The sequence below is a fragment of the Dermacentor silvarum genome, chromosome 7, assembly GCF_013339745.2.
Source record: "Dermacentor silvarum isolate Dsil-2018 chromosome 7, BIME_Dsil_1.4, whole genome shotgun sequence".
In the NCBI taxonomy this organism is placed as follows: domain Eukaryota; kingdom Metazoa; phylum Arthropoda; class Arachnida; order Ixodida; family Ixodidae; genus Dermacentor; species Dermacentor silvarum.
This window is the reverse complement of record NC_051160.1, coordinates 130555062-130669095: the sequence shown is the minus strand read 5'-3', so window position 1 is coordinate 130669095 and position 114034 is coordinate 130555062. Positions and strand designations below refer to the sequence as shown.

General features: G+C 47.5%; 4 protein-coding genes across 4 annotated transcripts; 1 reads left to right on the top strand and 3 right to left on the bottom strand.

Annotated features, from left to right (window-relative positions):
- Positions 1-7626: 7626 nt before the first annotated feature.
- On the bottom strand, positions 7627-10935 carry LOC125946567 (uncharacterized). Its single transcript, XM_049670061.1, has 2 exons — positions 10696-10935; positions 7627-8073 (listed from the first exon to the last, which is right to left on the bottom strand). The coding sequence occupies exons 1-2, from the start codon at positions 10833-10835 to the stop codon at positions 7650-7652; spliced, it is 564 nt and encodes a 187-aa protein (XP_049526018.1). The 5' UTR covers positions 10836-10935; the 3' UTR covers positions 7627-7649.
- A 12567-nt stretch (positions 10936-23502) lies between these two features.
- LOC119459178 (phospholipid-transporting ATPase ABCA3-like) lies at positions 23503-55524 on the bottom strand. The gene is made up of 9 exons (XM_037721004.2): positions 55337-55524; positions 44961-45142; positions 42969-43112; positions 39171-39288; positions 38118-38272; positions 33881-34036; positions 29897-30107; positions 26657-26909; positions 23503-23764 (listed from the first exon to the last, which is right to left on the bottom strand). The coding sequence occupies exons 1-9, from the start codon at positions 55428-55430 to the stop codon at positions 23503-23505; spliced, it is 1575 nt and encodes a 524-aa protein (XP_037576932.2). The 5' UTR covers positions 55431-55524.
- An 11889-nt stretch (positions 55525-67413) lies between these two features.
- Positions 67414-75448, bottom strand: LOC119459736 (uncharacterized). The gene is made up of 4 exons (XM_037721365.2): positions 75127-75448; positions 73929-74144; positions 69067-69320; positions 67414-67752 (listed from the first exon to the last, which is right to left on the bottom strand). The coding sequence occupies exons 1-4, from the start codon at positions 75416-75418 to the stop codon at positions 67414-67416; spliced, it is 1101 nt and encodes a 366-aa protein (XP_037577293.2). The 5' UTR covers positions 75419-75448.
- An 8790-nt stretch (positions 75449-84238) lies between these two features.
- Positions 84239-93779, top strand: LOC119459177 (uncharacterized). The gene is made up of 4 exons (XM_037721003.2): positions 84239-84341; positions 90250-90657; positions 91749-91964; positions 93481-93779. The coding sequence occupies exons 2-4, from the start codon at positions 90366-90368 to the stop codon at positions 93777-93779; spliced, it is 807 nt and encodes a 268-aa protein (XP_037576931.1). The 5' UTR covers positions 84239-84341; positions 90250-90365.
- Positions 93780-114034: the final 20255 nt, after the last annotated feature.

The following is a 114034-nucleotide window of genomic DNA, read 5'->3' as shown; positions in this document are numbered from 1 at the left end:
AAGTTTTCACTCAAGAACATGTATTGATCGTTTGAACTATTTACAATAGCCCGACTACTTCTTTCTGGGGTTTTACGTGCCAAACCCAGTTCTGATTATGAGGCATGCCGTAGTGGAGGGCTCCGGATTAATTGTGACCACCTGGGGTTCTTTAACGTGCACTACAACGCAAGCTCACGGGCGTTTTTAAATTTCGCCTCGATCGAAATGCTGCCGCCGCAGCCGGGATTCGATCCCGCGATCTTGTGCTCAGCAGCGCAACGCCTTAGCTGACTGAGCTACCGCGGCGGGTCATTTGCCCGACTACGTGGCTATGACAGTTTATAATGAACTCAAAGTGAAAGAAAACTAGCATGTTTAGCAGGTCCTTTTTTCCCAATACAACCCGTGACTGGAATCGGTTACCAAGTGACATTGTTCAAACCTCAAATGACATGTTTGTACAGTCGCTTCATGATGTAATAGTATAGTAATGATCATGTTGTGGTGTTTTATCCTATGTTGCCTTTATTATGTTTTTCTTTCTGTTATGTAATCCCCCGCACTATAACGCCTATTGACGGCGCTGTAGGTACTCTGTTAAATAATAAATAAATAAATAAATATATAAATAAATAAATAAATAAATTGTGGTTAATCTACACCGCGATGCTCGCGTCTGGGTGTTCCATATGGAGCTTGATGCTTCCTTAAAAATAAGAAATTGCGTATAGGTTCATGATTCCCCACAATCAACGTCTAAAGTGATCATCGCTATCAAGTCATAGAATCGTCCTTTCACTTTGTCAGCCAAAATCTCGTGCACTTCCTCTCGGCGCCCTTCGCTCGCTAGTCATTCAACCTTAAACGACCAGCAAAAACAGACGCCAGCAAACACGTTCAAGTTCCTTAAAATGTGCCAATATGTGTGATGTACTGCTGCATAATATTCAGCCCTTCAAATACTGTTTGTGTGTTACAGTAAAAAATAATTGTACATGAGCCACATCATATCAGATACAAGCATTTGCGTTTAACTGCCAAAAACTTCTGTCTGTATCCGAGGTGTCATGCACTGCACAAACCGAACAGGAATTGAGCAGCATCTCTCCCTGCCTATGAAGGCCGCATGAGCGTTTTCACCCATGTACGTGTGTTCATCCATTTTGGACTGTATTTCCCACCAAATTTAAGTGCTCAAAACTGCGTGAGCTTTCAGAACTTGTTTTATCAAAGTATATCTGGTTGCTGAATTTTTTTTCCAATTACATTGAATTTCAGTGACCGTTAGCGAGTAAACAAAGTTATCAATAAATTAGAAGATTACCAAGAAGGTAATTACTCTGAACTGTAATTCGTCTATTGGAACAACAGGCTAAACAAATAAGTGATGTTGCCTCGAATAATTCTCGAATCCACGTGTCACTATGTGTGACGTCAAATCACTGCCATGTACGTAAGCGCACTTGCACGATATATGTCGACTCTCCGGCTGGTAGCGCCTTGCCCTCGAGGAAAAGGGCAAACGGTGTTGGGTTCGAAGTTTAAGCTCTTTACGCGGCGCGTATGGACGTAATGCTTAGCAGACACGATCGTTAGCGCGCATGGTGTATGCACTGCGCTTGTCAGCTCGAAATGGCCAGACCTGGTGAGGGGCCCTTTGGGTGCGGCTCTTCAATGAACCTCATTCGCCCCAACTTCGATCACTGGGTATGCGAAACAAGGTGTGCCTCACTTCAATTAGCCTCCTTGATGCCAATTTGGACCACTGAGTATGTGGCGCTGTTCAATGAGCCTCTTCAACACCAACGTGGGTGTATGCCGCTCATAAATAAACCAGTTTCACATGAATCTGGCTGATTTGGGTGACTGGGTAAGTGCCTCTCTTCAATAAACGTCTTGCGCCCAGTTGGCTCACTAGGTATGGCAAACTGCATATGTACCACTGTTCAATGATCCTCTGTGACGCCCACTTGCGTAGCTTGGCACGTGCCACTCGGTTTTTGTCGCTCTTTTGTGACAAAAAAAATTCAATTTATTCGTAGGTGTCGAACAGCCGTCATAAATATCGAGACAATCTTCAGTGAATACACATTTAAAACCGCGCCACACGGGTAGTTCGCCGTGGCAGCGCTAAATGGCGCAGACTGTTCAGAGGAAAGCCCGCCTGCATAATACACGCTTCATGCATGACGCATTTCGGCAGTTTAAATAGGTTGTGCGGATGCACTGCTTCTATGCCTATCGCATTAAGGTCAACATCTATCGAATAATGGGTATTGCCGGATTTTGTTAAGGAAGCTGCCGAAACTTTCTACATTGCCTATGACATCAAACAGAATACAACGTGTGCGTAAGCAGTCCCCTGACGCCATTAAGGACTAACAGGTGAACGTGCCTATGACATTGCCACACCTCCCAGGATTTAACTTCTTTGCTGCTTTACTGAGTCTGCACGTGGTCTAAAAGCGATATTTTTCTGGTCCCAGGAGTTTGACTAAGGGAACTAATAACAGTGGGAGGGACAGAAGGAAGTCCATGATGTGGGCCCAAGTGTAACGAACTTTTGTCTGCCATGCAGCAATGTTAAGACTAGTGTTAGGCTTAACGGTTGTCGGGCCGACGTGGCTCGTATTGCCACCTGTACCGCCTGTTCTTTGAAAGAGATTATAACAGCCACGCGGAGAAACGCTTCCAAGGACAGCAGCATTAAATTTGTTGCTGACACTAGGCAGTGAAAACAGTCAACGCATTAAGGAAGCCAGGCAAGAAGAAGGCAAACACGCAAACGCCGCTTATTGTCGAAAAGGCCTTTGTTATCGCCAATTTAGCGATACGGAACGACAAGAATCTGTAGTGATTTAGAAACCCCGATGGTAATGTGCTTCTGTCCTCTACGTGCCACCATCCGAGAACAGAAGGTCGGAGGTCTGCTCGTCACCCGGAATTCAACGCTGCTCGCCCCCGTCAGGGAGCGAACTCTGGGTCACCATCTTCTTGTGCGAGGCTGCGAACGAAGGGTGTTCCTGGCTTCTCTGTAACGCTCACAAAGAAGCCAGGCGGTGGTTTGGATTCCTCACGGTATGCGAGGTTACGCGCCTACCCCCAATGTATGAAATACGGTCGCCATCTCGTGTCGCGACGAAGCGACAGAATGTTCCCGGCCTCGTTGAGCGTGCGTATGGTGTAAGTGCGCGCCTGCTCAATTGGAGAGAGTGTCAGAAAACAAATGGGGGCAACACTAGCTATCGGGACTAGGCCTCGAAACTAAGGAGCAGTGGCATTGCTTAAGACGAATTCACTATTCCTTTAGAGAGGGTACTCACTGCCATTGAGAACAGACCAGTGAGATCGAGTGACCATGAGATTTATTGAGGTGAGCACAATTTAAAAGATGTAGTAAATTTAGGTTTTTATCCGCGGCTGCAGTGCTTATCGTCCAGCTACCGGAATGTTCAATGTGCCATGCGAAGAAGTAAGCATAAATGTTTAACTACTATTATCAGCTTTCATTTATCCGCCTCCGAAATATCCAATCATTGTAATGAAGAGAAGGATGCACCTACGCTCGCGCGCTCGGACTTCGGGCGTGGACAGAGAGAAGATGAGGACGAAGTAAAACAGGCATTCTGGCGGATGGCTGGCTGTCTGTCTGCTTCTCTCATTACAATGGCGCAGGCCATAAAAGCCCACTCTAAAGACGTTTCCGCCTTAAGCACCGTACTGCGGAGGCCTTGTGTCCTCCTGCATCTCGCCGCCTTGGGTCCTTCAGACGAGGGAACGCCTTCAAAGCTTTCGTTGTCACGGATGCTGCACCTGGAAAATTATCTCCAAGCCGCCAAGCCATGCCGTCCACGCTGCCTTGGACATGGATCTTCGCCGTACTGGGCGCCTCCTGCGGCCAGGGAACGCCGTCCACGCTTCCGATGCCCTGGATCACTGCTCCATGACATCATCGACACCTCAGCTATCACGGTACGCCGTTCACGCTCCCCTGGCCATGCTTCCGGCTACAGTGAGTACCGCGACCACCACCTGCCCTGGGCTGAACGGATGCCGTTCACGCTTCCTTGGCCACTGGTCCGCCTGACCCGAGTACTGCAGTTGGTGCCGCCGCCTCAGGGTGCGCGGATTCCGCCTTGGCTCAGCGGGCGGCTCAGCCAGAAGCTTGACGGACGTAATGCGAGCCATCTCGTTGCTGTCGTTGCAGCTAAACTACATAGTTTCGGCCACCTCCGGTTTCCCGTTGGCAGCCTTACCATCACCGGTTGCCTCAGAACTACCGGAGTTCCACGGATTTCCGAATGACTCCATTCTGTGGGTACAAGCAGCCAACGCGCTCGGGGCACGCCATGCCTGGCCAGAGAGCTGGACATAGCTAGTTGCAGCGGGGCGACTTCGAGGTGGCGCCAAGGCATGGGACAACTTTGAAGGCTACAAGTACCGGTCCTGTGCAGTATGGAGCGCTGCTTTGATGGCTGTTTTTTGCCCTCTCGTGTGGGCCGGCGACGAGCCCGACCAGCACTGCGCAGCGACCGCAGCTTGTGACGTACACCGCTTTAACGCACCAGTCGTGCCCAGTAATGCCTTGACAGCGAGGCCCGCAGGCTGCCCCGACGCAGAAGCCGGCTCACCGGGCGTCTTCATCGGCTCCACCAGAGACGATGGAAAGCTCATGGCGACCACCGCTCCATCGTCGACCCATCATTGGGGGGCGCATCACAAACCTACACCACTGGCTTCACCACAAGCTCTGAACAAGCAGCAAGTCACCGCTGCTACTTTCACGTGGCAGTCTACGCCAGCTGAGCTGCTGCAACGAAAACCCTGCGGAGCTAGGAATCCGCAGCATCTCGCCGCTGTAGCTGCACCCGGGAAGGTTTTGGCAGGTCGCCTCGCCACCTGCCCCCCTGTAGACCCAGAATGCGAGCCATTTTTACCACCATGGGTCACGCACTCTACGTTGACTTCCGACACCGTACCATCACTTCCATAGACCGAGTCGCTGCCACTCCAGGCGCCTGACCTGTCCATGGATCATAGCAGGGACATGCTTCCTGACTCGTAGGAGCCACAGAGTTGCGTGTCACCGCAGTCATTGGCCGAATTCGTTGCTGTTCACTGCGCACTGAGGGAGGCCTGGCTGAAGGTCATCATCATCAAAGACCAGCCCGCACGCGAAAGCCGGGCAAGACACGCAAGAGACGCGCGAAAGGCCAGTCGCGCAATTCTCGTGGTTTTTCGTCAAGCGCGGCTGATTAGGGCGCAACGACGAGCCTCGATTATTTTGCAGCAACGGCGCGAGAAACATGCGATGGCTGAGCAGAGTGGCTGCTCATTGCGATTGCGAAGGGATAGTCGTCGACGGGACATGCGACCCGATGGCAACACTCAGTGCCGACCCCCAGAGATGCTGGTTCCGCACATGACGGCATTCCCTGGTTTTCCATCATCAGCGTGCCCTCAGAACCACTCGAGCTATATCCGGCAGCGTGGGCGAGTGTAATGAAGAGAACGATGCACCTATGCTCGCGCGCTCGAACTGCGCGTGCGGACAGAGAAAAGGAGGCAGAAGTAAAACAGGCATTCTGGCGCACGGCTGGCTGTCTGTCTGCTTCTCTCATTACATAATATACGTTAGTATTCTTGCTATCACGATTCGGAGTATTTCACTCATGCACCATTGTGTTACGTAGCACATTTCATCATCAGCCTAAATTCATGTTCACTGCAGGACGAAGGCCTCTCCCTGCGATCTCCAATTACCCCTGTCTAGCGCTAGCTGATTCCAACTTGCGCCTACAAATTTTCTAACTTCGTCAACCCACCTAGTTTTCTGCAGTCCTCGAACGCGCTTCCCTTCTCTTGGTATCCATTATGTAACTAGTGATCCACCGTTTATCCATCCTACGCATTACATGGCCTGCACAGCTCCATTTTTTCTCTTAATGTCCATTAGAATATCGGCTATCCCAGTTTGTTCTCTGATACACACCGCTCTCTTCCTGTCTCCTAACCTGAATTCGTGTGCCCTTGCCAAGCTATTGAACATTATGTGTGTCTTCTGCATATTCATCTTCAACCACAGCAGTAGCGCACCCAGGATCTCTGCCAGGGGGGGGGGGGGGGGGGGTTGACAGTTTGCCAATACCATCTAAACAGCGCTAATTTCACTTTCTTCGGGGGAAATTGTCAAAAAATGCGCTTTTTGCGAGTGTGCAGACGATTGCGCGTCTTACATCTTAGTTGCAGTACTGAAATGCGTAAGGAAAGAAAAGGGGTTAAACAAAAGAGCGGGTTAAGTCGGCCTCAGGGGGGGGGGGGGGGTTACAACCCCCGAATCACCCCCCGTCGGTGCGCCACTGAACCACAGTCTTACAGTTCCTCGGTTCAGGTCCTCAATATTTTAACCATACTATTTAACACATTTACCGATACTATTTAACCAACGAGTTTGCTAAACTGAGGGTTCCTACTGATCTGGCATGACATTACTGCTGAATTTCAATTTTGCAATTACAACACTGTATTAAAGTGGGGACTAGAAAGTTACTAGTAAGCATTTTTATTGGCTACCTGCACATATTCAACGTAGAAGTAATATCTGCACCTTAGGTAATTCATCTCGACAATTCCAACGTGCCAAATAACACTATGTACGTCTTGTGATTTAAAAACAACGTTTTTTTTCGTGCCAAGAAATAATTAACACATGATATACTGGCTTTTATTCACTGCTTGTTTCTAGCAGCTGCTGTCAATGGCGCTTATGTTCCCCTATATTCCTTACAGAGCGTTATCGTCAAAAGAGGCGGAATGCTTTGATGTTCATTGCGCTGACTTGAATATTCATGAACATATAGGGTGTTCTTTTTTCACCAAAACATTAAAAACTGCCTGTGGCAGATAGCACAATTTTAACCTTAGATATTTATTACTCGATCAGGCGGCCATTGCTTCTACGAGAAAACGCTGTTTGATGAATTGAAGCAAAAATAACTGGAACACCAGTGCCCATTTCGTCAGGCAGTTTGAAAACTAATATCTCACAAATGGTGCATTTCTCAGAATTCGTTCCAAGTGGGAACGCCTTGCCAACTCCCTACCTACATTTCGCATATTAAAATATGTGCCATAAGATAACTAATTCAGAAGAGCATTGAAGTAATTACGGTAATTCATCAATTAAGCATTTTGATTTTTCGTAAAATAATGGCTGCTTCATCTAGTCATTTATATTCTGATGAGCCGCCTATCCTGCAGAGGAAGAAGTTGCATAGCAGTCGAGAAAGAGGACGAGCTGTGCCCTGGCGCACCATCTTTGTTGTTATGGTGTCACTCGCTGTCACTGTGTAAATATTGTATATAACCCCTTTTTGACATATCCCCGTAACAATACCAACGGTATTAATTGTGCTGTCAGGCGCAGGCCATTCCTAAATGTATTCTGCAGTGTCTCTTTCCAGTCCCATACTGGGCAACCATTTTTGCTTTTCCTATGGCTGTTCGCTGATATATCGCACTTCATTTATTGCCACTATCAATTTGCTTGTACACATGATTTATGAGTTCCGAGAGCAATGTTTCCTCCCTGCGCCCTCGTTTTCTGAAACGTTTTGATCGTACTATCTGACTAACGTCACTGAAACGAGGAAATGGTATAATCACAGTTACTGACGCATCATCTCGATGAAGAAACCGCCGAAGAAGAGGAACATAGTAGAGCAGAAGGTGAGGCTGGACAATGCGTAGACGAAGTAGTCGAAGATAAAGTTGGCCAGCCAGTAGACGCGGATGGAGACGCCCGTGAGCAGCTGCAGCTGGCGGCTGCCACTCCTGCGGTCTACGACGGGGAAGAGGCCGCACGCAGCGGTCATCATGGCCAGGGACATGGCTCCGAACGCGAAACGCTCCAACTGCCGCTGGATGACCTCGGGCGAGTCCTTGTCGTACTCGACCGACTCCTCCAGGTTCTTCTGGGGCCGCACCCGGAGTTTGATGGTCGCCGTGTCGTCGCCCACAGTCCAGCGCAGCAGCGACGTGTGAACCAAGTTCAAGGCGATGACGGCGCTGTGGTACACCTCGCCACTGTACCTGCGATTACGTCACCAGTGCTTTTGAGAAACAATTCTGTAAATAGCCTCTTGCAAAGCATTTACGTTATGCTATTAGCTTATGCTTCATTTGAGCCTGCAAGTAACCGCTGAACCGCCAACTTCTACTAAATCTATTTTCCTCCGCCGACTATGTCGCATGGGTTGTTTGTATTGTGGTTAGGCGTGTCCCATTGTTCTCGCAGTTTTACTTGATGACGCTCATAAAATTATTTACGTAATAAATATATTGCACGAAATAGTTAAAAGGCTAATTGAACGCTTTCCTAATTCTGTTCAAACATAAAGTTTCTTTTCAAAGAAACAAAATTGATGCATGGAAATTTGGTTCAAACAGAAAGCTTCTTTTAGAAGAAACAATGTCTCACGGGCCCATCTACACCATAAAAATATCAACGGAATAAAAGCGCTACTGAAATGAGTGTCATCCAAGGCAGCCGCTGTGGTTCGGGCTACGGTACAACGCTTAAATAAGCGCTAACAGGCAACAGGTACAGAAATGTTAACTGAAGTGTAAAGCACCAACTTTATGCAAAAAACGAGAGCACATAAGCGGTGTTCGTGAACATTGCTGCACGAAACAGAGCTATAGCTGGTGCGGCGCCTGCGCTGCCGTATATGTAAAGTTTTGATGAACAGCAAGATCTTGGGTGCATCTGTCATGACAAGAGGAAGAGGGTGCTTTGGCGAGTCACGTTTTTAAGCCCGACAAGTAGCAGATTTAGGCGGGCCAACAATTATTCGTGGCGTAAATGACAGTGCTTTAGGCTCCGGTGATATTAGTGTTTTCGCCTGTCCGTCAAAGTATTGCAGAGAGAGGAGTGCCAGGTCACCGGAGACCTTTGCCTCAGTGGCCACAATGGTGGCGCCACCTTAACCGGAGAAGGCCCAGCACTTGCTGCTGCGACCAGTGATACAATACTTATCTGTCGGTTTTAAGTTCTGATTCCTGCTGCTTCCACTAGAATAACCGGTCCCTGTCAGTGGTGTCAAGATATGGCCCGCTATATTCACAACAATCGTATGCGAATTCAAGTCACACGAGAAAACAGTACGGTATCGTAGTACGGTGTAGTAATGGTACCTGCTACCATTATTTGTTTCAAGAAATGCCCTGTATTAGGAATAATGGGAAGCAACCGTTCTCTTTGTAATGTTGAAGGTTTTCTTGAAGGTTTCAGTACAAAATTCTGATGAATTTTGTTCAGTACAATGCCTAGTGTTTGCCCCCCTGTTCTGATATTAATCTTTTTATCTTGTAACCCCCCTTATACAATTCCCTTTGGCCCTGTAAGATTCAATAAATAAATAAATAAATAAATAAATAAATAAATAAATAAATAAATAAATAAATAATAAATAAATAAATAAATAAATAAATAAATAAAGAGCCATGTGGAAGGCTTTCACATTCGAATTATACCACTGCTTACTAAAGAAGACTATGCGTGTTCTCGTTCAAGTAATATTTGTGCAATGAAAATCATGTTACAAAACTCAAAATGTCCCGGCGACATCTCACTAATGCAAGAAATAAATGTGAGCTGAAAGTACACACTATAGGATGTGCTTTCTTCCCGTTTCGTGTAAGTTTAAAATGGCCAAGGTTGCATTGCAGTTCGTGCCCCATGAGTGTTCGTGTCAATGTTCTCAGGTGAAGCTTGAACAGCTTCGGAAATTTTATAGGATATTTACATATATATGATCTGTCCAAAATATTCTAGTCAGAAGAAGCTTTTACTTAGTATTTACTAGTATTTTTTTACGCACAGGGTAACAACACATGACCTCAAAGTGGTCTCCAATTGCTGCAGATTTGCTTCAGAGGTACCGTAAAAGCAAGCGCAGAGCACTGCTGGTAAGTAACTGAGGGGACTGCCGCAGCAGAAGTTCTTACTGTTGAGAATTTGTTCCACCCAGGCATATTACAGCAGATAGGTTCCTCAAGTTGGGTTCGAAGTTAGGTGGCCGGAGATAGGTGATGGCTTCGCATACGCCGTGTTCGCGCGCTTAGTTCGCATTCAAGCTAGAGGCAGCCCAAAGGGCAATTCACTCGCTGCTGCTGCTGCTCTTCATCAGGCCAGCGTTATGCCAGCGAGTGTTCGTGTTCACCAAGCGAGTAGCGGTCGTGTTTGCCTGCGAGTGCGTTTCACAACGTGCTTAGTAACTTATTTAGGGAGAAAATTTTTACAGCAGTTTATGCAGGTGATAAAGCTTTAACTTTGCTTAGTAGAGTGGTCCAGTAATTTGTTATCGCAATCAATGCTTCGCCTTTCGAGCAAAACTGCGACTTTTTTTCACTGTTCTTACATTTCCCCCTGTGTTCCTTGATTTGGAAATATAAAACATTCCCCATGAAGGGGTGAATGGGAAATATGGTATTTCTTTCGCGAATTGGCGCTTGGCCGCCAGATTCGCTACACAGAACGATGCACAGCCACCAAGTTTCTCAACCCATTACAATACGTCATGTTTGTCTTGTGTCGCACCATCGTGTGTCGCACTGTCCATATGTTTCCTGAGTAGCTTTCAGGCAAATATGGCATCACTTCAGGGCCTGCAGTAGCATACCTCGAACGGAATGAATGTCGCCACAACGTACCAGGCGATCGCCAGCCTGCCTTTGTAACTCTTGGAGACACCCAGCTGGACGACAGCCTCGCTTGGGTCTTGGCGCGTGGCAGATTTTTTGCCAATGAGGAAGAAACTTGCGCCGGCCACGTAATTCAAGTACTCCTCCATGTTGCGAACACCAACTTCCAGGAGGTAGTCCGTGATGTCTCGAACCCGTGTGGCCTGAAAGGTTGCAATGCAACCAGCAGGGGCGAATTTGTTAAAGTGTGCAAAAACCTACATCTATTTTGACATGCACTTTCGGACAACTATTTCCGACTACTAAACAATGAACGTCTATGGCCAAGTCTTGGAGGAGCGCGCATCAGATGTAGCATGACGAGGAGATCGAGGGCACAAATCGTCATGACATTGGAAAAGTTCCATTTCGAAAGTCTATCTCTGAGCTCCGCGATCTCATGCTCGCGAAACATGCATGGCTGACCTTCAGAGGAAGCTTAAGCTCAGGAGCTCCTATCTAAATGCGTGGTAAATGAGAAATCTTTTTTTCTCGGCAATCTGTGTACCAAATTCGATCAAATTTATTACGTCTGAAAGAAAAAGTTAGGATCTGGTGACTGTTGCAAGTGTATTTCTCATTTATGTTGTCGATTATTTAATAAAAATTGTTGAATATTGGTAAACTAGTAAAAAGAGATGAACGAAGCTTACAAATCAATAACTCTGTACGAGGAACAGATATCCCAGTTCTGTAAACTTTGTTCTAACACGCAAAGCGCTCAAATGTTACGTTTTTTATCTTACGTGAATTTCTTATAATGCTGACAAGGGGTTTGTTGAAGTTCTACTCACATATTAGTGGTGTACTTAAAAGCCATGTACAATACATCAATTTAGACCCAAATTAGATATATTGCCGCGTCGGTATTCGTGCACAAGTGCGCCCTGGCGCCGACAAAGACGACCGGGCTGCTCTAGATTCCGACGAGGACGTCTGCATACCGCCACTTCCTTGCAGCCTTGTTTCCGTCAGTTGTGGCACACAGCTCACCGAAGAAGCGGTCGCAGAACAAGCAACCATCTTCCGCCATGGAGTTGCCATCGCCCGTGGCATCGTCTCCTTAGTCGACGGGCGTACAGAGCTTCTATTGACAAATTTCACAAATGCACGTCGGTATATCAGTAAAGGCACCGCTGTCGCTTATCTCGATGAAATCGATCACACTGAAGACTGTTTTGCTATGCAAGGTGAAGCCAAGGCTCCTACAACGCCATGTACACCCGCCGTCGACATTGGACCGAGTTTAACACCTCCAGATCGACACAGGCTTATGGAACTGCTTGAACAGTTTAAGGACTGCTTCTCGTCTATGTCGCGAGTTGGTCAAACGCCGCTGATAAAGCATCACATCATCACGGAGGAGACAGCAAGACATCCGTCAGAACCCGTATCGTGTAGCTCAGAAAGAACGCGAGGCAATACAGCAGCAGGTTGAAAAGATGCTACAGGATCATGTCATCCAGCCGTCAAACAGCCCATGAGCATCACCTGTGGTGCTTGTCAAAAACAAAGATGGTAGCTTGCGGCACTGCATTGATTATCGCAAGCTGAATCATGTTACAAAGAAAGAGGTGTATCCGCTGCCGCGGATTGAAGACTCTTTAGACAGGCTACGGCATGCACGCTACTTCTCCTCTATGGACCTTAAGAGTGAATACTGGCAAATAGAGCTAGATGAGCGTGATCGATAGAAGACTGGATTCGTGAGGCCTGATGGGCTTTATGAATTCAAGGTTCTGACTTTCAGCTTATGCTCGGCCCCAGCCACGTTTCAAAGGCTCATGGATATTGTGTTATTCAGTCTGAAGTGGAAGACATGCCTGATTTACCTCGAAGATGTGATTGTTTTTTCCGCCATTTTCTAAGAACATCTAAAGCGGCTGCTGTCAGTTCTACGGTCCGCGCCACTCACACTGAAACCTGAAAAATGTCACTTCGGGTTTGAAGAGCTTCAGTTTCTAGGTCATGTAGTTAGTCAAGAAGGAGTTAAGCCTGACCCCGATAAAACTGCAGCAGTCGCAAAGTTCCCTCGGCCTACGGATAAGAAGGCGGTCAGACGCTTCATGGGTCTCTGCGCTTATTACCTACGATTTATTGCCAATTTTGCGCATCTCGCCTCTCCACTCACCCGCCTCAGAAGAGACGACGTTGGGTTTGTATGGGGAGAAGAGCAAGAAGCGTCGTTCAACGAGTTACGGCAGCGTCTACAAACTCCGCCAGTACTCGCTCAGTTTGACGAGGATGCGTCAACAGCGATCCACACCGATGCTAGCAACGTGAGCCTTGGAGCTGTCCTCGTTCAGTGGCAGGACGGTGCCGAGAGAGTAGTTGCTTATGCAAGTCGAACATTGTCACGTACCGAGTCCAACTACTCAACCACGGTGAAGGAATGCCTGGCCGTCGTATGGGCAGTCGCGAAGTTTCGCCCGTATTTATACGGTCGCGCCTTTCAAGTAGTAAGCGACCATCATTCGCTTTGCTGGCTGACCAATATGAAAGACCCGTATGGACGTTTGGCACGCTGGAGCTTACGGCTTCAAGAGTACGATATGACAGTGGTGTACAAATCTGAAAGACAGCACCTCGATCCTGACTGCCTCTCCAGGTCACCTATTGAATCACCGAGCGCAGATGCGGATGAATGCGCAGGCTTTTTAGGGATTGTTGATGCGGCCGCCATCTCTCGGGAACAGCAAGCCGACCGAGAGCTCAACCCCTTGATCGAGTTCTTGGAAGGGCGAGCTACGAAGGTGTCAAGATTATTTTCACGGAGTCTACCTTCATTCTGTTTGCGCGATGGCGTTCTCTATAAGAAGAACTTCTCTCCAACAGGGAAGAGCCATCTGCTAGTAGTTCCCGAAGTTCTCCGTCGCGAAATCTCGCAAGCCTGCCGCGACGAAGCCACCTCAGGCCACCTTGGTTACACGCGAACACTAGGACGAATCAAACAAAGCTACCACTGGCCTAGGCTCGCAGAAGAGGTGAAGCACTACGTGAGGACATGCCTTGAGTGTCAGCGACGCAAAGCACCACCGACTAAACCCGCTGGGCTATTGCACCCCCTTCGGGTACCGGCAACGCCGTTTGCTCAAATTGGCATAGACCTCGTGGGCCCCTTTCCACTATCTGACAGCGGCAACAGATGGGTCATAGTCGCGACGGACTATCTAACCCGATATGCAGAAACCAAGGGAATTCCAAGCGGCACTGCAGCTGAAGCAGCGTGATTCTTTATCGAGAACATCGTCCTCAGACACGGTGCTCCAGCGATCATCATAACCGACAAAGGAGCCGCATTCACAGCTGAGCTTCTGCGCATTGTGCTCATGCTGAGTGGCACAACACATAGGAAGACGACGGCCTATCATCCACCAACAAATGGGCTTACCGAGCTCCTGAACAAGACTATCGCAGACATGCTTTGCATGTATGTCGATGTGGAGCACAAGAACTGAGACACAATCTTACCATACGTCACATTCGCATACAATACGGCACGCCAAGAAACACCGAAAATGACGCCGTTCGCTCTGGTCCATGGTCGAGAAGTCACTACAATGCTTGACGCTATGCTGCCTCATGACTGCAATGGTTCAGATGCAGATGCCGAAGATTTCACTGAATGCGCCGAGGAAGCACAACAGCTTGCCCGCGTCAGGATAACTAGTCAGCAAGAACGCGACGCACGACGCTACAATCTCCGCCACCAATTTGCCCCTTATACGCCTAGGGAAAGAGTCTGGATTTGGTCTCCCGTCCGACGCCGAGGGCTCTCGGTACGCCGGTACTTCGGACCATACAAGGTTCTACGCCGTATTAGCTACGTGACCTACGAGGTTGTTGGTGACGGTTCATGCTGCTCGAAACGCCGTCAACAGGTGCCTGAGGTAGTGCACGTAGTGCGCATGAAGCCATATCATTCCGAGTGAAGTGGACACCGCCAAGCTATCTACTACGAGTCTATCCGCCACGATTTGATCAGCATCGGGGCGATGCTCGCTCTGGAGGGAGGGTAATTCCGCGTCGGTATTCGGGCACAAGTGCGCCCTGGCGCCGACAAAGACGACGACCGGGCTGCTCGAGATTCCGGAAGGCATCAAGAGAAGAAGACATTCTTGTTGTTGGTGCCTCTCTGGTATCTTCTCCCGAATACGGCGCGGTGCTTCTATAATAAAGCCCCTGAGCTTTGTGTATCACGACAATATTATTAAATGCAAATTACAGAACTGCCATCATGTGTCATTGCTGAATTGCAGGCGTGTTACTGAATATTTTTGTTTTCAGAAAATTTGCAATTTAGAGGAATTTCTTATAAAAACATCCGACAGCCTGAAGTAAAAAAATCCGCTGCCTACAGTCACTACACTTCAATTTTTTTTTTCAATCTACCAGACCACATCGAATCAGGTGCAGTGGCTGCCGAGGAAAACGATCTCTACTTACGTAGGAAACCCTGAGCTAAAGCTTCTTGTTAACAAAGTGGCAAGAAAGCTCCGCTTCTTTCTGCGGCATCTCCTAAGCTGGCACGTGCGCGAGTGCTCACTGAAATCCCATGGTGCATGTCACCCTGTCAACCTTTGATTCGTCAGGGTACAAAAGGGTGAACAAACAGTCATAGGCGTTGCTTATTGACGGTGAGTTCGCGGCCCAAACTAATGCATTTACTCCACGAGGAGGTCCTGCAAGCTCTTATCCTAATAAAACTGCTATGTCGTGTCTCTTCCTAACCAACTTATTTACCTGTTCGTTTCTTGTGGTTATTCCCATTGATGTTTCCAGCCCTTGTTTCGATGGAGTTCCATGGAATTGTTCCATTCATTTACATTTCTGTCATTGCAAAGTTCTTCCCGGTACGGATGAATTTCAACGCTACTCCTTCAGCGTATAAGCCGAAAGTATTCTTGGACAGCCGCCCTGACTTCAACATCCAGGTGCAGATTTTTGGGCGACCTAAACAACCCCAGCGCTCTTGGCTGAGAAGTATCGATGAAAAATGTTAGGATTGTGAAATCTCACTTGCTGGAACAGCCTTTAAATTGGTGCAAGTGAGTACACTAACAGGAAACAATAACAAAAAAAAATCAGCGCTACTGACTTTTGGACAGACGCATTATTACTGGATATCGGAACAATTTATACAGTCTGCGGCTCCACACTGGCATTTTCCTGAAACATTACCGTTAAAACAAGCTAAACTGCTATTAAAAGTCTCCGCGCCACGTTTTGAGCAAAGTCACACCTACGGTGAACCAATAAAAAGAATTGCGTCCCCGCAGTAATAAAAATTTTGAGGAAAGCCGGCAATTCAATTATGTAGCTTCCTTAAGTTTAAATGGGAAAAATTTGAAATCGTGTCATTCATTTAATGGTGAAGGACGCGAATTCAATTTTTTACCGTTTACATTACAAAATGATTTTCTTTGCAACAATTCACGCTGTCTGAAGCGCAATTCCTGTTCTAATTCAACGGGCTACCAGATTTGTCATATTAACTGTTCTCTTTATTGTCAAAGAGTGGTAGAAAAAAATAAAACCTATCGCGTGCTACCGAGTAAACTTCGGCTAATGGTGGAGTTCGGGATGTGCCAATGATGGTTAATTTCAGGTTCAAGCTTTATTTGGACATAATCTCCAGAAGCTCTAGTACGCAAGAAAATTGCTCAGCGAATTCACCAGCAACAAGACAGTTGAATTGCCACACTTGGACCTACAAGCGCGCGTACAAGCTCTAGGTTAATTTTAGTGGCTGAGCAGAATTTCTTATCAGTAGTTCGTATATGTGCAATTATGTAAATGGCGTAAAATACTTCCATCAGACAGAAGTACAACTCCTGTTCGCAATGGAGTTATATATAGGTATAGTCACAATAACACGCTCACGGTTACGCCTTTTTGCTCGATGAACTGACGGTAGTACTGAGACACAAGCACGGAATCCTCGTCGGCCGTCACTATGGTGCTCATGGTGAAGTTGTACATCGCTTTCAGGTCGTAAGGGTACACTTCCCGCAGGGTGACCGTTGCCACCCCCCTGTAAAATGGTAAGAGCGAGAAACGAATTCCGAGCACAGTTCAGTAAGAAGTAATATAAAAGCCGAGTCAATGTCCTCGCCACCCAACAGGGAATGGCACTAAATTTAACACAACATGTCACTAGAACAGTGACATCATTTGGCGATCTTACAGAGAAGTTTTTAACTTTTGGCAACTGTTTAAAATGTGTGCCTACTGAGAGATCCGAAGCCAAGACACTCCAAGATCTTTCTTTTTCATCCATATAAACTACATGAAACTTTCACTAACCATAGATCGATAAATAACAGCGCGCAACTTTGTTATCTGCAATCCTGCAGCAACGATGGTTGTCTCAGACCCTGTCTGAAGGGTCACGCAATAAGCATCCCACTATATCATTACCACGGGATACACACCACATTTGCATATTCGAGAGAATGTCCTTCTTGCCGAGCTACCGACATTCTTCGTATCGAGTATACTGTTTCTAATGTCTGTTTCTAGACATACTCGGGCCACAGGGACCACTGGGTGTGGGCAGTGCCTTCTAGATAGCAGGCCTGTGTCCTCTGGTTTATGACATCCTACAACTTGAACCGAAATTTCAATTTCCAAACCCGGTTAGGCGAAAGCGGTGAATTCAACATCACCGCGGCTTACCCGGGAGTGTCACCATTAGATTCTATGGCATTCGGGCAAGGTAGCGTGACGTCCCGAATCGAAGTGCACCAGTATTCTGCTAGGAGGCTTTGGCATGGGCCACTGGCTATATACGTTGCTCTCCAGCGAAACCTCTTGGACGTCAACTTGTTATATTGACGCGAGATAGGCTGGCACCTGCGGCTGCCGGCCGCTGCAACGAGAACGACGAAGTGTGTACTGAAACGCGCGCTCGCCGAGTGTCAGCCTCGATTGAAAGAACACCGTTTTGCCAAGGTCTCGATTGCTATCTTCGTGACATTTTCTGGTGGAGTTGCTGGGTAAATGATACGATCGCCCGAGACGCAGCGTACTCCTGACTCGTCGCCAGTTTGTAATCCGACAGAGCTCACCCCAGTACACGTCCGTACCAGCCGTCGTCTTCAGGGGCTGCAGCCACAGCACGGTCTGCTACCTGATCCTACCAGGGCGATGCACCAACCGTCTAAGGCTGCGCTTGCCGCGCCGACGCAGGTCCTTTTGCATCAGCCGCAAACACCCAATGTGCTCCACGGAGGTGCTCTTGAAGACGTCGAAGACTGGCTTGACCACTTCGAAAGGGTAGCCGAATTCAACGATGGGTTCCAAGAGCGCAAGCTGCGTAAAGTGTACTTCGCTCTCGGGGATTCCGCAAAGACGTGGTTCTAAAACCACGAGACGACACTGACATCGTGGGACGAATTTCGTCGGCAGTTAGTTGCCGCCTACACCAGCGCCGACAGGAAGGAGAGGGCGGAGTTGGCGATGCACGCAAGAATTCAAGCCCCTAATGAGAGCGTCACGGCGTATATTGAAGATATGGCTTGGCTCTTCAGACGTGCAGATGCTTCAATGCCCGAAGACAAAACAGTTCAACACCTAATGCGAAGCCTAAAGCAGGAAATCTTTGCAGGCCTTATCCGCAACCCACCGACTACGCTTGCGGCCTTTCTCGCTGAAGCCAGTGCAATGGAAAGGGCACTACAACAGCACGCCAGGCAGTACAATCGAAACGTGACTGCAATTTCGAGTGGCGTCCCTAACGAGACACTAGGAAGCGACGTCAGCGACCTGAGAGAATTAATAAGAGCGGTCATAAGAGATGAGCTCCAAAAATGCAGGCGGTCCAGCCCCCGGTCGTGCGACTTTCTGTGGCGGAGATGGTGCGAGACGAGATCAGGCAAGCCATCCAAGTTCCAGAACGCTTCGGGGCACCGCAGCCGCAGGAGCAAGTTAGGATGACTTATGCGGAAGCCGTACGATGTCCGTCGCTGTAATACCTCAAACGTCGTGCGCACCACGGAGCAGACAGAAGTCGGGTTGAACCGTCGTAATACGCCGTTTATCAACGAGTTCAGGCCAAGAATGAGTGATGTCTGGCGCGCTCCTGACCGCAGTCCGCTCTGTTTTCATTGCGGCGAAGCCGGCCATATCTACTGGCCGTGTCCCTACCGACGCGTGGGTCTCAGTGGGTTCTCTCCGAATGAGCCGCGTCCACGACCTGGTGAGCGTCCGGTGGAAATCAAGGGCTTCCTGGCGAGTCGTCCCAATTTCTTCGAATAGCCAAGGCACGAGCCTCGCTCGTCGTCACCGGCTCCGTCACGATACCGGTCGCCAAGTCCTGCCTTCCGTCGAGAAGCCCAGCCCTGCAAACCGGGAAAACTGAGTTCAGCGACCTCGGGAGGTGAGGCCGTTGACGCCGAGTGCAGCGAATATCCTTCATTACGACGCAAGCAACGACAGCGGCGACAACAGACCGACGTTCAAACGCACTCAGGTGATCCAAGGCACGTCGTAACATCGGATATACCAGTCAGCATAGATGACGAATAAGTCGACACTGGCGCGGACACCTCTGTTATGAGCCGAGAACTTGCCGCTAAACTGAAAAAAGTTTACGCGCAGTGGACTGGGTCGCAGGTCCGTACTGCAGGAGGACGCCTTTTAAAGCCCGTGGGCAGGTGTACAGCACGAGTGAATATTCGCGGCTTTACATACGTCGGAGATTTCATTATCCTGCCGAGTTGTTCGAGAGAGTTGATCCTTGGGATGGACTTCCTGGAGGCTAATGGAGCCATCATTAATTTGCAAGAGTCGCGGGTAACGTTTTCGACGGCGCATGCCATCGCAAGCAACAAGTACGACAGTCATGACAACGCCTTGCGAATCGTCGACGACAACGTCACGTTACCGCCGAGGAGCAGCGTATTAACCCTTGTAACCTGCGATGCGTTCGACGACAGTGAGGGCATTGCCGAGGCAAATATTCCGCTGCTGCACGAACGGTATATCTGCATAGCTCGAAGCCTTGTTCAGTTGCAGAGCAAACTGTCACTAGTTCTTCTAACGAACTTCAGCAACGAGTTTCAGCACATCCCTCAAGGCACGACTGTCGCCTTCCTCGACCAAATTGCGGACTTCTCAGACGTCGACACTTTAGAGGTGACTTCACCGGACCTGACACATGCTACCACGCTTTGCAGCCGCATTCACATTACTGCCGGTTTGTCGGAACAACAGAAGCAACCATTATTAGACCTTGTGAGCGAATTCCCTAGCTGCTTCTCTACAGAATCTAAAGTTCCGCGCACCGCCGTTTCGAAACACCGTATTTTCACAGAGGAATTGGCGCGCCCAGTTCGTCAGCATCCATATCGCGTGTCGCCAACGGAAAGAGGCAATCAAACGCCAGGTTAAAGAAATGCTGGACGATGACGTGATTCAGCCTTCGACAAGCCCGTGGGCGTCCCCCGTCGTTGTGGCAAAAGAGGACAATGCACTAGGCTTCTGGGTCGACTACAGACGGCTTAACAAAGTCACCAAGCGCGATGTTTACCCTCTGCCAAGGATTGACGACGCTTTGGACTGTCTACGTCATGCCCAGTTCTTTACCTCGTTAGATCTTAAGTCAGGGTACTGGCAGATCGAAGGCGACGAGCGCGACCGCGAGAAAACTGCATTCGTGACACCTGACGGGCTATACGAATTTATAGTCCTCCCATTAGGCCTGTGTTCCGCTCCCGCCACATTCCAACGAATGATGGACACTGTACTCGCTGAACTGAAGCGGCAGGCGTGCCTCGTCTACCTGGACGACGTCGTTGTGCATTCAAGCACATTCGATGAACACCTGGCACGGCTGAAGAGCGTTCTTGATGCTATCCGCAAGGCAAACCTCACCATCAAGCCTTAAAATGCCACTTTGGTTTTCAGGAACTCATGTTTCTGGGACACGTGGTCAGCCCACAGGGCGTTCGGCCAGACCCTGAGAAGTTGGCTGCCGTTGCTTAGTTCCCTCGTCCTACAGATAAGAGGGCTGTTCAAAGGTTTTTAGGACTCTGCGCCTACTACGGTCGTTTCGTTGAAGCTTTCTCAAAAATCGCTGAGCCTTTGACGAGATTAACACGCCACGATGTGCCCTTTCTGTGGACGAAAGAACAAGAACAGGCTTTTACAGAATTATGCAAACGACTGCAAGAAGCTCTGGTGCTCGCGCATTTTGACGATGATGCTGAAACTGAAATCGACACGGACGCCAGCAACATTGGTCTCGGAGCCGTTCTTGTTCAGTGGCAAGACGGTACGGAACGTGTAATCGCTTACGCGAGCCGTGGTCTCACAAAGGTAGAGGCTAACTACTCGACCACTGAAAAGGAGTGTTTAGCAGTCGTTTGGGCCATCAGTAAGTTGCGGCCCTACCTGCATGGCCGGCCATTTCGAGCGGTCAGCGACCACCATTCACTTTGTTGGCTTGCCAATCTCAGGGATCCATCAGGCCGCCTCGCTCGTTGGAGTCTCCACCTACAGGAGTATGACATAACTGTCGTCTACCGATCTGGACGAAAGCACAGCGACGCTGACTGCCTGTCACGTGCTCCGATTCCACTGACATCATCAGATTTGGAGCAAAAATGCCGTTTCTTGGCGTCGTTGACACGGTGCGGATGGCTGACCTACAACGTGCGAGCACAGACCTGCTTGCTCTTATCCAGTATCTTCAAGGAGCTGACGTTGTTATCCCACAACCGCTGTCACGAGGACTGACATCGTACTTCCTGCGGAACAATGTACTTCGGAATGTACTGCGGAACAATGTAACAACAATGTACTACGGAACAATGTAACAATGTACAATAAACAGTCAGCAAACGTTCCTTCTCGTCGCCCCTACGGCATTGCGCCATGAAGTTTTGCAGGCATGTCACAACGACGCCTGTGCCGGACACTTAGGCTTCACCAGAACACTAGCACGCATACGCCAGCGATACTATTGGCCACGGCTATTTTCGTCTGTTCAGCACTATGTGAAAACCTGTCGTGACTACCAGAGGCGTAAAGTACCGCCCGTCAAGGCCGCCGGTCTCCTCCAACCTCTGGACCCACCTCCAGCGCCGTTCCAACAAGTGGGCATGGATCTCCTAGGTCCGTTCCCTACGTCATCTTCGGAAAACAAATGGATAATTTTCGCAACTGACTACCTAACCCGTTACGCCGTGACCAAAGCTGTACCCCGGGAAACCGCTGCGCCATGGTGCACCCGCTGTCCTGATCGCGGTGCAGCATTTACAGCGGATTTAATACAAGAGGTGGTCACGCTGACGCACAGCAACCATCGCAAAACCACGGCTTATCACCCCCAAACTAACGGATTGACAGAGCGCCTTAACAGAACACTGGCCGATATGCTCTCGATGTATGTTGATGTAAAGCACAAGACATGGGACGAAATTTTGCCATACTTGACATTTGCCTATAATACAGCTGTGCAGGAGACCACCCAGCTCACCCCATTTGAACTTGTCTATGGACGTCGCGTCACGACACCTTTAGACGCCATGCTTCCAGTAGACGACGGCACCACGACAAGCGAGGGCGCTGATTACTTTATCCAGAAAGCTGAGGAAGCTCGCCAGCTTGCTCGGAACCGCATCCGCAACCAGCAGAGTACCGACGCCCGTCTTTACAACCAGAGCAGACGGAATGTCCAGTACAACCCCGGCGACCACGTGTGGGTGTGGACACCTGTCCGTCACCGTGGGCTCTCGGAGAAATTGTTGCGACGATATTTCGAACCATACGATGTTGTGCGCTGGCTTAGCGATGTGAATTACGAGATCCTGCCCCAAAGCGTTGATCCTCGCTTGAGCCGACGACGTCCCCGCCTCGAAGTTGTACGCGTAGTACTGAGGAAGCCGTACTACACCCGCTATTGAAGTGCACCTTTCGAACCCTTCACCGTCCTACGCAGTGTTGTGGTTATCCTTCGCTTTCTGTGACCACATTTGCCATTAGAGCTGTCTTGCCCCCTTATGAACTTTATTTTATCCAGCCGACCGGGCCGGTCGCTTTTGGAAGGGGAGAAATGACGCGAGATAAGCTGGCACCTGCGGCCGCCGGCCGCTGCAACGAAAACGACGAAGTGTGTACTGAAACGCGCGCTCTCCGAGTGTCAGCCTAGATTGAAAAAAAACACCGTTTTGCCAAGGTGTCGATTGCGATCTTCGTGACAATATGTCACTGGGTATTTGCAAATGGGACCACTGAACACGTGATGAATGATGATAGCAATGATGACTGTGTTGTTGATGATGATAATTGTGACAATGATGGTCATTAGGACTAGAATAGTGGTCATCATAATGATAATAGGTGAAGATAAAAAGTTGCAAGCCGATTCAGCCTCTAGTTGACGTCCATCAAAGATCGATCAAACATCGATCAAACGTCGGTATAGCGCGGCTCTTGCCATAAACTATTATACGCTTCATCCACCCCATTCCCGTCCCCATCAAACCCAGGAATCCAGAAACATTGTCTTTCATCCACATGAACCAGACGTTGAATTGCCCTCAAACTATTTTTCTCCTCTCAGTAGTGCTTTTGCACTGCTCTTTGTAATTTGTATAGATCTGCAGCCGTTTAGCATTATCTGCAGCGCACTTGCGTTGTTTGTATCTTCGGCTCTGACATGCTATTTGTGCTGCATCAGTACAGAGGCTTCACAGTTACTATAGGATCTTGTAATAAAGGCTTGCCTAAATAACTTGTTTATTTTATCTCCTCAACCCTTCATGGCGTCACTTACTTGCTGCCCTCCCGGTATCCCTGCAACGCGAGCATTATTCCTGGCGCGAATATTCCCAGCACCGGTAGCATCCACTGGTGACGGGCATAGTGGCAGCGTTTACGGATCAGTGCAATCACTGTCTGCAGCGTCGAAGTGCGCCACACGCAGCCATCGCAGTTGGCGCGCAGGGCGTTCAGGTCCACGGGCTCCTCCGAATGATGCTTCGCCGCGTTTGTCATGCTATCCGCCTGCTCCTCCATCAGTTCATCGGCGATCCTGCGACCGCAGCGCCATTACATTAGCCCACATGAATGGATGCCTGTAGAAAGCATGCAGGAATTACGGCTGCAGGGTGTTTCAACGGCGACTGTCAACAATTAAGTGTGCTAAGGTGTCTGCAACGACTTCTGGTGTTTGTTGCTTCAGTGAGAAAATTATGAATTTTCCAATGTCAAAGACGTTCTTGTAATTCCTTTTAAGCTTTAACAAAATCCCTCGCTCATAAAAGACAGTTTATTATTTTTGCACTCGAAATCATTAGTTCACTTCTAAATTTATATTACTCTTCATTGAAATACATTTATCGACATGCTGCACTCATTGAATTGCAGCATATCAGTGCAGAAATACTGAAGTTAGTTGCTAGGCTGCCTATATATTTCGATAAATTAGCTTTCAAAATTTGGTGTTCTACACAGTTTTCGTTCTTGTGTTGTGCACAGTATTGTCCACCAGCGATTACAGACAGTTTTACAGAACATAATAGCAAGAACACCAGTGCATTTCACCTTATTTTATTTTATATTTTTGAGGGAGGAGGGGGTAGTCGAAACTCGCCGTGTGTCACGATTCCTTTATACTTCAGCGCTGACAAGGTTTGAAGTCATACGTTGCATGATTTCCGTTAAAACGTATAAATATAGAGCTAAAGCGAAAAAAGTACTTCATGATGTTATTAGTGCTTATCGCTCGCTCTGTTCATGATATTCGCCGTTGCTGACAATTCGTTACCGCCTGTAATTATAATCTGGTCACGAATCGTGTGTTTGTGTTGTTCAAGAGGGTGGTAGGTAAAATGGCTCGTATAGCGTGTTACTTGATTCAACAGACGAGAACAATAAATGAACTTTTAGGGGCGGAAAATATATTGCAAAAAGCATCGTAAAACTGCTACGAAGTTGCCGAGTTTCTGGTTGACGTATTATTGGATGACGTATCATAGGATATCACACTGGATGTCCCGTTTTGTCATAGTACGCATCTCGACATTTTTTGCAAATCATGTAACAGTCGTTAAACGTCTGCGCTCGCAGTAAATGATCCTAATCTAAACTTATCGTACCCTAATATTTCCATTACCTCAAACTAATTCTGTAAACACTACAGCCTCGATTCAAACAGACGTAACAGCGACTTTTTTACGCAAGCTTGTGTGTGTGTCGACACATCCGCGACACATCCCGACTATACTACAATGCTACTGTACACACCACTGTACTTTGAAACGGCTCTGCTAATTGAGTCAACGTCTAGATTCAACTCTGTCGGAAGACCAGAGCTTCTGTGCCACCGTCAACAACAGCATATTCTTCGTCGCCTCGTTGTAAGCAACAGCTAAAGTTGCCCTATCAACAGGGTTATCATAACAAGTCACAGCAAGAACTTATATATGAACAGGTATATGACCCGCAATAATCAGTCCAAGGAATAACCAAAAGCGGCACCAAGGGTCTGCTCCAGTTTAAGTTATCGTTTTGCAATTGCTGGAGCGATGCCAGAGGTTTACGCCGTTGATGCAGTAATTTAGCACTGGTAAAACTGAAAAAAAAATATCCCGTTGGACTTGTTGGCTTGTCGCACTTGTGAGTCAAGCGCTAGAAATCAAGTGGCAGTGGAAGCTCAGAAGCAAGACCCACAGAGTTACGACATACGAACTACATGCTTTATTTCTACGTAACCAGAATTGCGTCTTTTATTTGTGGCCAAGGCTTCAGACATTTGATTTTCAGGAGCTGTTCCTTTCAAGTCAATAAAGTGCTGACAAGTGTTGTTGTCATTATGATGAGAATTTTTACACGCACATTTACACCACTGAGTGCCGGTAAAATCGTCACTGCCGACATGTGACATCATTTCGCAGACTTTCACGTCGTAATTGGCAAAGACAGCTTCCCAAAAATTTTCAAACAAAGCGAAGAACAATGCATGTGAGTAGAGAATGAACGCCTAAAATGTGCCTCCACAGATGATCGGCGCGGTGAAAGGTCACAACAGACCACCTTCTACAAGAACGAAGATCTCGTGGACAAAACAAAACCTGCTGTCCGTATAATGGAATTTGTGATCATTTCATTCGAACTTATGAAGGACAACAAGCGACCAGCGTCACATCTTGCCGGAAGACCTGCTGCTTTCAACTTTTCACTAGCGAATTTACACCGGAAACAAAACTCATGAACTTCAAACTCATTCGATCATCGGATGGGCTGCGATGTGCTGCGATGGCAATGCGGGATACACATGTAGATACCAGTGGAAGCGACAACCAGCACAGACAGCTTCCCGGTGGTTCTCGATTCCCCCAATGAGCGGCGTTCGTCACTACAAAGAAATTTTAGGACCACTGGTTACGCCGCGTGTGATCAGGGATTCACACTGCACTTCTCATGTTTCGCTTGCTAAAAGTAACGTGCAGCTATATTACTTACACAGTATATGCCGTAAGGAGAACAACTTGATAAGAATATTTTCGGATACGATAACTTTCCCATCGCAAGTCACATGCTTATGTAAACAATTGTTATCAATTAATATTCTGCAACGAGCCTGTTATTACGTATTTAGTAGTAAAGACTTATAAAAGTAGCGGGAGATAACCCATGAATGAACACCGTTAGTCCCAGATCCGTATATTGTACGAGCTTTTCAAACAGCTTGGCCAACGTTAGCTGGCACACCATGTATAAAATAGGCGCCAGGAACATGCGTAATTTGTGCAAAAAAAATTCCTGCCATAATGTTACCTGCACTGTGGTAACGGTAAAAAAGCACCTTGTCTCGTTCTTCATTCCGGCTGCCTCAGCAATTAACGTTCAGTGTAGCTGTCGTTTAAGTTTACTAAATATACGAACAGCATTTCATTCCATTTGATTTCAGAAAAACACACACCTGAGGTACACGTCTTCCATGGTTGTGACGGAGACGCTTATCTTCACTATTCCGAGCTTGAAACGAAAGCGTTCGAGCACCTTGAACATGCCCACGAGTCCCTCTGACGAGGTCACCCCAAGAGACAGGTGCAGCATATCAGAGCTTTCCGACACCAACTGGACATTGGGCACGTACGTTTTCACCACCATCACGATGCCCTGTACGTCGCATTTTCTGACCCGCTTGCCGATCTGCAGATGGTAGCCCGTACCTGCGCACACAGCAGCCATGTCAGAAACTATTTGTACCTAAATTAACGACGGCTTCAGTGAGGGAGAAAGAGAGAGAAAGCATTTGTTGCAACCATCGAGGTCGTTGCTGTTGAGGTGGAGTGGGTGGTATCCTCATTCCAGGACTCCACTGGCCATGGCTGCTCCTTGGCTCACCAGGATATCGCCAGTTAGCTATACCTCCCACCGCTCAAATGACGTACTTCAATTAAATGCAGCGTCTTTCATATGCGTCCATAAAACGCGCAAATGTCATCCGCCAATCCACTTTAATTATGGACGATACATGCAAAATGCAAAGTTCGTTTATAAAAGACGCTCAGAATTTATTTCCACAACTCGGTGTTTTTAACGAGCACGTCAAACGCCTTTAAAAAGTTATCCCTGCTGAACCCATCTCACATTGACTGTCAACGTTAATGCGATTAGCACTGATGCCTTGCAGCGACACTACGGTATTGATTCGTGGCTGCTTAACCTCGGCTAGCGTTAAGAAGAAATAATGAAAATCCTCGGTCAAAGCAAACTGCACGCAAAGATTACTAGTGACAACCAGCCAACATGCCAACCTATGCTAAATGATATTTTCTTGAACAAGTGATCTCCGGTGTGGGAAGCAAAAGGTTTGAAGTTAGAGAAGTGCCGAGCAAGATTAGTTTCGGAGAAATACTAAGGAACATAGATTAAAAGGAATGGCCGGTTAAAGTGCACAAATATATGTACCTTAAAAGCGTGGACACACAATGGAGGAAGAGTTCAATAAAGTTGGCAATCAAGTTCGGAATAATTGACATTGTAAGTACACAAACAGCCGTCATAAAAAAGAAAGTGAGAGAAGTAGACATGAATAATTAGATGCAAAGGATGCAAACAAAGACCACGGAGATTTACCAATACAGCAAGAAAGAAATCGGGAGGGCAAACCTATGATAACACAAAGGACAGTGCCTAATTCCTATTTCAGGTCCAAGCTGGCTGCCTGAGGTCAAAATCATACCGCAGTAAATATGCGCCACAGGATGAGGCGTTTGTGGGCTGCAAATAATGCCCGGCAATACCCAGGAACATAGTTATGGAATGCCAAGATATTGCCCCAGCAAAACCCGTAGAGAGTGTGCGCCTTCTAGAAGCAGTGGGATTCAAAGAAGATTCAAATATGAACTGGTCATCAGCCGATATAAGTAAGGGAAGGTTAGAGTATTGGTGCAATAAAAGCAAGGAAGAGGTTGATAGAACCGAAGTGATTGCAAGTAATTACCGAAACATTATAGGCTTGAATGTTTTTTTTTTACTGTAAGCCATGTACCCATCCCCTCTGTAATGCCCATTGGGCCCTGAGGGCATGATAATAAATAAAGAGTAAATAGGCAACGGCACTCATATCAAGCTTTTCTGAACACGTATAAGCTAGCGCCCCAAGCGACCGCGGCGCGAAGCTAGTGCGTTTTCAATGGAACGAACAAGCTTTTTGCGAATAAGAAAGGTTCTAGAATATCAGCCGCACGAGAAAAATGCAATGATTATGGTGTGCAAAGCTGCAATTCTATTCTCAGAGAGGGTGAAGATTCATCCTGTGGAAGCATGTGGGAACGACGCGAAAATTTACTTAATTTTGGATACAGAAACAGTCACTTTGGTAAAACTAGGGCGACTATCGTTATACCCAGTACATTGTAGTGCGAAGATTAGCTTTTCATAGATGCCTGTCTCGACTCGCTGAACTTTGTTGCACTATTGTTGTGTGCACCAGATGTTGTGTCGTTCCTTACGCCTCCAGATGCAAAACCAACTCGTTCGTGTGTATATTTTAATACTTAGGCACATGGTGGCTCGATTTGCAGCTGCTGCGGTAGCCCGTAATTGCGGATGCGAAAATTGCTAAAAAATTTAGCATTGGGGGCATCTTAAGGAAACTGATATGTAAAAATTCAAAGCAGTCCCCGACGCAGTATCTCATAGCCACTATGCGACGTTGAGAAGCTAAATATTACAAATACAAAATACATACCGTATTCCGCATTTAACGAAATAAAAGCTGCCGCGGTGCGCTACCGACGATTCTCCTTCACGTTGATTCCTTAGCATTCAAAAGAACAGCGGCTGCTCTTAGGGAATCCTCTGAAAAGCCCGCAATAAACTGTTGCTGTGTTAGCCGTGTCTCGAAGCGCTCTGAGGATGTTAAGTCACTTCTAGCCAATGCGCGGCTACCCTTTATCAAGAACAGTGGTTAAGTCGGCGGGACAAGATTTTAGTCTCGTTCAGCGCGCTGGCATAGCTTTTAATTGTTTTTGTTTTTCGCTCACGTCATCAATACGACACCGCGGGAGTTTGAAAAGTATAAGGTCAATACGCCAAGTAGTGGCACTCACGCGAACTAAAAGCTGAATCAGGTATGGTGATAGAGCTTTCATATACGAAATTTAAGATTGAGATCAGATAGGCAAATGGCTAGATAGCGATAGACGTGCCTAATTTTCTGTTGGTGTGTCTTTGTCTAACAGTTTTCCATTACTTTCAATTTAAACAATTATTTATATTTGATTGCTGGCGGAATCGAATCAGTTTGACACGAGTTCCTCAAGATCAGCAATCCGACATTTGCTGATCGTGCGCAGTGCCTCACGAATGCCCGCTGGGAGAGAAGGATTTGTAGTGTCCTATGGTGCAGACCCTGTCACCTGTGGGGGGCCAGCAAAAGAAAAAGATCTGGTTGGGAGGCCGCATTTACGTGAAGTTTTCTTTGTGTCAATCGAAGGTGTACAACTCTGTGGTCTGTCGTGGCGCTGTAGCGCATGCGTGTATTAACACGATTAGCATTCTTAGTCTACTCGCCCCCCTAAACATTGTAAATAAAGCTGTTTTTCGCAACACGGTATGTCGCTAGATGCTTCAATGCTAACTCTATAGACTTCTACAGTCACCGTGAGATGGCTTCTGTGGACCTAATTTGCTTTTTTTGGCGACGTACCAAATCGATCTTTGAGAAACTGCGACGATCCGCAGCAGCGTATCGTCCCCTCCGAGAGGATGGCGATTCGGTCCCCAACGACGTCCGCCTCTTCCATGTCGTGCGTGGTCAGGAGAATAGTACACGAGCGGCGCATCTTCTGCAGCAGGTCCCACATCTCGTTGCGGCTCTGGGGGTCGAGGCCAGCCGTCGGCTCATCCAGAATGAGCACCTGGACGACGAGCAACGTGCAGACGCAAGAACTCTATGAGTAAACTACCTGAGGATTTGATCAAGAGCGCTCCTGCATCTAAAGCTTACACGCTGCCACTCCCAAGATAACAATAACAACCACCCCTGAACAATCCCTGCCACTCACCAGTATAGTCGGTTTGAGTTGTATGCACCCTCCCTGCCTCTCAAGGGTCAACTCGTTCAAGAAAAACAATTGTCTACCTGTTCTGTCAGCATAGCGACGTAATCTAAACACACCAATCTTGCAAGTAAATTAGTGACCGCACGTAGATGAATTGTCTTCGTGCTCATAAAAATTACCGAATCCTTAAGCACTCGGGCACTCTGTCCCGACAGAACAGCCATGGCGAAACACCATGAGGTCAATCCGCCCTTTGAAGACGAAGAAATTGCAGAACAGTTTATGAATTTTTATTGCGAGAATGCGAGAAAAACCAGATTCCACGTAGCCAGAGATGGTGAGAGAAACGAAGAGGGAGAGACCGGGCAGTTAACCAAGAACCTAACCGTTTGGCTATGCTACACTTGAGAAGGGGAAAAAAGAATGGATCAGAAACAGGACATATAGGAAAATATTTTAAAATGCAATCGGCGTGAACACACTCGCTCAATAATATTCGCTAATGGTAACAATCGTTCGTCTAGTTCAGTTGTCCTCAAGAAGTGCATTGAGGCGTTTGTGGCCTTGTGCATGTAAGAGTGCCTAGGCCAAGGTCATTCGATCTTTTTCTCCCCAAGCAGCTTGTCATCCAAGCGGCTTAGAATGGCTCGCAGAACACAACGTTGAGCGGAGATGGGAAGTGTCATAGCAAATGGGCTAGTACTTCGCCGCATCCACAAAAAGTCATTGGTAAATGCGACCCTTAAACACACGCTGCCCAATAAAGTTCTTTGGAAACGGAGGAGTATGGGTGGCAGGAGTAGTCGCAAGAAAAGCTTATGAGACCCAGTAATGTCCATACTAGAAGTGTGGGTAGCATTAAATATTTACTGCACTAACGGGCGAGACAAATATCGCAGGGCTGAGAATCAGTGGTAAAAAAAACGGCAATTATAGGACTAATATGTTTTGCTCCTTTTCTTAGGCGTCGTCTACCAGATCACTTTTTTCTAGCGGTAAAACTGCTGTCCTATTCCCTTATTTGAGCGGCTTTTTCTGTCAACCCGTGGAGCCGGGTACAAACACAGAAGCAGATAGCTTGTCTTTGACGCGAGGCTTTTATTCCGAGATCATTCATATGGTCACTCCAAGTGCATTTCTGCCGTCGCCGTCGCCGTGAGGTTCCGTATAAAGTCCACTGGCGATAAAATCGTTGCCGCGTGCCGCATGCTGTATGTGCGAGTGAAAGCGTGCGAGAGTGAGCCGGTGATCGCGGCTCAATCTCGCGCACGCAAGGACGAGAAGCGGGAAGACAGCGCTAGTCTACCAGTCACGCGCAACGCTCCGGAGGGAGGCTAGGGAGGGGGAGGCGTTTAACTCCTCGCCGCCCGAGCGACCGCGCGCGCCCGACGGGCCGCAAGGCTCCAAGGGGAGGGGAGGGAGGGCGTTATACGCCGCGCGCTCCCACAAGGGCCGGCTGTATCTTGAAAGCCAGCTGCGGCGGCGGCAGAGTCTTCCCTGTGCTCTTTCTTCGCGGCTTACTTTCGTGTTGGTGCGAGCGGTGGGACGAAGGTCAATTCGCTCGATGCTGCTGCCGCGCTTACTCACTACAGCGTTTTCATAGCGAGTTTCCGCGGTCATCGAGTGAGATGCGTTCGTGCCTGATTGTGCGCGCTTGACACCATGCTTGTTAATTGAGTTCGCATGCATGTGTTTAAAAGTTTACGCGGCCGATAATAAAACTACTATCCTTACATCGTAAAGCTGTCCACTAATTTGCTATCGCATTCAATGCTTCGCCTTTCGAGCGGACCTGCAACTTTTTCAAGTTAAGCTTTCTTTGTCTGTTCTGTGCCATGTCTATCCTTCACGATGGTAGCGGGAATGGAAAATGCACACATGTTGCCAGCATATGCAAAAGATCTATACCTCACAATAAAACAATTGCGCGTTCACTGGTGGGATCGAACCTCGACCTTAATATACAACAGCTGATTCTGTGACGATTACGTTAAAATTGCAAGCTTAGTCATTTCGTGGCAACGCCAAGTAGCTTCTTAAGAGGATTACTGTGATCATAATGTTGCATAACACACGCCTGTTTACTACGCCACGGGTACATAAAGCGCTCCAATGATGGTGAGATTTACTTCATTGTACTCACTTCATTGGGCGCCAAAACATTATCTTTGGCATCATATGTGTACCTGCATACACCTCCCAACTCTTCGCTCGGCAATCATCTAACATCTTTAGTTCGTGCGAATATTCGAAACTTCTGAATAACGCATCCAATACTCTCCTACTAGATTTGGTCTTCGAATCGAGTAGTCACTATTCGTAAATGGGAATATTTTTCAAATACTGAAAACGTCAACTGGGCGAAATTGAACATCAAATTGCTGCTAAAGTACGACAATTTTACACCCCCGCGGGCCCAGTACAGACATAACTAAAACATACGAACTTGCGCAGTGGAGCAGCCTATGTCGCTTATGTAGCCATAATTTACAAGGCTATGCAGCCATCGTTCGCACTCTCTGAAGAGTCCGGTGCATCCGAAGAAACTGCTTGCTTGCTCGTAATGCCCCACTTCTTTTAATAAACAACGCTTCATAACGTACTATGTAATGACAGAAACTTGCTCAGAATTCTAGGATGTGAACATTGTTTTATATTATCTGCGATAAAAGCCGTTGATTATTCGAAAGCTATTCAAAAAGTACTTGATGTTCAATTCAATTTGATGTGCTTCTGCCACTACTCGATTCGTATTCGATTTAGTCATAAAATGCACTATTTGCATAACCCTAAGCGTCTTCTTTGCCATTATGACGACGTCGACGTCTCACATTTTCATTACGTCGACATCCACATTCTGCATTCGCATGAGCTGCTGTTTGAATTTCGGCATAGTTTGTGACAGGGAATAGGGCATAAACAAACATTGCTCAGCATTACACGTTCCAGAGGATGATGATAAAGGCATTTCTACGTATCAATGTTGGCTGCATAGCATTTGTTTACCCGTGCTTCACCAATGCTTCAATTCACATAGATTCAAACATGTGTGTAGGATATGCACTAATTTCAACAAGTAGAAATTTGAGCCGCTTGGTACTGGATAGTTCAAATGCTAGAGGACCAGCGCTTAGACGAAAGAAAGAAGATTACGTACCAGTGGTTGGATCAAACTACGGTTGCCATCTTTGTCCCTCTGACTTTTGATATTTCGTCTGAGCGCTGGTCCTGCTGAAATATTTTTTTAGTTTGTTAATCATTGACACTGGTGATCCCTTTAAACCTTGTCACCTTGAAAAGAATATTGCCATAACGTGTGCTGACTAAATACTCCTTAAGTGCTACCGAACGTTCAGCCAGCTAGTAACCATGGGATTCGATAACACGAGTATGAGTTAGATAAGCATGCATTTAGGCAATTCCATACCTATCGCTATCTAGTCTGTCTACAGCGAGCAAATGTGCCTCCTAACACAGCCACCTTGTTAAAGAAATGTACCTGTCTTCTCCGAATAAACTTAGTTACGAGTAACGGCAACAGTTACCGGGGGGTGGTAAATCGCGTCCAAGCAGCAGCTAAATTTATTACGCGCAACTCGGTCTAAGCAGTATGCTATTGCGAATGTCACCTTTGGATCGGCGATGATTGCAATGGCTAGGCTGAGCTTCCTCTTGAATCCTGCAGGCAGTGTTCGTGGGAAACTATGCATGTGCGAACTCAGGTGGAGCGACTTCAGTAGGAGCTCCACCTGCTCTGCGATGGCTTCCGGGGCGACACGCTGAACCTTCGGAATGGTGGAAAGACACAAAGTGTTCCGCATACATTATGACTGAATTAAAGGTAAAAATTCAGCGAGTCTTACAACAGCATTTGTAGTCCTCACTTCTCACTACTTTTCAATTTGGTAATCGGTAATATAAAATTGGTCTCGTACCTACGAGCACGTATCTAATTGTTAGTAAAAAGTGCAGTAATAGTTAAATGTGCATCCAGGACACAAGACAACCAAACCTCAGTATTGTTGCCAAATTGGCGTGTTCTGTTGAAGATGTATTGCCCCAATTCCAAGACGCGTGCTGAGATTCTTCCGTAGGAAGTTTATATATGATGCTACAAATCAAAAACCTGCGAAGAAATATGAATGTTTGAGTATTCGAAATTTCGAATACGATTCACATATATAGTGTTTGCTAATATATTCATGTTTGATTCCAGGATTCACATATATAAATTGCCAAATATTCGTTTCCTTCAAATTTGAGGGACAAACAGCACTTATTCTTTTCTCGACGTATAAAACGTGTTGAGTCTGAGCACAGTTCTGAACGACTTTGTTGCAGAAGAGCAGTTGTTGCTGCGCAGAGGCACCGATTCCTGAAGATCGATCGTGCAGATAAACCCTGCCTAACAATTTCCACATTGAGGCAGCCTATATACAAATTTCTTGTATCAAATCATTAATTGTAGTCTCACGAGATCTGGATCTCTTCGAAAGATGAGACTTCTGTCTTTCAACGAACACAACACCGCACAAGCGCATGGTAACCTGCTGTTCCCCCGTTTAACAACTACCATTGTCATGGTGCTCCAATTAACCAATTTACGAGCTCTTCGGTTTTCCGGATGCCGAACTTCGAACACTATTATATCAGCAGTTGAAATCAGGTGCGAGACGAATCTATGTAGGCGGGGCAATTCAAGGCTGTACTGTGCTTTCAACATTTAGGCAAGCGTAGTTCTTCCGTCGATTTTTCCTACAAAAGAAGACATAATGCTCCCTGAGCCATCGGTAATCTCGGGGGGGGGGGGGGGGGGGGGCACAGCCAACCGGCAAAAATTCAGGGGGGGGGGGAGGCTTGTGCTATCCACCCATCCCCCTCGTAGTCGCCGCCTATGGTATTTTCCTTTTGCCTCCATCCAAATCCGCTTGCCGTGGCGGGCATTCGATCCTGCGACCTTGCTAGCAGATGAGCAGTTCAAGAAAAAAAAAGAAAAGAAATCCGTGCGTGCACGTGCTTCTTGCTCGAGTACCTTATGTTGTGCGCCTGTATCAACGTCTTTCGTGTATGTTTATTTTTATCTTAATCATGATTCATGAACGCTAAATGATGAGACCGTTTGCATCTGTGTGCAAAATAGGGCTAAAGGACGGAAAACCTTTCACGCAAGGCAGCATTTTCCTCCGAACGGATTTGGCGATGTCCAGTACCACGAATTTAGCTTGTTACTAAGCTTCGAAGAGCGAGGAAATGTCTCGGTGTCACCTCTGGGAACACTGCGACGCTATAGTAGCTCGCCAAGAGTAACACGAAGCAGCGAAGCTTCAACTACACCTACGTGCAAGAGCGTCCTTGTTATCTCAGGAAAGGCTTTGCACGCTCTCATATGCGTTTGTTAATTGTATTAACCAACATAGGAGTGCTTTCAACTGCATTTGTTCGCATGGTGCTTTGGGTGTGCGTGTATGTGAAAAAGCTTGAATAGATTTATTAGTGGTGCTGAGGATGTGCCGGAACTGAAACAGACCTGCACTCCCTGGAACTGGTGTAGATATATAGATAAAAGGACGAAAGGATTGAGTGAAAGCAAAGGGAGGTTGGAATATTATTGAAAGTCGCATAACAAAAAAGACCAACTAAGCCACTCAATGAACAATAACTAAGTGCTGTTGCCTATGCTTTTCAATTTAGCATAGCGAATAGATTCTAAAGCTGCCTTTGAAACGTTCATGCCTATTGGTTGCAATGTATCGAACTTATGAATGAGGTACGATTCTCTATATTTTCTGTCTCGCGCAGAACGAAAATTTGACTGTAGGACGCATATAGTTTAAGCTCATCAAAGTTATGACCTGATTGGTTGAAATGCTCGCCGACGTCTTTGGGAAGCTTTTTAGCTGTGTCCGCGCGATGTCCGTTTAGCCTGATGTTCATTGATTCTCCTGTTTCACGGATGTATTGCTTCTTACAGAAGGAACACTCAAGCATATAAATTACATCGGAGTTAGTGCAAGTGAAGCTAGTTTTCACTTCGTGTGTGTAGCCATTTGCGGTACTATTAATTTTAAGGTCATTTGAAGGTGCTTGCAGCTTTTGCACCGGGAGCGAGAACATGCTTTTATAACGGGGGAATGATGTTGGCTGACTTTTGAATGCACTTACATGTCTTTAAGGTTTCTGTTGCGGCGCTAGGTAACCCTTGGTACATCCGGGAACGCTTTTCTCAGACACTCGTTACTTGATAATATTGGGTGGTATTTTCGTAGGATGTTGTTTATGTTTGGGAGGGCGTTAGAATATTTTGTTATAAAGGCTGGTGGTCTATCAGATTTTGGTATAGGTTGTTTCTGAGCTAATGCCGACTGCCTCTCTAATCTTGACGCGACGTCATAAGCCTGGTCGAGAGGAATTTGTGGATGGTTTCGTTTCGCTAGCGTTACTTTACGGTCATTTAGGTGGTGGATATAATCGTTATAATCGTTAATATAAGCGATCAAGTAATTGACCTTGTTTCAGATATTGTGGATGTGCTGCGCGTCATAACGAAACAATATTTTATGTGCTTATCTCACCGAAAGCTTGTCGGTGGGCACACGAACGAAAAAGAAGGACGTTAAACGGAAAGGAAACAATGTTTTCCGCGAATGCCCTGGAAGTTCACGCTGCCATGCGTCATAGAGAACGAATTTAAACCTGCTATAAAAAAATCCTGCCAATTCTGGGTTCCGTGGCTGCGAAGCACAATTGTCACAAGAAAGAATACAATTTCTTTACGGTGCCTAATAATAAAGCTAAGAGGCTGCGGTTTGCTGAGCGCAATGCTCCAGAGGAAGTGAAAGATTGACTATGCCTAAGAAACAATGTTCAGAAACTGCGAAAGGCTAAAACGACCAATGACACGTATGGACTCGATTTCACATTCTCATATTGGGGCAGGTGTACAAGGCCCATTTTATTGCTTCGCTTTGCCGTCAGCTTCTCAATCGGTGCTTTCATCGAAGTCCTATACGATATCGATATGCCAAGACGCAAGCTATGTGATCGAAATTCTGGCACATTACTAAAGAACCATAAGTATCCTTTTTCAAGTGTGATGCTGCAAGCGATTAGTCGATAAGTGGTCTTTCCGTTTAATAAACAAGGAAGACGGTCATTCATGGCTTTGTCTACTGGTGCACTTTACGTCACCTAGGTGTCACGATCTGTTACATCTGCGTGTGGGTTCACTAGCAGTGTTTCTGCAGACTATGCTGGAAATTATGTAAAACTGTCGATTTCGAGTTCCGAGGTTTCGTAGACTGATTCCTTGCGTTGTGAGCGTCTGCAATAAGACGGAACTTTACAGTTTTTACGTCCTCTTTTCTGGAGCTAGGATGGAGCGGCAAATTATTTTTTTTCTGCACGATGTATTTTTACACACAAGACATAATTTTTCTTTACTAAAAAAGAAAGACCCCAATGCGGTCAGTCGGATTATGCTCAGCTTACTTCACGAGTGCGCACAGCTGCCTCATAATGCAGTCAGGTCTTTCCTCCCAAAACATTGTCCGGTCAAGATAAAAATTAAAACTGATAAGGCTGCTGCTATTCATTTACTACTAGCGTCAACTAGAAACGGTTTTTCCACGTACGTCGTATAGGCGCATTATTTGTTGGTACTAAATCTCTCGAAGCAGTGACATCTTCTAAACGTACTGCTTGGTCTTAAAAATGATTGAGACAAAATATCTCTTAGAACGGCGGGTACTATCCAAATTGTGATACCTGGGGCAAGCCCGTGGCGTAATGAAGATAAAACTTCGAGGCAGTGGTCCGTATCAGCAAAGTTATACTCCATTCAGAACCGCAAATTGTTCAAACACTCACAATGGCGAAAAAATAAAGGTGCTCGTAGACGGTCAGGTCTTCGTACAGCATGTTCTTCTGAGGACAAACGCGGACGTTCTCCAGAGAGTCGTCATGATTCGTCATCAGGTCGAATCCTTCGATGATGGCAGTGCCGTACGACGGTCGCAAAAAACCTGCAGAGTATGTACAGAGGAATTTAACCATCTAAAGTTGTATGGATTAAATAGAGCGCTTCGGCGCGTTACTTTCTCATTAACGATGCAATGTACGGCTGATTCATATGTATACACGTAAAGATAAATGAAAGCGTACACAGTCAGCTACAAAAGCGTACTAGAAACGGGATTTTCGAAAAAAACTGAATTCTCCGTTAGTTCTGGGCACACAATCTCAAATTTCGTCTCAAGATCTGCCGTATTGCTTGCTATTTAGGCAGTGTTGCATTAAATTAGAAGCGGCAAGCCTTAACAAGAGCTTACATGCACATTTGTCGCAGGCCCATTACCTATCAAACTATGGTACTTCGGTTACACTTCGTAAAAAAATTAACGAAGACAAAAAGAATCTAAACGCGTGTTTTAAATACAGAGTATTTGACAATTCTGATGTATGAATTTGCGTTAACCTGCACTAACGTTACGATAAAGGTCATTTGGCATTTTCTCGCAGACTAAAAATTATCGACGTAACAAATGTCCTTAAATATTTACGCACTCTTACCATACAATGCTTGGAGCAACTTTTGCTTTAAATAACCTCTTAAGACAGGCTGCTATTGTACTCAAAGGAGGTGTATTGAAAATTATGATATTCCGAAGAGGACAGCATTCAAGGATTCGCTTTATTAAGCAATTCTGCTGACGGTAATTTCGTCAAAGTTTAGGAGAATGCTGTACGTTGGTGTTCACGGCTAGTGCTTCGTTTTGGAAAAAAAAACGGACAGTCGCACTTTTACGGGTCACCGCAGATATACAATAATAGTTTCAAGAGTGAGCTTCCACACACTTTAGGCGTGACCCACAGTGATCCGGTTTTCCGCCAGTGACAAGGAGCACAAAAGGGAGCGCTCACCGGAGAGCATGCTGCAGATCGTTGTTTTGCCGGCGCCATTGTGACCCAGCAGCACGAAAATCTGGCCGTAGTAAAGTCGCATGTTGAGATGATCCACTGCAAACTTCTTGCGGTACACCTGTGACGAGGATATGTAATTTCGTACACCAGAGCATTTCTCCTACCCATCGCAGCTGTAGGTAGAAAACCATGACAGCACACAAACACTGTAATAGAATTGGCGCCGATTTGCATTCCGGGTATGCAGAGCAAGCTATGAGAGGAGGGCGTCCAGGATGAGAATCAGGAATAATGTTGGCCACAAGGTGGTGTTAAACGAGCGCATTCTCACTACTTCAACTGTTTTGCACGCAACCAACCGTTGCGGTGCGGCCGTCGTGATCGCGAATTGAATCAGTGACTTGTTCTGGGCGGCAAAAAATTCACCGACGATTACGATACTCCCTAATGCGAAATTTGAGTGCATCTCTTTACGTGTTTTCATTTCGCGATGTATTGAGGCATCGCACCAGTCACCGCACCGGCTGGCAGAGCCGCGACGCGCGGCGCTATACTATATAGACAGGCCACACAGTTGCCACTTCCCGCCAACTACAGCTTATGCCACCGTAATCTTTACCTCGAAACGCTTGCGGCGAACGCTATGCGAGAAGACGAGCTTTCTGGTTCTTTTTTGTGATTTCCCCGCTCGACTGGCGCCACCGCTGCCACGGAAGAAAGCGAGCGTTAAGGGTCCGGCGTCGGTGTCGACGTTAAGCATCGGAAATAATCATGCCGAACCACATCATCCCGAACCAGCCCGACCGGACGGGCCCTTCGCGTGGGGCAAGCCGTTAGTGAAGAAAAATTGAATTTCTCAAAGTAAAATCCGTCAGCAAAATCGTAAAGTACGACTCAAACACAACCTACATACGTGATAGCGTCGGATTGTAATTCGAATATACGAGAAAAAAAGCTTGATAAAGAGCCAGGGATCCTCGACTGCTGTCGCGTTCCACTCTTAAAGGCGGACCTTAAGCGTCCTGCAATTCTGATGGCGTTTCGCGGTACTTTGGTTCTAGGCAACATTGAGGGGAATGTTTAAAACCGAGCCTTTCTAAATTTTCATCGCGCCCCATGTCGCAGAATTTGCGGTTACAGCGTCAACGGCGTCCAATAACGCTACCGCGTTCCACTCTTAAAAGCGAAGCTGAAGCGTACTCCACGTTTTTCCTGCTTTTCTTTTCCTCCGCTCGGCCGGCGCAGCCGCTACTCTAGCACCGTCTTGTAGCGGTCGTCGCCGTCTTGCGCGGCACTACGCCTTTCTTCTCACCCTGCGCTCCACGCTCGTTTTCATCTTTCGCTGTGCTCGTTCGCTCGGTTAGGCCGATGCTCGCCGCAATAACGGGCGCCTAAGAGTTGCGCTGTAAAACGGAAACCATAACAGAGCAGCTGCTTGGGCTGATTGGTGAAACATTCTTTCGTCGAGGAAAAGCGTAAATTAGCCCACAATTCATACGGGGAAAAAAAGGCGACAGTACAAAGCGCTACTAACAACCATCGATGTATACTGCTCGCACAGTCTTATACAGCAAGAGGCGAAAAGAAACCAGAAACTATATTTTGGAAGAAGGTCACGAAGCAGATAAATGCCCACGAATAAACACACATCGTCGGGACCAGTGCCAGCCGAACAACTATTATTTAAATACTCCTTAGGTCAAGACATCTAAGGACAATAATGCCATTGTAAGTCAGTTATATTACTGAGTGGTATGTTACGCACGTGAGAAACACACTTTTCCTTCCATATCCGCGTTAAACAGATGAATGGTAGCACCTGCATGCTTGTGGACAAAGTAGCTGATTCCTCGTGTTCCATATAAAAGAAACTGAACGAATGATAGAACTGCTTTCATTCCATAAAAACGGAAACAGACATGTGACGTTATCAGGTGGGCTACCATAGTTACACTGCATTGTAGATATTTATGTTTCCCAGTATCAAAAATACGAACATGGGTGCACTTCAAGGTCTGACGACAGGACTATCTAGATCAAATTAGTGTCAATTTCCCGTAAGGTAGTGACATGAAAATTATTATATCATTTTCATCCAGTTCTTCACGCATCTTGCATGTCCAGTCTAAATATGTTACATAATTGCTTACTAGTCAATTTTGAGTAGGATTGACCATAATGAGCAATGTACGATACAAGGGCTCTTGGGAGGGTATGTATTCATATTGGATTGTACGCGCAACATCACTATCATCTATTTGCCCAGAAAGCACTGACATAAGATATGAAACACTGCACCACGATGTGATGTTATTTGTCGGTGCAGTGATCAAGTTTCTCACTTGTATGTCGCGAAGCATGCAGTGATAAGTGGTTCTGCTTTCCGGAATGAAACGCCTGCGATGAAGCTTTGAAGTAGGAAGCTATATTGAATAAGGATAGTAGTTTTATCGGCTGCATAAACTTCGACACACTCGCTTACTAACTGAAGCATGGTGTCAGCGGGCACAGGCAAACATGAATAGATCACACTCGATGACCGCCTACAACCACTGTCAGAACGCTGGCGTGATCAAGCGCGATGGCAGAAGCGAGCGAAGGATCGTGCGGTCCAACGCTTCAACGAAAACTGAGGGGCGAAAGGAGAGCGCATACTAAGGTCACAGCCGTGGCAAAGTCGTGTCAAAGCCGTGTTGCCCTTTCAAGATATGGTGCCCGCGACAGCCCGCAGCGGCCCAGAGTACGCAGTTGCTGGCAGAGTAGAAGCGGCACACCCTTCCTCCCACGCTGCCTTCCTGCTTTCCTCCTTTCGCGTGGGAGATTTAGTCGCCAGTTCCCCTCGCGCCCGGGCGCAAGATACGCATTTGGTGACGCAGCTAAACGTCGCCTCCTCTCCTCCCTCCCATGCTCCCACGGCCTTTCGCACGACGGAAGACGTCGGGTTAGCTCTCCGCCGTGCGTTCGCTTTCCGTGAAAGCACTCGTCCCTCGCGCGCTTTCACTCGCACATACAACATACGGCACACGGTGGCGACGATTTTATCGCCCTTGGATTTTGTACAAAACCTCACACCGACGGCGACGATGACGCCGACGGCAGAAATCCGCCTACGAGTGTCCATATAATTGCTATCGCAATAAAAAAACAATGGCGAATCAAGCTTAGTCCTAATGCTTTGAAGTGACCGCTTCGGACAGCTTCATTTCACATATATTTCAGCATCCACTTGATCTGCATATATTTTTATGAAGTTCGTCGCGGAGAAGCAGGCGATTTGGTTGTTAACAGAGCACCGAAGAGATCCGCTCTACCCATTGCATGCAAGAAAAACTGCGATGTTCTCCCGCTGCCCAACTAAGTACTCAGCTGCCCTATTACCTCACCTTACGTCGGTCACTTTGTGCAGAGCACGGCGTCACTAAACCTTAACATGGTGTACTACAAAAATAGAATATAGTCTCATAAATAGAAGGTAGGGGCCATGGCACGAGAGATGGAACGTAAAATATCAGGCATATAGTTAAGAAGCATGAGGGTGGCAGTACGTGTTAAAGAGCAAAGGCATGCAGATTATTGTTAGGTCACGTAATGAACAGAACTGCTTTAGCCTGCTAAGCATGAAAATAATCCAACTAATTGTTTACCTTGAATGAAACGCAGTCGAAAGGTTCTAGGTGGCGTGGCGACATTAATTTTGCAATCATTAGAGTAGTTGGCTAGCACAAGCGGATGTACACTGCCGTTTCTTTTTAATTCTTTCAAAAAGAATTCGTACAAAGCCAGCACACTGGCGCAAACCTTGCACAGATCGATGGTCTCGAGCACGAGCAGCAGATGGCGTGGTTCTTCCTCAAAGTTCTCTTGGCCTTCGTCCTTCGAGTGGCTGCTCTCTTGGCTCCCAGCCACCTTGAACTCCTCCTCGACCACGTTCCAGTAGCTCGCCTGCCGACGGACAGAGATGATAGTTTCGCCATGCACACAGATGCACCCCGTTCAAGCTCTACGACATCCATATGTTGAAAACGCAGGTCATGGTAGCAATTAGTTAACGATCCTGCAACAAGCTTTATTTCTTTTTGTCCATCAGTTTCTTGGAAACTCGAAACAATAGATGATGTTTCCATTTCAGTTCAATAGCCTTTGAATACATCACACCCATTTTCGGCATCGTATGCTTGATACTGAAGACATGAGAGACGATGCTTCTCGTTCGTCTCTTTTATGTGTATGATACTTCTTCGTCTTGGAAATAAACATTTTTATGTTAGTCAGCATTTACGCTGCCCACAGTTCACAATCCATGTATTCCTCTGTGTTGGAGAACTTTTTTTCATGTTCCGCGCATTCCATCCACATACATTTACAAACGCCTCTTTCTAATAAAGTTGGTACTTCGACAATCTGATCCCCCGGATTATGGGAACTGCGCCGACTAGTTAAAGCCACTTTTTTGCTTTTACCTTTTTTTTGATATTGGCAAGCCACATTTGAGATGCCATCTATATTAAATATACGTTAAAAATCCTTACATCGAACACGAACGACTTTAATCTTAGAAAGTGGTTTCGTTAATTAAAATCCAAAGCCTGATAATGACACACGAGCCTCTCACTGCAGAAAGCACCGTTTATTGTAATTCGAGGCTAGGCGCCAAAGCCCTCTTTTTTTTCGATCTGCCGCCATCGGAACACGGAGGCGTTTCAAACCCGGAACATCATGCTAAGCAGCATAACACCGTAGTGATAGCACCATAGCAGCGAAAGATGGAAAGCGGCATTAATAACAATTCTAGAGTTCTGTGAGCCGAAATCACGATCTGATTTCTAGGCACGCCATAGCGAGGGAACTACGGATTATTTTAACCGCCTAGAGCTCTTCACTGTGCAGCAGAATCCTAGTACACAAGCGTTTCTACCGCGAAGCTTGAATGATTTAGGGGTTTTACGTGCCAAAACCAGTTCTGATTATGAGGCACGCCGTAGTGGAGGGCTCCGGATTAATTTTGACCACCTGGGGTTCTTTACCGTGCACTACAACGCAACCACACGGGCGTTTTCGCTGTCTACGCCTAAGGTTCTATGTATTTTTCGTGTCCGTCAAGGAATGTGGGTATGCGAAAATTCAGCCACCGAGTTTGATGCAAAATTGCTTTATTCTATGCAAAAACTTATACGTGTCATCACTTACATATGCATTTTAAGTAAATTAGTCATCAATAGGCACCATTGTAAACATCAGTAGACTCTCAGGTAGATAATAAGGGTTTCTAAAAGATTTGCCACTTTGTGACCCACGTCGGCAATGTGTACGCTCGCACGCCGTCTCTTGGTCGTCGTTCCAAGCGCTTGCGTGCCCAGTTTCCTTCCGCTCTCCAGGCGTGGCGGTCCCGTCGCGCGTGTCTAGTTTCCTGCGGCTCCCTGATGAGTCAGTAGTCTTCCACGCGAATCTATGCCGCCGATCAAGACCACTGATCAAAATAAAACTAAGTGTGGGTTTCTTCCGGAGACGACCGCCGTCGCCGCTCAAGAGATAAAATTTGCTGATAGCTTTGATCTAAATTCTGTGTCACCTCTATGTCGTGTGCTTAAACTGCTTCGCTCGTAATCCACTTTCACAGCAGCGTAATGGGGTGTGATTTTTGGCATTTTGTCCCTATCTAATTGCGGACGCCGCTGCGGGGATTGAACCCGCAACCTCGAGCTCACCAGCGTAACGCCAAAGCTACTGGGCTATACCGCGGTGGGTGAAGGCAATGTTAGACCAGAATATCTGCCACATGTGCGCCCGCACCATGAATGGGAAGTGGAGCGGCAGCGGCACCACGTTGGTCCACGGTAGCACGGCTTCTAGATACCAGATGGCGATGCTGAACACGAATGAGCTGGCGCCCATGCACAGCAGGATGGTGAACGGCGTCACGTTGTCCCGACCCAGTGCCTTCCGGTAGATGGCAGGCCAGCCGAACGGCACGTCTGCGAACCAGCGCGCAAAGTCTTTAAACTGCGCGCCCCTCGTCAAAAATAAGCCGGGATTTATATACCGCCCCCTAATCACCCTCAGGAGGATCCCAACACCGCCCCCCCCCAAAAAAAAAATCCAGCCCGAGATGCACCAACAAGGACGAACTACCTTGTAAAATGTGGTTTATATGCTTGCTTAAAAGGCTAATTAGTATACGTCTGCTAATTAGCAGCTTTTCCGTCACCGTTTGTTGAAACAAAGCGTTCAGCCTTAATTAAATAAAGGAACGTAGTAAAAAGAGCGCCAGCACCTTGAAGCTTCCCCCCCCCCCTCCCCTCCGCTATTCGCTCAAAAACGTCGCCGTTTCGCCCGAAAGGCGAAGCGCATCAATTGCGACAGCAAATTAGTAGAGCTATACGGATCCGAGTAAGGATAGCACTTTTATCGGCTGCATAAACTTGGACACATTCGCTTACTAAATGAATTAACAAGCATGGTGTCAGCGCGCACAAGCAAACATGAAGAGATCACACTCGATGACCGCAGGCAACCACTATCAAAGCTCAGGCGTAAGCAAGCGTGGCGGCAGCAGCGAGCGAAGGTTTGTGTGGTCTATCGCTTCAACGGAAACTGAGCGGCGAAAGCACAGCGCGTATAAAGTAAGATCTGTGTGGAGATCACTTTCAAGATACGGTGCGCTTCACCACGCGCAACCGCCCGTAGCCGCGCAAAGTAGACGTATACGCAGTTGCCGGCAGAGTAGAAGCCGCACCCCCTCCCTCCCCTGCTGCCGGCCTGGTTTCCCCCTTTCGCATGGGAGATTGAGTCGCCAGTTCTCTTTGCGCCCCGGCGCAAGATACGCATTTGGTGCCGCAGCTAAATGTCGCCTCCCCTCCATCCCTCCCATCCCACCACGGCCTTTCGCACGACGGAAGCCATCGCGTTTGCTCTTCGCCGTGCGTTTGTTCCCAATGAAAGCGCGCGTCCCTCGCGCGCGTTCATTCGCAGATAAAGCATACGGCGCACAGTGCCGATTATATCGCCCTTGAACTTTATACTAAGCCTCACGGCGACGGCGACAATCGCGACGCCGATTGCAGGAATCGGCTCGGAGTGTCCATATAATTGCTATCGCAATAAAAATATTCAACCAATACGTTCACATCAACACTGCCCCCCACTGTCTGGTACGACCCCCCCCCCCCCTTCCTCTAAAAAAAATCGAAATTCCGGATAAACCCATCAACACTGCCCCCCACTGTCTGGTACCACCCCCCCCCCCCCTTCCTCTAAAAAAATCGAAATTCCGGATAAACCCCTGAAAAGAGGGCCTCCAGCTTGGCTGACTCCAAGCGCAGCAGGAAGTTATTGTATCACGGTCTGATTTTCGGGTTGTACTTCTGGCGAAGCGCCGTCGTTTCGTCACAGCGCAAATAAAATAACTCAAGAAATTTCGCCCGAAATGTGTTTGAGAAACATGGGCTTCCAAACGTAGAGATTTACTTAAATGTCTGAACACAAGTTGCTTATAAGTATATTTTGCTTGTTTGGTTTTAACGTCACATTTTTAGTTTCACGTTACCAACGACAATAGCATGGAGTTGCGTAATACGCAATCGCAAGGATTGGCGTTGAGTGCGTGCACAGATGAAGGCTTATGTAGTTTTGAGCACTATTTGGGTGAACACCTCATTAGTATTCACGAGCCTATAGCAGTTGATGTTTAGCACAAAAAAACCTATCATTTCTTTTATCGGCATCATCATTAGGCGTCGTGTACGGCACATTCCCCCCCTGAATTGAAAGGTATGTTGAAGTTATACCAACTTGAATACTAATGAGGTGTTCACTCTAACAGTGCTCACCACTGTACATGGTTGGGATGGTACGAGGTTAAGTGGGCGTTTTCACTACCTTAATGATTGACGGCACGCTTTCCTAGTGATGATTGTAACGTTACAGCTGGCACACCATATCGTCGATTGTGTTTCGTAGTCATCGTTATTGCGTCATTTTTCACTTACGCATGGGTAGTTTTTCTGCCATCAGCGCCCAGCATTCACATTTTTATGTTTAACATACACTCCATTATATCTCGCCATAAAACCAACGAAATGAAACACTTGAGCAAGTGTCTCAGTATGCCGCCATTATGAATGTTCAGCATACGTGAGAACAATGGACATTACATAGATTAGCCTACACTTCGTACTTCTGCGTACAACAACGTTGTATATCAACGCTTCCCGAGTTCATATTTTGTCGTACAATATTCTGGTGGGAACAATTGGGCTCGCATGCTATGACAGGGGCTTGCTGATTGCTGCTCGTTTTACCAGAGTGGCAAGATGGGCTTGTTGGTTCATCATGAAGGCAGTATTTCAGCGCTTAGTAAGGACGAGGACAAAGAAGGAGACATACAAACACACAGGCGATACTCACAACAATGAAGTTTATTGCCTTGACCACGCCGAACAATATAGTGCCATGGAAGCACGTCACCGACCACTGTGATATATCCATCAAGTGTCGCACAATCTGAAGAAACTAGCTGCTCGGGACAATGTACAAGTTGTTTTCTCAGCACCTAGCTAGCTGGGTATGTTATGTAGGACTACTGACCCAACTGAGAAAGTAAAGAAAAGCTGCAAAAAGCTACACAAGAATGCGTTCACTGAGTGCAGATCGGGCGTCGTTTATTGCATTCCGTTGAATTGCGCCCGATGTTACGTTGGGCAGACGGGACGCTGCGTGAATGAACGGCTCAAGGAGCATAACTACAAAGTTAACAAAACGCCTTCAGATGGTTTTCTAGCTATTCATTGCCATACTTGTGGGTGTCTCCCTCTCTTTGACAAAACGCAGATAGTTGGAAGTAGCAAGTATGAACTAACCCGTCTAATAATCGAGAGTGAACAGATAAACTATCACGGTGACTCTTGTATTAGTAAGACTTCCCTGGCGTTGAGTGAAAAGGAACTTGCTTTTTTGCGCATGTACAAGTAAATTTTCATTGCTGTTTGCACGCCCTGTTTTGTCACCCTACTCCCCGTGAGCAATGTGGCTCACGTGGTCGGTGACGTACTTCCATGGCACTATATTGTTCGGCGTGGTCAACTTCATTGTTGTGAGTAGCGCCTGTGTGTTCGTACGTCTCCTTCTTTGTCCTCGTCCTTACTAAGCGCTTAAATACTGCCTTCTTGCTCGTTTTACAGAAAATGTTATTAGTGGTCCCATAAGAGCATGAACCCTTAATGAGCACTGCCACAAAAGCCTTGGAATAACTATCGAAAATCGTGATGTAGAACGTGCCCATAGACTTGGAACTTTTCAGGAGGGGAAACGGAGATCAATAATAGTGAAATTTTCCCACTTTAAGGATAAGGAAGGCATCGTTTTCTCAAGCGGTAAACTGAAGGGCACCGAATACGGCATTAGTGAAGATTTCTCCCCGGAAACACGCCTGGCCCTAAGACGTCTAATTGAATTTGGAAAAGCGCAACTATCTTCCTTTAAGCTCCGTTACGACAAACTCATTTCTGGCCGAAAAACCTACGTTTTCGATCACGCTAAACAGTCTGTTGTCGAACGCCAATCCTAGCAACAAGGGCAAAAACCACTGAGGCCGGCTCAGCGTGTTAAGCACAACCTATCATTGCTCTACACTAACATCCGTAGCCTAATGCCTAAACGAGATTCGTTATGCAGCCTCATTTCCTCGTCGTCCAGTAACATCGTACTACTAACGGAAACGTGGTTAAATTCCACAGTGCAGGATTCCGAAATTCTTCCTGATCTACCTGAGTTTGACATTTTTCCCAAAGACCGACACGATGGCACTCGTGGCGGCGGTGTGGCTATTGCTACCCATCGCCAACTTAAGTGCTCTTCAGTAAATATAAGAACGCCTTTAGAAGTGGTTTGGACGTGCTGCCACGCCACTTCACCGCGCACGCTAATCGGCTGTTATCGACCACCCAGCACTGATAGCTCCTTTCTTTCGTTTTTTCACGACGCGTTGTTAGAACTAACAACGGCTTATCCTAACACCCCCATCTTGTTACTCGGAGACTTCAACTTCTCAACTATAGATTGGAGTAATGTTGCGTCATATCTAACACACAAAAACATGGCTAGCGAATTTATAAACACGTGCTTGCTCTTCGGTCTCTCGCAGCTGGTTAATAAACCTACGCGAATAACTCAACACTCGTCAAATATCCTAGACCTCGTCTTGACGTCACACCCGGATCAGATGCCTCTCCTTACATACGTCAGTGGTCTTAGCGATCACATCGTCGTCCATGCCACGTTTCCTTGCAACATACTCAAAAGTAAAATATCAAGGAAAGTACTAACGCTATATGATAAAGCCGATTATTGCAGTATTAATCGTGAACTTTCTGTCTTTCACGAGGAACTTGGCCTTACGTATCAACAGCGGTCGATCGAGAGTAACTGGGCGCTCTTCAAAACAGAAATGCTGCGTTTAATGGGTCTTTACATTCCGACTATCACGATTAAAGAAAGAGTGCGTTCCCCCTGGTTCAACACTACTTTAAAACGCTTGAACAATAAGAAAAACGATTATTTCGCGTAGCCAAATCTTGAGGTTCTCTTTCGGCCTGGGAAAAATACAACGAAGCCACTAAACAGTACAACTCATTAAAAGCACGTACAAAACGTGATTTCTTTTCTACTACCATTCAAACATGCTGCACTCTAACCCGTGGCGTTTTTGGAAAACGATATAGCCTGATAATAATAGTTCTATTTCCCTATGTGATAACTCTGGCTCACCCATTTCTGACTCGGATATTCCTGATGCCTTGAACCTTGCATTTTGTTCCATGTTCACGAAAGAATCTACCAATTAAATGCCAAGTTTTCCATTTTGCGATTTTCCACCAATAGACGGTATTGATTTTAGGCCAGAAGGCATCGTTAAGGTTATAGATTCCCTGAAGTGCTCATCATCCTGTGGTATAGATGGAATCAATGCCAAAGTGTTAAAAAATACGAAGTATGTGTGTAGTTCGATCCTGTGTGTCATTTTTCAGCAATCATGCACTTGACACAGGTACAGTTCCAAGAGACTGGAAAATAGGGAAGGTCATTCCAGTCTTCAAGAAAGGTGATCGGTCTTTCCCAGGTAACTACCGTCCCATCTCCCGGACCAGCGTATGCTCCAAAATCACGGAACACGTCATTTACTCTCATGTTGCTAACTTCCTAACTTCGTTGAAATTCTTTCACCCAAATCAACATGGCTTCCGGAGAGATCACTCATGCGAAACACAGTTAGCCTTATTTATTCATGATATTCATTTAAACCTCGACCGTAACATCCCAACTGATGACTGTTCCTAGATTTCGAAAAGGCTTTCGATAAGGTTCCACATTCTCGTCTCTTGCTAAAGTTATCGCGCCTAAACCTTCATCCATTTGTTTTTAACTGGATCCAGTGTTTCTTAACTAACCGAAAACAGTTCGCATATGCTAACAATCTTACCTCTGCTGTTTCCTCCGTTCTGTCTGGTGTACCTCAGGGCACTGTTCTTGGGCCGCTCCTATTTTTAATCTACATTAATGACTTGCCATTTACTGTATCTTCTGTAATTCGTCTTTTTGCTGATGATTGTGTAGTGTACCACCCTATCAATAACCTCACTGACGTAAGTTCCCTTCAAGGGGATCTCTTTAATATTCAAAACTGGTGTGCTACTTGGTTCATGTCCCTGAACACAAGTAAGACTGTACACATTTCATTCCACCGGCGACCTAACTACATCCCACCTGCCTACAAAATTAATAACAGTACTATATCTACCACTGATTTCTTCAAGTACTTAGGCATTCACCTCTCCAAAGATTTGACCTGGACAAATCATGTAACCCACATAATAAATTGAGCTAACAAAACTCTTGCTTATCTTCGCCGTAATCTCTTCATGGCACCGCCACCAGTAAAATCAGTTGCCTATAAAACGCTCGTGCGACCAAAACTTGAATATGCATGTGCTATCTTTGACCCTTGCCAAACTAATCTGACTAAAGCTCTCGAATCTGTTCAGAACCGCGCTGCTAGATTTATTCTTTCAGATTACTCATATCACACTAGCGTTTCATCGCTAAAATCAAAACTAGACTTGTTACCTCTTGTCTCTCGTCGTCGCATCTCTCGCCTATGCCTCTATCACAGGTTTTTTTTTTTATTCCATACCTCATGACAGCGAGCTGATCCAGCTGGCTCATCGTGTTCGTCGAACAGGCCATTCGAACTAGGGAATCCCGCCACGAGCCCGCACCACTACGTTCCTGCAATCATTCTTGGTGCGAACTGCCCGATACTGGAATGGCCTTCCTAGACAAACTGCACTCATCCGCGATACAGCGTGCTTTAGATCTGCCATCGAGTGTTGCGACTCAATTTTGTAATGTCGTCATCATCATTTCCGCCTTCTCCGTGTCCACCCCTCATGTAATGTCCTGTGGGGACCTTTGAGGTATTAATAAATAAATAAATAAATAAATAAATAAATAAATAAATAAATAAATAAATAAATGTTTATATCAATATAGTGGAGGCCAGCTCCCTAGCGGGAGCGGCATTGTAATAGACAAAATGCGAAATTTCATAAGAAGGCTTTCCCACACGTCCATCTTGTCCTTAACAAGATGGCTGCATTACCGGTATTAGTACAGTTATAGGTTCTCCCACTTTTTGAAAGCTTGGATTGTGCGGGGGACACAAAGTGGCACGAATGATGTCACCGCCCAGCGCGTGGCCACCTTACTTACGATTCTAAACCGAGGTCCTCCATCTTCTTTAAGTCACACAAAGTGAGTGCAGAAGCGCCCTCGAAGAAATTCTCATATCCGATATTGACACGTTTACTTATCTTTCTCCGGTAACCGCTTTTCAACGGCTAACCAATGCTACACGTTATCGCTCGGCGCAGGACGCGCCTACATTTATCGTTAACTTTCTCGAATGTTATCGATGGTTCTATCCGTTGACCGAACTTCGCGTAACCTCATTGTATGCGCGACGTGAACTGCGTATACATTCTTGAAGGCACACGGGCACCAGCAATTAAGCTGTAACCTTCTACAAGTTATGTATAAAAGGGCACGCTCTTCACCCGCTGATCAGATTTTCCACGATCAGCGATTCTGCTCACCGCTGTCGTTATGCTCGACTTTTTTTGCATTTTTTTCTGGGCACAGAATCGTCCAATCGTTCGGTACATTCGGTATATTCAGCCGTACGCCATCGACGATACAAGTATCACTGGCCACGCCAGACTGCTGTCATTGCCCACTACGTCAGGACATGCTGCGACTGCTGAGACGGTAGGCACCACAAACAAGGCCCGTGAGATTGCTGCAGAAAATTGAGCCGCCATGCCGACCGTTTCAACAGATCGGGCTTGTTGGGGCCATTTCCGACGTCAACATCCGGGAATAAGTGCATCGTCGTGCCTACCGACTACGTTAGCCGCTACGCCAAAACGAAAGCCCTACCCAACGGTACTCCGGCGGAATTGGCAAAATTCTTGGTCGATAACGTCCTGTTACCACATGGATCCCCAGAAGTCTTGATCCCCGACAGAGGAACTGCTTTTAAGGCGGAGCTTGCTCAAGCCATACTGTAATGCAGCCAGACAAGTTAACGCATGTTAACCACCTACCACCCGCAGACGAATGGCCTTGCAGAGCGCCTAAATAGGACCCTCCCCGACATGCTATCTATGTACAGTGCCGTCCACTGCTGCGTTAGAGCGCGAGAACGACCGGACTTGCTCTGCGGGGCAACACCGTGCGGCATTGCTGGGTCAGAGAAATAGCATGCCCAGGAACATGCACGGCCTAGTAAGCTTGCGTTAGCGATGATATCCCGGGAAAGGCCAGTGCGTGGGTTGAGCAAGACAGTAGGAAAAATGACTAAATATGCTTTATACCGTTTTGTAGAAGTTATACATATATATATATACATATATGCATATATATATATATATATATATATACTGTGTGTGTGGTGGTGGGGGGGGGGGTTATTTCATCATTACAATAGTTTGCACAATTCTCCCCGTCACATGTAGCACAATTCTGCGTCTTGAGCTAGATTATTTACAGAGGCAGTCCTAATTTGCACAAAATTAAAAGTGAATATAACGAGCTTTTGCGAAGTACATTTCAATTATTTTTTCCTGATGCAATATAGTATTGCTTGAGTGAGTGAAGTTTCAACAAAGCTATAAGTGTACTAATAATAAATGTCTCGAATTGGTGTATTCTCACTCTTGTTAGCACTTTTTACTGCTTTTTCTGACGACACTAATTTTTTGTTGTCTAATCACTGTACTTAGTGTTCGCTGCCCTGCACTGCGAAATTCAAAGGGGATATGGGAGCTTTGTCAAACTGCCTTTTAGCGGCTTTTACTCCAATACGCCTCAAAAATATGGATGCAAATGTGCTTGTTGAAAATAAAATCCAATTAAATTTATTACCTAATTTGTGCCACACATTACAATTTACGAATTTTAGCCGGTACCTTTTAAACTTATATCCACTTGGAACGAATTCTGAGGATAGAGACAGTCTTCATATATGCATTCCCAAAGTTTTGCGACGAATTGCATTGTTCTTCACGTAAGTTTTGAGGTTGAATGAATAAAACGGCGTTTTGTTAAAGTAAAGCAAGTGGAACAACACTGAATTTTTATGGTAAGTTTGACTGCGCTTCTCTCAAAGGTGGTCGTATTTTCAAAATTCGGTACAAGTGTATTAGCCTAGTGAAACCACTGGCTTCATTCATGCATTGCAATATGTGTTCTAATGTAGTTAATCGATAAGATATTGAGTAAACTCTTGTTCATTAGTCTTCTATGCGTGTTGACTTTCATTGTAATTAATGTATGCATGATCAATTATTCAAACTCAATAAGTATATTCGAGCTAAATGCCGCAGGCGATCCTTAACAGTTCTGTTTATGTTAAAATAAAGCGCACGGTACCCAATGTTGTACGCCTATCTGTTACTGAAGAACCAACCGAGTTCGCATTAGGCGAAAATGGTACCTCGGTGCTGTATGAAGTGGTTGAATTAATTACCGGTTCAGGAAAAAATTACTTAAACGTGCGCTCAAGAAGGCTCATACAAGGTTTTTAGGCATGTTTTAGTGTCATGGGAGAGGCTGGTACAATGTTTAAGTTACCAAATAATGGTTTAATACTATAGGTGATGTGCAGGCAAAGTATAAAGTATAACCGAGTAATTATGGGCATTGGCTCAAGATAGGGTAGCGAATTTCCCAGTCCCTACAACTGTGGTTTGTTTTTCGCCGTGGAGTCTGTAAAACACGAAAAGACACAGAAATAATAATGGAGGTTATATCATGCAGTACACGGCGCAATAAACAAAGATGACCAATCCATAATTAAAGAAAACGTAGGCCCCACATTTCATGTATATATAATTATAATATTATCATATGGAATATTCTGTGAAAAAGACGGATATCACATAGAATTTATATGATCATATGTGATTATGGTACCGTGCATATTTTTAAAATCTGGATTAGTGTCATCATGAATCATGTATTACCTATCATATATTCTTGATGACTGCAATTATAACCTCGGCCCATTTATGTCCGCTGCAGAACGAAGGCCTCTCCCAGTGATCTTCAATTACTCTGTCGCCCCTTATGCCTGCAGGTTTGCGAGGATCACCACGCCACCTAATTGCCTGCCATCATCGACTGCAGTCCCCTTTCATTGGCACCCATTATACCTATTCAGAAGACTACCAGTTCTGCGCATACATGAGCTTCAATTTCAATTCAATTTCAATGTCAGCTAGAATATTGACTACCCCTATTTGCTCTGTAATCCATATCGCTGTCTTCGTGTTCCTTAACTTTGCGCCTATCGCCTTTCGTCCCATCGCTCATTGCATAGTATTTAACTTCAGGTATCATCTATTGTCATGTGTATGTATTAATGCGTTTGTGTACGTGCTTCCCTAGTAGCGTTGTACACACTTGCTATTGATATATGCCTAATGTGTTTCTGTTGTTGCATTTCCTTGTCGAAACCACCTTTTTATGCAAGGCCCTCGCCCCCCCCCCCCTCCGCCGTACCCATTTGAGACTACCAAATCTCAAATAAAATGAAATGTACTATCGAGGCTTACCATAAGACTCGTAGAACTCTACGATGCGGAAGAAGAAATACAGTCCGTGTATGGGAATCACGGAGGCGGCTACCTTGGAACTGCTCTTGGTCATTATGTAGGCGGACACCGTGCGTGCCGACCACTCCAGCGATAGGAAGGGAACCAACAGAGACACCGTCCACAGGATCAGGCCGCATGCCAGGCCCAGACTCACTGCGCGAACGCACGCCGCGCATTGCTGAAGTCTAAACACGAGATAAACCATTACATCACACAACTAGCCACTTTGCGTTCACCGACAGAATAGTGTAAAGTACGTGAACTTGTACTATCGCGCTCCCAGCGCAGACATAAACACTGCGAAAATACGGCCAATTTCCGCAAAATCTGAACATGCGGCGAATAGGTCACCTCATTAGAGAGGTTCAGCTTGTGCGGTAATCTGGTAAACGCCGGCGGACCGGGCGTTGGGGCGTTGTGGCGGAACCGTGAACGTGAAGGCTGGTGTAAAAATTTTGGCAGTGGCGTAATCATTTTTCTGCCGAAAATTTGCACCAGCAGCGAAGTAGAATAGACTTGGTTACTGCAATATTAGGCGTTTTTTGTCTGTTTGAGCTCTGCGCCCCATCAGGTGGCAGCGCCATACAGGCCGCTCACGTTCACGGTTCCGCCACAACGCCCCAACGCCCGGTGCGCCCGCATTTACCCGATTACCGGACAATCTAAACCTCTCTATTGTAAGGCGGAAAATAATTTGTGCGAGAAACATTCGGAGTTCGGCAAGATAAAGATTACACAACGGTGACGAGTGCGTAAACGGAATGTTTAAGCGTTCGCTGTGGTGTAAGCTAGGTAGTTTAGCTCCTGATGTCGAGCTAAAAAAATTTTTTTTCACCGAATCGCTGCATATGGGAGAAGTGGACGAGACCCGGGCTAACCTCAATGAGGTTACTCATGACTTGGCACGAGGACTTGCTAGTCGTGACAGTCACAACCAGCCGTCCACCACCAGGCCGGGGAATTTAGAGATCATTTATTAACACATAACGAGATTACTAAACACTACTATCTAGGACGCAGACAATTTCCATTGCCACATTCAAAGCTGAACAGGGCTCAGGCAGTTTCAATGAGACTATTACAAACAGGAACTTATCCCACGCCGTACCACCTTGATAAAATGTATCCAGAAAGAGAGGTCAAGAAAGATTGTCATACGTGTAATGGCATCATTGGGATCAGACACATGCTCGCGGGATGCCCTGCGACTCTCACCAACCCTGAAGAAGAATGGCTCCATTGGAAGAAGATGCTAGAGAGTTCATCTTTTCAAGATCAGCTACGGGCTGTCCAGAGGGCCCACGATGTCGCTGAAGGGCTGGGCCTAACGGTGCCATCGTGGGAGCGGCCCGCCTCGACTTGAAATAGTCGAGCCTCAGGACTTTTGTAAATAAAAAGTTTTTACACACACACACACACACACACACCGAATCGCTTGTGCGTCTGAAGGTCTTGCGTCTTCCAAAACAATGCAGTGTAAAGATCGGCATAGCGCGACAGCGGTGAAAGTTTGTGTGCGTGCGTGGGCGTGCGTGCGTGCGTGCGTGCGCGTGTGCGTGCGTGCGTGTGCGCGTGTGTGTGTGTGTGTGTGTGTGTGTGTGTGTGTGTGTGTGTGTGTGTGTGTGTGTGTGTGTGTGTGTGTGTGTGTGTGTGCGTGTGTGTGTGTGTGTGTGTGTGGCAATGCGGTTCAATTAACAAGCCAAAACGATACACAAGTTGATCGAGCGTTGGCCAACAAGCGCGCCAGCTCTTTTCGAGCGCGGCGTGCAAGATGCGCAGGAAGCACACGCCGGTCTTCTTCGCTACAACTTCTACCCGGAGAAGAGAGCGCCACCCTGGCGAGTCAAGGGGAGGGTAGGACGACCGCGTGGTAAGGTTTGAGTCACTGCACATGCACTGTCTCGCGGCCACGGCGCCTTAAGTCAGCGGATGGTGTGAGCGGCTCGGCGAGGTTTTGGAAGGGGACGTCTGCTGCACGACGCGGTAGGGACCGTGGACCTTGGCGAACAGTTGAGATGAAAGACCTGGCGTGGTCGAAGGTATCCAGAGCCAGAATAAAGAGTCTGGCAGATATTCGCTGGTCGGTCGGACGTCATCACTACGGAACGTTTGCTGCAATTTGTATTCAGTCGTAAAAGATCGGGCGAGCTGGCGCCATTCCTCGGCGTTATCTAGAAGCTTCAGAGAGAGGAGTGCACTTGGATGGGTCCGGTCCGTAAGGGAGAATCGTGTGAAGTGTACAGGAAGGCTCGCGTCCATATACGAGGAAGTAAGGGGGGAAGCTCATCGTGACCTGTGAGGCGGTGTTGTAGACGTAAGTCAAATATGGTAAAACAAGGTTCCAGTTGGTGTGGTCGGGTGCAATATAGATAGATAGCATGTCATGTAAACTGTAATTAAGTCGCTCAATGGTTCCGTTAGTTTGCGGGTGAAAGGAGTAGTGGTGCGATGGACAGCACGGTATACGCAGTAAGGAGCGCGTTAACTACCTCGGTAAGCAATACAAATCCTCTGTCACTCAGAAGTTTCCGGGCCGCACCATGGCTAAGTACGATGTGTTGCAAAAGGAATGACGCAACGTCGCGGGCTGTGGGGGTTGGTAGGGCCGCCGTTTCTGCATAATGCCTCAGGTGACACACGGCGAGCAGGAGAAATGCGGCGTTGGCATGCTGAACATGAACAGATGTACTGCTAGAAAAAAGTGTACATCCCAGGCCAATAAAAGCGCAAGCGGAGCTTCGTTTAAGTTTTCAAGAGGCCAGTGTGGCGCATGGTGAGTCTGCATGAAAAATGGAGCATATACATCTTCGCGGAGGTGGCGAGGGACGACGAATCACTTGCGGCCGTTTAAAGCGTATTTGCGTCGATAGAACAGTCCGTCCCGCACCGCAAAGTAAGAAGCTTGACGGTGAATAGCAGGGGAATGGCGAGTTACCAGGGAGTCAGAAAGGCAGTCCAAAAGAGCTGCAGCCATATCGATGAGCGCAGGTAACGAAACATCGAGTCGATGGCGGAAACGCAAGTCGTGTCACTTAATATGGGCGAGCGAGAGAGAGAGCGTCCGCGTCGGTATAATTACGGCCAGACCGATAGACAACGCGACTTTCGAGATTCTGTAACCGGGGGGCCCAGCGCACAAGGCGGCCTGATGGGTATTTCACTGTCGACAGCCAAAATAGGGCGTTATGGTCGGTAACGACATCGAAGGGATGGCCGTGCAGGTTTGGTAGAAATTTTGCAGAGGCCGAAATGATAGCTAAGCACTGTGACGGAGTATAATTAGATTTGGCCTTGGTTAGTGTGCGGCTCGCGTAGGCTACTGCGTATTCGCTGTGTCCACTTTTGCGCTGAGCGAGCACAGCACCAAGGCCTACGCCGATTGCGTCCGTGTTTACTTCTGTGGGAGCCATGGGGTCAAAATGGCGCAGTACAGGCGGTGATGTGAGGAGACGGCGAAGTGTGGTCACAAACTGGGGGCCATGTAGAAAGGCCAGTGTCCCCTCGCAAGGGTTGGGTCAACGGAGCAGTTATAGAAGCGAAATCCCTGATGAAACGACGAAGGTATGATCAGAGCCCGATGAAACTTCGATGTCGTTCTAGAGATGTCGGTTTCGGGTAGTCGCTGACGGCGCGAAGTTTCAAATTGTGGCGTAAAATGTCGTCTTTACAAACCACGTGTCCAAGTATAGTTGCTTTGCTCCAAACCGACATTTCTTCACATTGAGTTGGGGGCGTAATGTGAAGATGTGGGATCGTTCCCCACCTGCGGACAGTTGTTTATTCATCCATTTTCATTTACATTAATTTATCCTTCCTTTAATTCAATTAATACGTACAATTTCCCCCATGTCGTCCTTGGTATCAATGTTTGATGGCTTCTTATGATACGATTAATAAAAATCGGGCCCCTCGGTTCCCTTTCTTCTCGTTCATTACATAACGAGGGCTCGAATCCGGCAACATTGATGCCTTGAGGTAGCATATGTGGGTTTATTGACCAGTTGCCATCACCCAAAAAGATCACGTGCTCGTGACGCCTGCCGCAGAAAGGATGTTCAACATCCGCCGCTTAGGTGTGTGAGCGGTGGCGCTGGCTGACACTCCCAGGATTAGTTCTACTTGTAAAAGAAATACCGCAGAAAGTGGATGGGAAAACGGCTCCACTGTAGCTCAATGGTAAGAGCATGGCACGCGTAATGCGAAGACGTGGGATTGTTCCCCACCTGCGGACAGTTGTTTTAGGGACGAAGCACCTTAGGGCCGAGCCTTGTCCCTCGTAGTCCGTAGCTCTGGTTGGCATGGAGACCGCATTGTATGTATGTGTGTGTGTATGTATGTATGTATGTATGTATGTATGTATGTAAATGCATATATATATATATACATATATATATATATATATATATATATATAGAGTATATGTACGCCAAGCTCCCGCTTCCGGTAGCCGGAACTGGAAGCCGGCTTCAGCTTCCGGTTCGGCTTCCGTTTCCACTTCTGGTTCCGGAAACTAGCTTCCGGCTTCCAGAGAACGCTTCCGGCGTTTTGCCCGAGTGATCCCCCGGTGATTCGCCCACTCATCATCATTCACTTCGTGGCTATGCGGTTTTTTTCATCCATTTTCATTTCCATTAATTTATCATCTTTAATTCAATTAGTAAGTACAAGTAATTTCCCCTATGTTGTCCTTGGTATCATTGTTTGTTGGCTTCTCACAATATATATATATATATATATATATATATATATATATATATATAGAAACACGGCACCTGGATTATGACCACCATCACGTGCACATTTAGTGACGTCATGCATACCAACATGCACATTGACTCATGTCAAACTAAACTGAAATTGGAGAGAGAGAGAGAGAAATCCACGTGACTACAAACTTTGGGCGCACATACAGTGGCGCTATAACGTGACTACAAACCTGCGCATGCATACAGTAGAAAAAAAAGATAGGTAATTTGTGAGTAACCCACACCTGAAAAGGTGTACATTCAATCGTGTTCACAAGGGGGAACAACGCAGCTACTGAAATGTAGGGGAGCGGGGTCACATGGTAACAAAGGGTATGCGAGGGGCGGCAGCTGCCAGGAAAGTGTTTCTTTTCTTTTATGTTTTGAGGTTGCTGCAACTTTTGTATGACCCCGAAGACGGTCAGTGCACCGCCACATATACCATCAGGATAAAAAATCTGAGGACACCCAAGTACTTCTTGTGAGCACATACTTTATCAAACAGCGCATGAACGGGACACAGAAAAGGGGACACAGCGCTGTTTGCTGAACTATGTGCTCGTACCTACAAGCCCGGCTAGCCACTATTCTGAACTCTATGAGTTGCGAATGAGGAAGCTGAGCAAGCAGTAATGTCCAATTGAACGCCGCTTAGCGGACCTTCGAGTAAAGCCCGTTTCACATGGTGCTACTTTGCAGTGCGTTTTTCGCTGCTACGATTTCCGCAGATGCGAAATTCGCAATCCCATTTCACATGGATCTACGGCAGCTGCGTTTTTCGCATACTCGTTAAGCATTCTGACTGACGATAACGTATGAGCGAGCCGCCGCTACAGTGGCTACCACCGCATCTGCGTTTTTCGCAGAGAAGTTCAGCACGCCGAACATCGACAAAGCGCACGCACGAAGCATCCGGCGGCCAATTTACCGCAGCTGCGAATTCGCACCATGCGAAACAGGCTTTGTGAACTCCTCGCGGGAAAGCGAACGCGTTGAGACGCTTGGCCAATACCTCGTTTATCCCAGTGGGTAAGGCAGCTCGGCTTCTGAGCGTGGTGGGGTCGTACGTTCTAAACTGACTACAACGAAAGCTTTAGAGCGAAAGCTCTACTACGCCATGTCTCGCAAAGTCATTCATCGCGTCGCAATTACCTTCATCCGCCGGAGCGCGAGCAGCGGGAGCGCAAGTGTGGCCGGTGTGGCGTCACGACAAGATGCTGCGGAACCTTGACGACCGTTCAATTGGATACCTCACCGAGAAGATCAACGGGACATGGAGAAATGGCAGTGTCCCAGAGAACTGGAGGACCACCAACACTGTCCTGATCCCCAAACCCGGCAAGGCTCCGAACATGGACAATCTCCGACCCATCTCTCTCACGTCCTGCGTCGGGAAGGTGGCGGAGCATGTCGTCCTCAACAGGCTAAGCAGATATCTCGAAACCAACGTCTATACTCACAAGATGATTGGTTTCCGCCCCGGCCTCTCGACGCAGGATGCCATGAAGATGATCAAACATCACATCATCGACGGCAGTACCAGGGACACCAGGGCCCTGCTCGGACTCGACCTCGAGAAAGCGTTTGACAACGTTCTCCACGAATACATCCTGGCTTCCATCGCGGACCTCGAGCTGGGCCCTAGGCTGTATAACTACGTCCGTTCGTTCCTGACGGGGAGGAAAGCGAAGCTGCGGATCGGCAATTTGTCTCCGACGAGGTGCTCCTGGGCCCACGGGGCACGCCGCAAGGCTCGGTCATTGCGCCCGCGTTCTTCAACATCTGCATGGTCGGCCTCTCGAGGAAGCTGGCCCAAGTTGAAGGTATCAAACACACCATCTACGCCGACGACATCACGATCTGGTGCACCGGTGGCAGCGAAGGGCAAGTGGAAAGCGCCATGCAAGAGGCTGTAGACGTCACAGAGCAGTACCTGCTACCCACCAGACTCAGGTGTTCCCCGACAAAATCCGAGCTTCTGCTTTAAAGAAAAGAAAGAGGGGGTAGACCCAAGGGCTGGAAACCGGTCTCCGAAATTGACATTCACCTGTTCTCTCGGAGCGGCGACCCGATACCCAGGGTCGACACCATCAGAGTTCTGGGTATGTTCATCGAATCGGGTGGCGACAACGGTACTGCGTTGCGCAAAATCATTGCGAAGACCGACAACGCTTTTCGCCTCATCCGAAGGGTGACGAACAGACGTCGTGGCCTCAAGGAACACAACCTGCTCCGGCTCATCAATGCCTTTGTGCTGTGTCACTTCACCTACACGGTGGCCATGCACAACTGGCTCAGAGCCGAGCGGGACAAGCTCAATGCCCTCATTAGAAAAATTGTCAAGAAAGCCCTCGGGCTGCCCGTCAGAACGCATACCGAGGACCTCCTCCGGCTCGGCATACACAACACCATGGAGGAGATAGGCGAGGCTCAGGAACGGGCCCAGCTAACTCGACTATCCACCACGCCGACCGGCAGGCGGATCCTTGAGGAGATCGGACTCACCCCCACCAAGAATTTTGCTAGTAACGCCATGATCCCCAGAGAAATAGGGGAGAAGCTCGTCGTCGCCCCGTTGCCCCACAACGTTCATCCCGTGCACAACCCAGGTCGTCGCAAGGCAAGTGCGTCCACGATATTAAAACAAATCTGCAAGGACAAGATTGAAGCAAGCTTCGTTGATGCCGCCGCGTACCGAGACGGCAAGGCTTTTGCGGTTTCCGTCGTGGACACCTTGGGCAAAGTAATCAACTGTGCCTCAGTTCGGACGACGGAACCCGAGGTGGCCGAGCAGGTTGCCATTGCACTCGCCATGCAAGACGGTCGGAGAGACAGGGTGTATAGCGATTCGAAAGTGGCCGTCAGGGCATTCCAGAAAGGCCGGGTAACCCGGCAGGTAGTTCAAATTCTGTAATGCGCCAAACAAGGCGACAGCTCCACACACTCCATCCTTTGGTTCCCTACCCACGTCGGGGTGGTCGAGGGAGTTCCTCTGAACCTCGACGAGTCTGCCCACGAGGCTGCGCATGGCTTTCCCGACCGCGCTGCCCTCGGATCGGACGACTCTCCCCCCGACCACAGGGACGCGCCTATCAAGCACAATGAAGTTACTAAATTCTTTTACTTAGCGAGAAGGGTCTTCCTGCCGCCTAATTCTAAGCTAAGCAGGCCGCAGGCGGTCACGCTCAGACTCCTGCAAACTAACTCCTACCCAAATCCGGTGTCTCTTAACAGCATATATCCTGATATTTATCCGAATTGTTGTTGCGCGGCCTGTGGTGAGGCTGCTACTTTGGCTCACATGCTCTGGGAATGCGAGTCGTTGGGCCCGAAGTTCAGCAAGGAAGAGTGGGACGCGCTCTTGCGAAGTCCCCTCTTTGAAGACCAAATCCTGGCCGTCCAGCGCGCCCGTGATCGGGCTGGCAGGCTAGACCTGTCAGTCCCGTCATGGGATTATCTGGGTGCGCGTTTTATCACGTTTTGCTGGACCCAATAAAAGTTTATTCACTCACCCACTCACTCACGCCACGTGATCCGTTGCGAAAGACACCTGGAGAAAAGAAGAGAATCGCCGCGTTCGCGCCCTTTCCATTTGTGCTTCGACGCCGCGCTGGGCACTGTGCATGTTCGCGGCGTCTCTTCTTTGCATGTGTAGCAATACGCGCTTTCCCTCATGGCGCACTACATAGTGCACCGTCTAGATTGCTGTAGCGTTCGCGACCCTGTTCGCGCCCTTTCCCCTTTGTGCTTCAACGCCACAGTGTAGGTTGGCAACGTCTCTTCGTTGCGTGTGTAGCACTTCCGGTTGTCCTGTGGCACAGCAGGCGTCGCACCGTCGAGAGCGTTCGCGCCCTTTCCGTTGGTGCTTCTACGCCGTGGTGCTCGCAGTGTATGTTCGCGGCGTCCATATTGCTTGCACGTAACCCGCGTTCACAAATTGAAACGTCACTGTAACGTTTTAAATGCGAAGCATTTCTTGGCGAACATTTGTTACTTTGGCAGTATCTATTTATCTATCTATCTATCTATCTATCTATCTATCTATCTATCTACCTACCTACCTACCTACCTATCTACCTACCTACCTATCTCTTTATCTATCTATCTATCTATCTATCTATCTATATCTCGCCGCCCACGTCTTTGTGCTCTCATGGTCGTTTCGTTAACGTGGTATGTAAAAAAATTGGCATACTATGACAAGAGTATATGACGAACCTAACTGACATGTCTTGACATGAATGTCGTTACATGCGTGTAATGTAGGTCATCAAACAGCCGCTCACGTCTTGGTGCTCTCATGGTCGTTTCATTTCCTTGGTAGGTACCAAAATTGGCGTAGTATGACGGGAGTGTATGTCGAACATAACTGATACGTCATGACATGCGTGTCACGTAGGTCATGACAATGACCCAGCGAAAAAGATTAACACTCAAAAACCACTGAAATGTGTTCGGACGTGGGTAATAAGTGAAGGAAACACTAACGAATGCTGGTAGAAGTCAAATTCATGAGCATGATTCGGCAAAACTGAGAATGACTCAGCGAAAATAATATTAACACTCAAAAACCACTGGAATGAGTTCGGACGTGGTCACTAGGTGAACGAAACAATAAAGGATGATAGTAGAAGTCATAGTCATGACAATGATTCATGACAATGACAATGATTCAGCGAAAAAACATTAACACTCAAAACCACTGAAATGGGTTCGGACATGGATACTAAGTGAAGCATATACTGCTGGTAGAAATCAGCCATGACCATGGCTCAGCAAAAATGACAATGACTCAGTGAATAAATATTAACACTCAAAAAGTGGAACGGGTTCGGACGGGGGTACTAAGTGAAGGAAACACTAAAGGATGATGGTCGAAGTCATATTCATGAAAGGTCTCTTGGGTGTAGCTAAAGGGACTCCTGAGGACTGTCATGTCATGAATGTCATGACATGGGTGTCATGTAGGTCACAGAACAGCCGCCTACGTCTTGGTGCTCTCATGGTCATTTCCTTAACTTGGTAGGCTCCCCGCATACTGATTCGCATAACATCGATTCCCACAGGGCGTGGGATCTGCCGGCTTTTTCATACATTTTCTGTCGCGCGAAAGGCTGTGGGGGGACGGGAGGGAGAGAGGGAGGGGAGGCGACGTTTAGCTGCGGCACCAAATTCGTATTTATATAAAAACGCCGCGCGCGTTCAGTGCGAAAGCGGTCAAAACGCCGATGGCGTCGACAACAGTTCTGCGCGTTGCTGCTGCATGTCCAAGTTTATACAGCTGATAAAACTACTATCCTTACTCCGTATAGCTACAGTGTACTAGAATTCTAGTACGCTGTAGTATAGCTCTTTACTAATTTGCTATCGCAATTGATGCTTCGCCTTTCGGGTGAAACTAGACAATTTTTTACCTAAAATGGCCGACGGGAGAAAACGAGACGGACAGGGAAGTGCGCCGGTGGTAGTGCGCTGTGGTAATCTACAGTGGTTATTTGCAAAAATTACATAAGAGATTTTTGTGTGGGCAAACAAGTTTTGGTAGTTTCGATTGTAATCACGTGAGCGTATATATATATATATATATATATATATATATATATATATATATGTGTGTGTGTGTGTGTGTGTGTGTGTGTGTGTGTGTGTGTGTGTGTCTGTGTGTGTGTGTGTGTGTTGGTGCGTCGGTTTCATGAACCGTACGTTTAGTTGAAAGTCTTGGTTTGTCCGCTGAAGCGCTGTGAACATCGTCATAAATTACCAACTAGCCCGGTCTCACACAATGTTTTATGGCGTTCTAGTTTAAACTACTACGCTTCTCTTCGATGCTGGAGTGCTCGCCGGATTTCCAAGCATAAACTGGCACGCATCCGACGCGCCGAGCGAGCCACCAACGCCAGTGCAACCACAAAACACCACCTGGTTAGAGCGACGCGGAAGCAAGTGACCGCCCTGCAGCCTGCGCACGAAGGGTATAGGTGCGACCACCCCGCGATACTGGGAGCGCTATCAGTGGGTTGCGCCGGCCGACCTGCGCTCTCGGCTGTGAGTCGAGCCGCCTTCACCTCCTGGCCTTGCTGCTCGTTTTTTTTTTCTCTCTCTTCTCCCCTCTACCCCACTTTCTTACTAGCCTGTCACTATATGTCCCTCACCCCCTTCCCTGTACAGCGCTGTTGAGGTGCCCTCCCCCGAGAGGCAGTTACGGCGCTGTACTTTTCTCTTCTCTTCCTTTTAAAATCACTCACACACACCGTGTAGCGGAGGAGGGCAACACCCGCTTGTTGGTGTTGCCGGGAACGGAGCTTTTTGTAACGTGACCAAAGCCTGCTGTCTCACTGACGCATTAAACAAAACCCTGCCTGATGTGACCTTCAATAACTTCACGGCATTTAATACACCAAGATATGTGAGAGTGCCTCTGAGTGTTCATCATAGTAAAGCGCCCGGAGCAGTTATTCCTTTTCACTATTTCCGATAATTAAAACCTACTTGTTCCTTCCTAGTTTCAAAATTTGCAGTTATTGCAATGAGCGCTCACTTTTCTCTTCTTTTTCCTACATCCGCCCTCCGCATTACCCAATGTCGTCGCCAATGACAAAATGTCAATAGTTTTAACTAACTGATTTCATGTATGCTCATTATTCGTGCTAGTATGTTAGGGATCGGAAGCTGCAAAATGCAGCCCAAACACTTCTGGGACCCACAAAACCAGTACAAACACATATCATATCATGTATGTATCATACAGGGGAGGACAAAAGGTAGAATTTACGTCAGCATGCAAGGACAAAAAAACTGTTAAACTGTAAACAATACGAAATTAGGATGCAATAAAAAATTTTGGGATGTCTTGACTATGAAAAACTATCTATGACAAACAGCTATGAGAAAATACCACACGAGGAAGGTGTAAACCTTTCGGATATTATAAAGCAGTATTACTGCTTACACTTAATAAAATCTAGCTTAGAAGAATGAGGAGGAATTAGGAGGAATAAACTATAAACATCTTGAGAGGCATCGCGTTTATTTAACGTTGTAGGCCATATGTATTACCGGCTCTGTTTCGTAGTTTGTGCTTACAACTAACCAATATTTATTTGCCTTGTAGAGATATGTTTGCCTGTTATTTGAGAATGAGCCTTGAGATGTTTAAAGACTGTCGGCAGAGAAAGTCTGTGGGATTAAAATGAACTGTACTCAAAAACACGGTCAATACGGAATACACTGTATTTAAGAAGATTGGTACGCACATGAGCTCTACCTAACGCCAGCTCTAACTCTTATTCATCAATTCTGCAGACCTAGAGAAGCACTCTTGGATACCAGTGCTATGGGTGCTATCAGTTCTGATTGATACCGATGCGAGCTTGTGTAAACGGGCGTACCTGTGTCGAAGAATAACGAGGTGAAGAGGCCGATGAGGACGTATCCCGAGTTGAAGATGAGCATGGCCGAGAACACGAGCGTCGGGTTGGTGCGGAAGATGAATGCCAATCCGTAAGGACCGTTGATTTGGCTCATCATGGCGAGCACCAGTACGCTGCTCAGTGTCCAGGTAGACATGGCGCAAAGGTATTGGACAATCCAGAACCAGGTTCGTGGAACGCCCATCAGCTTCGTGAACAGCTGTTGCATAAAAGATGCATACATTCTCTGATTTCTCGGTGTGCTGTGTGGGGCAATGCGTGAAGGTTGCCAGTTCGTCTGTTCTATATGGCAGTCCCATCCTTCTCAGTCCGGATTAAAGCATGCATAAACTTGAATTACAAACTAGCTATACGTAATGTACTACCATAAATTAGATGAAACCATGAATCGTCCCCGTTCAAAGGTTAGCTGCCGCACAAGCTCCCAAACAGATAGCGGCCACTCGAAAACAAACACACGTAACCAGACAGACAAAAATTTAAACCCTGCTTTTGTACAATCATTGCTTCAGAAAATGATATACATGTGTGCGCTGTGACGTTACCAAAGCGTCTCAGCAATGAAACTTAATATTCCGCACCTCGATCTTCAAGACGATCCATCGAAACACAGACAGCCTTTCTATTTATTTTCTTAACTGCTCGACTCAATTCAATAGGATGAAATGGATGGCTAGCACATACTTTAAAAGTCCTGGTTGCTTATTGGTGTGCTTTCCATATACGCTTGACTCGTCTCTCGCGCTAACTTAGGCAATGTTTCAAAAAAATCACGTTTGAATAAATTGATATATAAGCTACTTTATGCAGAAAGGACACAAACGTTTCTAGTTAGTGGAATTTGTTATAAAGCTTTCTGCTCATGGCACACTGATAAGTAAACCAAAAGTCAACACGGACGAAACAAAGCTGACGTCTCAGCCGTGTCATTGTTACGTTTACGCGTTACGCGTGTCTGCCACCCATTACAGTTTCCTGCTAAAGTTACTAGAACTACAGAACTAAGAACTAGAACTAAGAACTAAAACTAAGTTACTAGACTAAAGCGCGGCCCTCTTTCAGCTGTAGCACGGGTGTTACGCGAGTCATGGATTTGTCCAATCTTCATGCTTCTGGCTTCAACGGTCTTGTGGCTCTGCTAACTACGTTTTCTCTGCCGTTATTGTCTTACATTTCGAAGAATTTGCTTCTAAACGGAGAAGGCAATGAGACTCTCCGAACATGTATAATCACTGCAAAATGGCGCATTTATAGCTCAACCTTCGGTCAAAAGCTAACAAATTGCAATGTCACCAAGCCGTTTCAAACCAGAAGCACGAAGTTTGTGCAAATCCGTGTACTAAGAATTGTTACCATGGTAGCTGTACCACCATGATCGCAGTTACCGAAGACAAAAGTGCAACAGATCCCTATAGGTATTTTTGTAAGAAACTAGCGTGCCCCTGATGGTCCGCGAATTTCCGTGGCGCTGTCTGAAGACATGAGTCGGAACGTGCGCGAGGGTGTCACTCGCCTGCATGCCGCTCTGGCGCTCCTCGATGGCGCGAGTGATGACCAAGCAGAAGGGCCAAGCATACGCGATGCCTATTCGCAGGCCGATGAGGAACATCGTGTTGTCGGTGTCCTCGTGGTACGTGGGGAACGGGAACTGCCGCAACTTGACCGTCAGCTCTTCCTGGGAGCTGGTGCTGGAGCGCCGATACGCCAGCTCGTTGATGTGTGCCAAGTCCACTGCCGCTTGCACGGCAGCGACGCGTAGCGACATGGCTGGGTGCAGAGACGTGCAGGAAGCCCATCAGCTTAGGTTATTTTCTAGGTTTATTTGCTCTATATAATAATTGATAACAATGCTTAGCGATACGCATAGGCTGCTCAAGTCAAGTATAACTGTAACAGAACATTGACGTTGGAAGCGTTCTGTGAGACGCTGCAGAAATGAAGATGGGCCGCTGGTGTTAGACATGTCGGCAAACATATCATGGCACGACCATCCATCATCATAATCAGGCTGCTTACGCCCACTGCAAAATTCGCCAAATAAATTTACTATTGTCTTAAATGATTCATTCGTGTTCAAAGCAACACTTCAGTAATGAGAAACTTTGTAGTAAATGTTCGTAGAATATTTTGTGCAGCTAGGGTTCTTTATTCTCCGAACAGAAGGGATTCGACAACAATATCTTTATCGAACTTGTAGCCCCATAGCCTGATAGTGGCCAAATAGATTGGCTAGTATATTCAAGGATTATGGCAGGCTGCCGTTCATGAGAGAAGAATGCCTGCCATATGCGCTTTAAGAATTAGTTCATATTTGCCAGCAACAGTCTCCTCTACTATTTATTACACTTAACAGGTCCAAGAGACTCACTACAGGTCGCGGTGAATTGATATATTGTTAGACTACCTAATACTGGCGCGTATGCAGTACGCTAAGGACCATTACGACTAGGCCATGCATCAGCATTTAAAAAAAATTAATGAAACAGAGGAAGTCACTTGCATGGGGTATTAGAAAAACTGTCCTTGTTATTGTTCCTGCTGATCAGTGACCATTAGTTTCCGACTTCGGTACGACCCTTGTTTTTCTAAATACTAAACATACACATGGGACTTGACTTGTATAGATTATCAATCATTTACTGTAAGCCATCTCCTGCTTTTTATAAACAGCAGCAACGTTACCTGCAAACCGCCGGCAGGTATGGAGATAGTCACGTTATACTTCGCACTTAATGCTTCCCAATCTAGGATTTTAAATACTTCTTGCAAGCAGACAGTGAAGACGCAGCATGAAGACGCAGCATGAAGGTCAATAGACCGATCCCACCGGCCAGTTTAACGACGCCACCGCTGCCGCGGTGCATGCTGGTACTTGTAGTCATCCGGCCGCTCCAGCCGCCCGGAGTGCCTGTGCGTCCGGTTTCCGAACGACTTTTGGCCATTTTTATGGTTCGTGTAGCGCCATCGTGCGATGCGAGGATTGACCTGCTGCGTTCCTGGGTGCTACAACCACACAAGGGACAAAGGCTTCGGATTCTGTGTGTTTTCTGAAGAGCGAAAGCTTTGATAGACGTGTATTCAACGGAATAATAGGTGGTACTGGTAATACATAGCACGCGAAGAAACATGGGAACGAATAGCGGCCGCACTTCGATGGGCTAAAATGCGAAAACACCCGTGTAGTTATATCTCCCGGAATTGGCAAGCTCGTGCGCAGTACTCAACGAGCGCGGACTGCGGTATTGTGGAATTGACCAGTTGACTACAACCAAGATGGTGGAAGTGCTACTCCCGGAAAACTGGCGCATGCGCAGATCGGTCGGTGGGATCGGCCTATTCGCTCGCTGCTGCTTCCGCGTCGAGCGGCGCCTGTGTGTTGTCTTGTGGGGCAATTGTAGATGCGCTAGTTGCTTACGGCACCGAGCAGCGTCTGTGTCCTGTCCCAAACCAAGAGAAACCGCACTATCATTCGACAAACTTGGTTTAACCACATTCAAACGTGGCAAATTCTCTCGGCATGTTGAATAAACGGGAGAACTTACTTCATAGCAGAACGGGGGCACCCGCGCTGTGACAGTCGTCGGGTATGTTTCTTTACTACTGTTTGCCGCTAAGCTGCAACATAGGATTACAAAGATACTGTCGCAGTAAGGGCAGTTTCGCGAAACAATTTTTTTACAGCAGATCTGTATATGCCTAGGCCAAACGCTCCTTGTCCGAGCATAGAAACCATCCGGCGGAAACACACCTACCGAGAACTCGCGTCTGGATCGTTTGGTACATTATTTATTTGTTTTGGTATACAACTATCATAGAGCACGATTTAAAATTATGCAAATGCCACATAGCTTGACCGAACCAAGGTAATGTTGTTTGCCATCGCTTAGAGATACTCGTATTATTTTTGCATTCCGCTTATTTACTTAATTAGTCTTAATGATTAATTAACTTCTCAAATATTAGAATTAGGTGAGAAGTGTCAATAAGAAAACTGTAGAGCAACCTGAAAAACTCCCGACATAGCTTTCTGTTGCTCATTACGTGCTACATAAAATTGTTTTTCCGAGCGTGAAAGAAGCCCGCGAATACATGCAAAATTGCCGAGTGACAGGCCGCTCGAGGCACTTTGCGTGTATTCGCGGGCTTCTTTCACGCTCGCAAAAACACTTTTATGCAACACGTATTGAGCAACAGAAAGCTGAATCGGGAGTTTTTCATGTTATACAATTTTCTCATTGACACTTTTCAAATAATTATAATACTTGAGAATTAAATAATTAGGAGTAATTCAGTAATAAACTGGAATGCAAAAATTATGTGAGTATCTCCAAGCGACAGCAAACAATATTAGCTTAGTTATGTCCAGCTACGTAGTATTTGGATATTTTAAATCTTGCTGCATGACAGTTGGGACACCCTGTATACCAAAATTGACATGAAAGGGTACGAATGCATGACTAACATGACTGATAGGTCATGACCTCAATAACATCACATGCACATCACGATTAACAATAATGAAATCACGTGCGGCACATAACTCGCATCGGATATGCGGGTATGAGCCAGGCACAATAAAGAAAGAAAGAAAAAAAGAACGAAAGAAAGAAAGAAAAGTCGCAGTTTCTCCCGGAAGGCGAAGCATCGATTGCGATAGCAAAGTAGTATAGAGCTATACGAAGACAGAATAGTAGTTTAATTGGCCATAAGAAGTTGTAAATATTCGTCTACTATACAGGCACGATGTCACCCGCACACAGGTAAACATGAACACATCTCGCTCGATGACAGCGGAAAGTCGCTGTGAAAACGCCGGAGTGAGAAAGCGCGCCAGCAGCAGCAGGCAAATTGACCTTCACACTGTCTCTAGTCTCGCTTCAACGCGAACTAAACGTCGAAAGCAGAACGCATGCGAACCTACCGGCACTCGGAGCATGCACTGTGTACCCATCGCTGAACGCTTTCAAGACGAGGACCGTGCGGGCGCGCATTTCTCCCGCATCGCATATTGCTTTCAAGATACGGCGCCCGCGCGGCCGCGCTGTGAGCAGCAGCCGACTGAACAAAACCCGACCCCCTCCTCGCTCTCCATCGCTTCGCCGTCGTGCCTCGCGCGCACGTAAGACGACCGCGCGCTTTCCGCCTGCCTTCCTTCCCTCTCGTGTGCTACATTGAGGCGCGATTGCCGGTTCACCCTCGTACGTTTTCACTCGCACACGGCGTACGGCGCGCGACGACGATTTTATCGCCGTTGGACTTAACGCGGAACCTGACGGTGACGGCGACGATGGTGACGCCGACAGCAGAAATGCGCTTGGAGAGTCCATATAATTGCTGTCGCAATAAAAGAAGGAGAGATGGAAATCACGTGTGGCTCATACCCGCGTTGGATATGCGGGTATGAGCCACCGAGAGCAGAAGCGGGAGAGATCTCGCCAGCCTCGCCCCAACACCTCGGCAGAAGATGGGGACGCGATGCGGAGCGCAATTGGCAATGTCGGCTGATCCGGCGGCTCATGCGGCCAAGCTAGACAAATACGTAACCAATAATGGAGATACTTTAATGAACCGTAGGCTTTAATGAACCAGTGATAAGACTTTAATGATCCCAGAGATAAACACCAGAGCCGCACATTTCAGCTTCGCTGGTTAACCATCTGTGCGGGGTGCATGCGCGGTGAATTAAAAAAAAGAAACAGGTGCAAAAAAGCGCACACACATGTCGCTGGGTGCTTCATCCAGCTCACGGGCAGCAGAAACTTCGGCTATACCAAGGTAAGTCACTTCAGAACGTCTCACAGAATCTTTCCCAACGCAGAAAACACCGTGCCATACAAAGCAGAAGACGCGAGTCTTAAAACAAACATAAGCAATGACTACCACCGGGCGTGTAGCTGGGATACAACACGGACCATTCGTCCAAGCCAGCATACCGAAGGCTCACAGACGGCGCCACTGCCTGCACACTATGCCGACGCCCATGAAAGAACCGTCCATAGCTGAGCACCAAAATCAAATCACTGAAACTTTCTGCATTCGTACTTGACGTACTGGAAATGTTCGCTGACATCAGTACTAAACAGTTGTCATTCATTCCTACAATAAGCTATCCTACACACAGAACGTGAGTGACACTTCCGACTCCAGGCATAGAATTTTAGATCAGTGATACGCACATCTTGCATGGAAAGTAGGCCAACTAGTCATTTCAAAAACTGGGCGTAAAAGACCTTAGGTTAAAGGCCGTATTCCACACACACACACAAAATTTATTTAAATTTTAATTTATTATATCGCTTCGAACAAAAATCACTTAATACTAACCATAAGCAAACATCAGCTTTTATATCTGAAGCAATGGAAGTTTCCACTCACGCTCTTCGGCTTGCGAGGGTCCGGTCTCCGTGACGTGCTTGCGGGTCTTGGTAATCTCGTATGCACCACTCGAGAACATGATGGTGTACGTAAGATCGTGGGGCACGTCGTCACCGAGAGATTCAGTTTGGAAGTACAGACCGACCGAGTTGGGTGTCACGTTCCTTGAGAAGAGCATCTGCGCCATCGCCACCTCGTCCATCATCGTCTTCACCGCTGCAGTATGCACGGTAACAAGAAGGCAGTGAGGGAGCACAGCTTTAACGCCTAAATTATTTAGTACAAATTTTGTTTATATATGAAACGATTCGCATTAGACAGTACTCAGAAGCCAACCGAGGTCTCCGTCTACGTCGCGGCGTAGCTTGAAAGATACGGCCAGCATCATTGTGTCACCCTGGTGGGACTTAAGTTATAGACTGGTTGCACAAGAAATGTCACTGCAGCCAACGTTTTGACAAGGAAACCTGCATTAATCCGAGCACTAACCGCTTTCCTTAGCAGCTTATGTGAACGAGCAGGTTCCACCCTTAATCAAGCAGGGGGAAGTTATAGTGGGCTAACTGAAAGGGGTGAAAAAGAAAGAAAAGGGTACGTAGGGGTTCAGTTGATGGATATGGAGCACGCAGATATTGATACCTGTAAGAGATATGAGTGAAAAAAAGCGCATTTCTCACCTCTACTTCTAACCTCGCCCCCTCCCCCGGCTTTCCCCGCCTGTACAAAGTCGTTCTGTTGATTTACGACAACAGTAACTCCACTTTTCCAGTACTTTATTCGTATTAGTGAACCCCATCCTCCCTTGATGCTACCTTGGATGCGCCTCTTTGCACAGAGGTTAGTGCGAAACTGCAAATCAAACACGTAACTTGGTGCTCAGCAGCAGAATACCACAGTCACAAAGGTGGGCTCATGCCCCCCTCGGGTAGACACGTGATCCATAATGCGGAAGCAGGGAGAGAGATCCATAGCACGATGCTTCTACGTGATCTTCCACCTGGTACTATACTCGCGAAGCATATTGTAGAGCTTGGCTCTTCTGAAAATAACTGCTTGATACTGCATAGCGTGCCTGATAAGCCATATATTTATCTTTATGTGCAGCTTTCGAGTGTGCTCGTTAAAATATATCTGTTTGTGCAGTACGGTGAATGCGCAGCTACCATTTTACTGAATAGGGTTGCTGAGAGCAACTCACCGACTCCAGGCAGCTTCTTCTGGACGACGTCAATGATGCGGCGCGTGTACTTGTTGACGGGCCCATAGAAAACCGTGTCTAACCTGAGGTCTGATAAGTCCGGCGTATAAACAGGGTAGATTATGCTGCTGACCACGGCGTCATTGCCTCCGCGGCCGCGCTCGTTCTGGATCTTGATGAACGGCACGGTCACCATGAGAATCTCGACGACGAAGGCGACCGGACGCACCCTCAGGCGGCGAAGGTACATGTTCTTCCACACCAGCACGGAAAACTGCAGCACGCGCTCCATGTCACCTCAGTCCGAGAGCTGCTTCTCCGTGACCACGTGCCTGCTCGTCCTACGCGGAGAGCGAAGGCGTCAGTACTTCGCCTTCATATTGCTATTTGCATACTGCTATTTCATATTGCTATTTATAGGACAGCAATGCGGCCATGTTTGAGAAGTTGCAAAGACTATCGATAGCACAAGTTTCTTGTGGGTTTCGTCGTTCTCTCTCAGGAGTCAGTCAAGGTCCTGTGTTTAAGCGGCCTATTTCTTCAGTCTACATTACCGATTCCCGCTCCTGCGTTTGTTTTCCTAAATCTTCTGATTGCCGACTGCGTGCATTATTGTGAAATAACATCTATAATTGACACAATAAAAGTACAGACTGCTGACGCTGACGTTATTATTAACTGCATGGTGTAATGAATGCGCTTATAGCACCTTACGTAAATACATCTAAGTCAATAAACTGTTGCGTGCAATCCAATTGGTTCTTAATCTAGAATGCGAAGTTGCGCTGAACAGTTTTCCTAGAGCACGGACGAAGAAAACATGACAACCTTGTGCGCATCATCATATGCTGCAAGTTTTCTTCTTGTGTATTGTTTAGAACAGTGCAGCGCAACTTTGCATCGATGCGTTTCAATGCACGGCACGCGAAACACACCGCGGGTTAATCCTGCTCACATCATAAATGGTGCTAACCTTAACGTCTTAGAAATGTAGTTAGCGTCCTTGTGTCCACGAACACCTCATGGCATGCACACAGCTTATAAATAATGATGCTAATATCCAGCTTGGGTATCGAAAACGCAAATTTTCCAACGTCACGTGGTCTTTTAATTACATAATTAACATGCTTCTTCGCCCAAAACTTCGATACGTACCGTCTGTGTGAAGTTTTGGCAAGGATCACCTTCACAGAATAATTCGTAAAGCATGGTGTTGCTTGATTTCTTATTTGCTCCTTATCGTTAAGGTTATTGACATGAAGCCAACATTCTTCCTACCGAATCGGTCATCCTGACGGCAGATAAACGTTTAAGTCTGTTTCAAAACGTTATTTGTCATAATGTACTACGCGACTTGTTTCTGGCTATGCACCGTGGCGTGTACGAGTGCATGTCTCCAGCCCATTGTACACGTCAAAGCGCAGAGATCGCTGCCACAAGGCCATACAAGTTTTCCGCAGCACTTATATATTCTATCACTATTTTTTTCTGAAACTACTAACAACTGAAACCGCGCCTTTCGGGGTGACTGATCTTTCATGGTAACTTGTTTACTCAAGCCCCGCTGCTCACAATAGTGGCATGGCACAGGCGTGCTTGAAACTTCTGCTTACATGTCATTTATTTCCCAGCTTCTTTTTCTGTTCTGTGCATATTTTCTACGCGTTCAGGAAAGCAATAATCTCCTGCCATATCCTGATCATGTCGTGATTCGCTACTCGAAATTGTGTTTGACTTACTCCTGCAATGCCCACTGTGGGCCTTCAAGTCAGCGAATAAACAAGTAACCTTAAGTGGCCAATGAGCTCCGGCGCCGAGCCGCGTGCGTGGACGCGTGTAAATACAACTTTACGTGCATATATTTCCCACTTGCCTTTGTCTATCAAGCAATTAGCACCGGGAAAGGTGCCACCGCGATAGGTGTGCACTTGTACGAAGCACGCCTCGCACAATGATTTTTCCACAATTTGGCAGAGTCCATTCCAGCTTTTGTCATTCGCGTTTGCGCTTCACTTGTCTTGCGTGTCACCTACAACTCCTTTTATTGCAATAGCAATTACGCTAACGCTTGAGACGCAATTGCGCCGTCGCTATTGAAGTCGTCTGGCTGTCCCGGTATCGACGTCACGTGGGCGCCCTGCGCGTTTTGCGTTTGCTGCGAAAGCGATGGTGTCAAGTAGACGCAACTGCGTTCAATCGGCTCTGCTGAAGCTAGGGAAGCGTTCTGCCTCCTCCTGCTGGTGTGTGTTGTGCGCCTGCGCGGGGCGGTTTCTCCTTAGCAGCTGTTTGCGTACCACGCCGTGCTGCATAGACTGATCTTCTTCTTCTTTCTGAGGTTTTACGTGCCAAAACCAGTTCTGATTATGAGGCACGCCGTAGTGGAGGGCTCCGGATTAATTTTGACCACCTGGGGTTCTTTAATGTGCACTACAACGCAAGCTCACGGGCGTTTTTGCATTTCGCCTCCATACACTGATCGGAGCGAAACGGACAGAAAATGTTAAGATAAATTCATGTTCTTTCTTTGGACGCTGACGAACACCGACGCGCTTCTCTTTCGCTCTCACCTTGTAGACCATCGACTTGCAGCACCTGCACAGTCGCCGGCATGGTACCCATCATGCCAGTGTACGAAGACGCCTACAGTGCTACGCCAAATCCATGCTACTGCTTTTAATGGTTGGCCTTCGGGGAAATTGTTTTCAGCGCAAGTTTTTCTAATCTGTCTCACTAAGCAGAAACAGTAAGAAAGATTGTACAATTTTGTGTGAATATGGTTATTATCGCGAAACATTCCTCGCCTCTTCGCGCCCACTCTACGTCTGTGGTGTGTTTGGCGTCGTCTGGGATGCCTTCTACGAAAAGAAATCACCTGTGGTGGTAAGGTTTCAAAGGGGATTCCATAGCGCAACAGCGAACGCACTCGCCAAGCCATCATGGTCATGCGATCGTCGTCTCCGTCGACATGACTGCACCGGCCTCTCGCGCCTGGTCCTCAATGCTTTCATTTTCAGTCGCGAATTCCCAGAAACGGGCCGTCATTTAACTGGGTCTACTGCAAGCTGCGCTGACTTTTCAAATGTCAGCCTGGAACTGTTGCTGCGGCGTAAGTGTTGATTTAGAACGTAGCACTCCATCTAGCAGCTATATAGTACTAGGTCTGAAGTGATGAGAGAGGGAAAATGAGAGCGCAGTCACTCACAGAGAACCTTGTCGTCAGGAGCAGCTCGATCGATCGATCGGTCGATGCCCTTGCACTCGCGAGCTCACGAACAGCGCGTGTGCGCACGAAGCTGCTGCTGCTTCTTCTTCAGCGCGCGACAACACGCTGCGCGCATGCACTATATTCTGTTCTTTATTTGTTTTTTTTTGTTTTTTCTACATGTGCTAGCACTAACCTGTGCCATGTAAGCAAAGCCCACCGTACACGTTGCCGGGGCCGATGGAATGGCTCGTCGCGACGCCACGATTGATAACAGTTAAAATGAAATGTCATCCACCCGAACGCTACAAAGAAAACGCAGCACTTTCTCGAGCTACACAGTTGAGGAAGTCCACATTCGGATGGATGAAAATGTTTTCCTGATCTGCGAAGCTTTCGTGCGGGGAAACCCGTATCGGCTTCCTTTGTCGCTTCTTGCTACATTGGGGTCAATGACACTTTCCATTTCATTAACCTTCCTCCTCCTGGCGGGATTCGGCAGCACTGATGTGCCACAACAGTTAAAACAGCTTAAAGTAATCCTACCGCGTTCCTCGATATTGGTACGTCGTAGTGACGGAGAAGAACACTGCAGTAGCAAAACCTGTGAATCACAAAAACTAACTCTTTATTGCACACAGTTTCATACAATTACTAGAGCGAACTGTGTCGCCAGTATCCACAGGAGCTACAAGCAGGCCAGTTCAGCCAGCTTGAGAATGATGGGTAGTACATGGATTTGCCTGAACTTCATCCCTCTGGCTTTAAATGGCTTCGTGACTTTCCAAAGTGATGATTTTTAAGGAAATACTGCGTCATAAATTAAATAGATAAACAATAATAAAGTTGCGGAACGACAGGATTCTAGCACAGAATCTCTAGCACGGAAACCCGATATCGAAACTATTATCCAACAGACGCATGGACAAGCGGAACCACTGCAACGACAACGTATGATCACCATGAGGGACAACAGACAACGGATGGAACTATCCAGCACATACGAGAAACTTCCGATACCTGCAGGCGCGGACGTCCTGTGCCGAGCGATAACGTTTAACATTTGTTAGCCGGTGAAAAGCGGTCACAAGGGAAAGATAACAGGTAAACGTTTCAATATACGCCGGGTAACCAGCCTCATGAACGGCTGGCTAAAGCGCCTTTAGTAAACTAAAGCACAAGTTCAGCAAAGTACACGGAAATAAAAGGAACTAGAAGACAAATACAATGCGCTATGAGGAAGTATTTTATTGGACAGGTATATTTAATTACACTATTATTTTGAGTATTTATTATTACTTGAATATAAAATTTATTTCCCATGAGAGAAAAATGCGGACTAAGAACTCTGGCGAACTGCACCGTTCGGAGGGAGAGGGTTTATGTCGGAGCGCAAATATAGACGCAGGTATATTTTAGCGTTACACATTCTAAATAAATTCGATTGCAGGTTTAACCTTCAAAGACAACTCGAGCTGTAAGGCAGGATGCTTGCGGTTTTATTCCCATAACGCAGCGGTTTTATGTGCGCTGAAATCTAGGTGCCCGAGTGAGCTGCCCGAAAAACAAAAAATAATTGCGGGAACTCCCTAGTGGGGCTTGTCAGATTGTGCTTAAGCGTTGTTTACAGTCGTTCACCTTGCATACATACGTCACGTATCCAAAGGCGTCTGGTCATAGATGGCGATGTTTTCTTAGTTGATTATTTAAAAATTGTAATTAACGAATTTACTATGCCTAATAATCTTAGTACCCTTCATTAAGTTTCATTAGGCGAATAAATTATCTTAAATTAACTTTATTAGCCTCATTACTCTTCATTACCCTCAATTAATATTACTTATGCTTAAAGGAGCCCTGAACCAACACTCCGGCTTGGTGGTATATATTAGCCCTAGGGTAGCATACGCTGCTGTGAACATCTCAACCACGTTTTGCTATCGTACGCCGCACGTGGAGCTCGAAAGTGATGCGCGAAGTCACCTTTCTCTCAAATACTCTCATTTCAACAGAAAACATAATCCTCACTCTTTTATGGATGCTTTGTCTCGTAGTAAAGCCGATTCCCATACGCAGCTGCTATTGGTTGCTGCGGTCGGCTACACCACGGCCGCCGCGGGGTGCAGCCACTAACTAAGCGCACTGCGGCTCGTTGATAACAACCGCATTTGGCTTACGTTTAGCGCGTCGTAGGCACCAAAATCGGAAGTAGTGGCGTCTACGTTAATATTAGAGTGTACTAGAATACGGTTGAGTGGGACGAGCGGATGGGCGGTGCATGCTTTGCAGTGAGGCGCTCGACATGGAAAAATACTGTGGTGTCGCTGCGATCGAAGTGGATTGGGCCGCATCAAGGTCGCGCCGTTGGAAAAGGCTGGTGATACTGCTCGGCAGTAACTCGGCAGGGTCATTCGTACTACTTCGCGCTCTGGTATTTGCGTTCAGAGCGCTCAAATGGTGTTCATGATTGCATGTGACATGTATTTATGCCTTAAGAATATATTCCTTTCTTTCTCTTCTTTATTTTATTCTATTTTTAAGGCCGCTCGGTGATTGCGCGTTTCCTTTGGAGAACAAATATTTTTCTCGTTCTTCAAGCAGTATGTATCTCTCGCGTGGATTGTTGCGAATAGTATTCCATCAGTAGGTCTTGCGAAACGCAGACGAAGAAACACATGTAACCTTCATGCTTGCCGTTTCAAACATGAAAATCATAACTGCACCATCCAGTGCCTTGTACTCAGGTATACGGGTAGTATTGTTATAGATAAAAAAAAGAGTAAACTGCAGCACAACATTCCATTCAAGTTTCCGCCTTCCTCGCGTAACAGAATGAGGAGTGATTGGTACGGGGTCATTTATTACGGTCGGACCTCGAGCGCCGAAAACGGTTTTAGTTAGTCATTCGATAGGCTAATCTTTGGCCGTAAGCCGTACATGGAATTTTTTTCCAGTTGATACTTCAAAAAAGAAATAAAATCTAGCAAATCCCATGCCCTGTGGGAATCATTGTTATGCGAAGCTGTGTTAGGAGAGCCTACCAAGTTAACGGAACGACCATCAGAGCACCAAGACGTAGGCGGCTAGATAGATAGATGCTCTCAATGTGGGAAATGTTCGCGAAGAAATGCTTCGCATTTAAAAAAAAAGAAACGAAAGCAAGCCTGCGCGGTAGCCTAATTAGTGACTATACTGTGGATACGGCGTTCCGTTGCTAAACTGGAGCTCGCATTATTTAAGACATTAAAGAAGGAACGGGAGGACCGCGGATGACGTGTTTCACTGACAATAAATCCGCTTCTGCTGAACGCGCATTGATTGAAGTACTTCTTGCGGCAAAGTATTTCTAAATTTGACTATTTTCACTTCAAATGCCTTTCTCCACTTCGATAAAAAGTGGTTCAGGACACCTTCTTACCGTAATTAATCTCCACTAAGCTTCCTTACCCTTCATGAGTCTTAAGGGGTCTTATTTACGCTTAAATAATTTCATCATAATTATTCTTATTCGACTTTTATTGTGCCTAATTATTCGAACTACTTCTTCAGCACTCCCGATATATAGTCATATAGGTATCAGTAGTCATACGTAGTCATAAGGCATTCTCATATATACCCCCTTAGGACCCCATGTATACCTACGGAGGGCATCGTGCTCCACGCTACAAACATATAGATGTCCGGTCAGATAGATTTCCTAGGAAAGTAGCCCTAGAATGCTCACGCATAATTATATACATTCGGCGAGAAGCATTCTGGAGTGCTTTGATTTATGTAATTGCCATGTCGCGGTGTTACAATTGACCTTGAAAAGGCTCTGGATCGCGCTGTGCATGATGTACTTTTTGCAACGTTGGAACGCGTAACTGTGGTAGTGTTGTCTCACAAGGTATGAAAATGTGGCTTAAACTTTGTTTGGCTAACACTGTAATTAACAAAGAAGCCCCTGAAATTATTCGAATAGGTAAGAGTAGTATTGCCAGGGTTTCCCTAATTCCCCATTTTGTTTGCTGTTTATTTATTACATTATTGTATGAGGACAACTCATCATGACATAATAGGTGGCAATAAGCTGACGATGACGGAGATCAAAGTTTTGTCCTATGCTAATAACATCGCTGTTATTACAGCGAAGCTAGTATTGCAACAAAAACCGCTTAAAGACGCGTTGCATGTCAGTTTTCATGGTTTCATAAAAGAAAGCTTATTAACTCACGAAGTCTGTTCGAAGTGGTGATTGCTAAAGTCAACGGTCAGGCAAATTTTGGAATACTTGAGTCAATTAGGAATTAAATGATTAAAAATATCAAAAAAATTATTAAAAGACTGCTAGGTAAACATTTAGGCGGGGAAATCTACAACGGTACCTTGATAAAGTCACCTCGCATTGTCGTGAAAGGCATTTGCTCATGTTCCACCGTAAATGTAGATGTCGAAAATCATCTGAGGAAAGTAGGGATGATGTATTACAATTTAGAAATAGAAGGCGTTTAAATCTAGACACTGTTACAAAAGCGAAATGAGGAAGAATATTTAAGACAGGACCATTTAGTGACGATGATGTGAGCGAGTCAGATGATTCATTAAAAAATTCCCCTATGACCGGGGACCCAGACAAAGCGGACTTCAGACAAATTGTCCGGGACAAGAGTCGAAAATATACTCAGGAGGTGTGACCGGTCAGTAAAAGGTAAATCTGTACAAACCGACAGCGCATCGGTAACAATTATTACTTTCGGTGTCTGAGGACCAATTTTCTGATGGCCAGAATAATGGTCAGAAAGTCTGCTAGAAATATTGCGGTGTAATCAGCGAGATGAAGAGCAAAAGAGCAGTTAAGCTGATCTGATAAGATGCCCATTCCGGCCTTCTCTGTATTTTGTGTTGCGTCGTAGAAATAACCAAGTCAGACGGAAATTGACTAAGATTATCTTGAAGAAGACCTTCAAGTATGCGCGCTGGAAGAAGTATTGCGTGTATTAGAAAAATATAATGAGAAATCAATTTCACCTTTAACGAATGAGTGTTTAGAGAAATCGGGCACAGTAGGTAAACATGAAGTTTTGATATCGGCGTCTGAACAAAAACAACTTGAGGTTGTCGATAACGCCGCTAATGTGTTCTGAAAAATGGATCGGGAAAATTGATGAAAACGGATTGCGAACGGGATAGGGATGCATTGTAAAGCTTTAGAAAAGTCAGGACAGTAAGTTGCTTAAACCTGGACTCAAGCGGGAAAATTACAGCCTCCAGATAAAGCACGTCATTAGCCACTAAACTTGGCAACCCAACACAGAGCGCGTGCCTTTCTAGTAGTATAAAAGGGCTTAGCTTGTATGCTGCACATCCTGAGAAAAGAACATAGCCGAATTCGAGAATACGGCGGACGTAAAGTTTGCAAATCATCAGCAACGTAGCCGTACCCGTCTATTTATTACTGAACGGGCGCAACAATCCCATTGCACATTCTCCTTCCCAAGCATTTGCTTCGATTTGCTGCTGCCAGTTTAGTGTACCAGCATAAGTTATCCCCAAGTACTTCACAGCTGCAACTTGCGGTATCGGCTCATTTCGATAGTGAAGAGAAATGAAAGCCGGGATTTCAATATGGAAATACAAGTAACGCGCATTTCGTGACGTTAAGGGAAAAGACAGTCCGTTCAACCAGGCCTCCCGTGCAGACAAAAAAGATTGCAAAATTTGGTGCAACGTATTGATATCCCATGATGAAGAGAAAAATACAATTTCATCAGCATACAGGTAGAATTGCACATTCTGATAAATTGGAAGAAAGCGGAGAAAGAACTGATCCCTGTGGTACGCCTCTCGTCTGTTTATAAGGACCGTCGCGTTAAAAAGAAGAAATGTCAGAAAAGAACGCGTGATGGCAGCGCGTTGCCGCGCGCTGAAAAAGAAGAAGCGTCGCACGCGGTGTTCCCGAGCTCGTGCGTGCTAGTGCCTGGGCCATCGGATTCCTTCGAGGACCGAGGAGTTCCTGACGACGACGTCCACTGTGAGTCGCTGCATTACCCCATTCCCTTCTCATCACTTCACGCATAATGTTTCCTCGCTGACGGCGTACGAAGTTCGAAAGCAGGCAGCCAGCATGTACGCTGTAGTAAGGGCTTTAGATAAGGCTCAACCCTAACTAGGTTTACTCAGAAGTACTAAATACTGGGCCGGTCGTGTTTCTTTCTCGTCCCTTCTTTATCGGGCGACACTTAGAATATGTGACGTTTCTCGCGTCTCGACAGCTTTCTCGACAGTTGCCGTGCGCCGCGGTCTTTGCACCCTCTTATTGATCAAAGCGACGTTTCTTTACCTCCGATCTATTACATACTTGAGACTTTGTGCGCTCTGTGTCGTGGTCGCGTACGCGCAACGCACCGCGAGTTTTCGGTTACGAACCTCAGCGGAGGTTGAAGCCCGCTTAAATGTACACGACTAAAACTATGCGTGACCGATGGCAGAGTCGAACATTTGGCTTCAGGCAATGTGGCCCACTGCTCTAACCACGATAGACCACGATTCCACGCGTTCTTCCTCCGCGGAAAAGTCGCCTCATGAAATGTCTGGCGCGTGCGTCGTAGGTGCGAGCTCCTCGCACTGTTCCCTCGTGACAGCTAGCTCCTTGAGAGTTAGACTATAATGCGTGCGGCATCGGCCCATAGTTTTCGTTAGAGGAAAGTAACAACTCCAGCGAGGTGAAGTCCGCTTGTAATGCTATCGCATTAAGAGTTATTGCAGTTTACAAGTAGTTAGAGGTAGGCCGCGTAGGTGGAGAATCGCGATTCTGGGCCCGTATGCACGAATCGTTCTTATACTAAAATATTTCGTAAGAGCAAGAACTGTCCCATAGCGACAGCGAGCATATTATTAGCGAAGGCCACCGACAAAAGAGAAAACGTTCTTACAAATAAGAACCTTCATGAATACGGCATCAGGTATACATCGCAGATAAGCAGGCAGACAAGGAATACGCTAGGGGTCAACTTGCACTGAGCAATTCACACGTATGTAGCTTATTCATTTTTAAATGGTTTTCGCAAGTCACAATGATTGCAGTGGAGTGAGATGCCGATCTGGAAGTGTTGAAATTCTCGAAAAAAACTGTTTTTTTTTTGCCATCAACGATTGCGCGGTGGTATTGTTGTGGTGTTGGCTATTATTTCTGGTTTCAAAGTCTTTCTTCGATTGTACGTGTCTAATGGCGCTTTCGAGAATCGCACGTCTTGACATCACGCACTATCCTATGTATGGAATTGTAGGTAATAAGAATTCCTGCTCCCGTTCCCTGCCAGCGCCCATGTAACTGTTTTCACCACTTTCGGGCGTGCTCTTCGTTCTCCGGCGGAGTCTCCAGAAAGCGCGATGAAGGCAAAGTGCCAGCTACTCATGTTGAGGTTTGTCTCATGTGCGTGGTTTCATCACTAGAGCCACGTCTAAATTTTACTTGTCATTAAGCAAACTGCGCTGGTACACGCTGTTTCCAAATACGACTACGCCGTCATTGGTCTGCCTAGCAGGAAAGTTAGCTTGAAAATTGTATATTGTCACAGAAGCGCAGATTTTCATACATGCCCGCGTTTGTCCCTAAATTGCTCGCTGAAAATTGGCCCGGGACGTTCTGTGCCTTCTTTCTACCGTTTTCTTCTGATGGTGCCGATCGAGGAGGTTTAAAAAAATTACTGGAGTGGTGATGATGTCTCCAAGTGAAGCCGGACCGCCGCCATCTTATCATGGGCACGAGGCAACGCTAGCGATTAGTGGAGAATATACGAAGCGCTTTCTTCCCACGCCGTGCTATCTATGCGATGGTCAATTTTGTCATACAAATATTCTTCGACGTCGTTCTTTCTGTTACTGGTTTGAGGAGACAGCCTAAACTCTCTTCGAAACTTTTATGGCACATCGTGATATTAGTACGCAGCCAAAAGTAACATTTTAGCAAGAAACTGCGTGTTTATTTTCCAGTTAGCCTGGCATTTATAATAAGTGACCAAAGGCAAGTGTGCTGTGAGCGGACTTTAGCTACCGCGGCCTTCTTTCAGAGTAGAAGTGTAGGCAAACTCTCGCTTCACCTGTGCTGCTAAGAAACAGAGGGTGCTGCTGCTCCAGAGACCACTCAGGTGCCGAAAAGTGCGGCGCCGCCTAACATATAGCAGCAGTTTAGCAGGCGCAGTCTCCCTGCGGAATTCAACAGACCATGGACAAGAAAGTTTTCTATCCTGCTTTTTAAAGACAGTCTTTCTGAGCGGGCCACCACCACTCTACTCTGTATGGGGTGTGTTTCTCACGCATTTCAAGGGCCGATCCCAGAAATAGTGCAGGCTGAAAAAGTGGGCCGATATGTGCTTATGTGCCCAGCGATTACTGGCCAAGATATGTATTAATATTATATATGCAAAATTATATTGAATAAACGCAAATAAAATGTTCGGACGGCAGGATCGAAACAGAGGATCCCTAGCACAGGCGCCTATGGCTTTAACCAATTTGTCACGGGCGCATATCTGAGTAGGCGGAACAGAACACTCTTAAGAATTTCCGGCGTGCAAACCAGCGCGTTGAGACGCTCGGCCCGTTTTATTGCAATATGAATTAATTAAACTCATCTCGCGATTATTCACCGCCGTTCAATATTTACAAATAAAAATAACAAACTGTTTTAGCTTTATTGTGTTCTATAGAACATTACTCACATTAACTTTGTGATTTCCCTTTGCGTCACAATTTGAATGCCAGGTGTCGAAAGATGTCTACCGAGTTCGTGTTCCAATCGCACGACTTCATTTTCAGAATTTTCTGCTCCATTTTCAGAATAATAAAGCTAACTTTCCTGTTAGGTCGTTTAGCTAACCAATGAAGGTGTAGTCATCATTGGAAACAGTGTGTACCAGCGCAGTTTGCTTGTAATATGACGCGTAAAATTTCATCACGTGGCTCGAAACCACGCACATGACACGAATCCAAAATGGGCAGCTAGCACTTTGTCTTCATTAGAACGATGACTCGCCCTGCCATTGTGTCTTGATTGCGCGTTCTGGAGACGAAGCCGGAGGTCAAAGAGCACGCCCGAAGGTGGTGAATGCAGTTACATGGGCGCTGGAGGGAGCAGGAATTCTTATTACTTACACTAAATTAAATTATGGGGTTTTACGTGTCAAAACCACCATCTGATTATGCGGCACGCCGTAGTGGGGGACTCCGGAATAATTTGGACCACCTCGGGTTCTTTAACATGCGCCTAAATATAAGTACATGGGTGTTTCCTGCATTTCGCCCCCCATCGAAATTCAGCCTCCATATACAGGATAGTGCGTGATTTCATCACGTACTATTCAAGGAACCGCCACTAGAGACGTACAATCGAAGAAAGATTTTGAAGCAAGGCATAATGTCCGACACCACAACAATGTCACAGCACAATCGTTGATGGCAAACGAAAACAAGGTTTCCCAAAGCGTTTATTTAGCACTTCCAGATCGGCATATTACTGCACTGCAATTATAGTGACTTGCGAGAACCATTTAAAGTTGGATAAGCTACATACGTGTAAATCGCTTAGTGCAAGTGTACCCAGGCTATCGTATTTCTGAAGGAGGTTTAAAAAGACTCGTGGGGTGGAGATGATGTCCTAAGATGCAGCCGGCCGCCGCCATCTTACCAGGGGAATCGATTAACGTTGGCATTTGGCGGAGAACAGGAAGCGTTTTCTTCTCGCTTCTAATGACATTCGCAAGACCAATTTTGCCTTACAGATGCTTCTAGTTGTGCCTGCTTCTGTCGCTGGTTTTAGATTGAAGCTTGAAGGTCTTGGAAACTTGTATGAGAGACCAGGGCGTCACTATTCAGCCCATGGCAATATTTAGCCCGAAAAAAGATCCTTTTTTTTTTCAATTAGTCTGCAATTTTATATAAACAGATCAAGAGTAGCTGTACTGCGACTGTTCTCCATGTAGTTCAGCACGATTTCAAAGGTGAACTACTTGGACAATGCCAGCAAACTTGAAAAAAGGGGAAACATCGAGAGGCAGACATAGAGAATGCTGGCATTCTCCTAGTATAACCGTGTACTAACTATCCCAACAAGCCACTATCATGAATTCAAGGGTGAAGTATGGGCAAGCGCTGGCTTCACCCCTGCTGGTAAGAATCTGCGAGCGCTGCCACTCCACAATTTCTTTTTATAACCTCCATGGTATTCCTTTTGTGCCTGCTTCTCTGCCTTGTATACTTGAGGCCGAATTCACTAAAGTTCTTATTTGTAAGAACGCTTTCTGATTTGTCGGTGGCCTTCAAAAATAAAATAGTCGCTTTCACTATTGGATACTTTTTTCTCTTACGAAATATTTAAGCGTAAGAACGTTTTGTGTTTAAGGACCCAGAATCGTTATTCTCCGCGAACACGCACTACCTCTAACTTCTAAACTGCAATGATCATTATTGCGATAGCATTATAAGCGGACTTCACCCCCGTTGGAGGTATCACTCTTCGCTAACGAATACCATGGGCCGATCCCGAAGGCGGTGCATTCTAACACGGCGTCTCAATGCGCTAGCTGTCACGGGGGAACGATGCGAGAAGCTCGCACCTACGATGTGCACACCAGGCGTTTCTTAAGGCGACTTTTCCGCGAGGGATGAATGCGTGGAATCCTGCTCTATGGTGGTTAGAGCAGTGGGCCACATTGCAGGAAGACAACTGTTCGATCGCGCCGTCGGTCAGGCATTTCTTTAGCTTTTAGGCGGTCATCAACGTCTGCCGAGGTATGTAACCGAAAACTCGAGGTGTGTTGAGCGTACGCGGCCACGGCACAGTGCGCACGAAATTTCAAGTTTGTAAGAGATACGAGGTATAGAGCCATCGCTTGCGAGAAAGATCAGGTGTCGCAGAAAATCCGGTGTCGGTGTCTGCCTCAGCGGAGTTGTCGTGAGCGCAAATTTTCGTATATATTTGCGTGTATGTATATCACATACGATATAAGCTGGTTCTATTGCCACACCACTTTTACTAAAGTTGCCGTAACCTTGTCTGACATTCTTGACAAGCTATTCCTCGGTATATATTGAGAATGACAGCCCACAATGAAATGTCATGAAACAAAAAGCCTACAGCGCCTGCCTGTATATTCTTCTTCTTTCTGTGGCTTTACGTGCCAAAATCAGTTCTGATTATAAGGCACGCCGTAGTGGAGGCCGCTGCGGCCGCGATTCGATCCCGCGATCTCGTGCTCAGCAGCGCAACGCCTTAGCTGACTAAGCAACCGATGCTGGTGGTCGGGTCATAATAGCCCAGTTTTAGTGCCAGTGTATGCGGTGCAGATCGCGCTGAGAGTAATGCATCGACGTGTCCCACGGTGTCTGAGATTTTCGCGCGCCTGTTCACGACCTCCGGGATCGGCCCACGCAAGATGCCGCGTTTCTAACAGAAAGCTCGCCTTCGTGCATAGCGTTCGCCCCCTGCGTTTCCATGTAATGATTACGGTTACATAAACTGCGGTTGCCGGGAAGCACAAAAAGCAGTCGGGGATCTTTGAATGCTACCGCGCTCCACTCTTAAAGGCGAAGCTTAAGCGTCCTGTAAATTATTTAACAGTGTCGTTGCAGTGACGTCCAGGTGGTCAGAGCTCATCTTAGACGTCCAGGTCCACCTACGCGCTCTCGCGCCGACCTTCTGGTCATACGGCAACTTGACTGCTCTGACACTGGCTGCGTTGCTGGCTGTGCATATTTTGATTGACATTTGGCAACCGAAAACGTGGTCATACCCGGGCTTTACCTCTCAACGCTTCCGGCGTTCGTCACCGACGCCACGCAAAAATCAACTTGCGTAAAAGCGCTTGCTATACGACTTCCAAGATGACTATCCCTAAAGCTGCATTACTATCTAATGATTGTACGAAACTCCATGCCTGCAGGGATATCGCTGACGGAGGAGCACTCGCGAGCTTACGTGCGCCACGTCGGACGAGCAGGCACGTGATCACGGAGAAGCAGCTCGGAATCCTTGGTACCGCGCTCGGAACGTGGCGCCATGGAGCGCGTGCTGCAGTTTTCCGTGCTGGTGTGGAAGAACATGTACCTTCGCCGCCTGAGGGTGCGTCCGATCGCCTTCGTTGTCGAGATTCTCATGGTGACCGTGCCGTTCATCAAGATCCAGAACGAGCGCGGCGTCGGCGGTAACGACGCCGTGGTCAGCAGCATCATATACCCCGTGTATACGCCGGACTTATCAGACCTGAGGCTCGACACCGTTATCTACGGACCGGTGAACAACTACACGCGCCGCATCATCGGTATCGTCGAGAAATCCCTGCCAGGAGTCGGTGAGTGAGCCGTGGCAACTATCACGACCACATTTCGCTGTGAGCGGAGGATGCTATGCGTAACCAAAAATATTTGAGGCAATACATAACAAAAGCAGATACCTTAAGTATTGCATAGACTTCGCATGTGTTCGGTCGTCGACTAATCTTAGGGAGATATAAGTAAACATATTGCGAGTCAATTTTGCCGAACCTACAAAGATAAATGTGACGTTCGTTAAAATTTAAATGACTTTTGTTTCTTCGTGCGTTAGTTTCCCGTAACCACTCACAATTTCATACCACCAATTTCAAACGCCCGTTCAGCAAACCAGTGACTTCTCTGTATAGAACATCCATTGAAAATGTTGAACGTCTTTTTCACTGACCACTGTTTGCAGTCGAAGCCGGCTTACATGTGATTCTTGTGCTCCAAGGCCTGGGCCCCTGTGCAGTCCGCAGATACCTATATGCTTTGCGATTTCACCAAATTATCATAGTCGTTGTTTTTCCCATACATACTTGGGCTCGAGGGACCGAATTCACAAAAACGACTTACGCTAGAATTTTTCGTAAGAAACAATTTTGGCCAATCCGGACGTCCGACATATCATTAGCGGAGGTGGCCAGCCAATCGCAAAACGAACTTACGAAAGAAAACTCTATGTCAATCTGGCCCGAGATTCTCAGGCTACGGAATGTGATGCTGAGACGCGTTATCTTTATAGGGATGAAAATTGGCTTGTCATACGCTTGGCATAGGCACTTTGCGCGTGTATATGTAACCAGTGAAAGCACTATAGACCAGAATTCGCAGTGCATCGAGGGGGCAGGTAATTTTTGCCAAGGACAGCAGGAATTGGCAGAAAAATCTCGAGAACAACCCGATAACTCTGAACCTGCTCTTAGGTATGCTTGTCGCTATTGTTTGCTTATTATGGATTTGTCGTTAGCTTCATGTCATCAAATTGGCAGCCAAGTGTTTCCTGCGTCTACAACTGCCGACTGAAGTCGTAATTAAGTGCGCTTGCTTTATAGTAATGCGCGAGAGTAACAGTCTCAAGTGGACACTGAAACCATCAAATGCCTCATTGTTGCCGTGTATAATGCAGCGTTGAAGTCGATGATGGACGAGGTGGAAATGGCGCGGGTGCTCTTCTCGAGGAACGTGACGCCCAACACACTCGGTCTGTACTTCCACACCGAGTCGCTCGGTGACGACGTGCCCCACGATCTGACGTACACCATCATGTTCTCGAGCGGTGCGTACAAGATCACCAAGGCCCACGAGGAGGTCACGCAAAGTGGACCCTCGCAACTCGAAGACAGTGAGTGAAAACTGCTGACGAATCACGCACCGAAGTTGCAGCTTCGCAACGATTGAGGGCATAGTGGTGGTGCTGCTAAACTTTTGGTTCGCTGAAATTCGGGATGTTTGGAGCAAACTGAAGGCAGCAGTAATTGGAGATCGCTGAATGAGACCTTCATTGATCACTGACGAAAATTGCCTGATATGGATAGTTATAATGAAGAACTTCGAGAATGGTCTCTTCGGCGCATGCGTCAAACTACAGGGAGCTATTTTCATTTTTTTCTGCCGTCGGACTGACAGCCTCTTACCTGAGCATGCAGCCTTGATTACAAATGATACGTGCTACAGCGTCCGGAGAAGTATCAGTTTAGGCATTGAGGGAGGGGGGGTGGGGAGCGGAAACAGTGCTCGAAATACAGCGAATACATACCCACAACAAAACTTAGATTGCTAACAGCTCAGTCAGACTTATAAAGGGAATAGCAATAAAAATAGGTAATATGAACATGGGGTAAAACATGTCCAACAAAAGTTAAACACGAAATGACGAAGACCGAGAAACCAAGCACGCTCGATTCTAACCAGACTGACTGACAATGGTGTTGTGCAGCTTTAATGGCTGCAAGCTGAAACTGAGCTGGTAATCATCTCTGTCGTAGAACACGTGCACCGTAAACTTTTGACCCTACCTTAACTTATATGAATAGCAATATTTCATTGTAAGCAGTTATGTGACGCTAAACATAGTCACATTTTATTCCGTCTAAATTACGTTTTGCTCCATCTTTCCTGGAATGTCCCTTACAAAAATTGTTTCAAGGTCAACTCCACTGTTCGTTTTTCGTTGTTTTTTTTTGCCATGTTAGAATAACTGTTTTTAAAATTATATAAAACCTCCTGTCAAACGCACGTTGCATCGATGTGCTTATAAACTTGAAACAACATATCAAAACTGAAACTGAACTGTGTGGCAGACGCCAAAGCTTATACGCGTCGTGAGTGCAAAGAGCGTCGGCACACCTTCCTCCTTCTGTTGTGTCTACAGTTGCTTGACATTGCGATCCCAAAATCTTCCATCTAGTTCAAACTTAAGAACATTAAAAAATATATTACATATTATGCCCCATTCCAACAAAGGGTCTGTGTCATTTAATGACCAATGCCATTAGACCTAATAATGGTCCTTTCAAAGACGAGCGTTAGAGCAAAACTACTACTTGACAAGGAACCGATCATCGGTCACCATCGCCAGCTTGTAGGCGCTGATGTAAAACAGTAAAAGATGACATTAAAAAATGACACGATCGCGTGGACGAGTCGGGGGCAACCATGGCAATATCCAAACTGTATGTTAGGTAAAAATTTCAGTCGTACCATTAGGCAAAAATTATCAGAGTACGATAGAGCACACGTAGTAGAGATTTTGTGTTAAGATCCGTTTACTTCGAAAAATTGCCGGAGCTGCCATTTACAGTAATAAAAATCCATTTGAACTAAGCTTTACTCCATTTCCATTGTATATCTGCCCACAGCCATGTCGCTACGAGTTGCGGCCGTACAAGTGGCAGTGGACTTGGCGCACATCAGCGAACTGGAGCTGCGTCGCTCGAGTAACCGCTCCCACGAGCAGCTGGCGGTCAAGTTGCGTCAGTTCCCGTACCCCACGTACCACGAAGACACCGACAACACCATGTTCCTCATAGGCATGCGCTTTGGCGTCGCGTACGCTTGGCCCTTCTGCCTGGTCATCACGCGTGCCATCGAGGAGCGCCAGAGCGGCATGCAGGCGAGTGACATCGTGGCCAAGGTTCCAGCGCGGACTTTCATCTAGAAGTTAATGTTTAACTTCAAGAGTAGGATGGCATTCTTCAAACAGTGCGAAAGTTCGTCCCAGGAGCGGTCAACACCAGTGAACAATTTAATGCCCGTCAATAAGAAACAGATCAGCTTAACAGAACCTAACCACTGCAAAGACTATAAAAGACCTAAAGATCCAATATCATATGCGATGTTATAGCACCAAACAAGAATACTGATTTCAGCTAGTTTATCGAAAGCGGATATTTCAAAAGTATCTCCATAACAATAACTGAGCGAGTTTACAGCAAACTAATGTTTCAATAATATCGCGAGAGCATCAGATACCCCTGCAAACCCACTGCCTCCCCTTCTAATTTTCCATCGTTATACTGGGTCCGATACAATGGAATGATTTTACTACTGTTCTTTTATTGCGATAGCAATTATATGGACACTCCAAGCGGATTTCTGCCATCAGCGTGGTCGACGTCGTGGACGTCCGCCGAGAGGTTCCGTATAAAGTCCAAGGGCGATAAAATCGTCGCCGCGCGCCATATGTTGTATGCGCGAGTGAAAGCGCGCGAGGGAGCCACACTTTCACAGAGAGCGACCGAACGAAGGAGAGCAAATACGACGTGTTCGTCGTGCGAAAGGCCGTGGGGGGATGGGATGGAGCCATGAGGGGGCGACGTTGTGCTGCGGCACGCCGGCGTTTTGACAGCGGTTGTCTGCGGTCAAGTGTGATATCTTCATGTCTGCTTGGGCGTGCTGACACCATGATTGTTAATTCAGTTAGTAAGCGAATGTGTCCAAGTTTATACAGCCGATAAAACTACTATCCTTACTCCGCGTAGCTCTCTACTAATTTGCTATCGAAATTGATTATTCGCCTTTCGGGCGAAACTGCGACTTCTTATTGCGATAGCAATTATATGGACACTCCAAGTGTATTTTCGCCGTAGCCATCGTCGTCACCGTGATGTTCCGTACAAAGTCCAACGGCGATAAAACCGTTTCCGCGCGCCGTACGCGTGTGTGCGAGTGAAAGCTTGCGAGCGTGAGCCAGCAACCGTAGCTTATTCTCGCGACCGCGTGGGAAGAAGGCGGCCGGAAGAGCGCGGTCTTCGTTCAATCGCGGGTTACGGGAAGGAGGCAACGGAGACGGTGGGGGTAGAGGTTGCGTTCTGCTCTTGCGGCTGCGGCTGACGGCGCTGCCACGCGGGCACCGTATCTTGAAAGCGATCTGCTATGTGACCGAAGTGTGCGCCCGCGGAAACCTCATCTTCAAAGCGATCTGCGATGGGGACAAAGTGCATGCGCCGCCTGCCGTATGCGCTGCGCTTTCGACGTTCGCTTTGAAGCGAGACGAGTGCAAGCGCGAAGGTCAATTTTCTCGCTGCCACTGGCGCGCTTTCTCACTCCAGCGTTTTCACAAGCTTCCGTGGTCATCGAGCGAGATGTGTTCATGTTTACCTCTGCGCGCGTGACACCGTGCTTGTTTATTTAGTTAGTAAGCGAATATGTACAACTTCACACGGCCCATAAAACTAGTATCCTTACTTCGCATAGCTGTCTGCTAATTTGCTACCGCAATCAGTGCTTCGGCTTTCGGGCGAAACTGCAACTTTTTTCAAACGTCGACGGCGGTCCGAGTAGCAGCACTCCGTTAACGTTATCGACGGAACTGGTCGGTCATGAATGGAGCAGCAGGAAGACCTACATTATTCAGACCTTTAAAGCGAAACCGTTAGCCTATCGGTGGTCGGCATTTCTCGTGTCCTGTCCGTGGACAAAATTGTCATCATCAGCAGTGGCTCATTGTCCTCTAAGCAAGCAAAAATGCAATGGCTTATCCCTCTGGTAATGCAGAGGCTACAAGCACTCAGCTAAGTGAAACGAACAGTGCATATATTCACTGGAATGACGCGTAAAGCGTACAGAACAGCGTACGTTCCAATAAAGAAGCTCAAAACAAGCATCTATCATCATCAGCAATGGCTCATGGCCCCGTAAGTAAGCAAAAAAGGCAATGCCGCATACCCCCGTAAGGCAGGGGCTACAAGCGCTCAGCAAAGTGAAGCGAACAATGGATACATTAAACGAACAGCATCCGTTTCCATAAAGAAGCTCAAACAAGCATCCGAATCACCAATAAAGCATTTTATACCCTCCTCAGCAGTTGCAGTGGTGGTTTAGCAACAGCTTCGCTGGACATTCACTTTCGCAGGGCTGGGATGGCGGGTCATCTTTTTTATTTTCGTCTTATTGATCTATCAGCATAATGGAAGACCATACGAAACACTTACAGTAGTGCCCGCGGCTATCGGGTGCGACTGTTTTCACAACATATCCGTGCAGGGGCGACGCCTCGCCTCAATGACGTTGCATCGCCTCGATGACGTATCACTATTTTAGTTTTTTTTTCTCTCTGTTTGGCGGCGCGGTCGGTGTGCGGCGCCTCAGTTTGGATCAGCTCATTCCACGTGAGTGAGAAGTTGGCGCGCGTATCATATTCGTGGCGTGCGTTGTTTTGTTTCGCTTCTGAAAGCGCGGAATGCAACGATGAGCGAGCCTCCTGACCGACAGAAGGTGACCGAAAAGTACCTCTCATACCACGTGAGCGAGAACTTGGTGCGCGTATCATATTCGCGGCGTGCGTTGTTTTGTTTCGCTTGTGAAAGGGCGGGATGGAACGATGAGCGAGCCTCCTGACCGACAGAAGGTGATCGAAAAGTACCTCCAAGGGTTACATCATCATGGCAAAGGCCACTCCCATGGTTACCTGAAGTCAGACGATGAGCTTAAGCTTTTTGAGAGGTCCTTGGCTGCCGTCAACGAGAAGTATGCCGTGCGGACATTAAGAGATCTGAACAAGCCGTCTACATGTAAGGATATATCGACTGCTTCTTAATGTTTCGCTCTGCGCGTAGATTTATCATTGAAAAATTCAGTAGTAATCTTAACCAGGGACTCAACCCGACAGAACGACTTCTTTTCAGTTGCGCTTAGTGCGCAACACTACACAATTGATTTATCTTGATTCGCCTTTTTGATGATCGGGTTATCATTGTTCTGGTTACCGGTTCAGAGTTCCCCTGGCACCAATTTATTTCGGTTTGAGTGGATTATTGTTCTGGTTACCGCGACATGACCCAGTCCTCAAAGTTTGATAAACGTAAAAATAACTGAACTGTTGTTTTTGGGTTTCAGTCATGATTAGAACCGCGCATGCAAGCTAATTGTGACTTTAAAAAATGAGAAAGTCTGCCCCTGTGCGCTGCCTTGCAAGCATCTGCGCATGTTTTTTTTTTTTTACATTGAATTCAATACATCCATTGGACATTGAATTCAATTCATTGAAAATTGATTTTTTTACATTGAACAGTTAAATATCAGGCCTATGCCTTGTAGCAGGACCACGGATGGCACACACGGCCGTGTCACGCCATGGAGTACAGCTATGGTGGCCCTTCTAGCCACCATAGTACAGCCCCACCGCAATTCGTGTCTCGGGTACGCACGATTGGATTTTCAATGTTAAAAAAAACATGCGCAGATGCTTACAAAACAAACGCCCCAGCGCAGCTCTGAAGCATTTATGTAAAAAGCATAGGGGCAGACTTTCTCATCCTTTAAAGTCACAATTAGCTTGCATGCGCGGTTCTAATCATGACTGAAACCGAAAAATAACAGTTCAGTTATTTCTATGGTTATCAAAAGTTTTGAAGATCGGGTCATGTCGCGGTAACCGGAATACTCCACTCAAACCGAAATAAATCGGTGCCAGGGGAACTCTGAACCGGTAACCAGAACAATGATAACCCGATCCTCAAAAAGGCAGACCAATATAAATCAATTGTCTGGTGTTGCACACTTACCGCAACTGAAAACAAGTCGTTCTGCCGTGTTGAGTCCCTAGTTCAAATTACTACTGAGTTTTAAAGCGAAGCTTTGTACCTCTACCAGCCAAGGGTTCTGTCGTGTCCGTCGTTGTAAGCAAAAAACGATCCCGACGAACCGCTAACAATTGCAGGTATAGCAGTATAGCTTACTTGAATTCAGGCATTCAGCGTACAACTAAGCACTCGTTTTCGCAAGAAAAAACACAAAAACAAGCTTCAAAGTGATGATCCAACATGATGGATTATAAGGGCTGCGGGCAAACAACGGAAACAGGCTCGGCGCGGTCCGTAAGATTAGATTGCAGCTGTTGCAAAGCTTATGCAGCTGCTTGAAAGAGGGTTGACGTCATTCGAAATCCTTCCAGCCGAGTAACTGCTTCGGTTCATTTTCTAGACTACCCCACTATGGGGTAGTCTAGTAGTGTATATCACACTGATCATAAAGCAGTAGTGAACATTGTTGTGAACTAAATAATTATAAAGGCCGTGGTTAAAGTTACGTTGTAGAATGTGAAATATCAAGTGCGCCGCAGTCACCGTGAGGGTGGCGTAAAAAGCTTCGCTTTCCAACCACCTTCACTGGGTGGATTGGCGGGCAATTTTTTCAATGATAAATCTACGCGCAGAGAGAAACATTAAGAAGCAGTCGATACATCCTTACATTTAGACGGCTTGTTCAGGTCTCTTGATGTTCGCACAGCATAGCTCTCGTTGACGGCAGCCAAGGACCTCTCAAAAAGCTTAAGCTGATCGTCTGACTTCCGGTATTCATGGGAGTAGCCGTCTTCATGATGATGTAACCCTCGTAGGTACTTTTCGATCACCTTCTGTCGGTCAGGAGGCTCGCTCATCGTTGTATTCCGCGCTTTCACAAGCGAAACAACGCACGCCGCGAATATGATACGCGCGCCAACTTCTCGCTCACGTGGAATGAACTGATCCGAACTGACGCGTCGCACACCAACCGCGCCGCCAAACAGAGAGGAACAAAATTGTCACAAAGTAGCAACACAGCAATGTCATACGAAGTAGCGGCTTTGGTAGCAATATGAATTGTAGTAAACATGAGCTGATTAAGTAAGCAGGTGTGCTGCGCCGTAAGTAGACCGACATGAAGAGAGACTCGATGACCACGAGAAGGCACGTGTGAAACGGTGGTGCTGATGAGAAGCGCTTCCCGTGGGCAGCGCGTGCGAAGGGACACACCTGTAGCGCTGCACTGCCGATCCGGGCAGCATTGCATGTGTAGCGTGCGTTGGAAAATGTGGCCCGACTATTGCTAACTGAATGAACAAGCGTGGTGTGAGCCCGCACAAACAAACATGAATAGATCACACTGAATGACTGCAGACAACGACTGTCAAAACGCTGGCAGCAAGCCCATACGCCGCATCGGGCGAAGGTACGTGCGGTCTATCGCTTCAACGGAAACTGAGCGGCGAATGCACGGCGCGTAAAGGTCAGAGCCGTGTGGAGATATGAGACGGTGCGGGCGAGCGACGGCCGCGGTTGTTGGCAGAGTAGTGCGCCCCCCCCCCCCCCCCCCCTCGCTTCCTCCGGCGCTGGGTTCCCGCTTCCTTGCTTGCGCGTGGGAGATAGAGTGCGTTCGCTCTCCGTGATAGCGCGCGTCCTTGCACGCTTCCGCTCGGGCATACGGCGCGCGGCGAAGATTTTATCCATAGGGAACCTCAGGGCGACGGCGACGCCGACGGCAGAAATCCGGTTGAAGTGTCCATATAATTGCTATCGCAATAAAAAGAAAATGGTCATAACGTCATCGAGGCGAGGCCCCGCCCCTGCACGGATTTGTTGTGAAAACAGTCGCACCCGTGGCTTTCGGTGCATGCTGCGCCATCTAACGGAACCCGCTAGACACTGCTGTTGTACATGCGCACTTACTCTGAAGGGTTTGCGGCTGCGCGACCTGCTCCTGTAGACATTCGGCGCTGCCAGACTGCGTGTATTTCTAAAAAGAATCGGTTCACGGTGCAATGCGCATTGTTACGACTGGTCGATGTGGCGAACAATTTGTGTCGCGCCGTCCGAGCCACGCGAAAGCCCGGATGTTTTCAATGCGCCGAGCCACCCGCAGCCGTCAAAGAAACGCGTAGGAGGCCGCAACGACGAAAACATGTTAGTTTGCGCGCATTTTGGCCTCCTTCGACTCCAGCCGCACGCGGCGCCTTGATGTCTGCCTAGGCTTCGCAGAGCTGTCTCCTTTTAGCAAGCAGGACGGTTAATCTTCGCGCGTGCGTTCGTTCCTTCTCCCCCTCCGCAAGGAAGACGCCGGCGGTGTCTGTGTGTGCGTTTGTGCGCGTCAGTGCCTTTCCCTTTGCTGGGCAAGTTGCGGTTAGAGAATCCGCTGAGCTGTCTTAATGTAGTGAGCGGCAGCCGCAAGCTTGCAGAACATTCGCTCTCTCCTTCTCCCTAGCGAGGGCGTTCCAGACTCTGTAAACTCCGCCCCCACCAACGGACTTCAGCCTTCAGCTTTTAAGCAAGCTTGACTGTGTAGGAGGCTTGTAGAGCTGACCGCTCCGTAACGATGTATCAAACGTTCTCTGTTCCTCGTCACGTGGATCGCCTTTCGTCTCTGCCTGGGCCCTTCCATGCTGGCCAAACTCCAGACCGCCAAGCTCACGCTACCTGCACGTTGCTGCGTTCCCGTCTTTAACATCATGCAGAAGTTAAATATTGATGCAATCATTACGAAACAGAAAAAAAATGTTGCAGTGACGTTTCAATTGGTGAACGCGCAAGCGTATGGGTGCCATTCCTATATAATTGCGATAGCCATTAAATGTACACTGCAGGCGTATTTCTGCCGTCATCGTCGCCCTTTTCGCAGAGCAGTTGGTGCTAGAGAAACGAGATGGCGCTTCCGGCGGCGCGCCGTCGGTCGCCTCAGCGACCGCGCACGAATAAGAAACCATTACCGCTTCTACCGTGCTCCTGCGCGATCAGCTGTTGGAAATGCAACTGAGTTTTCACGAACGCAGTGCTCCAATCATGCTGGATTGAACACGTGTGCAGTAGTTCGCTGTAAAAGCAGTGACTGGCATATATTAAGGAATGTAATGATTATGTATGGCCATGTTCGCGGACCGCTGCTGTAATTGTCCGTACGTGTTTCGGGCACTTCGAAATGTGCGGCTTCCCTCGAGGATACAGAAATTTGCTCATCCGCCAGCGTTATATCGCTAACCTTCAAAGAAAGGGCTCCAGCTACGGTGCATCGGCACGAGTGAGTACCAGTCCTTAAACAATGATAAAGAAGTAGCACGCCGCTTTCTGTCATAGTAGGTTTCGCGCACAGTACCTACACCCATCTACCCCAACTGGCACGGAAACAATCGCAAACGCGTCAAGAATATATTAATGGGAGCAGACTTGAATATATGCGCACTCTATACGCACAATACATGACGGTACTACGCCGATAGCGCACGACTGTTCGAAGCTGAATGTTTCGTGACGGTCCACAAGAGTAATTAGGCGAGGTAATTACTAGCGATAATACGTCTTTGTTACAAGGTATTACAATGTACAGAACAGCTAATTTTTTTCTTTCTGGGGTTTTACGTGCCAAAACCAGGGGAGGTATTCTGTTGGAGTCCACCTAGTGGACGTGTCCATTTCGTCTGCTGTTGAAGTTCTGATTGGCTGGGCTAGAGTGTGCTTCAGCAGGAGCCAGTCGCCACAGCCCACCAGCACTTCAGCAGCAGACGAAATGGACATGTCCACTAGGTGTGCTCTTACAGAATACCTCCCCAGTTCTGATTATGAGGCACGCCGTAGTGGAGAGCTCTGGATTAATTTTGACCACCTGAGGTTCTTTAATGTGCACTACAAAGCAAGCACACATTTTTGCATTCCGCCTCTATCAAAATAATCCAGCCGCCGCGGCCGGAATTTGATCCCACAACCTCGTGGTCAGCAGCGCATCGCCTTAGCTAACTGAGCCATCGCGGCGGGTTTCAAGCCGTGTGCGCAGCAAGAAGAAATCTAACGGAACTGAGCACACCCGCGATTGATTAGGCAGAAAATAATCGGATAGTACTGACCACACCGAGGAACTGTACTGAGTCAGAAACATGACAAGCCGCTGCCTCAACATATTTGCCAAATAAGGAACGAAGAGAAAAACACCCTAACCCTGATTCAATTCATGTGCGGAAAGTTTGGATAGCTTGAAATACATATTTAGCCCCGCTTTAAGAGCAAGTACCATATAAGCTGCTCGCGCCTTTTGGACGTAGCTTAAAGTTCCAAAAGCGCTTTTGCTTTTTCCCTGAAGCTGTGAACAAGTCTTCGTGTCGTCCACCCAGTCACCGTCTACGACATCTGCCGAAATAGAGGTTTGCTAAGCCGCACCGACGTAATACCTTCCGTCATACACATCCATTGTAGCCGAGGCAACGGAGGCAGTTGAGGCAAGCAATGGACGCGTCACCACCTGATCAAACACTGACAGCGCCCACGAGATCGTCGCGAAAAGGGTCAATATTGTCACGTGCAACAGACGGCCTTCAGAGCAAGAAGTACTGCACCGGCAGAGATGAGCCCTAGCCAAGAAGATGGCTGACCCCCAAAACGAAAAACTTCTTTTCCCATTGCTTGAATACTGGCTCGCGCTTGCCGCAGATCGTGACCTGGTGGTATTTCCCCCAGTGAAAAAAATACGGGCATCGTCCCGATGCTAGCGCTAGTCGACGTAGGTAGAGGGAAAGGAAAAAAGAGGGAACGAACATAAAGTATGCACCAGTGGGGGTGAAGGAGAGAAAAATAAGAAAGTACGTCATATAGTTGAGACGCTGTCACACTATCGCGCGAAATAAGGTTTGAGTCGTACAACGTGCACAATCTCCGAGTGGTGCCTGCGATGCTGGGGCGATATGGCACTATCCGGGAGAGAACCTTGTAGTTAACGTCACTAACGCGACGCAGCACCTTGTAGGGTCCAAAGTAGCGACTGAGCAGTTTCTCTGACAACCCCTGGGGGTGCACCGGCGTCCACAGCCAAACTTGATCGCCCGCGTGGTATTCCACTTGGCGATGGCGAAGATTGTGGCGGCGTGCATCTACACTCTGCTGTTGCGTGATGTGTAGGCGTGCCAATTGGCGAGCTTCTTCGGCGTACTGCGTAAATTGCTCAGCGTCAGGGGTGAGCAGCACGTCGTAATCGTGTGGAAGCATTGCATCCAGCATGGTCTGAACCTCACGTGCATAGACAAGACGAAACGGCGTGAATCGCGTTGTCTCCTGGATGGCAGAGTTATACGCAAATGTTACGTACGGTAGAACCTGATTCCACGTCTTATGTTGTACATCGGCGTACATGGATAACATGTCGGCGATGGTTTTGTTCAATCGTTCCGTCAACCCGTTGGTCTGCGGAGGCTCGTGTAGCTTAGCTTGAATACGTCGTCAATCAGGTGGCCCGTGAAAGCTGTGCCTCTGTCAGTGATCACGTATGACGGGGCTCCATGTCGAAAAACGAGCTGGTCTATAAAGAATTGGGCAACATCGGCAGCCATAGCGCGTTGTAGAGCCCTTGTTTCGGCGTATCTGGTTAAGTAGTCTGCGGCGACTACAATCCACTTGTTCCCGGCTGATGATAATGGAAAAGGCCCGAGTAAATCCATTCCTATTTGATCGAATGGTGCCCTGGGTGGTGCGATCGGTTGCAGCAGCCCAGCGGGCTTCACTGGTGGGGATTTGCGGCGTTGACATTCACAACACTTGACGTAGCGCTTTAGAGATGTAGAAAGTTTGGGCAGTAGTACGCCTGTAAAACTCTGGCGAGAGTTCGTGAGGAGCCTAAGTGACCAGATGTGGGCTCGTCATGGGAGGCAAGAAGATTGTCTTCAGGTATAACGGGAAGGTAGGGTTTGCCGTTGCTGTTCGAGTTTTTCTTATACAAGACACCACTTCGAAGGCAGAAGGACGAGAGACTGCGAGAAAGGCATCGAGGTATGGGAGAGTTGCGTCCTTGGAGGTTTTCGATGATTGAGCGGATTTCGGCATCCTCGCGCTGTCGTGCGATCAAGTCCGTTGCAGTGAGGGCCCCAAGGAATCCGCTGTCATCCTCAGCGGCCGGATCACAAACATCGGTGGGCGCACGCGACAACGAATCCGCATCTTCGTGCTTGCGGCCTGATCTGTATACGATGGTCAGATCGAATTCTTGCAGACGAAGCTCCATCGTGCGATTCGCCCAGCGGGTCTCGTATATTGGTCAACCAGCACAACGAATGGTGGTCGGTCACTACTTTGAAGGGGCGACCGTAGAGGTAAGGCTGAAACATCATGGTCGCCCATACCACCGCAAGGCACTCTTTCTCTGAGGTGGAATAGTTTGCTTGTGCGCGTGAAAGAGTACGACTGGCGTAAGCTATCACGCGCTCTGTGCCCTCTTGGTGTTGAACCAGGATGGCGCCAAGACCCACGTTGCTGGCGTCGGTATGGACTTCAGTATCAGCGTCCTCGTCCAAGTGAGCAAGAACTGGTGGAGTCTGCAAACGCTCTCGCAGCTCGGTGAAAGCCGCGTCTTGCTCTTCATTCCAGACAAATGGTACATCTTCTCGTGTGAGGCGAGTCAAAGGTTCGGCAATCCTAGAAAAATTGGCGATGAAGCGGCGATAGTATGCGCAGAGCTCCAGAAAGCGACGGACTGCTTTCTTGTCGCGGGGAACAGGAAACGAGGCTACGGCGGTCGTCTTGTCAGGGTCAGGCCGAACGCCATCCGCGCTCACAACATGGCCGAGAAACTTAAGTTCTTTATAACCGAAGTGGCATTTCTCTGGCTTTAGCGTGAGGTTAGCGGTGCGGAGAGCGTCCAGCACAGTCTTCAGACGATTCAGGTGTTCCTCAAAGGTCGCCGAAAATACGACGACGTCATCAAGATAAACGAGGCAAGTATGCCACTTCAAACCGGTGAGAACAGTGTCCATCATTCTTTGGAATGTCGCAGGTGCAGAACACAAGCCGAAAGGGAGCACTTTGAATTCATACAGGCCATCCGGTGTAACAAAGGCAGTTTTCTCGCGATCTCGTTCATCAACTTCAATCTGCCAGTATCAGCTTTTAAAGTCTATAGATGAAAAATACTTGGCGCGTCGCAGTCTGTCGAGTGAATCATTCATGCGGGGCAGTGGATAGACGTCTTTTTTAGTCACGCTGTTGAGCCGCCTGTAGTCAACGCAGAAACGTAGCGTTCCGTCATTCTTCTTCACGAGGACGATCGGCGATGACCAGGGACTTTTGGAACGCTGTATAACATCGTCCCGAAGCATCTCTTCGACTTGCGCATGTATCGCGTCCCGTTCTTTGGCCGAAACTCGGTAAGGCTGTTTTATGGGCGAGACGTCGGTATACGGAATAATTCGGTATTTCGTGATGGGCGTCTGACGCACCTTAGAGGACGAGGGGAAACATTCTTGGAATTGAAGCAGCAATTCATGCAGCGCTATTTGTTGTTCCTCCGGTAGAATCGAATTAATGTCTACTTTGCCTAGTGATGAGGTCGCAGCCCGCGGTGTCGATTGGAGAACATTGTCCAGTGATGCTGACGTAAAACATTCAGCAATCTCCATTATGGGGTAGGCGAGAGCCATGTCAGGGCGACGAAAAAGGTGACGGTACTCATTACTAAAATTCGTCACAAGCAGCGTAGAACGTCCGTCACGTGACGAGGCTGCGAGCGGCGCAGATACCTAGTGTGAGCAAGAGCGACATGTTGCCTTCAGCGACTGCCTCACCGTCACGTAACTTGTCGCACACGACATCAACGAGGACACTCGAACGCGGGGGTAACGCGACGTTGTTGGCATAAACGCGAAAGTGCTGAGATGGCTGTCATCGGTTTTGTCTGCTGCTCTCTCTGTCGAGAAGGTCACGGTGCGCTCCCGCAGGTCGATAATAGCGCCATATTCCCGTAGAAAGTCGATTCCCAGGATGATGTCTCGGGAACATTCGCGAAGTACAAGGCAACTGGAGAGAAACGTACGTCCACGAATGCTAACTCTGAGTGTGCATATACCAAGTGGGGTGACTACATGTCTACCGGCAGTACGAATTTGTGTTCCGTACCAAGGCGTGACTACTTTCTTCAGGTGTGTCGCTAGTTTTCGGCTCACGATCGAGTAATCATCCCCTGTGTCCATAACACACTGACTTCATGGTGACCGTCAAGCACCACAGGTATATCCAAAGACAGTCGGCTTCCGAGTTCAGTTGTTGTCTAATCTCAGCCGGTACCTGGTCGCGTCGCTGGGAGGCCTTGCTCGCGTCGATTATCAGCGACCTCGCCCCCGAAGGTCGCTGTCTTTAGTTTTCCCGTCTAGGGCTTGGCGAACGCCTCTGCGCCGCCACTGGGGAGCTCCGGGAATTTGGGGAAAATCGTCTCGGTGACGGTGACCGTGACTGCCGTCGCAAGGGCAGTGGCATGCGCTGTTGAGACAGGTATTCCTCAATGGCTCTTGGTCTTTCGCCGAATCTTGGCCTTGGAGAGTCGACGGCACAACCCTGAAGTCCAAGACGGCGATACGGGCATTCACGGTATACATGTCCGGCTTCGCTACATTGATAGCACAGCGGTCGCCTGTCCGGTGTGCGCCAGACGTCCGATTTTCTTTGAAGTGGTTGGCGGTTCTCCAAGTGCTGGATCGGTTGCACTGATGGAAGTGTATCGTGAGGCGTGGGGCGCACGAAGCGCGGAGAAGCAGGAATATACCGGCTCGCAGCTTCCGCGTATGATGCGCGCCGAAGCTCCTTGGGCACAGGCGGTGTGACCTCACTGGCAAGCGGGACTTGCAGAGCATGCTGTACCTCGTTCCTGATGAGGCTGGATATGGATCCCACAACAGGTTGAGGCGGGCAGTGGATTCTTTGCAGCTCGTCGCGTACTACTGATCGGATGAGGTCACAGAGGGAGTGTATGTTGATGCTACCTCCGGCAGCTCCGATCTGACCCATCGATGACGCGACGCTGATTTGCCGGTCGTACACTGCTGACCGCTGCTGAAGCACTTTTTCCATTGTCGTGGCTTCCGTTAAGAACTCGGCCACTGTCGTCGGGGGACTCCGAACGAGGCCAGCGAAAAGCTGCTCCTTAACCCCTCGCATTAAGTGGCGGAGCTTCCTATCTTCTGCCATGTCCGGGTCAGCTCGACGAAAGAGGCGCGTCATGTCCTCAACGTACATCATCACACTTTCGTTGGGCATTTGGATGCGCGACTGAATGGCCCGCTCGGCGCATTCACAGCGATCAGCATTGACGTAACTTGCCCGCAGATGACGACAAAAGTCGCTCCACGACGAGAAGGCTTCGCGGTTCTCGTACCAGGTGCGAGCGCCATCCTCCAGGCTAGAGTACACATTCTTCAGCTTGTTCGCATCGGTCCACCCATTGAAATCAGCGACCCGCTCGAACTGAGCCAACCAGTCTTCGACGTCCTCAAGGATGGAACCATGGAAGACTTTTGACACTTTCTGTAGCGTATAGTGAGCAGCAGTAGTAGTGCCTTCCATACCGCTTTGGTGCGTCGCTGACGTAGTCTCGGGAACAGGTCTAAGCTCAGGGGGCAATCCTCAGACTCTTCGGCTGGCCCGGTGAACAGGTGTTGTCACTGTAGGCACAAGGCTACCAGGAAGCATGTAGGACATTTGCTGGGACTACCCAGCACCTCCACGAGTATGTCACGTGCAACAGAAGGCCTTCAGAGGAAGAAGTACTGCACCCCCAGAGACGAGCACTAGCCAAGAAGATGGCTGACCCCAAAAACGAAAAACTTCTTCTTTTCTCCTTGCTTGAATACTGGCTCGCGCTTGCCGCAGTTCGTGACCTGGTGGCTATATAGTGCAAGGAGGATAACGTCGTCCTCGCGCGCCGTATGGTGTACGCGCGACTGAGCCGACGACGGCGGCTCAATCTCGCGCGCCCAACAGTGGCAAGCGGGACCGAAGCGCGCCGTCTGCCGTAGCGCGCTAGGCTCCAGAGGGGGCGGGGGGTCGTTGTTTTTGGCGGCCGCAACTGCATATCCCGCGGCCTCGTGCGGCCTCGCGCTCCCTATGTTGACAGCGATATGCGTTGAAGGCAGCCTAGGCGCTTCGACGGCAGACTAAGCGTCCTCTTCGTTAGTTTGCGTTGAAGTCGTTGACAACACGAAGGTCCCTTTGCTCGCTTCTCTGCGGCTGCGTCTAGGCGCCCACGACTCATACCCGCCCACCCTCCACCACGGCGCATCGCTTCCTGTCTCCTCCCGCTAGAGTTAATGTATAGGCTCCCCTTTAACTCTACGTTCCGCCTTCACTGAACGTTACCTATATTTTCCTTTTGGCGCCGTTGCTTTGACGTGCACTCAGTGCTCTCCTTCCATATCCTTCGTACTTTCTCCGGCGCGCGATCCGCTTCTAAACCTCTAGGCGCCAAACTCGTCCTACGCTCGCTTCCTTCGCGGGCGCAGCTTCAAACATTGTATCGCCGATTTGACTGGTGAGCCACGTATGCTTGCGAATAAATAACCGTCTTTTCCATTGCTTGATGACTCGCCCCACGTCGTACGTCTCGTTAAACATGGTAGTGCCTTTAGCAAGATTGCATATAGGCGTTATGCATATACGGAGCATGCTACATACATAGTGAGTGTTTCTTGTGGACGATTCGCGCGGGTGCCCCCACGAAGAAGACGAACTGCTCCTTGCTCTCGAGATGTCGGCTGAACTGGCCAGCACTGCATTTGACTTTTGTAAATATACATTGTAAATAGTCTCCAGTGCATGAGCCTTCGTTCGAGTAACATTTTGGTGCAGAGTGCAGTTCCCCGTCCTCGCCATGGATCTCCGCAGCGGCCGGTGACGACACCTCGTCTGCTTCTACTCCTGCGACTCCCACAACAACGCACGTCACCGTTGCCACTCCCCGCGATCCTGGCTTATTCTCCGGCCAAGATAATGTCGACGTTGAGCACTGACTCAGCCTGTATGAGCGTGTTAGCCGAAACAACCGCTGGGACCCTACCATAATGCTAGTGAATGTCCTCTTCTATTTGGACGGAACACCTAGTGTCTGGTTCCGGACACACGAGGGCGATATCTCTAGCTGTGATGCTTTCAAGGAGAAGCTCCGCGACCTCTTTGGAAATCCGACCGATCGCCAGCTGGCAGCTGGCAGAGCTTGCCAACTCGGGTAGCAGCTGGCAGAGCTTGCTACCCGAGTACAGCCTTCCACTGAATCGTATGTCTCGTACATACAAGACGTGCTCGCTCTTTGCCGGAAAGTCGACGATAACATGGTCGAGGTTGACAAAGTAGGCCACGTTCTCAAACGGATCGCGGACGACGCGTTCAACTTGTTGATATTCAACAATATGTCCACCATCGACGTCATTGTCAAGGAATGCCGTCGCTTTGAGCTCGCCAAAAGCCGCCGCGTCATTCCATAGTTCTCCCGTCTCCCTAACACGGCTGCGACGTCGTCGTTTGTCGATCTTGCCGCTTCACCCACCCTTCAATGAGAACGTCACACTTATTGTTCGCCGCGAGCTCGAGGCTGCAAGTCTTGGCCCGTTCAATCCACGCCCACTTGACCCCACCATTGACCAACCAGCCCCAGCGATCTCCCTAATTCAGGCAGTTGTGCGGCAAGAATTTGCCAACCTCCGTTTTCCTGCTGCCTGCTATGTCTCCCGACCTATGCCGACAGCTGCGCCTCGCAGCGATCTGTATTCCTTGCCACTACCGCATGACCTGGACGTCTCCGTACTCGAGCTACTTTTCCCCGTCTCCTCTCCCTTATGCCGACCCTCGCCGCTACTCGCCTCGCGGTATGCCGGCTACCTCTGACGTATCCGCCGATGACAGTCGTACCGCTCTCTCGCCGTCACCTCAGCGCCGTCGGTCCCCGTCGCCCCAGCCACGCCGCTATTCGTCGTCGACCAATTAAGGCCCCTTTCTAACGGAAAATTACACCATGCAGCTCCTGGGGTAGGGCTGCATTATCTTAATCGTGTCAAAATCCTCCTTTGACGCTTCCAATGAACCAGAACTTTATGTTCATGTCGACGGTGTCCTTTTGACGGCGTTAATCGATACTGGGGCCCAGGTGTCCATAATGAATTCTAACCTCCGTCGTCGACTGAAGAAGGTTCTTACGCCTGCTACTACACGAGCCGTACGCGTCGCCGATGGCAGCACTGTGGCCCTCACTGGAATGTGTACTTCCCATATAAGTATCGCCGTATGCTTGTTTTGGCCACGCCTTTCCCGCTCCATCCGGAAATACGTTGCGGCGTGTCAGAAATGCCAGCGCCGCAAAACACCATCGACGCTCCCTTCCCGGTGCATTGAGATAGAGAAAGCGAAGAGAGGAAAGGCAGGGAGGTCAACCAGACGAACGTCCGGTTTGCTACCCTACACAATGGGTAAGGGAAAGGGATAAGAAAACCTTCAACCGCTCGACATTCCTTTGGAGCCGTTCTTTCGCGTTGGCTTGGTCTTACTTGGTCATTTCCCTCTATCAACGTCTGGCAACAAGTGGGCGGCTGTGGCGATAGATTACGCCATGCGCTACGCCACCACCAGAGCGCTTCCAACAATCTGCGCCACAGATGTCGCCGATTTTCTTTTACGCGACGTGATTCTGCATCATGGAGCTCCACACCAACTGCTTACTGACCATGGTCGGACATTTCTTTCTAAAGTCATCGCCGACATCCTGCAGTCCTGCAGTCCTGCTCAACCAGGCGTAAGCTGACTACGTCTTACCATCCACAAACTAATGGTCTCACGGAGCGTCTGAATCGAACCCTGACAGACATGCATGCAAAGTATGTCTCGTCCAACCATACTGATTGGGACCTTGCCCTACCCTATGTGACATTTGCTTACAATTGTTCGCGTCACGACACTGCCGGTTATTCCCCGTTTTTCTGTTGTTTGGCCGAGAACCCACATTGCCACTAGAGACATATCTTCCATCCGACGCAGCAGACACCACCGAATATGCAATTGACGTAGTCACCAGGGCAGCCCAAGCACGCGAAATTGCCCGCGCTCGCCTCTTGACCTCCCAAGAGAACCAACTGCATTTGTACGATCGCCATCACGGAGACGTCCACTTTTCGCATGGATCTCTGGTACTCCTGTGGTGCCCAGACTCGTCACGTTGGCCTGTCAGAAAAACTCCTGTCTCGGTACACAGGCCCATATCGAGTGCTGCGTGCCGTGACTCCAGTTACGTATGAAATCGTCCCAGTCCGTAACAGTGCATCATATGACACGAATTCCACGGATGTTGTGCATGTCGCACGCCTATAACCGTATTACCCTCCTGTTCCCACTGATATTTAGACGCACCGGGACGGTGCTTCTGCCGCCGGGGATAACGCTACATGCATATTGCGTGTTTCTTGTGGACGAACAAGACGAACTGCTCCTTGCTCTCGAGCTGTCTGCTGAACTGGCCAGCGCTACATTTGCCTTTTGTAAATATGCATTGTAAATAGTCTCCAGTGCCTAATCCTTCGTTCGCGCTACAATATAACCACCTCTAGAGGAAAAGCTCCTCATAGCGGCCATGTTTTGAAATCGGGAACCCCAAGGGCGCCGCCGGGTTGCTACCCTGTGCAGGCGCGCAGGCGCAGATGACGCGATGCGATTCCGACGAGCCGAGCAATCAACACGATCCCAAGCCTCCGTCAGTATGGTAATGCCACCTAATTAAGGCGCCTGCAAACGCAAACTTTTCGGCACCTTAAATTTTACATAAAAATATTCTAAATATCCATCCAATCCTTCTGAAAAAATGCACGGATTGAACTTCGAACTTGTCTGTCCCTACGTGCTACGTGTAAGTGCTTGCTTTTGCAAATTACTTTTAATGAGTCGTAGCAACATGACGACGCCTTGGCGGTTCCCGCTTTTTTTTAGCCCAGCTACAGTGTCCTAGAAGCTTTTCTAGTGGGCTCAGACGTCCATCCTTCCTATTCTCTCCACTGAAGCGGCCGCTGTCGTCTGCCAATGCGCCCGCTAGAGGCGCTGCAGCAGCTTCTTCCTAGATAAAGAACATGTGTAGTATACCTGATTAAATCAAGCAGGCTAGGTGACTATTTGTCGCCACCCCGTTTCAAAGGGGATGCCAATAAATCATCATCATCATCATCACCTGAACTCGCCAGTCCGCCCGCCCGTTTCGCTCTCTCGCAGGCGGGTGGTTATTTGTTCCATGCTGCAGTGGCGGTCGGTTGGCTTCGACTTCGTTCCGTGTAGTGCCTCTGCGTGTCGTCCACGTTACAGACGTGTGTCCCGGGTAGGCGAAAATGCCTAACCGTCGCCGCTACTATTGTTTCACGCCCGAGTGCTGTAGTGGGTACAGCAGCGTGAAAGGTGCACCGAAGACATCCTTATTATAGGTGTAGCATATGTGGGTTTATTGACCATTTGCCTTCACCCAAAAAGATTACGTACTCGTGACGCCTGCGGCCGAAAGGATGTTCCATATCCGCCGCCTAGGTTTGTGAGTGGTGGCGCTGGCTAACACTCCCAGGGTTAATTCTAGTTGGAAGACATAAATACCCCAGAAAGTGGTTGGGACCACGGCGCCGCGGTAGCTCAATGGTGAGCGCATCGCACGCGTAATGCGAAGACGTGGGTTCGTTCCCCACCTGCGGCCAGCTGTTTTTCATCTATTTTCATTTTCATTAATTTATGGTTTCTTTAATTCACTTAGTAAGTACAAGTAATTTCCCCTATGTTGTCCTTGGCGTCACTGTTTGTTAGCTTCTTATGAAATGATTAATAAAAATCGGGCCCCTCGTTTCCCTTTGTTGTCGTTCTTTACATAACGAGGGCTCGAATCCGGCAACATTGATGCCTTCAGGTGTAGCATCTGTGGGTTTATTGTCCAGTTGCCTTCACACAAAAAGATCACGTACTCGTGACGCCTGCGGCAGAAAGGATGTTCCACATCCGCCGCCTAGGTTTGTGAGTGGTGGCGCTGGCTAACACTCCCAGGGGTAATTCTAGTTGTAAGACATAAATTCCCTAGAAAGTGGTTGGGAAAACGGCGCCGTGGTAGCTCAATGGTGAGAGAATCGCACGCGTAATGCGAAGACGTGGGTTCGTTCCCCACCTAGTGCCAGTTGTTTTTCATCCATTTTCATTAATTTATGGTTTCTTTATTTCACGCAAGTACAAGTAATTTCCCCTATGTTGTCCTTGATGTCACTGTTTGTTGGCTTCTTAAGAAATGATTAATCAAAATCGGTCCCCTCGGTTCCCTTTCTTTTCGTTCATTTCAGAGTTACTGTCACATCATTGTGCCGTATTTTTTTTTTTCAAATATACAGAACATTTTACCTCACATGACTACAAAGACAACCGACTGAAATCAAAACACAAACGAGAAACGGAACATTTCTTATAAAAACACTAAACAACCCTTCCCCTGCCGGCGAATGGGGGTAAGCGAAGCTTGTCCTAGGTGCAACTAAACAAACCATGATGCGACGGCTGCGACGGAGAGAACGAAGTCACTGGGGGTATGCCCACAGTCTGCTGTTGTCGCTTGCGTTCGAAGTCTCGAGTTTTCTCGGCGGCGTGGTTAGCAGAATTCGCCCGCCGTTGCCGCTTGCGATTCTTGGAAATTAAAATCCTTAAAAATGAAATCTGTCCGTTACGTAAGACACTGAATGGCTCACACCTCCTTAAGCAATGGCTGATACTCCCGTAAACGCGGCCTCCCCAATACGACGAAGGGAAGTGGAATTCTAAGCTGGAATTATTTGCGGCAATGCGGCCAGCTGTGGAAGCAGACGACGAACGAGGGAGCAATGGCCGGAGCGCGTGCCGAGCACGAGCACGAACGCAACCCGAGGCGAGGGACGCCAGCGAGCCAGCTGCGGAAAAAAGACGACGACGTTCGAGCCAATGCTGATAGTTTTTTGCGTAGACGGATTCCACCGAAATCTGTACCTTATACAATGCTCCGCTTGAAAAACACGCATCGAAACGGCTGGCATGAAATTATAGAAGGGAGTAATTGCATCCGCAAATAGGTGGTTTTGTTTTTCTTCACAGTATGCCTTAATGGGCTCCCTATGTTTACAAGCACGCTGTGTGAAGCTATTACTGTTTTCGAGGAAACATCGTAAGAAAACTTGCCGCGCCAATAAGTCTACATTTCACGAGGTTTCCTTTTAAATGGTGGTGCTGCCTAGACGCTAGCCGCGGCTTTTTCTCTATAATTGTATCTATGCAAAAGAAGCATTTCCTTCTATTTTTGTATCGTTAGGCGTAATACATTATGAATGAAAGATACAAGAGTGGACTGTTCTCGATCCGCTCGAATTCACAAAACGTGACGATACAAAGCTCACGAGTGACTTAG

Bases quoted from the DNA above. Each gene is read 5' to 3' on its own strand.
- LOC125946567 (XM_049670061.1), bottom strand. From the start codon at position 10,835: ATGGAGGAGTACTTGAATTACGTGGCCGGCGCAAGTTTCTTCCTCATT. The intron at 8,074-10,695 runs GTACGTTGTGGC...ACGTAATCGCAG, and splicing joins GGCAGGCTGGCGATCGCCTG to GTACAGTGGCGAGGTGTACC.
- LOC119459178 (XM_037721004.2), bottom strand. From the start codon at position 55,430: ATGACCAAGAGCAGTTCCAAGGTAGCCGCCTCCGTGATTCCCATACAC. The intron at 39,289-42,968 runs GTTTGCGCCAGT...TCCTCGTCACAG, and splicing joins AGACCATCGATCTGTGCAAG to GTGTACCGCAAGAAGTTTGC. The intron at 26,910-29,896 runs GTACGTCGCCAA...CTGTGTGCGCAG, and splicing joins GTTTCTCAAAGATCGATTTG to GTACGGGCTACCATCTGCAG.
- LOC119459736 (XM_037721365.2), bottom strand. From the start codon at position 75,418: ATGGAGCGCGTGCTGCAGTTTTCCGTGCTGGTGTGGAAGAACATGTAC. The intron at 74,145-75,126 runs GTGAGTTGCTCT...TGCATACTGCAG, and splicing joins GAAGAAGCTGCCTGGAGTCG to CGGTGAAGACGATGATGGAC. The intron at 69,321-73,928 runs GTGAGTGGAAAC...CTCTGCACCCAG, and splicing joins ACCCTCGCAAGCCGAAGAGC to CCATGTCGCTACGCGTCGCT.
- LOC119459177 (XM_037721003.2), top strand. From the start codon at position 90,366: ATGGAGCGCGTGCTGCAGTTTTCCGTGCTGGTGTGGAAGAACATGTAC. The intron at 90,658-91,748 runs GTGAGTGAGCCG...TGTATAATGCAG, and splicing joins GAAATCCCTGCCAGGAGTCG to CGTTGAAGTCGATGATGGAC. The intron at 91,965-93,480 runs GTGAGTGAAAAC...ATCTGCCCACAG, and splicing joins ACCCTCGCAACTCGAAGACA to CCATGTCGCTACGAGTTGCG.